Source organism: Bos indicus, chromosome 6, assembly GCF_029378745.1.
Source record: "Bos indicus isolate NIAB-ARS_2022 breed Sahiwal x Tharparkar chromosome 6, NIAB-ARS_B.indTharparkar_mat_pri_1.0, whole genome shotgun sequence".
Classification (NCBI taxonomy): Eukaryota; Metazoa; Chordata; class Mammalia; order Artiodactyla; family Bovidae; genus Bos; species Bos indicus.
Window position 1 is genome coordinate 118,169,929 of NC_091765.1, and position 107,389 is coordinate 118,277,317.

The 107,389-nt window shown below is 49.5% G+C and overlaps 3 protein-coding genes, 1 long non-coding RNA gene and 1 pseudogene across 9 annotated transcripts; 2 read left to right on the plus strand and 3 right to left on the minus strand.

Annotated features, from left to right (window-relative positions):
* The first annotated feature begins 7,284 nt into the window (after nucleotides 1–7,284).
* On the plus strand, nucleotides 7,285–12,182 carry LOC109560091 (beclin-1 pseudogene; annotated as a pseudogene).
* A 4,014-nt stretch (nucleotides 12,183–16,196) lies between these two features.
* Nucleotides 16,197–20,084, minus strand: LOC109560695 (uncharacterized). The gene is made up of 2 exons (XR_002180974.2): nucleotides 18,053–20,084; nucleotides 16,197–17,801 (listed from the first exon to the last, which is right to left on the minus strand). It is a non-coding gene; the product is annotated as an uncharacterized lncRNA (long non-coding RNA).
* An 832-nt stretch (nucleotides 20,085–20,916) lies between these two features.
* Nucleotides 20,917–23,267, plus strand: TMEM271 (transmembrane protein 271). Its single transcript, XM_070791994.1, has one exon. The coding sequence runs from the start codon at nucleotides 21,177–21,179 to the stop codon at nucleotides 22,311–22,313; it is 1,137 nt and encodes a 378-aa protein (XP_070648095.1). The 5' UTR covers nucleotides 20,917–21,176; the 3' UTR covers nucleotides 22,314–23,267.
* Nucleotides 23,268–32,043: 8,776 nt separating this feature from the next.
* Nucleotides 32,044–32,897, minus strand: LOC139183508 (E3 ubiquitin-protein ligase RNF12-B-like). Its single transcript, XM_070790757.1, has 4 exons — nucleotides 32,682–32,897; nucleotides 32,284–32,499; nucleotides 32,159–32,221; nucleotides 32,044–32,070 (listed from the first exon to the last, which is right to left on the minus strand). The coding sequence occupies exons 1-4, from the start codon at nucleotides 32,895–32,897 to the stop codon at nucleotides 32,044–32,046; spliced, it is 522 nt and encodes a 173-aa protein (XP_070646858.1).
* A 10,060-nt stretch (nucleotides 32,898–42,957) lies between these two features.
* On the minus strand, nucleotides 42,958–85,520 carry PIGG (phosphatidylinositol glycan anchor biosynthesis class G (EMM blood group)). Of its 6 annotated transcripts, none has more exons than XM_070791999.1 (13): nucleotides 85,230–85,520; nucleotides 84,142–84,347; nucleotides 77,387–77,596; nucleotides 75,997–76,185; nucleotides 74,684–74,825; nucleotides 67,327–67,539; nucleotides 59,252–59,469; nucleotides 58,819–59,100; nucleotides 57,489–57,607; nucleotides 54,887–55,078; nucleotides 51,081–51,390; nucleotides 48,637–48,800; nucleotides 42,958–45,628 (listed from the first exon to the last, which is right to left on the minus strand). In XM_070791999.1, the coding sequence occupies exons 1-13, from the start codon at nucleotides 85,375–85,377 to the stop codon at nucleotides 45,415–45,417; spliced, it is 2,607 nt and encodes an 868-aa protein (XP_070648100.1). In that variant the 5' UTR covers nucleotides 85,378–85,520; the 3' UTR covers nucleotides 42,958–45,414. The 6 variants fall into 6 exon arrangements, with proteins under 6 accessions (XP_070648100.1, XP_070648097.1, XP_070648099.1 ...); XM_070791996.1 differs by having other exon boundaries at nucleotides 57,150–57,607; XM_070791998.1 differs by having other exon boundaries at nucleotides 58,801–59,100.
* Between the last annotated feature and the right edge of the window lie 21,869 nt (nucleotides 85,521–107,389).

Sequence of the window (107,389 nt, forward strand, 5' to 3'; positions counted from 1 at the left end):
TGCGCCGCCCACCTTGGGGAGGGAAGTGGGGAGAGGGGAGGAGGGGTGGAGGCGGGGCCCCAGTAGGGGGCTATTCTCTGTCAAGAGCCTGCATCTCTAGTTAGGAGTGGTCTCCACGAGTGCCCACCACACTCCTCTCTTCTCGGCCCAGCCCCTACTTGTTGGGACCCTTACTCAGGCTGCCAGGCCCTCTGCTCACACAGAGCCCAGGGTGGCTCTGCCAGCAGTACCCAGTGTTACGGACAAGATCACATCTGAGCGAGCATCTGGGCCTCACACAGGGACCCGTGGGCCCAGACAGCAGCGGGGGCCTCCGGCTGAGCGCCTTGCCACCCTCCCTCCTCAAGGTCCGATCCCAACCTCCTTGTGAGCTGAGATGAGATGAAAAAGCTTGGGTTACAGCTGGAGGACTCACCCCAGGTCTGCCTGACTCTCCAGTTGCAGGAGTTCCTTTCACTTCCCTTCACACAAGAAACCATGTGCAGATATGTGTACATGCCTGTGAGTGCACATACTGGGTGTGCACGAGGATGCATGCATGTGAGTGTGCATGTGTGCTCGGGGACCACAGCGCAGTTAAGGGTAGGAGCTCTGCCCACCAGCGTGCGCATCACTCAGCAAGGTCGGGGGGCTGGTGTTCTGGGCTCGCCTTCTGCAGCAGCCAGAGGGGTGCTGAGCACCCTGGCCAGAGGCGGAAGCTGAGAGGTTTAGCTAGAGACCAAGTCATGGAGGGCCGGGAGGAGAAGGGCCTCGTCTCTTTGTCTTTCTTATGCTACCGTGTCTATGTCGTCATCATGCTCATAACTAGGAGGCAGGGCTGTGTGACTGAGCTGGTGGAAATGTGTGGACGTGACATGCATGTGTGGGCGTCCATCTGTGCGCATGCGTGTGGGAGTGTGGCGCTAGCACCTCCACGGTTGCACAAGCTTGCTCAGCACCAGTCTCCATTCGGGGGGCCTTCCGTGTGGGCCCTGGGCGGGTGCCCGGCAGCTGCATCAGCCACAAAGGCCCAGCTGGCCGAGCTTAGGGTGCTGGCCTGGAGCCGCTCTGTCCCGCCTCCGCTTCTTCACGCAGCAGAGGCCTTTCAGGGCTGCACTGAGGGCCCCACTCTCCCAGATTAGGGAGCGTGGCCACGGCCGGGGGCAGCGAGAGGTGGGGCGGGGGCACAGGTGCCGTGGGCCAGAGCTGCAGAGCTTGGACTGGGGCCCAGGCTGAGGGTCACCTCGCTCTAAATCCAGCCCTGGGAAGCTTCCAGGGCCCCCTCCCACCATGAGCCGGAGTCCAGCCCGCGCTGGATGTGAGGGCCGTGCCCGTGACGAGGTGGCCATCTGGCCAAACGGCCCAGAAGAGCCGGATTTCTGGGGGTGCGTTTCCCAGGCCCTGTGCTCACCCTGCCAGGGGCCACCTTCCCTGTTTCTGCTTTTCCTCTCTCTGCCTCTGCAGGGCTGAGGGAAGGAGGAGTGATTCTCCCCTGTGTGGGGGCAGAGGGCCTGGCCCTGGGCTCGGGGCAGAGCACCCATGCAAGACCCGTGGTGGCCGTGGGTGGGCGTGAAGGGGGCCCACAGTGACTTGCTGGTGGGTTTTGCTGCCCCCTGAAGTGCTCATAGGTATGGGAACTGAGGTGTTAGTGCCCTGAGGAGCCCTGGGCACATGGTGTAAACGCCTGGCCACCTCATCTGCAGGGGGGCTCCTCCCCGGTCACTTCTCAACGTGCCCACTGGTGGGTCCCAGGCTCTTGAGCAGCCCCAGGGGTGGGCTCGATGCAATTAGATGTTCCATTTAGGGGTGCCTTTAAGGTGTGCAGAGAGGGGTGTCCGAGAGGCTCCTGTGGGGTGCACCCGTGAGCTTCACCTTTGAGAGGCAGCTGTGCAGTGCACACGTTGCTGTTCAGTCGCTCAGTCGTGTCCGACTCTGCGACCCCACGGACTGCAGCATGCCAGGCCTCCCTGTCCTCCACCATCTCCTGGAGCTTGCTCAGACTCATGTCCATTGAGTCAACGATGCCATCCAACCACCTCATCCTCTGTTGTCCCCTTCTCCTCCCACTTTCAGTCTTTCCCATCATCAGGGTTTTTTCAAATGAGTCTGTTTTTCACATCAGGTGGCCAAAGTATTGGAGCTTCAGCTTCAGCATCAGTCCTTCCAATGGATACTCAGGACTGATTTCCTTTAGGATGGACTGGTTGGATCTCCTTGTTGTCTAAGGGACTCTTGAGAATCTTCTCCAACAGCACAGTTCAAAACCACCAGTTCTTTGGTGCTCAGCCTCCTTTACGGTCCACCTCTCACATCCGTACATGACCACTGGAAAAACCAGAGCTTTGACTAGATGGACCTCTGTCAGCAAAGTGATGTCTCTGCTTTTTAATATGCTGTCTGGGCTGGTCATGGCTTTTCTTCCAAGGAGCGAGCGTCTTTTAGTTTCATGGCTGCAGCCACCACCTGCGGTGACTTTGGAGCCAAGAAAAGAAGTCCCTCACTGTTTGCCTTTTCCATCTATTTTCCAAGAAGTGACGGGACTTGATGCCATGATCTTCAATTTTTTTGGTGTTCAAGCGTCCATCAGGCACAGCAGGTAACTTCTCCAGGTGAACTTGGAAAGTGTTTGAGGAAATGTGAGGTTCCTGCTAATTTTACCTCATCACAGTGTGGGATTTTATCAGCAAGTCCGCCCGGGGAGCTGTTGACAAGGCGTGTCTGGATAGCTATCGCATGGAGAGAGTTCTAGGTCCTTGTCCCAAACTGTGGAGAGGATGCAGTTTCATAAGGAGCAAGTGCCCTGAAATTAAAATGAACCAGGCAAGAGGCTGGAAAGGGTGAGGAAATCGGAGTTCGCGTTCCGAAATATCATTTACTCTGTGGTGCAGAAAACGGACACGTCCATTAGGACCTTGTCCTTCCACAAGATGTGTCACTGGAGGGATGAGGGGCAGGTGGTAATGTGGGGGGCAGAGGGGAGCTTCAGGGGCTCGGACCCAGGCTGGGGTGGACATGCACCCCTGCCCCCACCCACTGCCCGACACCAGGGCAGACTCTGGCCAGCAAGCCTCTTGGAAATGGAACCAGGAGGTGTGTGGCTCAGCTGTGGTGCACAGGGCAGGGGAGGTGGGGACATGGAGAGAACAGAGGTCACCCTCGGGGGCCTGGAGGGAGTGGATGCGGAGCTGGAAGAGTGGGCCGGGTGAGGGAGCCCCTCTGAGTCTGTGCTGGTCGGGGCAGTGGTGTCAGGAGCTGAAACCTCTTCCCTCTCTGCTGCCATAATCTTCAGAGTAGCATAGACTTGGGTCTCGATGCCTGGAGCCTGCAGCATGGAGTGAGGACCTATACCCTTCCAGGGGGGTGGCTGCAGGGCAGTAGCATGAGCTGCGGGGTGCGCAGAGGGCAGGCACAGCAGCAGGAGGCAGGATTGCTTCCTCCGAAGACGATCGGAACACCCCGGGCCCCGCCCTGCAGGGTCTGCAGAGGCCCCAGGGAGACTAAGGATGACTGCGGTCCTTTGTGAGCCCACCCGCAGCGGCAGGGGCACTGGTGGTGCCCATGGAGTGGCTGAGTCTCCCGGCTGGGCCAGGGGCTGGCCTTCCAGCCTCAGTCACCTGCCAGCTGACCATGGCTGCAATGTGACCATGGGCAAGACTGGCAGAAGTGCCCAGCTCAGCCCAGCCCAAATGACTGACCCACAGACTATGAGACACGAAGCTGTTTAGGGCCCCAAGATCTGGGGCACCTGGTCCTGTCCTGTGTGGCTGATCGCTGAGGAGAGCCCGGGGCAAACACCTCACAGCAGAGTCGCAGTCCTGGGTCAGCATGCTGGGCAGAGAGCACACCCTCGTTCACCAGGAGCCAGAGACGCAGCTAGTCAGGCAGCAGGTGCGACCACTTGGCCCCGGGCCCTGGCACAGCTGAGGAAGGAGGGAGGAGAGGAACGGAGATGCAGTTGTGGCCTCCCCTCCAACCTCCCCTCCCCACTGGCTACGGATTGCCCCACGGGGCATGGGCGCCCCAGCCTGCAGGCGTGTCCCAGCCTGCAGGGGCGGCCACTCAGAAACCTGGGTGGCCTCCCGCCCACCAGGGTGGCAGAAGTGGCAGGGGAAGCAGCCAAGGGGGACTGTGCCTGCCCCCAGCACCAGGCGGGTGGTTGGGGGGCTGAGGTGGACGGGAGACAGGGCCTGGGGAACAACCCTGGGGCCACAGCGGGGTCTGAGGCAATGATCCCATGGGTCAGCACCGAACAGGAGGCAGCTCTCCAACTGACACTGAGCATGTAAGAAGTGACATCGTTGGAGAGCCAGCAACGCCGAGAATCATGCCGCCACCTCCCTGGAGGGGCTGGTGGGTCTTGTGGAGATGCGGCTGCACTCGCTAGAGCCATGCTGTGCCAGGAGCTTTGCCCTTGCTGGCGATGTCGCTCCCTCCAGACTGCCTCCTCTCTGCACTCATGTCCAAGGCAGCGATTCTGTACCCAGACCCAGGGCATGGGTCATCTCTGGCTTTCCATCACTTTTTAGGGGCTGCACACAATTCCATTTTGTGGAGCTTCCCTGATTTACTTACTTAGTCTCCTGTTCATGGACACTTAGGATGTTTCTGTTTGGGTTTTGAGGGGAGGTAAATGCTGCAGACGGTGATTGCAGCCATGAACCTAAAAGATGCTTGCTCCTTGGAAGAAGAGCTATAACCAACCTAGACAGCATATTAAAAAGCAGAGACATTACTTTGCCAACAAAGGTCCGTCAAGTCAAAGCTATGGTTTTTCCAGTACTCATGTATGGATGTGAGAGTTGGACTATAAAGACAGCTGAGCACCGAAGAATTGATGCTTCTGAACTGTGGTATTGGAGAAGACTCTTGAGAGTCCCTTGGACTGCAAGGAGATCAAACCAGTTCATCCTAAAGGAAATCAATCCTGAATATTCATTGGAAGGACTGATGCTGAAGCTGAAACTCCAATACTTTGACCACCTGATGTGAAGAACTGGCTCATTTGAAAAGACCCTGATGCTGGGAAAGATTGAGGGCAGGAAGAGAAGGGACAACAGAGGATGAGATGGTTGGATGGCATCACCAACTCTATGGACATGAGTTTGAGTAAACTCTAGAAGCGACAGGGAGGCCTGGCGTGCTGCGGTCCATGGGGTCACAGAGTAGGACACGACTGAGTGAACTGAACTGATCGAAACACTGTCAGTTCTCCACCCCAGTCCTGGAACAGCAGAGAGCTCAGATAGAGGGAGCGTCACCTTTGCTGCCAGCCCTACAGAGAAGGCGTGACTTCGGGTGCTGGCAGGAGGCCTTGCTAACACTGCCTGCCTCCCTGGCCAGAGCTGGGAGCAGCCCACACTCACTCAGGCCGTTACCTACATGGATCCAGGGCAGAGGGCAGAAGAGATGGAATCCTTCAAGCTTGCAGAATTTTAATAGCTTCGCTTAACTCAATCAGAAAAGGACCTGTGGCTATGACTGCAACCAAGTGGCATTCCGCCTCCATGGGGTGGGTTGGGGGGTCATAGGAGAGCTTTGGGGGCAGGGAAGTAGGGGCAGGCATCCCCATGGCACCACGGGGCTTGATCTTTTTTAAAACTGTAAAGAAGGTCCTGGTGGATCAACTTCTGCCTTTTGTTTTTTTAGCCTGGAATCTGTGAAAGGGAATCTATTTGGAAATAGTCTTCACAGTGGTAATTGCTCAGTTGTGTCTGACTCTTTGTGACCCCATGAACTGTGGCCTGCCAGGCTCCTGTGTCCATAGAATTCTCCAGGCAAGAATACTGGAGTGGGTTGCCATTTCCTCCTCCAGGGGATCTTCCCAACCTAGGGACTGAACCTGGGTCTCTTGCATTGGCAGAAAATTCTTTACTGTCTGAGTCATCAGCGAAGCCCCCTACAGTCTTTGCAGATGTAACCCAGTTAAGATGAGCTCTACTGGATTCAGTTCAGTTCAGTTCAGTCGCTCAGTCATGTCTGACTCTTTGTGACCCCATGGACTGCAGCACGCCAGGCCTCCCTGTCCATCACCAACTCCTGGAGTTCACTCAAACTCATGTCCATTGAGTCAGTGATGCCATCTAACCATCTCATCATCTGTCATCTGCTTCTCCTCCCACCCTTGATCTTTCCCAGCATCAGGATCTTTTCAAATGAGTCAGCTCTTTGCATCAGGTGGCCAAAGTATTGGAGTTTCAGCTTCAACATCAGTCCTTCCAATGAATATTCAGGACTTATTTCCTTTAGGATGGATGGTTGGATCTCCTTGCCATCCAAGGGTCTCTCAAGAGTCTTCTCCAACACCACAGTTCAAAAGCATCCATTCTTTGGTGCTCAGCTTTCTTTATAGTCCACCTCTCATATCCATACCTGACTACTGGAGAAACCATAGCCTTGACTAGATGGACCTTTGTTGGCAAAATGATGTCTCTGCTTTTTAATATGCTGTCTAGGTTGGTCATCGGAGAAGGCAATGGCACCCCACTCCAGTACTCTTGCTTGGAAAACCCCATGGACGGAGGAGCCTATTAGGCTGCAATCCATGGGGTCGCTAAGAGTCGGACAGGACTGAGCGACTTCACTTTTCACTTTTCACTTTCATGCATTGGAGAAGGAAATGGCAGCCCACTCCAGTGTTCTTGCCTGGAGAATCCCAGGGACGGGGGAGCCTGGTGGGCTGCCGTCTATGGGGTCGCAGAGTCAGACACGACTGAAGTGACTTAGCATAGTATAGGTTGGTCATAGCTTTTCTTCCAAGGAGCAAGCAACTTTTAATTTCATGGCTGCAGTCACCATCTGCAGCAATTTTGGAGCCCCCCAAAAACATAAAGTCTGCCATTCTTTCCTCATCTATTTGCCATAAAGTGATGGGACCAGATGCCATGATCTTAGTTTCCTGAATGTTGAGCTTTAAGCCAACTTTTTCTCTCTCCTCTTTCACGTTCATCAAAAGGCTCTTTAATTCCTCTTCACTTTCTGCCATAAGGGTGGTGTCATCTACATATCTGAGGTTATTGATATTTCTCCTGGCAATCTTGATTCCAGCTTTTGCTTCGTCCGGCCCAGCATTTCTCATGATGTACTCTGCATAGAAGTTAAATAAGCAGGGTGACAATATACAGCCTTGCTGTACTCCTTTTCTACTGGATTAGGTGTTGTCTTTATAAGAAAAGGTACAGGGGAGAAGGACATTCATGGATGGAGCTGGTCTAAACCAGCCACAGCCTCATCCTAGGGCCAGAGGCTGGCAAGGATCAGCTTGGAGCCACTGACGGCTGCCGCTGGTGAGAGGGAGGCAGCCGGGCCATGCCGGTCAGTCGCGACTCCCTCCTCTAGGGCATGTACAGTGGCTGCCCGGACCTGGCTGTCCTGGGACAGGCAAGTGTGAGGGCAGGGTCAAGGCCGCAGGAGGAAAGAGCTGAGAATGTGAAGGGAAGCTGGAGCCCACCCTCCTCAACAGGTGTTGGCGCAGCCCTTTGACAGCTTTTCTGAGCCTATAGGGGATGTTCAACTGTTATTGTATGAACCAGGGCTCCCCAGAGAAACAGACCAGTGGGTTCTGGGGCCGGAGTGTGACTCTCAGAGTGGGGCCACCATGGGCAGTGTCCGCATGAACAGAGAACAATCTAAAAGGATGGGCCCTAACTTCAGAGGGGATATAAGACTGACTGAGACAGAAAACTCAGGCGATGACCACAGACACAAGGGCCAAGAGGATACTGAAAAGTCCTGTGACCAAATATTCTGGTTCAAAGGATTTGTCTGCCCAGAAGAAACTGTGACTGCAAGTTAGATAACAAGTACGAAGTTGGGATAAAACACCACTGCCAGCGGGGGTCATAAAGCAGTGGCTGACGGTCTGGTAAGAAGATTAAACTTCATCAGCTCCATCCCTGCAATTGACCTCAGGCAACTGACCTGTGGCTTTGGCTAATGGAATGTGGGAGTGATACCAGGGTGCTTGGCCTTCTCCTATCAACAGAGGCCAGACAAGAAATTCAGGCAAGGCTTTATTGGGGTCCTTGCTGCAGCAGAGGGCAGTGAAGACAAATAAGTTCCCAAGAAAAAGAAGTGCAAAAAAGAAAAATGGCTGTCTGAGGACACCTTACAAATAGCTGAGAAAAGAAGAAACGCTAAAGGCAAAGGAGAGAAGGAAAGATAAACCCATCCGAATGCAGAGCTCCAAAGAATAGTAAGGGGACATAAGAAAGCCTTCCTAAGTGATCAATGCAAAGAAATAGAGGAAGACAATAGAAAGGGAAAGACTAGAGATCTCTTCAGGAAAATTAGAGATGCCAAGGGAACATTTTATGCAAAGATGGGCACAATAAAGGACAGAAATGGTATGGACCTAACAGAAGCAGAAGATATGAAGAAGAGGTGGCAAGAATACACATAAGAACTGCACAAAAAAGATTTTAATGACCCAGATAACCATGATGGTATGATCACTCACCTAGAGCCAGACATTCTGGATTCTGAGGATAAGTGGGCCTTAGGAAGTATCACTATGAACAAAGCTAGTGGAGGTGATGGAATTCCAGTTGAGCTATTTCAAATCCTGAAAGATGATGCTGTTAAAGTGCTGCACTCAATATGCCAGCGAATTTGGAAAACTCAGCAGTGGCCACAGGACTGGAAAAGGTCCGTTTTCATTCCAATCCCAAAGAAAGGCAATGCCAGAGAATGCTCAAACTACCACATAATTGCACTCATCTCAAATGTTAGCAAAGTAATGATCAAAATTCTCCAAGTGAGGCTTCAACAGTACATGAACTGAGAACTTCCAGATGTTCAAGTTGGATTTAGAAAAGGCAGAGGAACCAGAGTTCAAATTGCCAACATCCGTTGGATCATTCAAAAAGTGAGAGAGTTTCAGAAAAACATTTACTTCTGTTTTATTGACTATGCCAAAGCTTTTGGCTGTGTGGATCACAACAAACTGGAAAATTCTTAAAGAGATGGGAATACCAGACCACCTTACCTACCTCTTGAAAAATCTGTATGCAGGTCAAGAGCAACAGTTAGAACCGGACATGGAACAATGGACTTGTTCCAAATTGGGAAAAGAGTACGACAAGGCTGTATATTGTTTCCTTTCTATGTAGAATACATCACGTGAAATGCCTGGCTGGATGAAGTAGAAGCTGGAATCAAGATTGCTGGGAGAAATATCAATAACCTCAGATATGCAGATGATACCACCCTTATGGCAGAAAGTGAAGAGGAATTAAAGAGCCTCTTGGTGAATGTGAAAGAGGAGAGCGAAAAATCTGGCTTAAAACTCAAAATTCAGAAAACTAAGATCATGGCATCTGGTCCCATCACTTCATGGCAAATAGATGGGGAAACAGTGGAAACAGTGGCTGACTTTATTTTTTTGAGCTCCAAAATCACTGCAGATGGTGACTGCAGCCATGAAAGTAAAAGATGCTGTTCCTTGGAAGAAAAGCTATGACCAACCTAGACAGCATATTAGAAAGCAGAGATATCACTTTGTTGACAAACATCCATCTAGTCAAAGCTGTGGTTTTTCCAGTGGTCATGTATGGATGTGAGAGTTGGACCACAAAAAAGGCTGAGCACCAAAGAATTGATGCTTTTGAACTGTGGTGTTGGAGAAGACTCTTGAGAGTCTCTTGGACAGCAAGGAGATCCAACCAGTCCATCCTAAAGGAAATCAGTCCTGAATATTCATTGGAAGGACTGATGCTGAAGCTGAAGCTCTACTACTTTGGCCACATGATGTGAATAACTGACTTATTGGGAAAGCCCCTGATGCTGGGAAAGATTGAGGGCAGAAGGAGAAGGGTATGACAGAGGATGAGATGGCTGGATGGCATCACCGACTCGATGGACATGAGTTTGGGTAAAATCCGGGAGTTGGTGATGGACAGGGAGGCCTGGCGTGCTGCAATTCATGGGGTCGCAGAGTCGGACGCCACTGGGCGACTGAACTGACTGACTGACTGCTCAGAATTTGGCCCAATTGAGCAGGTACGCGGTTATTTTTGGTCCTATGAGTTTGTTTGTATTTTGTTGCTGGAGGAGAGGTGTGCACGTGCGGAAGCGAAGGGGCCCAGGTCCCAGCCTGTCTCAGGAGGAAGCAAGAAAGGCCCTTCTAAACAGCCATGGGGCTCCACTGCCTTTTATCCCTCTTTGCTGAACACATCACATCCCCAAAGGGGCTGTTTGGGTCCTAGAATGAAGAAGACAGACCTGCGACGGGTGAAGTATGAATGAAGGATACTTTGACTGTTGTAAGCCACACTCATCTGAATCTGATTATTATCGCAGCACAGCACAGGAAGTTAACTTCTTTTTTAACCACAGATCAGAGTTGGATTAATCTTGTTCCCCAGTTCATGACACACTATCACCATTGGTCTAATCCCTCTTGTATTTTATCTTATCCACATGTCCTATTTATCCACCTATCTACCCACCCACCACCCATCTGCTCCCTCAGCTCCTGTCTTCCAGTTTGAGTACTATCTTCTAGTATCTTCCATCAGGTAGCACCTTAAAAAGTTATGGGGGCATATAAAGAAAAAATGAATTTTTTTAATGAATTCAAGTTCAAATTAGGGGAATCAATTCACTCATTGTCAATGTAAGGCACTTATCAATGTTTAAAGGGAAATTAATGCATTAAAAGATTGTATAAGGGCTCCCCCGTCCCTGGGAGTCTCCAGGCAAGAACACTGGAGTGGGTTGCCATTTCCTTCTCCAATGCATGAAAGTGAAAAGTGAAAGTGAAGTCGCTCAGTCATGTCCAAGTCTTCGCAACCCCATGGACTGCAGCCTCCTCCGTCCATGGGATTTTCCAGGCAAGAGTACTGGAGTGGGTTGCCATTGCTTTCTCTGATAAGAAAATAAGAAAGGTCTCAAATCAGAACTAGAAAAGAAAGAGCAAACTAAAGCCAAAGTAAGCAGAAAAAAGAGGGGAAAATAAAAGAGCAGAATCAATGAATATAAAACCAAAAATAAAGAAAATAAATTAGAATGTAGTTTCTGGAAATGACCAAAAACTGACAAACCTCTAGCCAAACTGATCAAGAAAAAAAAAAATGCAGTGAAGGCTGGGCGATGGCAGTCTTGGAAGGCCCGCTTGCAGAAAGACCTGAGCCCGCGGTATCCCCGCGGTAGACTGGATCGGGGTGGTGGGCTCCGGGTCCTGAGGGATGGAGCACCATGCAGGTGACCCTCATGTGTCAGTGCTGCAGTCAGCCTCTGAAACTGGACACGAGCTTCAAGATCCTGGACCATGTCACCATCCAGGAGCTCCTGCCACAGCCCAGCTGAAACCAGGAGAGACCCAGGAGGAAGAGGCTAACTCAGGAGAAGAGCCATTTATTGAAACTCGCCAGGATGGTGTCTCTTGCAGATTCATCCCCCCGGCTAGGATGATGTCCACAGAGAGTGCCAAAAGCTTCAGTCTGATTGGGGAGGCATCCGATGGCGGTACCATGGAGAACCTCAGCTGAAGACTAAAGGTCACTGGGGACCTTTTTGACATTATGTCAGGCCAGACGGATGTGGATCACCCCCTGTGTGAGGAACGCACAGACACTCTTAGACCAGCTGGACACTCAGCTCAACGTCACTGAAAATGAGTGTCAGAACTACAAACGCTGTTTGGAGATCTTAGAGCAAGTGAATGAAGATGACAGTGAACAGCTTGGGTTGGAGCTAAAGGAGTTGGCATTAGAGGAGGCGAGGCTGATCCAAGAGCTGGAAGATGTGGAAAAGAACCGGAAGATAGTGGCGGAAAATCTCAAGAAGGTCCAGGCTGAGGCTGAGAGATTGGATCAGAAGGAAGCTCAGTATCAAAGGGAATACAGTGAATTAAAAGACAACAGCTAGAACTGGATAATGAGCTGAAGAGTGTAGAAAACCAGATGTGTTATACCCAGATGCAGCTGGACAAGCTGAAGAGAACTAATGTCTTTAATGCAACCTTCCACATTTGGCATAGTGGACAGTTTGGTACAATCAATAACTTCAGACTGGGTCGGTGGCCCAGTGTTCCTGTGGAATGGAATGAGATTAATGCTGCTTGGGGCCAGACAGTGTTGCTGCTCCACGCCCTGGCCAATAAGGTGGGGCTGAAATCTCAGAGGTGTCGACTTGTTCCCTCTGGAAACCATTCATATCTGGAGTCTCTGACAGACAAATCTGAGGTCAGTATTCCCCAGTGCTGAATGAACCTGAAGTAGGACCAAAGTGAGCAGAATGGAAGGGATGGGAAGAATGGAAGCAAAACTAGTGTGCAGGTGGGAAAGCTGAACATGGAGCAAGACCCACGACACTGATGGGCAGGGTGGACCCAGCACTGCAAGCAAGACAGAGGGACCACCTGCTCCCTGGAGAAAACGCTGACTCTGATGGTGTGGGGGACTTTCTTGGTGCAGAACTCAAGCCTGCTCTCCAGTCTCAGGGAGGTTTTCCCTTATGTCCTTGGAAAGAAATAGGAATGCTTTCTTTGATCAAATTTTGTAGGAGCCCAGAGACAGATGGGCACCTTACTTAAGAGAGTAAGGCTGAGCTGCTTCCATCACCCCAAAACAAAGCGTTTCCTTTCTTCTGCCTGCCTCCCCTCCCCACGAGTGAGGCGTGCCTAGGAAAACAGTGCAGAGTGCTGCCGCCCTCACTTACCCTCTGCTCCAGGCTTCTCATCTGTTAGGGTGTGTCTCCTGTCCCTGTACTCCGCAATGACAATGAGGCTCTTGTGACAGCCTTCTTGATGCTGGGCTTTCAAGCACATCCAAAATACACTGCTGTCCCTTGCCAAGAGTTAATAGATAAAATGACGTGAATGGTCCCATGATCAAGTCCCTGCCCATTTGCCTGAACTGACTTAACTTAGATCTCAGTTACTAATGAGTTCTGGTGTGTTCACCTGCAGGACAGATGTGGAGAAAGGCAAAATTGAAGATATAGGAGGCAGTGGTGGCTCCTATTACATCAAAACTCAGTTTAACTCTGAGGAACAGTAAAGCTCTCGAGTTCATGCTGATGAATTTTAAGTAGGATCTTGCTTGGGTATTCTCACAGTTTTATAACAAATGACTTTCTTTTTTCCTTAGGAGTTCATTTGCCTTAAAGGCTTTCAATTTTATTTTGTTTGCAAAAAAAGAAACTTTTAAATTCAGGTACTATTAAACAGCATATGTTTACAATACCAAAAGAGAAAAAAAATCCACAAAAGCCACTTTATTTAAAAATATCATATAACAGGTAGTTTCCAGAACCACGACATGCCATGTGTAGCGTCTGGTCTTTGTCACAGTTTTTACTCTTAGCCCCATGCCTTCCTTTCCCTTTGTCTCCTCAAAACAAATAATTTAAGTTTGCCTTTTTTTTTTTTTAACTGAGTTGAATTGAGATTGATGTGTTTTCACTGGAGTTTGTCTCTCTCAACTTCCTGCACTTAGAACATGAACTAGAAACTTTTGTCTCCACTCAGAGGATAAACAGTGTGAGATACACAGTTGGATAGCATGAGAAAATGACCCAGGCTTTGGTCACCATGTGATGTGATCAGAAGCTTGAAATTGAACACTTCTTACTTGGTTCCAGTACTGAATGCCTGGTCTGCTCTGTGTTAAGAGATATGAAATGGTGTTGGATACTGTTTAAGACCTTGTGGGGAGATTTAATTATTTGTAATAAAAGATCGACTGCAGTCTGGTAACTGCCTAGAGAAAAAAAATGCAGAGTATCAATATTAGGAATGAAAGAGGGAATTTCACTACAGATCCTACAGACATAAAAAAAAAAAACTTAAAAAAATTTAAAACTTTTACTCTTTCAGCTTTATTGAGATATATTTTACATACAATAAAAATCACAACTTTTAAGGGAATATTGTGGACAACTTTATGCCAACAAATCTGAAAATTTTATTGTAATAGACAAAAGACACAAATTACTAATGCTTATTCAAGAAAATTATATAACCTGAATAGCCCTACAACCGCTTTTAAAAATTGAACTTACAGTTAAAATCATCCCAGAAAGAAAACCTTAACCCCACATGGCTTCACAAGTGAATTCTACCAAACACACTGGAGCTCCAGCACTGGTGCGGCTGCCACCTTGCACTGTCACGCCCTGTGTGAGTAAAGCTTGTTCCACCCGGTGCTTGACTGCTTCACGTTTTCCCTGCTGCTGCTGCTGCATCGCCTCAGTCGTGTCTGACTCTGTGCGACCCCATAGACGGCAGCCCACCAGGCCCCGCAGTCACTGGGGTTCTCTAGGCAAGAACACTGGAGTGGGTTGCCATTTCCTCCTCCAATGCATGAAAGTGAAAAGTGAAAGTGAAGTCGCTCAGTCGTGCCCGACTCTTAGCGACCCCATGGACTGCAGCCTACCAGGCTCCTCCATCCATGGGATTTTCCTGGCAAGAGAACTGGAGTGGGGTGCCATCATGTTTTCCCTGGTGATGCCTAAACCAAGATATAGTGAGCAAAAGTATTTGTATTCCTGATAATAGGTACCAGATGCTACTTGCGTGAGAAAAGCCAAGTGGAATTTAGCTCAGGAATACAATGAATGTAATTTACCATACTAACAGACTGAAAAGGAAAAACCATATAATAATCTCAGCAAATACAACAGCAGCAACAACAAAAAGTTGAGAAAACTCATCACTTGTTCATGATTAAAAAAAAACTCTCAGAAAGCTAGAAATAGATTTCAACCCAGTGAAAATTTTCTCCTCAGAAGCTAGAGCATACATCATACTTAAGGATGAAAGATAAAAATGATTTCCCACTGAAATCAGGAACAATAGGAACTTCCCTGGCTGTCTAGTGATTAGGACCCCAAGCTGCCCCTGGTCAGAGAACTAAGACCCCACATGCCATGGCGCAGCTAAAAAAATCAGGAATAAGGCAAGGATTTTTACTCCTGTAACTTCTATTTGCTACTATGCATAGGAAATAGGGTCTAGCCCATATAATAAAGTAAGAAATAGAAATAAAAGGCATGCAGGTGGGGAAGGAAACATTAAAATTGTTTCTACTTACCTGTGATATGATTGTTTATATAGAAAATGTTAAGAAATCTAAAATAGCTGGTAGTATAAGTCAATCTAGCAAGGTTGCAGGTTTAAAAGGCAACTTAAAAGTCAAATATATCTCCAAATCCTTGTAACAAACAATTGGACAACAAAAGGTTATTTAAAGTAATAATTAAAGAAGGATTAAGTATATAAAATACTTAAAGGTAGATTTAACAAAACGTGTGCAAGTCCTTTATACTGAAAACTATAAAATATTGAGAGAAATTAATGAAGATCTAAGTAAATGTAGAGATAAACTGTGTTCCTGGAGCAGAAGATTCAATATTGCTAACATATCAGTTATGCTCAAATTAATCTACAGGTTGAATATGATTCCAATCAAAATCATACGGTTAACATTACTAAGAAAACTGCTGGTAACACCAAGGTTTGGTGAAGGGATGGCGTGTGGGAAACTTTCATACACAGCGCAGGGGAATGCAGGACGGCACAGCCACTGTGGAAAACAACTGGTCAGTTTCTTATAAAATTAATATAAACTTAAGACAAAACCTAGAAATTCCACTCCAAGAAAAATTAAAACACACCTTCACAAAAGACTTATGCATGAAGGTTATTAATTAACGTGTTGATTAACTTGTGATTAACATGTTGATTAACATGTTGATTTGTTAATTAATGTTACTAACTTGTGCATGCACGTTATTAATTAACATGCATTAACATATTAATTCATAATAACTCCATATGGACAAAGTCCATCATTTTATGAATTATAAACAAATTTTGGTGGAATTCTTCTCAACAATAAAAACGAAGCATTGTCAAGTGAAAGAAACCAAACATGAAAGACAATATATTTTATGACTGCAAGTATCTGAAATTTTATACCAAAACTATAGCACGAGAAAGCAGATGAGCAGTTCTGTAGGGCCTTGAGTGGAGCAGAGCATTGCCAGAAAGGGGAACTTTGGGGGTGTTTGGACTATTCCTGTGTCGTGCTGTGGTGGAGACTCACACCAACGTGTACAGTTGTCTAAAGTCACTGAGTCAAACACTTAAAATCAGTGATTGTTATTGCACATAAATTGTATCTCAATAAAAATGGGCACAAAAAGCTGAGCATATACATTATATTACTCATGATCAAATAAAATCCACCCTCAAGTGCATCAGTGCACAAGCATAAGAAAGTTCACAACAGCTTTATTCATAATCTCCCAAACTAGAAACAATCAAATGCTCATCAACAGTAACGTGGATAAACTCTGGCACATTTACACAATGGCTTAGTACCAGCTTTGACAGAGATAAACTAGAGACACAACAGGAGGCATCAAGTTGGATGAAAGAAACAAGATGTGCAACAGTCAGGCTCTATCATTTCACTTGTATAATAAAAAAAAAACGGGCAAAGCCAAACTAAAATGTTCAGGGATGTATACTTAGGTGATTAAAGTACAAATAAACAGAAGGAAGCGGTTCGATGAGGTCAGCAGGACCTCTGGGGGAGGCTGAGGTGAGCTGCACCCTTGAGTCTGCAGTGTTCTGTTTCCTGATTTGGTGGCAAGGACACAGATGCTGGTTTATGTCAGTAAACTGTTACATGCATGTTTTATGGGTTTTTCTGTGGCTCTATTATAAGACAAAAACTTATAAAATAATAAGATAGATTCTGTGTCTCCAGAATTCACAGGCTCTGATTTGTGAGACTGAGGTCTTCAGATTAACCATCACCTGTGCGGAGGTGGCCGCACTTGTACAGGAAGATCTATACTGACCATTCCCTAAAAAAGGGGCTTAGAATTAATAATGAAAGAAAAATCTGAGCACTTAGCCAGTTAAAAAGATAAAGGAGGAAATACTGAAAAGTAAAATGAAAAACAAATTAGAAAAAATAATTAGAATCAGCCAAATTAATTGAAGTAAACACTGTAGGAAATTGGATTTTACATGCTAATAAATATGTAAATATTGAAATTTAACGTTAATAGGAAAAACATTCTTCACTTGATGCATGATTACTGCTATAATAAAAAAAAAACACACGTGACATTTTAAACCCGTTGTCCTCTCTGGTTCTCTGTTCTTAGACTGCGACAGTTATGTGTCCCGCACAGAGATGCCACGAGGGTCCCTGCGAGCTCGCTTGGTATGTGGTAGGCTTTGTGATTCTTAAAATCACTCCTTGCCACCCACCCCTCCCCACGTAGAGTCATTTCTCATGAGGGTGCTGCTTCTTTCTGGCATGAGCTCCCTGCCTCAGAGTTCACCACGGCCCTCAAGTCACCCCCTGGACCCCACTGTGCCAGGGGCTGTCGGGGGGACAAGCTTCACAGGTGAGCCTGTTGGGGCCTGGGGGAAAGGACTCTGCCAGAAAGCAGGGGAGGGCCTCCCTGGTGGCTCAGCGGTAAAGAATCCACCTGCCAATGCAGGGGACATGGGTTCGAGTCCTGGTCTGGGAAGATCCTACACACCTCGGGACAACACAGCCCATGAGCCACAACTACCAAGCCTGAGCCGCAACTGCTGAAGCCTGTGAGCGCTAGGGCCCGTGCTCTGCACCCTGAAAACCATGGCAGTGAGCCCCGAACACCACACCTAGAGAGTAGGCCCCACTTGCCACAACTGGAGAAAGCCCATGAGCAGCAACAAAGATCCAGCACAGCCATTAAAAAAAAAGCAGTGGAATTAACATCCAAACTATGCATGGGTTGTAGAGCTGAGAGTGGCGCGGTGACAGGGTCCCTGGGAGCTTTGTGTGGCAGGGCCTGCAGACTGCTGTCCCTTCCTCCTGCAGACACAGAGGGGAGACAGACACATTCATCAAGATAGCTGACCACTGTCCGCGTTCCAGAGGAGCAGCCAAAAGAGATGGCCAGTCGGCCATCTGCCAGGCTGTGGGGCAGGAGCCCGAGAGTATGTTCTATGAGCACCGTGATGGGGCACCCCGACCCCTACATGCTTCCAGCCCCCAGCCCAGTTTTCTCACAGCAGTGCGTCTAGAACACCCCACAGTACCGGGCCCTTCTAAGGTCTCCTCACCCTCAGGACAAAGTCCGAACTTGCACAGCTCAAGGCCCTTCATGACAGGACACCTGCTGGTCACTGCCTGCAGGGCTCCACACGCTCTGCTTCTGGCTCCTGGCCCGAGTGCCCTCCCTCACTGCAGCAGGGAGGTGGGTCCTCGCCGTCCTGCGGGCCTGGTCTGCGTTACTTGGCCCTGTTCTCCTCGTGAGCAAAACTGGACTGACATGAGATACGTCACAGGACAGCAACCCCAGGTTGGCAGCAGCTTACCCATTCATTCATCTGCTCACTTGTCCACTCCACATGGCCAGGACGGGGCCTGATGGGGAGTCCTGATGGAGAGGGGGTGGGGACAAGCTGGACATGGACCCTGCTTGCACTGAGCCCCCAATATGGTTGGGAAGACAGACATTTAGACCACTGGGAGATCCTGCCTGTGATGGGGAACTTTGGCCAGGAGCTGAGGGGCAGGGAGGCAGGGGTGCAGGGAGGAGGGGTGCAGGAAGGAGGGGGTGCAGGGAGGTGGGGACCAGGGAGGTGGGCAGAGTCTGGGTTTGGGATGGAACACCTCTGTGAGGAGAGCAGAGCCACCTGCCTCAGGGTTCGTTGCCAGGACTAAACTAGAAAGTCTTTGGGAGCACTCTTTTCACTGTTCAAAGGACAGTGGGCACCCAACATAAGAGAGGGCAATTAAGGGAGCTGAAGCTAAGGTCTAAGAAAGGGGACAGCAGAAGCTAGGTGAGGATGTGGCCCGGGGAACATAAAGCAGAAACGGGAACAGCATATGCCAAGGGCTTGCTTTGGTAAGAGGCACCACTCATTTAAGGAACAGTGGTCAGGGGTCGAGTGAAGGGCTGGCAGAAGCAGGCTCTGGAGGAGAGAGGAGGCCAGATCCTGGAGAAATCCTAAACCACGAGCCAGCCTGGGTCCTCGGACTTGAGAGGCTGCTGCACGGCAGCCCCCAGCGTGCGCAGGCCGACTCAGGTCTCCATCCAGGCCGGGCTCAGGACCAGGCAAGGCAGCTCACTTCCTCCAGCAAAGCCTCATCAATCTGGTTGCCGCAGCACAGCATAGGGAATGGAGAAGCTGCTCCATCCTCCACGGAGGTGGCTGCAAACCTCGTCTCCCTGGAAACAGAAATAATCATTGGAAGTCAGCTCATGGCAACTCCGCTCACACGCGTGGGTGCCACGATTATTATACAAGCTGATTTACACACTGTCCTTTAAAACCTATACCCCATAAATGTGAAAGAAAGCTCACTATCCCTACTTTTCTGGCAAGTCGTCCTGCATGAGGAGAGGACTGAACGAGAAGGTTCAGCTGACGCTCTAAAATCTGCACTCCCTGCTAAAAATACAGCGAAACCTGCTCCTTCTCCGCGCAGCCACTGCCGTTCACGTCCGTCCCACGCAAATGTCCAGAGAGACGCACGAAAGGCCTTCACATATATTCACTGGGCAGATGGTTTCCGTGAAACGTGGGCGAGGGTCCCCTTGCGCAGGCTGCCTGACGAATGCGGATGAGGCTTCCTCCAGACGGGAGGGCCCTCTGGGGGCTGGTGCCCCTGCCCACCGGCCACCGCCGGACATTGTGTAGGAAAGGGCCCGACGCTGTGAGCTCTGGGGGAGCCTCCACGGGCCAGAACTTGCCGAGCGGGCGGCAGGAACGGGGGTGTGTTCTCAAAGCACCCCTGCATCTCCCCCGGCCCCTCCTCCCGCATCGCGTTCCCTAGCTGCCGCGCCGCCCGCTTCCCCGGGATCCAGCGCGAAGTTATTTAACGCTGTAATTAGCCGGTAGGGTGAGTCATCGGTCCCCGGGCCTCGCTGCAGAAGCGGCAGAGCCGGTGTAGAAAGAACCGAGGGCGCTCGGCGCGGTGGGACCTCAGAGGGCTTGCAGGAGACGCGTTCCCAGGCCTCGTTTCAGCAGGCTGGGTGCCCGAGAGGCCCGGGCAAGGCCATCTCCACGCTGTGCTGGGCCCCACGCCTTCCTCTCCCACCGAGAGCGCCGCGTCGGTCGGAAGGAGGCGATTTACCCTCCCCCCCGCGGCACCCCCCCCCCCCCCCGCCCAGTCTCCCGCGTTGCTCTCAGGCCGTGAGCCGCCTTCCGATGAATTAACTCACTCGCACCCGCATCTGCGGGGAAGTCCCGCATGATCCCTGAGAATCCCTGAGGGCTCGGACGAGACTCCTCCAGGGCTCCCCGAGGCCTCACTCCCCCGCCCCCGCACTGGGCCCCGCGCTCCCCGGCGGCGCCCTAGGGTCCCGGCACCCGAGCGCCTCCTCCGAGCCCTCCCCTCCACCCCGCAGCCGAACTCCCGCCCTCCTCCCGCGAGTAGCCGGCTCACCCCTGCCCGGGCTCCTCTCTTCCCTTCCGTCCCGCCCGCCACCCCCGCACGCAAACCCCCGCTCCGGGGTCTTCTTTCTTCCCTTCGCCCCGGACTCGCCCCTCCCCGCCCACACTCAGGCGTTCCCCGTAGCCCTCAGCGCGAGGGTCCTCTGTTCCCGCACTCCAAGCCAACTTCCTCAGGCTTCCTGATCTCTGACAGGCGGGGGGCGAGGAGTGAGACCCCAGCCCTGTGGCCTGCGGAGCGCGCCCGCGGGGGCCCGAGAGGTGGGAGGTGCAGGGGGTGGGGCCTGGGGGCGTCAGGGGCGGGCGCCCAGGGGTGGGGAGCGGCGTGCCCAGAGAGGCCGGGGCGCTACTCGGGGGAAGAAGGCGGAGAGACGCGGCGCGGGGGGCTTCTCCTTGCGGGGGTGTCCGAGGGGTGTCCTACCGGCGACGCGGGTTGGGGGGGCGGGGGAGGGCGGTGCCTGGGCCGGGCGCGCCGGGCCGCGGGCGGTGGGGGGAGCTGAGCGTCCTGGGAGGGGCGCCGCGGGCTGGGGAGGGGGCGCGCGCGCCCTGCGGTCCTCCGCGCCGCATCGGTTCCCTGCGCGGGGCCGCGGCGGCGGCGGCGGGAGGCGGAGGATGCGGGCTCCGACTGCGGCGGCGGCGGCGGCGGCGGCGCGGGCCCGGGAGGACGCGGGAGGATGAGGAGGAGGCCGGCGGTCCGGCCGCGCGGCGCCGGGAGGAGGCGCAGGCGGCGGGGGCGGCGGCGGGCGGCGGCGGGCGCGCGGGGTGCGGGCCGGCTCGGGCGCGGAGGATGAAGTGGAGCGTCCGCGGGGCCTGCGCCGCGCTCTCCTCCTGCCTCCTGCTCGCCTGCGCGCTCAGCGCCGCCGCCGTCGGCCTCAAGTGCTTCTCGCTGGGCTCGGAGCTGCGCGGGGAGCCGTTCCGGCTAGGGGCGGCCGCCGGCGCCTTCTATTCGGGGCTGCTGCTGGCCGCCGGCCTCTCGCTGCTCGGCGCCGCCCTGCTCTGCTGCGGGCCCCGGGACGCGCCCCTCGCGGGGCCGGGCCCGGGCCCGGGCCCGGGGCTAGGGGTCGCCGCCGGCTCCGCGGGGAGTGCGGAGGCCGCGCCGGGCGACCCGGGGGGCGCCGCTGGGCCCTCGGGGCCGGTGAGCAGCCAGAACCTGCTCCTGCTCGGCGTCCTCGTCTTCATGCTCGGGGTCCTCAGCGCCTTCGCGGGCGCCGTGATCGACGGCGACACCGTGTCCCTGGTGGAGCGCAAGTATTCCCACTACTGCCTGCCGCCGCGCGCGCCGGCCGCGGCCCCCGGCCCGGCCCCGGGCCCTGCAGCCGCCGGCCCCGGCCCGGCACCCGGCGCGCCGCGCACCCGCGGCACCCTGGACAGCGCCACCTCCGCCAAGTGCCGCCAGCTGAAGGACTACCAGCGCGGCCTGGTGCTCTCCACCGTCTTCAACTCGCTCGAGTGCCTCCTGGGCCTGCTCAGCCTCCTGCTGGTCAAGAACTACAAGTCGTCGCAGGCCCGGCGAGGCCGGCGCGGCCGGCGGAAGGGAGGACGGGCCCTGGCGCGGCCCCGCGGCGGTCCGGGGCTCCGCGCGCAGCCGCCCGCCTCCCGGGCGCGGCGGGGCCGGCGGGGCCGGCGGGGGCGGAGGCTGCAGCCGCGGCCCAGCGAGGCTTCCATCCTGTCTCCGGAGGAGTCGGACTTCGCCGCCCCGGGGGACTGCGCGGGCTTCGCGACGCACCACGCGGTCTCCTACATCAACGTGGGCGTCTTCCACGCGTTTGACGAGGCGGGCGTGGAGGTGTGCTGCGGGGGGCACCCGTCTGTGGAGCTGCCGGGGTACGCGCCCTCGGACCCCGACCTCAACGCCTCCTACCCCTACTGCTGCCGCCCGCCCTGCGAGGCGGCGCGCCCCTGGGAGCCGGGCCGGGCCTGCTGAGCCCCTGGGCCTGTGCGGACGGCCGTGCCCGTCTCCCTGCCCTGCCGCGGCGGCGAGGGAGGTGGGGGGCTGGCGGGGCGCAAAGCCAAGCCTCTCCGTGGCGCCGCAGCTTCAGGGCGGTCTGGCCCAGCGCCTCTGGGGGCTCCCCGCCGCGAGACTGGCCCTCCAGTACTATTATTTCTGTGTTTGGGAGGTTTCTCTTCTTTTCTGTGTCTGCTCGTATCCGGACTCCATTTTAAAGTTTACAACAAATGTTTTGGGGTTGGCTCGCCCCCACCGCACTTCTCTTTGGCAAGTCCGTTCCCTGGGCGCCCCCGAGGCCCAGGCCCGGGTGAAAGCTCACCCAGCGAGCGGGAAGAACGCTGACTGAGAGGACAGAAAGACGGAGCGGCTGATACTGTCGGAATGGAAGACGTGAAGAAGCACCCACAGCAACACTTTGTACACGGATGTGCCTGCTTTTGTTGATAACTTTCTTACTGTAAAGCTCTCCATAAACAGTGAAAATGTTTGGTAAATTTATTGCAATTTAAAATTGGTGAGTTCCTTTATTAAATTAATTGCTATGTTATTGGAGATATTCATCAAATTGGGGTTAGAGAATGTCAACACACAAATCAATTTGGGGGGAAAATGATTGAATTTGGTTGACAGATATGAGTTTGAACAGTTGTATTATGCTAGATGGTTGGCTAAGTCCAACCTCTTTCTGAGGCTAAATTTCTGTCTGTATATCAGGTCCCATACATTTCTTTTTCTGGACCCTGGAGATTGGGTTTTTACGGCAAAACTGAGCTTATTTTGGTTAATACATATGAACAATCCAATCCTATTTTGGAAATCACAGTCATAGTTTTTCTGGCAAAGATTATTATCCTGTTGGTTAATTCAGTAATCTGGTAATTTTGGACATTATAGCATTTCATTTGAAATATACCCCTTAAATAGCCTTAATTGATGTGAAGGTCATACTTTTAAATCATTAGGATAAACTCGTGTGTGCCTATTTAAACACAACGTGAAACGTGTTCCGAACAGTGGTGAAATGTGTTTCTGCCCAGTCCTGTGGTTCTGACTGGGATCCAGGTAGGCTCTGGGTCTTGGGGAAAGGTGATCCAACTACCGTGTGCTGGAATTGTGGTGCCAGGCAGGTGTGCTGCTAATTCTGAACATGCTGTAAGCAGAGTCCCACTTTGGCCCAAATGGTGTGACCCTCCTGCAAAAAGAGTTGAGGATTCACCCTGTGCTCTGCTAGGGTGAGCACAGCACAGGACACTTGAAGTGAGAAAAGCTAAGGAAATAATGTGTAATCTCTCTAAAGTGTATAGGGGTCCACTTCTAATTGTGGAAAAACAGCCAGACTTGGTGTTGGAGATGTGGTTTCCAGGTGTGGGCTCTGGGATGAGACCAGCTGCCCTGCCCAAGGCCAGAGTTCCTCTGTACCCCAGGTGACCGAGTCCAGCATCTAACCATGACCGGCAGGGCTGCCCAGCTGCAGCAGAGGCTGCTAGAGAGGAGAGGCCCGCTATCCACGCAGAGAAGTGGAGACCTGCCACTGTTCAGTGGAGGTGGCAAAGCTGTTATGCTGATGCTTGGACAATTACTTAGAAACTTGGGGATTCTGATCAAAGGGGCCTTGGACAGTGACTTCTCCTTGTTATGTTGATGCCATCCGAGAAAAAAGAATCATTCCGGGCCAATCTCCCAGGTCCTCATACCCAGACCTCTTCACATAGTGTCCATACTAGGCCTTGAGATTCAGCCAGGCTGAGGGCTCAGCCCAACTAGTTCCCCTGAGGGTCCTTATCACCTGATCCCCCGCCCCGGCCCCCACACCACCAGCCCACTGGCCATCAACCTAAGCAGAAAAAGTGATAAGTGGCAGCAAAAGAGACTTTTGAAAAGCTTTTCCCCATCTACCTAGATCAAATCAATAAGGCAGGGCTGCTCGCCACTCATGGAGCACAGACCTCAGGGGCAGCTGCAAGGCTGACTTCCCAGAACCACATGAGGAGGCAGCCAAGCCAGGGTGTGCCCAGTGAGTGGGCACATGGTGAGCTCTTGCGGAAGGCTGCTGGGCAGGGACCACTGGAACAGAGCAAACTCTTGAACAGCGCGGACATCTGATGTCAGACCTTCCTGTATCCTTCCTGTTTCCTGAGGTTCTGTCTCACACGATTTGTCTTTCAAACATGCAGGCAAAATCAATGACCTCTCTCAAGTTTCAGACTTTCATTGGGATGGGACAGAAGGCAGAATGGGATGGGGCAACTGAGGGCATCTAGGGGTACAGACAGTGGCTTCCCCCTGTCAAATGTACGTGTGACCAAGAAGCTAGATGGGATTTTTAAAGATGTGTTTCTAACTCCAGAATATGGTTAAGTCCGCTTTATAGAGGCTGATATAATGATATGGGATCCCAGCGTTTTATTTTTTAAAGTTTGCTAAAGAAATAAAACCTTCAATATCCCTTCACTCAAATTGTTCTGAAGACTAGCACTCAGGGAGGCAGTGGAGAGTCACCACCTTGCTTCCTTCTAATTGCTTGTGATGGCTCCAGAGTCCTGGGAGGTTAGCCAGCTCATTCATGCTTTTTCTCCTTTTTGAAAATTTATATTAGTTGTTTAGAATTGATTCTTATGCTCCTTGGAAAATAATGCCAGCTCTTGGAGCGTTTTTGAAATATGGGTCTTATTCTACTTTTCAGAATAATAATAAACTCTTGGCCTGGTGGAAGCCAAACCAAGAGTTTATATCATGGTGAAATACCAAACTTAAATAAACACATTTTTGTGTTTTTACTTTGTTTAATGCTCTTTGTAAGTTATTTTAAACATAAAGTTTGTTTACATTTAAAAGAATGACTTAATTAACAGCACATGACACAGTCACCAGACAAACCTGTGTTTTCTTAGTGTTGATGAACAAGTGCTCCTAGGGTGCCCGGGCTCATGTGCCTTCCTCAGGCAGAGGAGGTGCTCCTGGCCACACAAATCTAGACTTCAAAACTGAATTTTTGACTGATATAATTAAGCAATCATTTCATTTAAAAAGTTAGTAAATGATGCTTGTGGTGAAGATCAAACTGCTGGTTATCAATGTTTTTACTCTTGGCTAGTGTCATGATGCCATACAGGTGGGAACCTCAAATATGTGCAAATGCACACACATGCACACACGTGTGCATGCATACATGTGCATGCAGTGTACACAAAACCACACGTGCACAGGTGTGCATATGCGTGGGTATGAGTATATGCACATACATATGATTGTACATGCAGGAATACATTTGTGACAGATGCATGCACATATGATCATGTGCACATATTACATGAGTGTGCCAGCACATAGGAATGCACACATGCATCTGTGCACACATATACCTGTGTTTACACTCCCAGACATAACATTTGCAAACACATGCACCAGTGCATGAACACACACACACACACACACACACACACACACACTGACTCCTGGTGTCTGAGGGCCAGGCCAGTGGCCTGCCTGGGACACCAGGAGCTCTAGGTGCCGTGTGTCGGTGGAGTGGCCTGGCTGTGGGCTGGTACCCCTGGCTGAGGCATCGTGGAGCATGCTCGTGGGGAGCACTCCTTGGAGGATTCTGTGGGTGCTGAGCTGCATGTCAGCCTGCACACTCTGTCATATCCAGGTGGGATACGCTGGTGGGATGGCTCCTCACCCAGATGCCAGCACAGCACAGCCAGCCACACCAGGGCAGCGTTGAGGTTGGGGCCAGTGTTGGTGGGAGTGTGCAGGTCAAGTTCCCAGGCTCCAGGGCAGCAGTGTTGCAGAGACCTCTGAGTGACCTCCAGGGAGCCCTGCTCTGGGCACAGGCCCCTTGCAAGCCCTCAATGTTATTGCCTCAAAGCACCATTTTCTCACCAAAATATGAATGAAAATAAATAAGAGACTCTAAGCAAAATGAATTCTGGCACATAAATAAGTAGAAATTCTTTATATACCTGTGAACTTCTTTTTATAGGAGAGGGAGCCAGCAGCCTAATGTTAGGTGGTTCATTTTCTGGATGATATGATATCTTTGTTTAATTTGCCACTTTTCAGCACAGTAATTACAGTAAAAACTCACCAAAATGGAAAATAAAAATCTAACTTTGAAAAGTAGTGCCCATACATCCTTACATCCCCAGTTTGAATTCTAAGGACTTCCTGGGGATGGTGGGAGAAAGCCTGGGGGTTCCTGTCACTGTTTTTAATGGTTTTCTCAAAATCTCCACATCTGGAGGGTCATCCTCACACAGGTGAGTTTCATCTAGAGAAATTCTGTCTCTGCCTTTTCATCTACCGTCGCTCCTCTGCAGAATGCCAACAGAAATCCTGTTCCTTTTGAATTGATGAAGTCTGTGTTAGAGCAAAACACTTTCCACACAACGGTCACTTCCTCTCTGTCTCTGGGTGACTCTGGTCCTGGTCCAGCAGACTGTGTGGTCAAGCCACCTGGGCTACATCAAGGGCAGGAGCGCCAAACAGGCCGGTCAGGGATGGAGGCCACTGTGGCCCTTCCCTGTGCCACCTGTGGCTGCAGGAGGGGGCCCTGCTCCCGACAGCCAGGCCCAGCTTTGACCTGTGCACCTGCTGTGTGCTCACACTATTCCTACAACACCAGCCTGGGTCCTTTATCAGCTCCACTCCTGATAAAACTTTCTTCTAAAACATGTGTCAGATTGTTGTCCTTCCCAGGAACTTTCAAGAACTACCTTTTCTGAAGAAAAAGTAAAACCTCATGGACCTGACCCAGTCTGACCTTTCAGCCTTCTCTGTGGGGCACAGGGGGCTCTTGTCTGGGGCCCAGAGAATAAGTAGGTGTGGAGACTGAAGCTGGTGTGCACTATGGACATGTCAGGAGGAGGGTGTACAGTGGGGAGGCAAACCCACTGGTGTCGCTGAGCAGGGAAGATGATATGGAGTACCAGGATGTAGGCCAGGAACATTTCAGAGGCCTGGACCATCGCAGAAGCCTGGACCACCTCAGGGGCCTGGATCGTCTCAGGGGCTGGGACCATCGCATGGACCTGGACCATCTCAGGGTCTGGATCAATTCAGGGGCCTGGACCATATCAGGGCATAGACCATCTCAGGTGCCTGGACCATCTCAATGACGGAACCATCTCAGGGACGTGGACCATCTCAGTAACTTGGACCATCTCAGGGCCTCGACCATCTCAGGGACCTGGGACATCTCAGGGAACTGGACCATCTCAGGGGATGGGACCATCTCAGAGGCCTGGACCATCTCTGGGGCGTGGACCATCTCAGAGTCCAGGACCATCTCAGGGGCCTGGATCATCTCAGGGCCTGGATGATCTCAGGGACATGGACCATCTCAGGGCATGTAACATCTCAGGGGCCTGGATCATCTCAGAGGCTGGGACCGTCTCAGGGCCTGGACCATCTCGGTGACCTGGACCATCTCAGGGACCTGGACCATCTCAGAGGCTGGGACCATCTCAGGGGCCTGGACCATCTTAGTGACCTGGACCATCCAGGGACCTGGACCATCTCAGGGGCCTGAACCATCTCAGGGACTGGACTATCTCAGGGACCTGGACCATCTCAGTGACCTGGACCATCTCAGGGGCATGGACCATCTCAGGGCAAGGGCCATCTCAGGGGCCTGGACCATCTCAGAGGTCGGGACAATCTCAGAGGCTGGGACCATCTCAGGGGCCTGGACCATCTTGGTGACCTGGACCATCTCAGAGGCTGTGACCATGTCAGGGGCCTGGACCATCTCAGGAACTGGACCATCTCAGGGACCTGGACCATCTCAGGGCAAGGACCATCTCATGGGCCAGGACCATCTCAGGGGCCTGGACCATCTCAGGGGCCTGGACATCTCAGGGGCCTGGGCCATCTCAGAGGCCAGGGCCATCTCAGGAGCCTGGACCATCTCAGCACCTGGACCATCTCAGGACCTGGATCATCTCAGGACCTGGACCATCTCAGGGGTCTGGACCATCTCGGTGACCTGGACCATCTCAGGGGCGTGGTCCATCTCAGAGGCTGGGAACATGTCAGAGGCCGGGACCATCTCAGGGGCCGGGATCATCTCAGGGGCTGGGACCATCTCAAGAGCCTGGACCATGTCAGAACCTGGAGCATCTCAGGGACCTGGAGCATCTCAGAGATCTGGACTATCTCAGGGCGTGGACCATCTCAGGCGGCTGGACCATCTCAGAGGGCTGGAACATCTCAGGGGCCTGGACCATACAGGGGCCTAGACCATCTTGGTGACCTGGACGATCTCATGGGCCTGGACCATCAGGGACCTGGACCATCTCAGGGGCCAGGACCATCTCAGTGACCTGGACCATCTCAGGGGCATGGATCATTGCAAGGCATGGACCATCTCAGGGGCCAGGACCATCTCAGAGATTTGGACCATATCAGAGACCTGGACCATATCAGGGACCTGGACCATCTAGGGACCTGGATCATCTTGGTGACCTGGACCATCTCAGGGACCTCGACCATTTCAGGGGTCTGGACGATCTCAGGGACCTGGACGATCTCAGGGGCATGGAAAATCTCAGAGGCTGGGACCATCACAGGGGCCTGAACCATCTCAGGGCATGGACCATCTCAGGGGCCTGGACCATCTCAGGAACTTGGACCATTGCAGGGGCCTGGACCATCTCAGAGGCCTGTATTATAGCAGGAGCCTGGACCATCTCAGGGACCTGGACCATCTCAGAGGCCTGTATTATCTCAGGGGCCTGGACCATCTCAGGGGCCTGGACCATCTCAGAGGCCTGGACATATCAGGGACCTGGACCATCTCAGGGGCCTGGACCATCTCAGGACCTGGACCATCTCAGTGGCATGGACCATCTCAGGGGCATGTACCATCTCAGAGGCTGGGACCTCTAAGGGGCCTGGACCATCTCTGGGCGTGGACCATTTCAGGGACCTGGACCAGCGCAGGCACCTGGATCATCTAGGTGACCTGGACTATATCAGGGACCTGGACCATCTCAGGGGCCTGAACCATCTCAGGGCCTGGACCATCTCAGGGATATGGACAATCTCAGGGCAAGGAGCATCTCACGGGCCAGGACCATCTCAGGGGCCTGGACCATCTCAGAAGCCTGGACATCTCAGGGACCTGGACCATCTCAGAGGCCTGGACCATCTAAGGGGCCTGGATTGTCTCAGGGGCCTAGACCATCTCAGAGGCCTGGACATCTCAGGGACCTGGACCATCTCAGAGGCCAGGACCATCTCAGGAGCCTGGACCATCTCAGGACCTGGACCACCTCAGGGGCTTGGACCATCTCGGTGACCTGGACCATCTCAGGGTCCTCGACCATCTCAGAAGCCAGAGGCATGTCAGAGGCCGGAACCATCGCAGGGTCGGGACCATCTCATGGACCTGGACCATCTCATGGACCTGGACCATCTCAGGGACCTGGACCATCTCAGGGTCTGGACCATCTCTGGCGCCTGGACCATCTCAGGGACCTGGCCATCTCAGGGTCTGGACCATCTCAGGGGCCTGGACCATCTCAAGCGGCCGGGACCATCTCAGAGGCTGGGCCCATCTCAGGAGTGTGGACCATCTCAGTGACCTGGACCATCTCAGTCTGGAACAATCTCAGAGGCTGGGACCATCTCAGGAGCATGGACCATCTCAGAGGCCTGGACCATTTCAGGGGCCTGGACCATCTCAGGGGCCTGGACCATCTCAGGGACCTGGACCATCTCAGGGGCCTGGACCATCTCAGGGCGTGGACCATCTCAGGGGGCTGGACCATCTCAGAGGCTGTGACCATCTCAGGGGCCTGGACCATCTTGGTGACCTGGACCATCTCAGGGACCTGGACCATCTCAGGGCCTGGACCATCTCAGGGGCATGAACCATCATCAGGGCATGGACCAATCAGGGGCATGGGACATCTCAGAGGCTGGGACCATCTCAGGGGTCTGGACCATCTCAGGGCGTGGACCATCTCAGGGGCCTGGACCATCTCAGCAACCTAGATCATCGCAAGGGCCTGGAACATCTCAGGGACCTGGACCATCTCAGGGTCTGGACCATCTCAGAGGCCTGGACCATCTCAGGAACCTGGACCATCTCAGGACCTGGACCATCTCAGGGACCTGGACCATCTCAGGGCGTGGACCATCTCAGAGGCCTGGACCATCTCAGGGACCTGGACCATCTCAGGGCCTGAACCATCTCAGGAGCATGGACCATCTCAGGGACCTGGACCATCTCAGGGACCTGGACCATCTCAGGGCGTGGACCTTTTTAGAGGCGTGGACCATCTCAGAGGCCTGGCCCATCTCAGAGGCTGGGATCATCTCTGAGGCTTGGACCATCTCAGAGGCCAGGATCATCTCAGAGGCCTGGAAAATCTCAGCGACCTGGACCAACTCAGGGACCTGGACCATCTCAGGGACCTGGACCATCTCAGGGCGTGGACCTTTTTAGAGGCGTGGACCATCTCAGAGGCCTGGCCCATCTCAGAGGCCAGGATCATCTCAGAGGCCTGGAAAATCTCAGCGACCTGGACCAACTCAGGGACCTGGACCATCTCAGTGACCTGGACCATCTCAGGGCATGGACAATCTCAGGGACATGGACCATCTCATGGCATGGACCATCTCAGGGGCTGGGACCATCTCAGAGGCCTGGACCATCTCAGAGGCCTGGATCATCTCAGGGGCCTGGACCATCTCAGAGGCCTGGATCATCTCAGGGTGTGGACCATCTCAGAGGCTGTGACCATCTCAGTGGCCTGGACCATCTTTGTGACCTGGACCATCTCAGGGACCTGGACCATCTCAGGGACCTAGACCATCTCAGTGACCTGGACCATCGCAGGGGCATTGACCATCTCAGGGCATGGAGCATCTCAGGGGCCAGGACCATCTCAGAAGCTGGGACCATATCAGGGACCTGGACCATCTTGGTGACCTGGACCATCTCAGGGGCCTGACCATCTCAGGGTCTGGACCATCTCAGGGACCTGGACCATCTCAGGGCGTGGACCTTTTTAGAGGCGTGGACCATCTCAGAGGCAGGGATCATCTCAGAGGCCTGGATCATCTCAGGGACCTGGACCATCTCAGGGCGTGGACCATCTCAGAGGCCTGGACCATCTCAGAGGCCGGGATAATCTCAGAGGCCTGGACCATCAGGTACCTGGACCATCTCAGTGACCTGGACCATCTCAGGGCCTAGACCATCTCAGAGGCATGGACCATCTCATGGCATGGACCATCTCATGGGCTGGGACCATCTCAGAGGCTTGGACCATCTCAGGGGCCTGGACCATCTCAGGGGCCTGGAGCATCTCAGGGCGTGGACCATCTCAGGGGCCTGGACCATCTCAGCGACCTAGACCATCGCAAGGGCCTGGAACATCTCAGGGACCTGGACCATCTCAGGGTCTGGACCATCTCAGAGGCCTGGACCATCTCAGGGGCCTGGACCATCTTGGTGACCTGGACCATCCAGGGACCTGGACCATCTCAGGGGCCTGAACCATCTCAGGGACTGGACTATTTCAGGGAACTGGACCATCTCAGTGACCTGGACCATCTCAGGGCCTGGACCATCTCAGGGATATGGACAATCTCAGGGCAAGGAGCATCTCACGGGCCAGGACCATCTCAGGGGCCTGGACCATCTCAGAGGCCTGGACATCTCAGGGACCTGGACCATCTCAGAGGCCTGGACCATCTAAGGGGCCTGGATCGTCTCAGGGGCCTAGACCATCTCAGAGGCCTGGACATCTCAGGGACCTGGACCATCTTAGAGGCCAGGACCATCTCAGGAGCCTGGACCATCTCAGGACCTGGACTACCTCAGGGGCTTGGACCATCTCAGTGACCTGGACCATCTCAGGGTCCTCGACCATCTCAGAAGCCAGAGGCATGTCAGAGGCCGGAACCATCGCTGGGTCGGGACCATCTCATGGACCTGGACCATCTCAGGGGCCTGGACCATCTCAGCGGCCGGGACCATCTCAGAGGCTGGGCCCATCTCAGGAGTGTGGACCATCTCAGTGACCTGGACCATCTCAGAGTCTGGAACAATCTCAGAGGCTGGGACCATCTCAGGAGCATGGACCATCTCAGAGGCCTGGACCATTTCAGGGGCCTGGACAATCTCAGGGGCCTGGACCATCTCAGGGACCTGGACCATCTCAGGGCGTGGACCATCTCAGGGGCCTGGACCATCTTGGTGACCTGGACCATCTCAGGGGCATGAACCATCATCAGGGCATGGACCAATCAGGGGCATGGGCCATCTCAGAGGCTGGGACCATCTCAGGGGTCTGGACCAATCAGGGGCATGGGCCATCTCGGGGCCTGGACCATCTCAGGGACCTGAACCATGGCAGGGTCTGGACCATCAGGCGACTGGACCATCTCAGAGGCCTGGATCATCTCAGGGGCCTGGACCATCTCAGAGGCCTGGACCATCTCAGGGGCCGGGACCTTCTCAGAGGCCTGGACCATCTCAAGGGCTGGGACCTTCTCAGAGGCCGGGATAATCTCAGAGGCCAGGACCATCTCAGGAACCTGGACCATCTCAGGACCTGGACCATCTCAGGGACCTGGACCATCTCAGAGGCCTGGACCATCTAAGGGACCTGGACCATCTCAGGGCCTGAACCATCTCAGGGGCCAGGACCATCTCAGAAGCTGGGACCATATCAGGGACCTGGACCATCTCAGGGCCTGGATCATCTCAGGGGCATGGTCCATCTTATGGCATGGACCATGTCAGGGGCTGGGACCATCTCCGAGGCCTGGACCATCTCAGGGGCCTGGATGATCTCAGGGCGTGGACCATCTCAGTGCGTGGACCATCTCAGAGGCCGGGATCATCTCAGAGGCCGGGATCATCTCTGAGGCCTGGACCATCTCAGGAACCTGGACCATCTCAGGGCCTGGACCATCTCAGGAGCATGGACCATCTCATGGCATGGACCATCTCAGGGGCCGGGACCATCTCAGAGGCCTGGACCATCTCAGAGGCCTGGACCATCTCAGGGGCCTGGACCATCCCAGGGCATGGACCATCTCAGAGGCCTGGAACATCTCAGAGGCCGGGATCATCTCAGAGGCCTGGATAATCTCAGCGACCTGGATCATCTCAGCGACCTGGACCAACTCAGGGACCTGGATCATCTCAGTGACCTGGACCATCTCAGGGCGTGGACAATCTCAGGGACATGGACCATCTCATGGCATGGACCATCTCAGGGGCTGGGACCATCTCAGAGGCCTGGACCATCTCAGAGGCCTGGATCATCTCAGGGGCCTGGACCATCTCAGGGGCCTGGACCATCTCAGGGCGTGGACCATCTGAGAGGCTGTGACCGTCTCAGTGGCCTGGACCATCTCAGGGACCTGGACCATCTCAGGGACCTAGACCATCTCAGTGACCTGGACCATCGCAGGGGCATTGACCATCTCAGGGCATGGAGCATCTCAGGGGCCAGGACCATCTCAGAAGCTGGGACCATATCAGGGACCTGGACCATCTTGGTGACCTGGACCGTCTCAGGGGCCTGACCATCTCAGGGTCTGGACCATCTCAGGGACCTGGACCATCTCAGGGCGTGGACCTTTTCAGAGGCGTGGACCATCTCAGAGGCAGGGATCATCTCAGAGGCCTGGATCATCTCAGGGACCTGGACCATCTCAGGGCGTGGACCTTTTCAGAGGCGTGGACCATCTCAGAGGCAGGGATCATCTCAGAGGCCTGGATCATCTCAGGGACCTGGACCGTCTCAGGGCGTGGACCATCTCAGAGGCCTGGACCATCTCAGAGGCCGGGATAATCTCAGAGGCCTGGACCATCAGGTACCTGGACCATCTCAGTGACCTGGACCATCTCAGGGCCTAGACCATCTCAGAGGCATGGACCATCTCATGGCATGGACCATCTCATGGGCTGGGACCATCTCAGAGGCTTGGACCATCTCAGGGGCCTGGACCATCTCAGGGGCCTGGAGCATCTCAGGGCGTGGACCATCTCAGGGGCCTGGACCATCTCAGCGACCTAGACCATCGCAAGGGCCTGGAACATCTCAGGGACCTGGACCATCTCAGGGTCTGGACCATCTCAGAGGCCTGGACCATCTCAGGGGCCTGGACCATCTTGGTGACCTGGACCATCCAGGGACCTGGACCATCTCAGGGGCCTGAACCATCTCAGGGACTGGACTATTTCAGGGAACTGGACCATCTCAGTGACCTGGACCATCTCAGGGCCTGGACCATCTCAGGGATATGGACAATCTCAGGGCAAGGAGCATCTCACGGGCCAGGACCATCTCAGGGGCCTGGACCATCTCAGGGGCCTGGAGCATCTCAGGGCGTGGACCATCTCAGGGACCTGGACCATCTCAGGGACCTAGACCATCTCAGTGACCTGGACCATCTCAGGGGCATTGACTATCTCAGGGCATGGAGCATCTCAGGGGCCGACCATCAGGTACCTGGACCATCTCAGTGACCTGGACCATCTCAGGGCCTAGACCATCTCAGAGGCATGGACCATCTCATGGGCTGGGACCATCTCAGAGGCCTAGACCATCTCAGGGGCCTGGACCATCTCAGGGTCTGGACCATCTCAGGCGCCTGGACCATCTCAGGGGCCTGGACCATCTTGGTGACCTGGCCATATCAGGGGCCTGGACCACCTCAGAGGCTGGGACCATCTCAGGAGCCTGGACCATCTCAGGACCTGGACCATCTCAGGGACCTGGACCATCTCCTAGGTCTGCACCATCTCAGGGTCTTGGACCATCTCAGGGGCCTGGATCATGTCATAGGCCTGGACATATCAGGGTCCTGGAACATTTCAGGGTCTGGACCATACAGGGGCCTGGACCATCTTAGGGCGTGGACCATCTCAGGGGCCTGGACCATCTAAGAGGCCGGGACCATCTCAGTGGCTGGGAACATCTCAGGGGCTGGACCATCTCAGGGCCTGGGACCATCTAATTGACCTGGACATTGTAGGAGCTTGTCTTAGTTCCCTGGACTGCTGTCACACTTCATGGATTAAAACAACAAATATATATTATCTCATAGTCTGGAGGCCAGAAGTCTAAGGTCAGGTAGTTGGCAGGGTTGGCTCCTTCTTGAAGCCCTAAAGAACTCATTCTCTTCCTCCCTCTAGGCTCTGGGAGCCAGCAGTCCCAGGCATACCTGGGCCCATGCACATACATATCACGTTATACCTGACCCCACTTTTGGTGTCCTCTGGCTCTCTCTGTGTGCCCTCTCTGCTTCTTATAAGGACTTTGTTGGCTTTAGGTCCCTCTCTAGTCCAGAGTGATCTGCAAAGACCCTATTTGCAGATAAGGTCATGTTCTAGGTGAATAAGAATTTGGGGGACTGAATTGAACACTTTTGAACCTGGTACAGAACTCTGGTGCTTGGTCTGTGCCCTCCTTCCTGCCTGGGGCCAGCTGCTGAGAATACCCAGGGAGGGCACCCCTTCTCTGAGCCAGGGTACAGGGGTGAAGCTGGTGGTGCCCTTGCCATCTGTCAGATGAACATTAAAAAAAAGCTGAAACAGTGAGATTAATCACCCAAGGGGGGAAAATTTCTGAACATTTGGCATATTTGCAAACGTTTGCATGTAAGAGCACCAGTGACTGTGTTATTTCATAAATCCCGCCTGGCACGTTACTTCCTCTTCTCAGCAGCTTGGGGAGGTGGGGGTAGGCGTGGTCTCTGTGTCAGAGGCTGGAGTCCTGCTGGAGACTCCACTCTCATCCAGTGAAAGGCCAAAGACTATGTTCTCTGAAGGGGTCTCTCTGCCTGGGGCAGCATAGACTCAGCAGTGGCCTCAACTTTGCTCATTTTAAGGACTTTTTATCCACCTGCTCCTTCTCCTCCCAGCCTTGGCTCACACAGTCCCCTCAACACCTGTGTCCATCCCTGGACCCTCACCCCCCATCTCGTGTCCTGGCCCTGCTGGGACATTGTCTTTGCTGGGAGCCTCTTCCAAGTGCACCTGCAGGGCCGTCTGAACCATCGACCCTGGAGGCAGTGCCCCCTGCTCCTGTGCAGCAGGCTGGCCCCAGGAGCCCCTTCTGCCTTTGAGCATAGCTCAGGTTATTTTTCCTTAAATGCAAGACTTCAGTTCTCCTTCGTCTACCACCGTGGAGCCGCCCAGAGCTGTAAGCTCTGCCACCTCCTGCCTCCTTCACCTCTTGCCATCGCCAACCCTTCCTGGAGGCAGGGAAAAGCTCCAGGAGTTTCCTGAAACCCCACCCTCACCTGAGCAACCAATTAGCCTTGCCCGAGCCCACACCAGCCTGAATCCTATGCCCACCACCATCTCTGTCAGTGTGGTGTCATCTGACCAATGGCTAGTTTGTGTTGCGAGCTCTTTATGGGCCAGGCCCTGTGTGAAAAGCACTTTAAGATTGCTGCCTCCCTTAATCTTGGAAACAGCATTTCAAAGGTAGGAAAACCTAAGCTTAGGGAACGGGCTGTGTGCCTGGGATGGAGCTGGTGTGAGAACAGGGGTCTGAACTCTGTTCTTCACTGTGCTTCGACCCCTTGCCTTGTTCTAGCCACAAGTGGGACCAAGGCTCTTTTTTCAAGTGGCATTTGTGGGAGTTTTGTGAGCCCAGGTTTGGCAGCGTAGCAACCTCCAGCTCTCTGCAGACCTCTGTGCTTTCAGCGAACGGCCTGCTCACTGCCCTCCTCAGGGTCCCTTAGGACCCTAAACTCAGACTTTTGCCAAAACTCAGCCTCTTCTTGTTCTCCATTGAGGGGCCCCGCCCCTATGCCGGTCACCAGGGCTGTCAATTCAGCCTCTGCTAATTCATCTCTGTGTTCATTCAGTGGCCACCCCGGGGACTGGATGTCAGGAATTTCAGAGGGTGCCCCATGCTCCATCCTATCACTTGCCCTGATGCAAATGCAAGTGCCACTCTTGGGAGACTGGAGGGTAAAGAGATTTTTGTGTATCTTTTCCATACTAAGTGCAGAAATCTGGTTGTATATTATACATAAGGCACATCTCAAAGTAGATCGGCCGCCATTCAAAGACTTGATAGCTGCGGTGGTGAGTTGCTGCAGACTGGTCTAACTTAGTGTCATGGCAGTCCAAGCTCAGGTTGGAAAAGAGTTTACAGACACAGAGCATTTAATACAGGAGTGAGTTTATTGAGAGCAGACAGCAGAGACAATGAGGGCCCTGAGAGCACAGCAGCCCACCTCCTGACAGGCCAAGGGAGAGCTGATGCTTTTCATGGGTTGTGAAGTGAAAGGTGCTCAGTTGTGTCTGACTCTTTGCGACCCCATGCACTCTATAGTCCATGGAATTCTCCAGGCCAGAATACTGGAGTGGGTAGCCTTTCCCTTCTCTAGGGGGTCTTCCCAACCCAGGGATGGAAGCCAGGTCTCCCGCCTCACAGGCGAATTCTTTACTAGCTGAGCCACAAGGAAAGCCCAAGAATACTGGAGTGGGTAGCCTAGCCCTTCTCCAGTGGATCTTCCTGACCCAGGAATCGAACTGGGGTCTCCTCCACTGCAGTCAGATTCTTTACCAATGGAGTTATGAGGGAAGCCCTTTTCATGGGTTAGTAGCCAATTTTTATTACCTCAAGACAAAAAAAATTCCTGCTGGAAGGGTGGCATTAAGTGGTGGGTTAGGGCGTTATATGGTGACTACTGGATTGGGCCTCTTTGCCTATTTTGGAGTTAGGAAGCCTGTTAAGTGATGATCGAGGGTACTTTTGGCAATGGTTACAAAGAGTTTCAGTAAGTTCTGGAAATGGCCTTGGTTCTGGGCCCCGCTTCTGTGGCCTTGGTGCAAGGTGACACCCCCTCACCATCTGGGTTACCCTCACCTCTTGCTCGTCGTGGGTCACACCTGCAGTGCTTTTGTGCTTCCACAACAAAAGTGTGTGTCTGTGCACATTATATAGTGTTGCCTGCATGTTTTGTAAAAATTGAAATATCGTTGACTTACAACATTGTGTTAATTTCTGCTGTACAGCAAAGTGATTCCATTATACATATTCTTTTTTTATATGCTTTTCCACTACGGTTTATCATAGGATATCGAATACACTTCCCTGTGTTCTACAGTAGGACCTTGTTGTTTCTTCATCCTATATATGGGAGTTTGAATCTGCTAATCTCAAACACCCAGGCCATCCCTCCTCCGCCCGCCTGCCCCCACTTGGCAACCACACGTCCGTTCTCTATGCCTGTGGGTCGGTTTCTGTTTTGTGAGTACGTTCATTTGTGTCATAGTTTAGATTCCACATGTAAGTGACGTCGTGTGCTGTTTGTCTTTGTCTGACTTACCTCAGCACGATAATCTCTAGTTTCATCCATGTTGCTGCAAATGACATCATTTCATTCTTTTTAAAACAATGTCTGTTGTTTTAAATATTTAAAATGTTGTGTTGGTTTCTGCTGTATAACAACTTGAATCAGCCATAATTATATATATATGTGTGTATGTATGTATATATATGTATATATATATATATATATATATATCAGTTTAATTCAGTTGCTCAGTTGTGTCTGACTTAGTTGGTTGAAACCCCATGGACTGCAGCACGCCAGGCCTCCCTGTCCATCACCAACTCCCAGAGTTTACTCAAACTCATGTCCATTGAGTCGGTGATGCCATCCAACCATCTCATCCTCTGTCATCCCCTTCTCCTCCTGCCTTCAATCTTTCCCAGCATCAGGGTCTTTTCCAATGAGTCAGCTCTTCACATCAGGTGGCCAAAGTATTGGAGCTTCAGCTTCAGCATCAGTCCTTCCAATGAATATTCAGGACTGATTTCTTTTATGATGGACTGGTTGGATCTCCTTGCAGTCCAAGGGACTCTCAAGAGTCTTCTCCAACACCACAGTTTAAAAGCATCAATTCTTTGGCACTCAGCTTTCTTTATAGTCCAACTCTCACATCCATATGTGACTACTGGAAAAACCATAGCCTTGACTAGATGGACCTTTGTTGTAATGTCTCTGCTTTTTAATATGCTGTCTAGGTTGGTCATAACTTTACTTCCAAGGAGTACCGTCTTTTAATGTCATTGCTGCAATCACCATCTGCAGTGATTTTGGAGTCCCCCAAAATACAGTCAGCCACTGTTTCCACTGTTTCCCCATATATTTGCCATGAAGTGATGGGACTGGATGCCATAATCTTAGTTTTCTGAATGTTGAGCTTTAAGCCAACTTTTCACTCTCCACTTTCACTTTCATCAAGAGGCTCTTTAGTTCTTCTTCACTTATGACATTTTGTCATAAGGTGTCACGCTTATGACACCGCCATAAGGGTGGTGTCATCTGCATATCTGAAGTTGCTGCTATTTCTTCTGGCAATCGTGATTCCCGCTTGTGCTTCATCCAGCCCAGTGTTTCTCATGATGTACTCTAAGTTAAATAAGCAGGGTGACAATATACAGTCTTGATGTATTCCTTTTCCTATTTGGATCGTCTGTTGTTCCATGTCCAGTTCTAACTGTTGCTTCCTGACCTGCAAACAGATTTCTCTAGAGGCAGGTCAGGTGGTCTGGCATTCCCATCTCTTTCAGAATTTTCCAAAGTTTATTGTGATCCACACAGTCAAAGGCTTTGGCATAGTCAATAAAGCAGACGTTTTTCTGGAACTCTTGCTTTTTCAATGATCCAGCAGATGTTGGCAATTTGATCTCTGGTTCCTCTGCCTTTTCTAAAATCAGCTTGAACATCTGGAAGTTCATGGTTCACATATTGCTGAAGACTGGCTTGGAGAATTACTTTACTAATGTGTGAGATGAGTGCAATTGTGCACTAGTTTGAGCATTCTTTGGCATTGCCTTTCTTTGGGGCTGGAATGAAAGCTGACCTTTTCCAGTCCTGTGGCCACTGCTGAGTGTTCCAAATTTGCTGGCATATTGAGTGCGGTGCTTTCACAGCATCATCTTTCAGGATTTGAAATAGCTCAATTGGAATTCCATCACCTCCACTATCTTTGTTAGTAGTGATGCTTCCTAAGGCCCACTTGACTTCACATTCCAGGATGTCTGGCTCTAGGTGAGTGATCACACCATCCTGATTATCTGGGTCATGAAGATCTGTTTCGTACAGCTCTTCTGTGTATTCTTGCCACCTCTTCTTAATATCTTCTGCTTCTGTTAGGTACATGCCATTTCTGTCCTTTATTGAGCTCATCTTTGCATGAAATGTTCCCTTGGTATCTCAAATTTTCTTGAAGAGATCTCTAGTCTTTCCCATTCTACTGTTTTCCTCTATTTCTTTGCACTGATCAATGAGGAAGGCTTTCTTATCTCTTCTTGCTATTCTTTGGAACTCTGCATTCAGATGCTTATATCTTTCCTTTTCTCCTTTGCTTTTCATTTCTCTTCTTTTCACAGCTATTTGTAAGGCCTCCCCAGACAGCCATTTTGCTTTTTCGCATTTCTTTTCCATGGGGATGGTCTTGATCCCTGTCTCCTGTACAATGTCATGAACCTCATTCCATAGTTCATCAGGCACTCTATCTATCAGATCTAGGCCCTTAAATCTATTTCTCACTTCCACTGTATAATCCTAAGGGATTTGATTTAGGTCATACCTGAATGGTCTAGTGGTTTTCCCTACTTTCTTCAATTTAAGTCTGAATTTGGCAATAAGGAGTTCATGGTCTGAGCCACAGTCAGCTCCCAGTCTTGTTTTTGCTGACTATATAGAGCTTCTCCATCTTTGGCTGCAAAGAATATAATCAATCTGATTTCGGTGTTGGCCATCTGGTGATGTCCATGTATAGAGTCTTCTCTTGTGTTGTTGGAAGAGGGTGTTTGTTATGACCAGTGCATTTTCTTGGCAAAACTCTATTAGTCTTTGCCCTGCTTCATTCCCTATTCCAAGGCCAAATTTGCCTGTTACTCCAGGTGTTTCTTAACTTCCTACTTTTGCATTCCAGTCCCCTATAATGAAAAGGACATCTTTCTTGGATGTTAGTTCTAAAAGGTCTTGTAGGTCTTCATAGAATCGTTCAGCTTCTTCGGCATTACTGGTTGGGACATAGCTTTGGATTATCATGATACTGAATGGTTTGCCATGGAAATGAAGAGATCATTCTGTCGTTTTTGAAACTGCATCTAAGTACTGCATTTTGGACTCTTATTAACTATGATGGCTACTCCATTTCTTCTAACGGATTCTTGCTCACAGTAGTAGATATAATGGTCATCTGAGTTAAATTCACCCATTCCAGTCCATTTTAGTTTGCTGACTCCTAAAATGTCGACGTTCAATCTTGCCATCTCCTGTTTGATCACTTCCAATTTGCCTTGATTCATGGACTTAACATTCCAGGTTCCTATGCAATATTGCTCTTTATAGCATCAGACCTTGCTTCCATCACCAGTCACATCCACAGCTGTGTGTTGTTTTTGCTTTGGCTCCATCTATTCATTCTTTCTGGAGTTACTTCTCCACTGATCTCCAGTAGCATATTGGGCACCTACTGACCTGAGGAGTTCATCTTTCAGTGTCCTATCTTTTTGCCTTTTCATACTGTTCTCAAGGCAAGAATGCTGAAGTTGTTTGCCATTCCCTTCTCCAGTGATATATATATATCTCACCTCCCTGTTGAGTCTCCCTCCCCTCCCCCATCCCACCCCTCTAGGTCATCAGAGTGCAGACCGGGCTCCCCGTGTTACACAGCAGCTTCTCAGCAATGCTCGTGGTGTATATGCTCATGTGTGTATGTTGGTGCCACTTCCTCCATCCGTCCCACCCTCTCCTCCCCCACCGCATCCATAAGTCCCTCTACATTTGCGTTTCCATCCTTCCCTGCAAATAGGTTCACCAGTACCATTTCTCTAGATTCTGTATACATGCATTAATATACAATATTTGTTTTATTTTTCTGACTTACTTCACTCTGTATTTTAGGTTCTTTCCACCTCACTAGAATGGAGTCAAATTCATTTCTTTTTATGGCTGAGTAATATTCCATTGTGTATATGTGCCACATCCTCTTGATTCATTCATCTCTTGGTGGACATTCAGATTGCTTCCGTGTCTTGGCTATTGTGAACAGTGCTGCTACTAACATAGGGGTACATTTTTAACCTTACTCCATGGTCTCATACTGAGAAGAGTTGCTGGACCCAGTTCCAATGACTGCATGTGGAGGCTTCTCCTGACCAAGCAGCTCTCTGTGGCAGTATGGAATCCATGAATCCCACTCAGTCCTGATGCTATCAACCCAGAGATAGAATCAGATCCCACCCTCCACTTTCGACAACACCAAACCCAGGGCCAGGTTGCTGCCTGTGCCTCTGACTGACTGACTGTCAATTAGAGGCATCTAAGAGCCTCTCCTCTGGTCATTCCCTTAATTGGATAGAATGGCTAGCAGAGTTCAGGGAAACTTTATGTTTACTCACTAGTTTAGTGATTTACTATTAAAAAAAATTAACGGATATGAATTAAGAAGCAGATGAACAGACATGCAGGGCAAAGTCCTGAACAAAGGCCTTCTTTTTTTTTGTGGAGCTGGGGGCCCAGCACGCTGGCACATAGAACCTTCCTGGTTCCCTGACTTGGGAATTCTCAAAAAGGGTAAGAAAGCACTTTTTTTTTTTTTTGCAAGTAACACTTTGCTTTATTTTTTAATTTTTTTTGATAGTAAACTATGTCTGGATTTTATTATTTTTTTAAAATTTTATTTTATTTTTAAACTTTACATAATTGTATTAGTTTTGCCAAATATCAAAATGAATCTGCCACAGGTATACATGTGTTCCCCATCCTGAACCCTCCTCCCTCCTCCCTCCCCATACCATCCCTCTGGGTTGTCCCAGTGCACTAGCCGCAAGCATCCAGTATCGTGCATTGAACTTGGACTGGCATCTCGTTTCATACATGATATTTTACGTGTTTCAATGCCATTCTCCCAAATCTTCCCACCCTCTCCCTCTCCCATAGAGTCCATAAGACTGTTCTATACATCAGTGTCTCTTCTGCTGTCTTGTACACAGGGTTATTGTTACCATCTTTCTAAATTCCATATATATGCGTTATTATACTGTATTGGTGTTTTTCCTTCTGGCTTACTTCACTCTGTATAATAGGCTCCAGTTTCATCTACCACATACATCACAGCAGGATCCTCTATGACCCACCTCCCAGAATATTGGAAATAAAAGCAAAAATAAACAAATGGGACCTAATTAAACTTAAAAGCTTCTGCACATCAAAGGAAACTATAAGCAAGGTGAAAAGGCAGCCTTCAGAATGGGAGAAAATAAAGCAAATGAAGCAACTGACAAACAACTAATCTCAAAAATATACAAGCAACTCCTACAGCTCAACTCCAGAAAAATAAATGACCCAATCAAAAAATGGGCCAAAGAACTAAATAGACATTTCTCCAAAGAAGACATACAGATGGCTAACAAACACATGAAACATCACTCATTATCAGAGAAATGCAAATCAAAACCACTATGAGGTACCATTTCACGCCAGTCAGAATGGCTGCGATCCAAAAGTCTACAAGCAATAAATGCTGGAGAGGGTGTGGAGAAAAGGGAACCCTCTTACACTGTTGGTGGGAATGCAAACTAGTACAGCCACTATGGAGAACAGTGTGGAGATTCCTTAAAAAACTGGAAATAGAACTGCCTTATGATCCAGCAATCCCACTGCTGGGCATACACACTGAGGAAACCAGAAGGGAAAGAGACACGTGTACCCCAATGTTCATCGCAGCACTGTTTATAATAGCCAGGACATGGAAGCAACCTAGATGTCCATCAGCAGATGAATGGATAAGAAAGCTATGGTACATATACTCAATGGAGTATTACTCAGCCATTAAAAAGAAAACATTTGAATCAGCACTTTTTTTTTTAATGGGAGGATTCATTATATAGTCATGATTGACTAAGTCACTGGCCAATAGTGATTGACTCACCAGGAATCAGGGGGCAGGCCTGAAAGTTCCAGCTCTCTAATAACCGGGCTGGTTCTCCTTGTAACAAGCCTCCATCCTGGTTGTTGTTCAGTTGCTCAGTCATGTCTGACTCTTGTGACCTCATGGATTGCAGCCCGCCAGGCTTCCCTGTCCTTTACTATCTCCTGGAGTTTGCTCAAACTCAAGTCCATTGAGTTGGTGATGCCAACCAAGCCTCTCATCTTCTGTTGCCCCCTTCTCCTCCTGTCTTCAACGTTTCCCAGCATCAGGGTCTTTTCCAATGAGTCAGCAATTCAAGTCAGGTGGCCAAAGTATTGGAGCTTCAGCTTCAGCATCAGTCCTTCCAATGGATATTCAGCACTGGTTCCTTTATTTTTCTTTAAAATGGTATATTAACATGCAATAGGGGCTTCCCTGGTGGTTCAGATGGTAAACAATCTGCCTGCAATGTGAGAGACCCAGGTTCGATCCCTGGGTCGGGAAGATCCCCTGGAGAAGGGAATGGCAACCCACTCCAGTATTCTTGCCTGGAGAATCCCATGGACAGAGGAGCCTGGTGGGCTATAGTACTTGGTGTTGCAAATGATTTATATCTTTATTTTTAATTGAATATATTTATTTTAAATGTCTTAGTTTTAATTTTAAATGCCATAAATGCTGACAGATATAGCCCACATAAACCCAAGCTTCTGGGACCCCTGGTGGTTCCTGGATCATAAAGGCCCTGAGCTTTGCAAGGGGACCCTGGCAGCATGTGAGCCTCGTCCCACCGAGTCCCTGGACACTAACAAATCTGGAAACTGTATTCTTCAATTTAAACACATATATTTGGGTAACTTATCCAGAGGAAATTAAAAGCTCAGAAGTTCCCAGAGTGATTGTCAACAGGGAAATATGATGCATATCCAAACCAAGTATTTTAAAATGAGCTTTTTAAACTACTTACTACTCAATCTAAATTCAAGTATAGTAATCAAAGAAATTGAAGCTATTCATCAACCTTACAGAATTAACATCTTTTTTTTAAAGAATAATCTTGCATTTAAACAGATATCCTTCATGACACAAACCCATGAAGTAAACAAAAGAGTTTAAAAATATATATTTTTTCCAGTGTCTTAATAGCTCCATCTAAGACTTTGTGTTGGTTTGGTCCATGGCTGTGAAGAATATACAGACAGCAGCTGTGATGAGTAGATGCATTCCCTCATAGAGAAGTTTTGGAGAAAACACACTCCATATAAATAAATGATAACGCAGGGACGTCACCAAAATGATATAGACAGAAACTGGAATAGAACAAATGAGCGCGTAGCAGAAGCAAGCATGACTCAGTGCCGAGCCGCTGTCAACAAAAAGGGAAACATGCATTAGAGCATGCCACTCTGGATCGTGTAAGTCATGAACACACATGTAACCACCAGAGCACAAGCCCTGGAGTGAGTCCTCAAGCCCAGCCTTGTGTTCCACTTGGGATCCAGTCCCTCAGGCAGGGGTTCTGGGAGAGCTGGGCCTGAGGCATCGCCTTCTCCCCTCCTGGGGCCTCGGCCCCAACACCCAGCACAGGAAACCCCTGGAGATGGGCCTGGTGGACAGGCCTCGGCTCTGCTGCCCTCCTGGGGTGCCAGGGCATCTGTGCTCAGAGGGAGCCTGCCGACCCCATGGCCCTCTCGACCCGACAGGGAGGTAGGAAAACTCAGGACACTGCCTTGCTTGGGTTTCAACATCATGGATAGGGAACGTGACCCATTTGGAAGACTCTGACTGGGTTCCTTCCATAGTGACAGCCCCAGTGAGGAGGCAGTTCCTGTAACCTCAGCATAAGATAATTTGCAATTGAGGGGATGAACGGAGGCCCTGCAGCTAGGCTGTCTGTCCCCACTGCTAAGCTCCAGAACAGATGCCAGCTCCTTAGTAGAGGGGCATGGTCTACCCATGGCCTAGTTTTTGAGCCATTAGAAATACATTTTCAGAGCTTCCTTGGTGGCCCAGTGGTTGAGAATGTAGACTTCCAATGTAGGGGACATGGCTTAGATCCCTGGTTGGGGAACTAAAATCCTACATGCTGCAGGGCAGGAAGACCCCGTGCCTCAACTGGAGAGCCTGCCTGCAGAAAACTACAGAGCCCATGTGCCACAGTCAGAGAGAAGCCCGCATGCTGCAGTAAAGAGCTCATGTACCTCAACTAAGACCAGACACAGCCAAAAATACAAAAAAATAAAAAATTTAGAAAAATCACCTCCCTCTTAAAAAAAAAAAAAGGGGGTTAGCTGCTCAGTTGTGTCCAACTCTTTGCGACCCTATGGACAGCAGCCCCCCAGGATCCTCTGTCCATGCGATTCTCCAGGCAAGAATACTGGAGTGGGCTGCCATTCCTTCTCCAGGGGATCTTCCTGACCCAGGAATCAAAAAAGAAAAGACATTTTCTTTTTCTACCCCTTTAGTCTGATTATAGTTTTCTGATTTTACTGGAAAAATAAAGACAGAAACAATGCATGAAACTTGACTGAAAATGAAAGAGAAAAACCTTTTCTAAAATAAAAGAGAAACATTCCTTAATTAGGGAAAACATATACAACACTCCCCAACTGACTAAAATGCTTTCAACTCACTTAAAAAACATGCTAACATCTTTTTTTTCTCCCCAATACAAGTGTAACAGATGTCAAGTGCCAGGAAAATCAAGCCGTGATTTTAGCTCCAGGGAAGCTGCTCTTCACAGAAAACTGGGCTCTCATGGCCTGGCCTTCACCTGCCCTGTCCACCTGCTTGGCTGGCCTGCAGTCACAGACGTGGTGCGTGCCGAGCCGGTACCACAGCAGGCAGCCCTCCAGGGCAGGGAGTGCACACCTCACCTGCTCACGGTCCAGATGTGTGAAGGGACCTGCCAGCTTCCTTTCCCAACCAAACCCACAGCTCAGGGGTGATCTCATAGCCAGGGAGGGTTCACGTGCAGTATGAATAATGGAAGGGCATCCCAGGCCACACACCCACTCCATGTCCTTCCACGGCCGCCAGCATGCACCCGGCTCTCAGGCGTGGACGACCAGACCAGCAGTGGCTGCGAATTGGGGGAAGTCTGTCCACAGACGTCCCAAAGGCCACCTGAAGGGACTTCCCGTCCTCGGGAAGCCTGCGACCTCAGAGCAGGAGCTCTCTCCTCAGCAGGAGCTCTCTCCTCAGCAGGAGCCTCCCCAAAGTCTGACTCGAGTCCCGCCAGCCTCACACTGATGCTCACCTCCACCTTTAATGTCCACAGGGACATGAGTGTGGGGGTGGAGGGCAAGGCTCCCTGAGGCCTGTGTCTCAGGACCTGGTCTGGGGGTGAACCTATGGGACTGAGAAGAACACGTGACGGAGGCCAAAGAAGTGGGGTTCAGACGTCGGGTCAGCAGTCACCCCAGTAAGGCGCTACTCTCTGGGGTAGAGAAGTGGAGGCTCCGAGGCAGGAGGAGACAGGAAGCTCACCCTCCCCGGGGCTGGAAGGGTCCTCCTGGGGCTTTCCTGACCAGCACAACTGCCCAGTGTGTGAAGGGGAGCATGTGAGGGGTTCAGAGGCGCTGAGGGAACCCTGACATACAGACACTGCACTCCTCCCACTCCAGCACCTCACAGGGGTCCACAGCCCCGGGCAGCAACACCAGCACCCTGTCTGACTGATGAGGGCGGCCCAGCGGCAGGCTGCCACACACCACTCAGGCCGCACACTGCCAAGTGGCCTGGGCACCCAGGTGAGCATGTGGACGGAAGCTGGAGGCCCTTCCTCACGAAGACCCTTTCCGAGGGGAGTGGTGTAGAAACAAGGAAGGAAGCATGGAATGTGAGGCGGTGGGAACTCTGTGGAGTAAACGGGGAGGGGAAGGATGGACAGCATGGTGGGCTGGCCAGTCTGATAGGAAGGAGCCTTTGGGGCTGGTGACCGCCGGCTTCCATGGGGGCAGGACAGGCTGACAGAGTCACAGCCCCATGGGGAGCCCCTTGGGACCGTCCAGGCTCCCCTCTCCAGCAGGGATCCTGGAGGTGAGAACTAGCTCCTGTGAGAACGAGAGAACTCCTACTTTCTTATCCCCAGTGGACACCCCCTCCCTGGGCCCCAACCAGGTCCCCAACAGCTAGATGAGATGAGAAGGGGTTTTCCATCCTGTCCATCTGGAAACCCAACTTGGTATGATCTAGAAGAAGCCAGCAGGGAGGTCTGAGCTGTCCCTTCACAGACCTGCCCCACACCCCACGCTGGCCACGCACTGTGGACTGTTCATTCTTATTTAAGGAAAAGAAAACTGATGAAAAAGACCTCTGAGTTACTGGGAGCAGGAGTCAACCTGCTATCAGATTAAAGATGAGGAGCCTCACCTGCTGGCTTCTGAGGTCAGGAAGTTCACCAGGTGGCTGGCCCACAGCACAGGCCCCGAGTATGTCGCAAATGCCGTCAGGAACATGGCTGGGATCTCCATGTAGGCATCCAGGCCCACGAAGCCTGCTGAGATGTCCACAGTGGCAATGCTGTTGGAGTTTCCCTGGACGAGGGCAGAAGCAGTGCTGACGCGGCTGGTCCTGTACCATGGCCATGAGGGCCCACGAGAGCCGGCTGTGGGGACACGGCCCCAGGAGCCCGCTGCCCGTTCACTCCCGGCTCCGGGGCTGACCCTGGATGATGGCCCTCTACCTGCCTGCCTCACTCCCAGGCTTGGGGAGCAAGTGGAATGTTTTTTACCTTTGAGAAACTATACAATGTAAGTCTGCTGATGGAGTGTGAAAAGCCCCAAACTTCTATCTGTCAACTTCAGGCAGACATACCAACCTCCCTCCTCCCTCCTTGGGGACCCTGTCTGAGGGGCTAAGGGTGGTGTTGCCACATGGCTTACAGGAGCAGCAGGACACTGCTGTCAGGGAGTCTCAGGCCCAAGATCCTGGCCACTAACAGGACAGCTCGTCCCACCAGGGAGGGAGGGGACTTGAATCCAAGCGAGGCTCTCCCGAAGTTTGGTCCCCCACCTTTCAGTCTTCACTGACGCTGGTGGCCTTTTCTAAGACACTCGTGCTGTTTACAGGCCTGACAGCACAAATGTCTGTCCTAGCACAGTGAAGGCCCTTCCCAGGAACTTTTTACCCGATGGCCCAAGGACATGGGTCCAAGCTAGGTGAAGCCCACCGCCTCCTCCCCTGGCTGTATGCCATCCTGGGCCATCACTGGGTGGTGGCGCCGACCCCCAAACATCTCAGGCCATGCCTACTCCCCGTGCATTCACTGTCCACCGCTGGCCCATCCCTTGACAACAACCTCCTTTCTGCAGTTTCCCCATGACCCCCTCTGCTCACGTCCGTCTGGGCTCTCCCTGACTGTATGATTCCCTCCCTAGAGACTGAGGAGACCTCGGAGCTGCTGAGAGGAGGAGAAGGAAGAACAAAAATCTCAAACACCATGGCGAAGGGAGGCAGGCTGACGACAGAAAAGTGGCTCTGACCCCAGGCGGTCGCTGGAGGTGCTGCCAAAGCCGACTCCGCGGTCAGGGAGGGCTGGCCTAAGGTGTGGCCCGCATGCTCTGGGGCTTCCCTTGCGTTAGGTCACTAGGTCCTCAACAGTCTGATGCTGTGTGTGTGGGTTGGGGGAGAAGGGGTGGTCTAGAGGCAGAGAGAGACTGAGGGGCCCATGGAGGGCTGTGGATACTAACTGGGCACCATGCTCCTGACCTTGTACCATGAGGAGTCAGTGAGCTGAGGGCTGGGGAAAGGGTCAGTGAGCCTGTGAGCCTCCTGCCAGGAAACCCAACAGTGAGAAAAGGACATCCCAAGGGAAGGGCTGTGGGAGGGGAGATGAGAGAGGCCCCGGGGGCCCACTGTGCTCCTAAGGCCACACAGCTGCCCACTCGTCTGACATGTCGTAGGGCCTGCCGTGTGAGGGCTGACCTGCGTTGGTTTTGCTCCTTGGGGACCTGAAGCTTGTCTGACGGTGCCTGCTGCAGGTGCACCCGTGGCTGTCAGACACATGTGCTTTGGCTGCCTCTGGGCAGTGCCTGAGATGTGCCAATATCATAAACTGTCATGGAAGCTTTGTGTCCTGCTGTGGGATGAGGCCACATGCGGCAGAGAAGCAAACAGAACGTCAGAGACTGTCTCCTTGCTTGGGGGCGTGACTGCAGTCAGTCTTCCTGACACTGAGGCCTCAGCGTTGGGCAGAACTGTTCAGTTCACAGGGAGCCTATGGGCACCTTCCTGATCAGGCGGCAGGGTCTGCTGTGCCACCGGGGGCAAGTGGGAGACTCTGGTGAGCTGAAGGCTGAGGTGGAACTTGGTCCCTCCAGGGCCAGGAGCTGGATGCTCTGTCCACCTGTCCACTGCAGTCCCGAGTAGACGGTTGCACCCTGAGGTCTACCCTGGAGGTGGCTGGGTCTGCCTCTATGGGCTCCTCAACACTGAAGAGGAGATGCGACAAGCACGGGTCCCAGGAGAGTAACAGCCAAGTGGGAGCCCCAGCAGTGCCCACTGCTGAGAGCCAGGGAGCAGGGAGAGCAGCCACCAGCCAAGCTGACAGAGCCAAGCACTTCACTCCCCTGACCGCCCGTAGGAAGCAGACCCGCAGAGCAGCTGCATGCTGGCACCAAGCGTGCCTGTCTTAAATAACTAACTGTACTTTATCTTATAAATATATGCATGATTTAAGCATAAGTCACCTTGCCATGCCAATAGTTCTTTTACTAAACTTCCTGGCTTATGGTAAAATTTTCTTAAAGAAAAACTAAAAGATAAACAACATAAAAATTAATAGTCTTCTACCCATGCTAATGATGAAAACCTACCTGAAAATAGAAGAATGCTTGACCAAACCAGTAATGCATCACAGTGACCTCAGCTACGTCATGCCTCAGGGGCCTCCAGATGAACTGAGCCATGATGGTCTGGATTGCGAGGCTCAGCACCAAGACGGGGAGATTGTGGGGTCTGAGGAGCAGTGTTGCCAGGAGAACTAAGCCGCTGTGTATCTCCCAGAGGCCCACAGTCCTGGCCGTGAAGTCTGCAGCAATGATTTGAGATTTAAGCAAGTCTTTGGTGCCCGTGAACAGAATGCCAAGGACAAAGACATAAACAAAACGAGCCTCGGTAATGCCCCTAAAGAAAGCAAAACAAGTCAGATTCATTAGCACCAGCTACAAAAAAATCAAATATGTATTTTCCCAAGTATGCGTCTACTGAGCTGAGCTGACAACACAAGCTTCAGGACCCACTCACTGTGGGGGGCTCTGTGGAAGTAGGGGTGTCTGCCTGTGCACATCAGACCCCCAGGACCCCCAGAGGCCGGCAGGCCTGTCCTTTACGTGTGCACTTCTCTGACGGAGCTGGCTGACAGGAAATTGTGCTCACGTGGCCAAGGATCACCTGGGTGAAAGATCAGAACCGTCACTTGTGGCCAAAAGATCTGTCCACCTGCTTTGCATAGTTAATTGGAAAAACTGCTGGAGTAAGATAAGGTCAAAGAGGGAGAAATCCGCAAAGGCCCAAGTAAGCAGAGACATTTCAAGAAGAAAGGGGCTGGGACCTGTAGCAAGGAGGACACTGGGCAGGCTGACAGTGAACAGGAAGGGGAGCACCACTGATGTCTTGAAGGGGCCCCTCTTGCCCTGACCACCCAGCTGTGCCTGGACATCCAGAACCACTGAAACCAGGCCTTCCACCCCAGCCAGGTCTGGGCTTCAGAGTGGAGAAGAAAGTCAGGAGTTAAATGTAGAGGGTTCCAGAACACCGATGGACAGCAGCACCTGCGGGCACTGAAAGGAGAGAAACAGCTTTTAGGGAGATCTAGAATCGGGGCAGCTTTAGAATCAGGGCAGATGTAGAGCCAGGAGGGAGTCTAGAATCAGGATGGACCTGGAACCAGGATGCATCGAGAAGAAGGATAAATGGGGTGGGGAGTGGAAGCATTTCACAGAAACAATGGGAGCCAGGCAGTGCAGGCTGACGAAAGGGTGCGCTGGTCTATGTTTTGGACACCAACAAAGTACATACTGTCGTCACCATGAAAGGTAAGGAAAAGATCCGTATCTTGACGTGAGTGATGCTGAAATAAGGTGCATCCAAGAGGAAGAGGAATTTACTCATGTATCACCCTTTGATTTTAAGTAAGTTCATTTGTATCATTTTTTAGATCCTACATATAAGCAACATACACTTTGAGATTTAAACAAACAGCTCTGAATTGCATGCCCTCACATGTGACATTCAGTCTTGACATCTTTGAGGTAAACGGCCTTTAAGGTGTCTCCCCACCACGCCCACCCCACCTGACCTTCCTTCCACAGGTTAAGATCTGCCACTGGGCTGTCACCTCAGCCAGGCCCTCAGCACCATCTCAATCCCCCACACCAGGTGACAGGCCCTGTTCCCAGGAGTGCCCCCTGTGCCTCTCGGCCACCCAGACAATCTGGCCACAGCTCTCAGAACTTGCCCTGACACGCTTTCAGAGAGGGCAACACTTGTTTTTCTTTCTTTGACTAGCAAAGCAACATCAAACATTTAGAGAAAACCTACCCTTCTCAAACTATTCCAAAAAAACTGCAGAGGAAGGAATGCTTCCCAAGTCACATTATGAGGCCAGCATAACCCTGATATCAAAACCAGACAAAGATATTGCACACAAAAAATTATAAGCCAACATCAATGATGAACGCAGATAATAAATCGTTAACAAAATAGTAGCAAAACAAATTCAACAAAACATTAAAAGGATCATACACTGTGATGAAGTGGGATTTATCCCAGGGATGCAAAGATGGTTCAACATCCAAAAATCAATCAAAGTTATATACCAAGTTAACAAACTGAAGAATAAAAACCACATGATCCTCCTCAACAGACGGTGGAAAAAGCTTCTGATAAAATTCAACATCCATTTATGATTTAAAAAATTCTCCAGAAAGTGGGTATAGAGGGAGCACACCTCAACAGAATAAAGGCCATGTGTGATAAGCCCACAGCCAACATCACACTCAGTGGTGGAAGGATCTAGACTAAGAACAAGACAAGGATGTCCACTCACCACTTTTATTCAGCATAAAATTGGAAGTCCTAGCCATAGCAGTCAGATAAGAAAAAGAAATAAAAGGACTCCAAACTGGAAAGGAAGAAATACAACTGTCACTGTTTGCAGATGCCGTGATATAATACACAGAAAATCCAAACTGCCACGCGGGCCATCAGTGAGTTCAGTACAGCTGAAAAATACAAAATTAATATACAGAAATATCCTACATTTCTATAACTAACAACAAATTATCACAAATAAAAAGTAGGAAAACAATCCCACTGACAACCACATCAAAGTAATAAAACACTTAGAAATAAATCTAAGAAGGAGATAAAAGAACTATACTCAGAAAACTTAAGATACTCATGAAAGAAACTGAAGACAGCACAAACTGATGTAAAGACATGTTTAGACATACCATGTTCCTGGATTGGAAAAATTAATATTGTTAAAACAATCATCTACTCAAGGCAATCTACATATTCATGTAATCCTTATCAAAATACAAATGGCATTTTTCACAGAACTAAAACAGGTAATTCTAAAATTTTAAAACTTGTAAGGAAACACAAAAGATTTCAACTAGCCAAAACAATCTTGAGAAAGAACAAAGCTGGAGGTATCACAAGCCTTAACTTTAAACCATACTCCATAGCTGCACTAATCTAAACCGTATGGAACAGGCACAAACACACACATCACACACACACAGACTGAGGGAATGGACTGGAGAACCAAGACGAACCCACACTTACGTGGGGAATGAACTGACGACATAGGAAGCAACAATATACAATGGAGGAGAGACAGTCTGTTCAGTAAGTGGTGCTGGGAAAACTAGAAAGCTACACGCAAATGAATCAAACCGGACAACTCTCTCATGCCACACACAAACATAAATTCAAAACGGATTAAAGACCTGAAACCAGAGACCTCAGAGACTCATCCAAAACTGCTGGCCAAGCACCTCATTTTTTACTATGTGCAACTGTAAGTAATGCTTCAGAGAACACACCCATATCCCAGTCTCTTGCTTCATGTCTGGTTGTATTTTGAGATGAATTCTGTAAGAGTACACCCAAGTCAGAGGGTTGGACAAAATCAAGATTCTTAACACATTTTATGAACAGCCTTCCAAAATAGGGTCTGCTCACCCCAACCCTGTGACTGTTAAAAACAGAGAAAGCCCTGTGATGTGCAGAAAGTGGTATTGACAATTTGCAGGAGCCAGCTGCAGGAGCTCATGTAAATTATGGGAAAGTTGGGCTTTCTGACATGCTTCACCCCCAACTGCTAGGAGTATCCACTCCTTATTATCCTCATTACTAGTTACTTCTTAGTGAGGATCCCTTATTAAAAAAAAACAAAACACCCCAGTGACCTTACTTCCAAGTTATTTGTCTCTCTCCTACCAAAAAAAGAGGCTAACAGAACTGGCTCACTGAAATGTTCTCAGTAACTATTGACAAAATCACAATTCACAAAAGCCCAACTCTAATGATCTCAAGACTGCATGGCATTTTTAGTACATAAAACATTACAACAGGTCTAAAAACAAGTGCTTGTGTCTGCTAGTACACTTACTTTGAAATGTCTTTGTTGTCTTGTTGCCATGGGAACAGCACATTTCCAATGGCCGCCCGGTAGCAATAGATGCCCAGCAGGCCAAACGCCATGGCCACTTTTGATGTGAGGGAGCACCTCTTCTGAACCAACACAAAAATCATGGTGAGGGAAAGTGCGGCCAGAACAGAGAGTTCAGCCTTATGATCAGAGCTGGAATGAAATGTAAGATGCCAGAAATTACCACCAAGGACAGCTAGTGATGCTATGGGCCTACACACGTGGCTAAGAACGCAACACATAAAGGGCCGTTAGCCCAGACTCTCACTGCTCACTCCCAACTGGTCCCCATCATCAGCTCTGCACGGGTCAGGGCAACACTGCCTGCTGGCTCTCCTTTCTGGGGCTGCCTCGCTTTCCCCAACCACAGGTGAGGAGGTTCCGGGCAAAGGAGACATGTCCTGGCACCATCCTCTTCCATTCACTTGTCAGTGCAGAGGGAATCACTTGGGAGTGTCTGCCCCCTCGCAGGTGCCCCAGCAGAGAGGCTGGGCACACGGCTGTCACAGCTGTCTCTCTGCCTGGCCTTTGCCCATGCCCCCTGCTACCTTGGTGAGCTGTCCTGGGCGGCAGGGCTTTCCCGTTTTGTTCACTGCAGGTCATGGTCATGAAGCCCAAACACTCAATACCTCTGAAGTGAGTGAGTCACACACCCCACATGGAGAAACTACTAGGAAAGATGCAGGGGAGAGGAGGCCAGTGCCAGGTGGGTCCTGGGGGCGGTGACAGGGTTACATTGGGGCCGCCACTGCTGCTCTGCAAGCTGTGCTTTATGCAGACCCTGGATCATTGTCACAGATGGAAAGCAGAGCATAGAGGCAATTTCGGGTGTCTCTGGGTGCTTCTTGAAGGCTCTGTCCTGGAGCAGGAATCACCAAAACTGCAGCCTCCTCACAAATGGACTGGGAGAGTCATGCCCCGATGGAAAGGCACAGGGGGCCAGTGTGCTGAGGGAGGGTCCAGACTGAGGCGTGGGCACAGCCTGGAGAGGGGGCAGGGGCAGTGGGGGTGCCCTTGCATGCACGCCTGCTAGTGCATCTGGGGGTGGAAACCACCAAGCCCTCCTGCAGTGCTGTCATGTCCCAGGAGAATTGGAAGGTCATTGTGCTACTCCGGCGCTCTCGCCCTCACATGCTCTGGCTCTGCCTGCCACCCCTCAGCTCCCCTCTGCTTTTGCACCCCAAACGGGGACAGGCCAGGACACTCTTTTCAAAGCTGCTGTGAAAATGGAATGAGTGGGCACACAGCAGGCACCTGAAAATTGCTACCTGGGGTTACTGTGGTTGCCAAAGATTTGCTAGTACTGTTATCACTGGGGAGAAATTTACCATAGGAATTATTTGGCCAGAGGAATAAATAATCTTACAGCCTTTGGCGTACAGTTCCAGAAGGACTTATCCAAAAGGACTGTGCCACTATGTGGTCCCAGGATGCACTGACGCTCACCAAGCCCTCACCAGGTGTAAAACTGCACTTTGTGATTTGACGCTCCCGAATCACCAGTGGGAGCGCGCCTTTCTCTGCTCTTTCCTCTGGGACTCCCTCCCTTAGGAGTGTGTCTACCACAGTTGTGAGTCTTGCGTTCTGCCAACAGTTCTCAAGAGGCTCTCCCCAGTGACACGACGGTGACCTTTGTTGGTCTCTCTTGGAAATATTTTTTCATCTTGCTGTGCTCTTACTTTAGTTGTTTTTTAAGACCTCGTTGACAGTAAAATTGATGATACAGCCAAATCTTGGTCTTTTCTACCCTAGTTTCTTCTCTTCACTTCAGTCCTCTGTATTTGCCATACTTTCCACTGGGTCACCTGGCCACCCGTGAGAGGCCGCAGAAGCAGCTGAAGACACACCTCCAGGCTCCAGCCAAGGCAGCTGCCCCTCTGGGGGTGGGGTGTGGGGGAGGCAGGGGGACAGAGAGGGGTGGGGGCACAGGGCTCCTGGTCAGCCTGTCACCCCAGCCCCACACCATGGGGCACAGGGCAGCGAGTGAAGAACTATATCCTGCTGCAGTGATCATTATAAAACTCACTGGTTTTCAAACAGGAACACTTAAAGTGATTCAGCAATGAAAAACCAAACTACCAGGCTAGCCTCAAATAAATTCACCTTTCAACTCAATTCATGGGTCAGTCTTCTATTTCTTCAGATTTCAAATACCACTTCTATCCTGAGTAGGAAAAACAGGTCTTTGGAGCGTCTGGCCCAAGGCCACAACTCATGCCCTCACCTGGTGAGCCAGTGCCCCAGGTCGGGCCGGTGGGCCCACTGCACACCGGTCTGGTTCAGGGACCGCAGCAGCCGGCAGCAGGCCAGAACCAGCCAGGGGCTCGCCAGCACCATCCACCGCTCAGAGCCTCTGAGGGCTTCCAGGGAGGAGGGGTCTGCGGGCGCTCGGCTGAGCTCCCACCCCTCAGGGCCAGCACGCTTGCCCTGCAGAGCCACCGCGACCCCGTCAAACTCCTCTCCCGTGTGTGGGCAATGCTGAGGGGCACAGTCGTCGCCCAGAAGGCACTTTCTGTAGATCTGGTGGCACAGAGCTAAACACAGTGTGTTGACGAGGAAGTACCAGGTCTGGTGCTCCTCTTCGATGAAGCTGCTTGCGCCCAGACTCAACACATGGCCCACGGTTCCCAAGAAGCTGAGAAGATCTAACTCTGACCACCTTGAGGTGGACTGAGGTGGATTCTGTGAAAAGGAAAATGCATTTTGTAAGGAAGAATCTGAACAGTTCACCTTCTTGCTGCACGAGCGTACAGTGCTCACTCACAGAAGATAACCTGCTGCTCCTCACGCCCCGCACCCACTTCACCCCATCCCCCTGGGTGAACCAGAGGACCTGGGGACAGCAAGGCGACCCTGCCCCAGACGGCAAGCCTGCAGCTGAGGGACAAGGAGACTGAAGAGGTCTGGACCCCCCTTCTTGACAGTGCCAGAGCTCTCAGCCCATCCTTCACACCCCATCCTTGCCTCTCACAGCCACGGCCCACCACTCGACCACTCGAGACCAAAGAACCCCAAGGGCATACTCCACCAAACCAGACGTCTAGCTTTTCCATGAACTTGCTGGAAATCCAGAGAGTTTCCATTACAATGGTAGGGTATCATAGTACTAGCCCTTAAATACACTAATATAAAGCATTTTAAGTTAAGATGAGGACTCAATGGCTCTCACTCAATACTGCTGGCATTCATTCCGTTACCTGCGTGCACCTAGCACATGATGGCGACGCGGTGAACCTGGTCAAGCCCTGGAGAATTAACTCCTCTGGGAAACCCCACGCTTGAGCAGGTATGGAAATGTGTGGGAAATGACAACATACGCGTTCCCTCAGCCACCAGCACATGAGGAGGGGTGGGTGTCTATGGCCCCATGACCAGGAGCTGCCCTCTGGGGCCTAGAGTCATTGCCCTGGGTCCCTCAGGCCCTGGGCACTGTGAACCAACCAGGACTGCCCGTGTCTCTCTCACCAGCCCGCCACCACAACCAGCTGATGAAAGAAGGCGTCAGAGGCCAAAAGCTGCAAGAAGTCTAGAACAGGAAACTGCATTTTCTGAGGCAGAATGAGGATGAGGTCTGAGTTTCTTCTTGATCTCTGTCAGTCAGCTGCTTGCTCCTCTGTGCAGCCACTCTAGAGAGGCCCCCGGTCACAGTCCCAGGGACCCTGTCCTTCCAGCTCAGAAAGAAGGCATGAGGCCTGACAACACAGGTGAGTGCGTGAAGTTGGGATGGTCAGGGCCTGGGAGGCTCGCCACTGAGAGTGTGTCGCGTCAGCTCCCATGAAGCGTGGGCCCTTTCCTCAGCTCCCACCAGCACCGTGCCTGCTACACGCTAGGGGTCTAACCCACATCTCATCAGTGCAGCAACAAGAGCAGCCCACCTGGAAAGCCAGTCCTACCTGACTCAGACACTTCCCACCGGCAAAAACCCTGGTGAGAGCAGACATGCCCGCGCAGAGCAGTGCGGCGATCAGCGTCATCACTCCGCCCGCAGCCAGCCACGGGAGGCCGCACAGGTAGCACGAGCTGTCAGCGGCGGTGCACACGACGACGTGGAGCGCTGCGAGCGCCAGGAGCAGCAGGTAGAAGAGCAGAGAGCACACGGGCGACAGCAGGGGGACGTCCAGTTCAGCCCTGCTGCTCAGCGCCTGCGGGACACTGAGCAGGAGCAGGACGAGGGCCTGGAACAGGAAAAGCGGGTGTCCACGACTGCGCAAATAGGGCGCGTGCCTGTCCCCTTCCAGAAACACCGAATCTCCACGTCCTTTGACTACCAAACGTTGGCGGAGCTGTCCGCCCAGCGACGCAGTGACCCTGCCCGGGGACCCGTACCTCCAGGACCAGGACGGTCCCCACCGCCATGGAGTAGACGTCATACTGGGCCACTCGTCTGCTCAGCGACAGCTTCAGCGTCCTCAGTGCGTCCAGGTACTGCCTGCGAACCTTGGCTCCCAGGTTGAAAACGACTTCTGAGTTATTTTCCTCCAAGTACAATCTGATCCAGTTTCTGTGCGATCTTTCCGACACTTTAAACTGCTCAAATCCAGGCTCTAAGAAGAAAGGGCCACACACACAAATCACCGACACGCACACACACGTGTAATCTGTGAGTCCTGCTACTGATGGCACGTGGCAGAGCCTGACACTCATCAAGACGAACTCCCAGGAGGGTTGGCCGCCCCTCAGGAAAACCCTGACTGCGGTGACGCCGGCCTGTGCCCACCCCGTCCTTCCTCCCACTGCCCCACTCGCACGGACAGAAGCCCCTCCTTCTCAGCCTCCTGCTTGCCGCCTTCTCCCTCTCCTCTCTCTCCACTCTTCTTCCTCATGGTGCAAGAGTGTGACAGCCATAAAAGTAGAGTACTAAGAGGCCCTCAGTTCTACAGAATTCCCCCCAACCCTCAGGCTCTGTGTGATGACGGGACAGGAAGTGCCTGATGCCTGCACCACTGCGGCCCTTTCCCCAAGGCTGGTGGGCACCCCTGCTTTTCACTGTCAGCGCCCCTTTTACTTGCTCCCCTTCTTCACAGACCCTCTCTGGGAAGGGATGCAGTCTCCCAGCCCCTCCTGCCACAAGGCTGACGTGCCCCACCTGCTAGATGATCCATGGCTGATGCAAAGCCAGGGCGGCGAAACAGCCCATCAGTGGGCCCCAGCCCTGGCTGCAGTGGGTTCCCACTGGGACGGTGGTGGCAGGCTGCCCAAAGCCGGGAGCTGCCCGCTTCCTTTCAGGGCTGAACCAGACTCAGTCGTGACTCGATTGGCCGGCAGAGCAAGAACTTCTTTTCTAAGGCTCCCTGGTACTTAACGTGCTTTTCCAACTTAAAGAACTGTTTCAAGGTGGTCTGCACCATGCCTTTCAGGGGCCTTGGCCCAAACCACCAGCAGTGTGCCCACTCCAGCCTTCCCCAATCACAGGCTGGCATCCTTGCTGCACAACCGAGTGTGGGCTCAGATGTCTGCAGCCCCACCACTGCCACTGGAGCCAGGGGACCTGCACCAAGTGCTGGGGGCAGGCGTGACCCCAAGCCCACTCGGTCCTCTCCCCAGGACCAGTGGGACTGGGATGACTACATGCCCATTTCAGAGAGGAGGCGACTCAGACACCAGCTCATGGGCTGGCAGTGAGAGCTGGGCTAAGTCTGGATCCAAGCTGTCTCCCTTACTTGCTACCCTCTACCACCCCGAAGTCACAGACATGGGTGCATCCGTGTTGAGACCCTACTGCCTGGAGTCACAGAGAAATGGGGGACCTATGCATGCACCCAAACAAAACCTGAGTGCTGACTACATGCTAGGTGCATCAGGTTCAGGTCCTGCCAGTGGGGCCTGTGGTCCAGCTGGGTTGTCACACACGTGCAAAACCACACACAGTGAGAAATGCTGTGGAGGGAAAGTAGAGGGAATAGCGAGAGACTCTGGTAACACAAAGGGAACTGACATAAGACTGAGGTTAAGTGTGGGGGACAAGGGCGGTCTGACAGTGAACTGAAAACATGACGGACACCCAGGAACCACCAGGTGAGCAGGGAGAGCAGCATCCACAGGAACAGCACATGCAAAGGCCCTGAGGCGAGCAGAGCCCCCACTATGACCGAATGACAGTCAGGTGAGTGCGCTGCTTCAGACTTGGCTGGACGTCACAGCAGGCCTCGAGACCTGTCTCACCGTCAGACACGTGCCCAGCTCTGTTTCAGGAAACGCTGTCACCGACAGTGCAGATGACGGGCACCCTGGAGGTGCGAGGCCCTGTGCGGCCTTCTCACCCCGGGGACTGGCCTCAGTTTGTCTTGCAGGCTCATTATGGCCACATCCACTGCAGCGCTCAGTTCACTATCCCGTTTTTGGTTTCCTCTTTATTAGTTCTTGTTATATGAGAAGGGACGCATGGTGCCAGCAACTGATTTGCAAGTTATTTGCTTCTGGTCCAGACTGAAACATGCACGCAGCCGGGCCACATCTCTGACAGAGCTACCCACAGGGGGGTCTCATGATCTAAGAGCTGACGCTCCCCAAGTCCTCTTGCCATTCAGGATGTCTGGTTCCCAACCACTCTCTGCTGGAAGGATGTGTCTTCCACACCCAACCCAAGGTCAGATTATATCTCAGCACAAACTCAAGGCATTCACTCTACTTGGCAGTACCCCACTATATCAAGTAGGATAACACGCCCACATCCCATTGAATGTTGCCTCAAACCGGGAAGTGACCTTCTTGGCATCCAAACAAGCCCAGCCCCAGCGTTAAACACCAGCCTTGACATACCTGGATGGGCCAAAATGAAATCTCTAAAGCCATGACCCTTCTGTTCTGTGTCATCCCTCAGTTCAGGTCAGTAGCTCAGTCGTGTCCGACTCTTCGCGACCCCATGGACTGCAGCACCAGGCCTCCCTGTCCATCACCAACTCCCGGAGCTTGTGCAAACTCATGTCCATTCAGTCGGTGTCATCCCTACCAAGCTATAAATATCGTGTTCTTCCTCCCAGCTCAAAAACAAGAATACCCCGCTCTTGGCGCCCATTCAGCTCAGACGACAGCCTGTATCTGCACCCACGCCAGCCAGGCATGTGACCTCCTCTGTCAACAAAGCTGCTGAGATTTCACCTGCCACTTGAGAACTGACCACTTCTCAATTCCTCATTTTACTTTTGCCCACGCCCTGCGGCTTGCAAGATCTTAGTTCCCCGATAAGGGATTCAACCTGTGCTCCTGCAGTGGAAGTGAGGGGTCCTAGCCACTGGAATGCCGGGGAATTCTCCTCAGTTCCTCACTTTATTTTACCTTGCACCCTATTCAACACATCCACTCACTCCCTCCTTCTTGAAGTTCTTTCTTTACTTGGCTTTGTCAACACCAGTCCCACCCTGGCCCTCCGGCACATACACAAGCGCCCTGCCTTACAAACTCGCTCTTTACACAGCCTTGGCCACCTCAGTGATGGTCACTGCTTCCTTACAGTGTTCAGCTGAAAACCAAAGTTGCTTTTTATGCCACTGGCTAGTCTTCTTTGCACTGCCTTCAAAGCAGACCCAGAAGCACCCCTCTGTCCTGGATTCTGCTGCCTGGGCCCTCGCCCTCCACCTGCACTGAGCACCTGGCCCTCCTACAGAGGAGGGTCTCACACCATCCACCTCACCCTCCTACAGTGCAGCAGAGAGCCCTCCTCACGGGCACCTGAGACGGCCTCTGAAAACGCAAGGGGAAGATTCTAGGCTCTGCACGACACCCTGCAGGAGCTCTCCACTTACTCAGAATGGAAGCAAGAGCCACTGGAATGCCTACAAGGCCCTCGGCCCTCATCTCCTTCTGGCTCCCCTCGGTTCACTGCTCCAGCCACGCTGGCCCCTGGTCACTCCCTGACTGTGTGGGCACGTCCTCACCACAGGACCCTGCCTGGCACAAGGCTCCCCTACAGGCCACGTGCCCCACGGCCCTCACTCACCCGCATGCCCACCCTTCCCTGGTTCAGCCTTTTCCTAAGGTGCCCATCACCATCTGGCACCCTTTCCTGGCCATCCTTCTCTTTTTCCCTCTCTGGATGAGAAGCTCTATGAGGACAGAGCTCTCCTGCTGTGCCTCTAGTGCTCTCAACAGCCCCTGGCTGAAGAGGAACATAGTGAGAAAATTCAGCATTTGCTAAATAAATAAATTTATGACTTTTTCATACTGTTCATGGGGTTCTCAAGGCAAGAATACTGAAGTGGTTTGACATTCCGTTCTCCACTGGACTGTTTTGTCAGAACTCTCCACTACAACCCATCTGTTTTGGCTGGCCTACATGGCGTGGCTCATAGTTTTATTGAGTTAGACAAGGCTATGGTCCACGTGATCAGTTTGGTTCAGTTCAGTCATTCAGTCGTGTCCGACTCTTTGCGACCCCATGGACTGCAGCATGCCAGGCCTCCCTGTCCATCACCAACTCTTGGAGCTTGCTCAAACTCATGTCCATCAAGTCAGTGATTCCATCCATCCATCTCATCCTCTGTCGTCCCCTTCTCCTCCTGCCTTCAATCTTTCCCAGCATCACGGTCTTTTCCAATGAGTCAGGTCTTTGCATTACGTGGCCAAAATACTGGAGCTTCAGCTTCAGCATCAGTCCTTTCAATGAATATTCAGGACTGATTTCCATTACAATGGACTGGTTGGGTCTCCTTGTAGTCCAAGGGACTCTCAAGAGTCTTCTCCAATACCACAGTTCAAAAGCATCAATTCTTTGGCGCTCAGCTTTCTTTATAGTCCAACTCTCACATCCATACATGACTACTGGAAAAACCATAGCTTTGACTAGATGGACCTTTGTCATGGCAAAGTAATGTTTGGTTAGTTTTCTGTGCTTGTGGTTCTCATTCGTCTGCCCTCTGATAGATAATAATAAGAGGCTTATGGAAGCTTCCTGACAGGAGACACTGACTTTGGGGAAAACTGGGTCTTGTTCTGATGGGTGGGGCCATGCTCAGTAAATCTTTAATCCAATTTTCTGTTGATGGGCGGGGCTGTGTTCCCTCCCTATTGTTTGGCCTGAGGCCAGACTACTGTAGGAGTAATGAAGATTGGCAGACTTTATTATTTTGGGATGGGAATGAAAACTGACCTTTTCTAGTCCTCTGGCCACTGCTGAGTTTTCCAAATTTGCTGGCATATTGAGTGCAGCACTTTCACAGCATCGTCTTTCAGGATTTGAAATAGCTCAACTGGAATTCCATCACCTCCACTAGCTTTGTTCGTAGTGATGCTTTCTAAGGCCCACTTGACTTCACATTCCAGGATGTCTGGCTCTAGGTCAGTGATCACACCATCGTGATTATCTGGGTCGTGAAGATCTTTTTTGTATAGTTCTTCTGTGTATTCTTGCCATCTCTTCTTAATATCTTCTGCTTCTGTTAGATCCATACCAATTCTGTCCTTTATTGAGCTCATCTTTGCATGAAATGTTCCTTTGGTATCTCTGATTTTCCTGAAGAGATCTCTAGTCTTTCCCATTCTGTTGTTTTCCTCTATTTCTCTGCATTGATCGCTGAAGAAGGCTTTCTTATCTCTTTTTGCTATTCTTTGGAACTCTGCATTCAGATGTTTATATCTTTCCTTTTCACTTCTCTTCTTTTCACAGCTATTTGTAAGGCCTCCCCAGACAGTCCTTTTGCTTTTTTGCATTTCTCTTCTATGGGAGTGGTCTTGATCCCTGTCTCCTGTACAATGTCACGAACCTCATTCCATAGTTCATCAGGCACTCTATCTATTACATGTAGGCCCTTAAATCTATTTCTCACTTCCACTGTATAATCATAAGGGATCTGATTTAGGTCATACCTGAATGGTCTAGTGGTTTTCCCTACTTTCTTCAATTTAAGTCTGAATTTGGCAATAAGGAGTTCATGGTCTGAGCCACAGTCAGCTCCCGGTCTTGTTTTTGCTGACTATATAGAGCTTCTCCATCTTTGGCTGCAAAGAATATAATCAATCTGATTTCGGTGTTGACCATCTGGTGATGTCCATGTATAAAGTCTTCTCTTGTGTTGTTGGAAGAGGGTGTTTGTTATGACCAATGCATTTTCTTGGCAAAACTCTATTAGTCTTTGCCCTGCTTCATTCCGTATTCCAAGGCCAAATTTGCCTGTTACTCCAGGTGGTTTTAGAAAAGGCAGAGGAACTGGAGATCAAATTGCCAACATATGCTGGATCATGGAAAAAGCAAGAGAGTTCCAGAAAAGCATCTATTTCTGCTTCATTGACTATGCCAAAGCCTTTGACTGTGTGGATCACAACAAACTGTGGAAAATTCTGAAAGAGATGGGAATACCAGACCACCTGATCTGCCTCTTGAGAAATCTGTATGCAGGTCAGGAAGCAACAGTTAGAACTGGACATGGAACAGCAGACTGGTTCCAAATAGGAAAAGGAGTTCGTCAAGGCTGTATATTGTCACCCTGTTTATTTAACTTCTATGCAGAGTACATCATGAGAAATGCTGGACTGGAAGAAACACGAACTCGAATCAAGATTGCCGGGAGAAATATCAATAAACTCAGATATGCAGATGACACCACCCTTATGGCAGAAAGTGAAGAGGAACTCAAAAGCCTCTTGATGAAAGTGAAAGTGGAGAGTGAAAAAGTTGGCTTAAAGCTCAACATTCAGAAAACGAAGATCATGGCATCTGGTCCCACCACTTCTTGGGAAATAGATGGGGAAACAGTGGAAACAGTGTCAGACTTTATTTTTCTGGGCTCCAAAATCACTACAGATGGTGACTGCAGCCATGAAATTAAAAGATGCTTACTCCTTGGAAGGAAAGTTATGACCAACCTAGACAGCATATTCAAAAGCAGAGACATTACTTTGCCAACAAAGTTTCGTCTAGTCAAGGCTATGGTTTTTCCGGTGGTCATGTATGGATGTGAGAGTTGGACTGTGAAGAAGGCTGAGCACCGAAGAATTGATGCTTTTGAACCGTGGTGTTGGAGAAGACTCTTGAGAGTCCCTTGGACTGCAAGGAGATCCAACCAGTCCATCCTGAAGGAGATCGGCCCTGGGATTTCTTTGGAAGGACTGATGCTCAAGCTGAAACTCCAGTACTTTGGCCACCTCATGCAAAGAGTTGACTCATTGGAAAAGACTCTGATGCTGGGAAAGATTGAAGGCAAAAGGAGAAGGGGACGATAGAGGATGAGATGGCTGGATGGCATCACCGACTCGATGGACATGAGTTTGAGTAAACTCTGGGAGTTGGTGATGGACAGAGAGGCCTGGCATGCTGCAGTCCATGGGGTCACAAAGAGTCGAACACAACTGAGCGACTGAACTGAACTGAACTGACTGAATGAAGATAATGAAGACCTCCTTCAAAAGGATTTGTGTACCACTGTTGTATTCAGTGCCCTGACCCTGCAGCAGACCAGGCCTCTGCCGGAGACTCCTGCACACTCACAGATAGGGCTGGCTCAGTCTCTTGTGGGGCCATTGTTCCTTCGTCCTTGCTCCTGGTACACACAAGGTTTTGTTTGTGCCAAGAGTCTGTTTCCTCAGTCCTGTGCAAGTTCTGTAATCAAATTGTACTGGCCTCCAAAGTCAAATTCCCTGGACGTTCTCAGTCCCTTTGCTAGATCCCCAGGTTGGGAAACCTGTCGTAGGTCCTAGAACTTTCTTAACAGTGCGAGCATTTCTTTGGTATAATTGTTCTGCAGCTGTGGGTCGTCTGCTAGGCAGCTCTATAGTGGGGCCAATGGCGACCTCCTCCAACAGGGCTTATGCCACATGCTCCATGACCCACATCTGCTGTGGTCAGAGCCCCTGCCCCTGCGGCAGGCCACTGCTGATCCATGCCTCCACAGGAGACGCACTCAAAAGAAGGTCTGGCTCAGTCTCTGTGGGGTCTCTCGGTCCTGGTGCACCCAAGGTTTTGTCTGAGCCCTCCAAGCGCCTCTGGCAGATATGGGGTTTGATTCTAAATGCGCTTTTTGCCCCTTGCTCCTTGGAAGAAAATCTATGACCAACCTAGACAGCATATTAAAAAGCAGAAACATAACTTTGCCATCAAAGGTCTGTCTAGTCAAAGCTACTGTTTTGCCAGTGGTCATGTATGGATGACAGAGTTGGACCATAAAGAAAGCTGAGCACCGAAGAACTGATGCTTGTGAACTGTGGTGTTGGAGAAGACTCTTGAGAGTCCCTTGGACTGCAAGGAGACCCAACCAGTCAATCCTAAAGGAAATCAGTCCTGAATATTCACTGGAAGGAATGATGCTGAAGCTGAAGCTCCAATACTTTGGCCACCTGATGCGAAGAACTGACTAATAAGAAGTAACGCACAAGGACCACTGCAGTGCCCATCACGGGAGCAGCAGGACAACACCCAGCACCATGAAAGCATACAGCAGGACGCACATACTGGCAGCTGCTAACTGGCTTACCTTTGTTGTATGATGGAACATTCTCCTGCAACAACTTGCTAAGCTGTAGTGTATTTAAATGTAAGAACCTCAGCTGTTCCCGCATTGGTCTTCCTTCTACAACTGGGAACATAAGACCGCCAGTGTTGCTCTTCGGAATCGGCAGACCCAGGCCTATTGAGAGTGTTGCAGCCAAATCAGTCTGTTGAACGCGTGTTGGATGTCTGACATCACCTAGAAAAAAGAAAACGGTTTAGGTGACAGGCTCTAGGACATGTGTGATGGTAGTCATTCTTAAATCTGACCTTCTACAAGTAATGTTAATCAAATCACCCTGTGTGCTTCCTACTAACCACAACCTGGCCTAAAACAATCAAAACCACAGGATCTGAATCTACTCATGCCTCCAGGTCAGGTGGGATTTACCAGGTGAACAGAGGACATGTTAACAGACAATGCAGAAAGAGACTCCACAGGACAACTAACCAAATTCTTCAACAAATAATCACGATAAAACAGGATGGGGATGGAGACTTGTAAGTCAGAGGAGACCTAGAGACATGTCAACAACAACTGAAATTATTTTAAGAAGAATGTGAGCAATTCAAGCCTAAGGGTGCTCTTGAAAACTATGGAGGTTTTGGAGGTAAGTAACTAAGAGGAAGCTGGCAGCTTCCTGAGAGCAACAAGCTGAACCACAGGCCAGCTGCAAGTGTATCAGCCAAGAAGGGCTCCCCTGGTATCAGAACAACCTTAAAGACTGGCCTTGAGAAAGACTCTTGCAAAGTTGCCCAAATGTGATGAGATCGGACCGCGGAGAACACTGATTATCAACTGTCAAAAACGAGGGTGCAGTCAGCCTGCAGTAAGTGGAGCCAACAGCTGGGTGGGTCTGACAGCAAGAGAGGCAACATTTCAGGGTCACCATGGAAAGTGACCATCATAGAGCTCTGCTGGCTCCGCCAATTCCCAGGCTGCAGTGCCCTCACAGGGATGATGGCAGAGATTGCATGTGTGGGGGTCAAGGTTTCACTGGAGCGGTCTAGTCAAAGTACTCAATAAATCAACCAAGCTAGGCTTCAACAGTACATGAACCAAGAACTTCCAGATATTCAAGCTGGATTTAGAAAAGGTAGAGGAACCAGAGATCAAATTGCCAACATCTGCTGGATCATAGAAAAAGCAAGAGAATTCCAGAAAAAAACAGCTGCTTCATTGATTATGCCAAAGTCCTTGACTGCGTGGATCACAACAAACTGTGGAAAATTCTTAGAGATGAGAATACCAGACCACCTTACCTGCCTCCTGAGAAACCTGTATGCAAGTCAAGAAACAACAGTTAGGACCAGACATGGAACAGCAGACTGGTTCCAAATTGGGAAAGGAGTACATCAAGGCTATATATTGTCACCTTGCTTATTTAACTTATATGCTGGGCTGATTAAGTACAAGCTGGAATCGAGATTGTCGGGAGAAATGTCAATAATCTCAGATATGCAGATGACACTACCCTTATGGCAGAAAGCAAAAGTGAAAGTGAAGTCGCTCAGTCGTGTCCGACTCTTTGCGACCCTGTGGACTGTAGCCTACCAGCATTCTCCATCCATGGGATTCTCCAGGTGAGAATGCTGGAGTGGGTTGCCATTTCCTTCCCCAAGGGATCTTCCTGACCCAGGGATCGAACCTGTGTCAATTGAACCTGCCTTGCAGGCAGATACTTTAACCCCTGAGCCACCAGGCAAGCCCTAACAACCTCTTGATGAGTGTGAAAGAGAAGCGTGAAAAAGCTGGTTTAAAACTCAACATTCACAAAACTAAGATCATGGCATCTGGTCCCATCACTTCGTGGCAAATAGATGGGGAAACAATGGAAACAGTGAGAGACTTTATTTTTTTGGGCTTCAAAATCACTGCAGATGGTAATTGCAGCCACGAAATTAAAAGATGCTTGCTCCTTGGAAGAAAAGCTATGACAAACCTAGACAGCATATTAAAAAACAGAGACATTACTATGCTGACAAAGGTCCGCCTAGTCAAAGCTATGGTTTTTCCAGTAGTCATGTATGGATATGAGAGTTGGACTACAAAGAAAGCTGAGTGCAGAAGAATTGATGCTTTTGAACTGTGGTGTTGGAGAAGACTCTTGAGAGCCTCTTGGACTATAAGGAGATCAAACCAGTCAATCCTAAAGGAAATCAGCCCTGTATGTTCATTGGACAGGCTGATACTACAGCTAAAGCTCCAATACTTTGGCCACCTAATGCAAAGAGCCGACTCATTAGAAAAGACCCTGAAGTTGAGAGTTTGAAGGCAGGAGGTGAAGGGGACGACAGAGGATGAGATGGTGGGATGGCATCATTGACTCAATGGACATGAGTTTGAGCAAGCTCCAGAAGATGGTGAAGGACAGGGAAGCCTGGCGTGCTGCAGTCCATGGGGTCACAAAGACTCAGACACGACTGAGCAACTGAACAACAAAAATAAAACAATGACAACAGGCCCTGTGAGGAGGGCTAGAGTTACTGCAATATAGCATTTAATGTTTGGTTTTCATCAAAAACTACATGCAATTATGCAAAGAAACAGGAAAGTATAGCTGAAAGAGAGAGAAAAAAAAAGCAGGCTGTACAAGCATCTTGGGAAGGGTCCATATGTCAGAGTTAACAGACAAAGTCTTCCAAGCAGTCACTGCAAATGTGGTCAAAGAACTACAGGGAACAGGCAGATCTCCTTGCCTAGGGAGGTAGTAAAGGCAGGTATGATGGCAGGGTCCCATCCTTCAGAGGTTATCAATAAACGGTTAGGAATTAGATGGAAACTTTGAAGGTGAGAAGTATAACTGAAATGAAAAATTTACTATGAAGGCTCAATAGCAGATTTTCAACTGGCAGAAGAATCAGCAAAGACAGACTGATAAAAATTAAATAATTATACAATAAACAATTATACAATCTGAGAAACAGAAAATCTCCCAAATTTGACAAGAAACATTAATTTACACATCCAAGAAGCTCAATGAACTCCAAGTTGGACAAATACAAACTACAAGGAGTGAAGTGAAACTAATTAGATTAATGGTTGATTTCTCATCAGAACCACAGAGGCCAGAAGGCAGGAGGACAGCATGTGCAAAGAGCTGAAAGAACCAGAATGCTATACCCAGCAAAACTGCCTTTCAGAAAGCAAGGGGAAATGAAGACATCCTGAGATGAAAAAAGCAAAACAGACAACTCATTAATAACAAACTCAGGACTCAAAAAACTAAGATCATGGCCTATGGTCCCATCAGTTCATGGTAAACAGATGAGGAAAAAGTGGATTTTATTTTCTTGGGCTCTAAAATCACTGTGGATGGTGACTGCAGCCACGAAATTAAAAAGGTGCTTACTCCTTGGAAGGAAAGCTATGACAAACCTAGACAGTGTATTAAAAAGCAAAGACATCACTTTGCCTACAAAGACCCACATAGTCAAAGCTACAGTTTTTCCAGTAGTCATATACGTATGTGAGAGGTGGACCATAAAGGCTGAGTGCCAAAGAATTGATGCTTTTGAACTGTGGTGCTGGAGATGACTCTTGAGAGTTCCTTGGACCGTAAGGAGATCAAATCAGTCAATCCTAAAAGAAATCAACCTTGAACATTCATTGGAAGGACTGATGCTGAAGCTCCAACACTTTGGCTACCTGATGCAAAGAGCCAACTCATTAGAAAAGACCCTAATGTTTGGAAAGATTGAAGGCAAAAGGAGAAGAGGGTAGCAGAGGATTAGAAAGTTGCATGGCATCACCAAATCAATGGACATGAGTTTCAGCAAACTTGGGGAGATACTGAACAACAGGGAAGCCTGGTGTACTGCAGTCTGCCGCTGCTGTAAAGTCGCTTCAGTCGTGTCCGACTCTGTGCGACCCTGTAGACGGCAGCCCACCAGGCTCCTCTGTCCCTGGGATTCTCAAGGCAAGAATACTGGAGTGGGTTGCCATTTCCTTCTCCGTACTGCAGTCTATGGGGTCACAAAGAGTGGGACACGACTTAGCCACTGAACAACAATAAACCTGCCTTACAAGAAATACTAAAGGAAGTTCTTCACACTGAAAGCTATTGACTCCAGATGGTAACCTGGATCCACTTAAAAAAAAAAGGTAAAGAGTATCAGTAAAGGTAACTATGTAGTTATGCTGCTGCTAAGTCGCTTCAGTCGTGTCCGACTCTGTGCGACCCCGTACATGGCAGCCCACCAGGCTCCCCCGTCCCTGGGATTCTCCAGGCAAGAACACTGGAGTGGGTTGCCATTTTCTTCTCCAATGCATGAAAGTGAAAAGTGAAAGTAAAGTCGCTCAGTCATGTCTGACTCTTAGCGACCCCATGGACTGCATAAAAGATAGCATAAAATGTATTTTTCTCTTAAATTCCAAAACAATTATATAAAACTGTATGTATGTATGTATCAAACCATATATATACATTGTCAGCCTACAACATATAGAAATGGCATGCCATGTTTCCAAAAAGTGGAAACAACCCAAACATCTATCAGTTGATGGGTGGATAAACAAATGTAGAACATATATACAATGGAATACTATTCAGCAAAAGAAAGGAATGAAGTCCTGACACCTGCTACAGGATGAATGAACCCGGAAAACATTACCCCAGTAAAAGAAGTTGGTCACACAAGACCATTTATTGTTGTTGTTTTGTTCAGTTGCCAAGTAGTGTCCGATTCTTTGTGACCCCATGGACTGCAGCACACTAGGCTTACCTGTCCCTCACCATTTCCCGGAGTTTGCCCAAGTTCATGTCCATTGAATTGGTGATGCCATCAAACCATCTCATCCTCTGTTGCACCTTTCTCCTGCCCTCAATCCTTCCCAGCATCGGGGTCTTTTCCAGTGAGCTGGCTCTTCCCATCAGGTGACCAAAGTATTGGAGCTTCAGCATCAGTCCTTCCAATGAATATTCAGGGTTGATTTCCTTTAAGATTGACTGGTTTGATCTTCTTGCAGTCCAAGGGACTCTCAAGAGTCTTCTGCAGCACCACAGTCACATAAGACCATTTATTACAGGGCTCTATTTGTATGGAACGTCCAGAAAAGGCAAATCTGTAGAGACAGGAAGATTAGTGTTTGGTGGTGGCTGAGGATGGGGATGATAGTGGGTTGGAGGAAGTGGAGATGACCAGTAAAGAGGTGACGCTATATCCCAAAATTGACACTAACGATGGCTAACCAACTCTGAATGAACTAAACGGCAGGTGTGGAGTCCTGGCTCAAAAAATAAGCTTGATAAGAACACAGACTATAACTACTCTCAAAGCAAACAAACAAGTCAACAAAACAAGGAAGAGCTTACTGTGGGCACTGAGGTCAGCCATGTGAGCAGCCCACGCAGGCAGTCCCTGGGCACAGCCACCCTGGCCCTTCCTAAAGACGTGTCAGACCTCCCAGGGAGGATATCCTTAAATGCCCATCTGAGCCATGAAACATCAGCAGTTAAGTTAAAAATAACCCTAAGATTCCTATAATATTAATGACAACAGGCCAGCCTCCCTGTCCCTGCTCTTCCTCAGACTATAAGCTCCCTGTCTACAGTGCCAGCACAGCGCCCAGCTGACTGCGGGTGCTCAGTGTCGTCTGCAGGATGGGTGGACAGACGGATGCAGAGGGTGCATCTGGCCCGGGGCTCTCACTGAGGTAGACAAGCCCCACGGGACCCTGCTCTGGGTGTGCATGTGTCGGAGGCCAGTGCTCCCGTGGGTGCTGTGCACACTCACTGGAAGGCAGGCTCCAGCTGGGCACCCAGTAGAGGCTCAGGGGAGCCAATACCTGATGCCTTTGGAGTCAGACGTCTAACAGGAGGTAGTGCTGTAAACAGACAAAAGGAAACGGGTGGCGCTTCTTCCCCAGCCGGTCCCGGCTCAAGTGGAAGATTCATTCATTCAATATTTTCAGTACCCATTAAACACCAGGCAATGCTGAGGCCCAAGGCATACAGTGATGCATAAAACAGACCTGGCCCTGCCCCACTCTAGCTCACAGCGAGAAGGCGGATGTTCACGAGTCACACAGTTCATTCTGTGATTATAAACCATGATAAGGATGATGGTGGAGTGGACGAGTGCTGTGAGAGACGACCTCAGGGCAGGTGACCAAGGACGAGCGTATGAGCAGGCTGAGGGGCTGAGGAGGACGGGTCAGGGCATGTGAGGAAGAGCTTAACACCTGGAGGACGTGTGGGAGAGGCCAGGATACGATGAGGAATGGGGATGTGCCTCCAGACAAGGCTGTGAGGGAGGCAAGAAGCCTCACGTGGGGTTTTTACTTTATCCGAGGTTCAGCTTCTAAAAGGTGGTATGTCTGGGAGCCTGGGACAGACTGGCACAGGTGAGGAGCAGGGAGAGGGCAGACCAAGGCAGACATCCAGGTTTCCAACCTGAAGAACGGTGTGAATGGCACCATCCGCTGATGGGGACACAGGGAGGGCCGAGTGCAGGTGCGGGGGTCTCATCTGCTCTCCCTGTGGGAGATCCAAGAGGGCGTCAGTAGGAAGTAGGGCTGACAGTTTGGAGGGCGAGAAAGAGGCACAGCTGGAGGATAAATCCAACAGGTGTGAGCCCATTCATGGCTCTTAAAACCATGGAAGAGCATGCGATCATCTCAGGGGTAAACGCGGAATCAAACAGAGGCAGTCCAGAAAAAAGGCTAGGGCAAGGTTGCTGAGCCAGCCAAGAGGACTGGACAGCAGAGTGAGAGGTGGAGGGGACCCAAACAGGTGGGAAGTTCCAGGACCAGGGGTCAGCAGGGCCAATGGTGCTGAAAAGTACCAGTGTCCAGCGTGGAAACAGCCGTGAGCTGATGGCCTGCATGTCCTAAAGGGAGGCGGCAGGGGTCTTGTGCAGGCCTGTGCTGAGTGAGGGGCCGGTGTGCCTGGGTTGGAGAGCTGAGGTGTGTTGCAATGCTGACAATGGGCTCTCAGACAGTTCTACTCTGACTGGCCCTACGACTCTAGCTGACATTGCTATCTATTCAAGATAGTCTCAAATAATAGATTCTTTTTCTTAAGTTTAATTTTTTATGTTTCTCTCAATTCATACATGCAGTTCAGATGTCCCTAAGCCTCTGGCACTTTTTATTATTTAGATTTCCAGGCAGTGACATTCATACCACACAATTCACAAAAGGAACATCTGTATTTTAGGAATCAGGGCAGGAAACATAAACTCCAAATCCTGACTGGTCCTGCCCCATTAATTTTCATTCTCATTATGCAGGGTTTTTCAAACTTACACAGGTTCTAAAAATGATTTTTAAAATTAAAATCGAAGTATAGAAAACAAAGAAATAAAGAACAGGTTTAAACTGTTAAACACCCAAATCTCACCAGGCTTCCTTTCGAATGCAGAGCTAACCAAGACCAGAGCAGTGTTTACTTCCTCCATGGAAGAGGCTCCATGGCCTCCAGCTTCAGACATGCCATGATCACCACAGAGAACCAGCAGACTGGGCAACAGAGGATCTCTCTCCTGTGAGGCAAAGGGAAGGCATTTCAACTGTACCCAGACTGGGGAGAACACACGATCTTGTTAAGAAAACTACTTCAGATTTCAGCTTTGCTTTGTAAATAGTAGCTCTTTCTAAATGAGTTACTGTTATTATTTTTTCTAACCTATGAACTTACAGATTAAAGGGTCAAGGTCAAGTAATGTCATAAACAGGGACTCCACTGGCAGTCCAGGGGCTTCCCTGGGGGCTCAGCTGGTAAAGAATCTGCCTGCAATGTGGAGACCTGGGTTCGATCCCTGGGTTGGGAAGATCCCCTGGAGAAGGGAAAGGCTGCCCACTCCAGTATTCTGGCCTGGAGAATTCTGTGGACTGAATAGTCCATGGGGTCACAAAGAGTCGGACACGACTAGGCGACCTTCACTTTCACTTTCTGGCAGTCCAGTGGTTAGGACTCTGCCCTTCCACTGCAGGGGGCTTGGGTATGATCCGTGGTCAGGTAACTAAGATGCCACACACGGCCAAAAAAACCCCCAAAACTAACAACAGTACTGTCTTAAGTAAGACAAACGGGATTAAATGGAGGTCACAGAGCACAGGGCAGTCTTCTTATCTGTCACACACAGCTGCCCTCTGCCCCTAGGGCTCTGGCCGGTGGCTCCTGCTGCCCCTGGGATGGACCTGACAGGCTCCAAATTGCCCGTGCTGCTTCTCTGCCTGGAACATACCTTCATACATGGCTTACTGGCACTCCCACCTGCTTCAAGCCTCTGCTCACCACTCACATGTCCTCAAAGACTGCTCTGATCATGCAGTTTAAACTTTTGGCCTTTCTCTCACATGTACACTCCTCCCGCCCTATGTTCTGCTACAGTATCAACTTCTGTCTGGGACACCTCTGACTCACTGATTACGCTCCCTGTGTTCCCTCCTGGCTAGAGGCTAAGCTCCTCAAGTGTCTGTACAGGCACAGTGACACAAGGCATTCAGGAGAAATTATCTGGATGAACAGGTGGAGATACTAAGAGCCACTCTTCGGCAGGGCTGCTGGGTACAGCGCCCAGCACATGGCAGGTGCTACTGTAGGTGAAGGTTGCCTGAGTGCTGGTGGGCATGAAGCTCATGCAAGGTCGCCTGAGTTCACTTCGGAAGCTCCACTTCCCCCAGGAAACACTGGCACCTTGACAGGCTCACCTCTGCCAGCAGTGCGGTGTGGATCTTCATCAGGATGCTGTCCATCTCACTGAGCTTGTGCCCAACCAGGGGGCTGCTGGGCCCAGAAATGTGGCCGATGTGGTCCAGCCCGAGGTAGTGCAGGATTAACATATCCCAATCCTGCCTTTTTAGTACTTTATCCAAATGCCTTGTAACATTATTATCCACCTTTAAAGGGAAAAAAGCACATATCAATAGCTTCCCTAATTTCCTTTGTGTTTACTCTTCAATGAAAAGTGACATGGCTATTTTCAAATCTAGTGGTTTTTTTTAGGTACTCAGAATCGTGGGAGTTTGCAAAGACCACAAAACAAAACAAACCTCCAAAATAAAAACTGTCTTAAAAAATGTTTGCATTAGATCAAGCTTTCATTAATATTTCTATGTCTCTAAGTTATGAACACAACATATTATAATTTAAATGCACAAGGGTTGTTCTGACAGAACAATTCTGTAAGATCACTACTGGAGCATAAACTAAAGCTGACCAGATGACCAAGTTCAACAGGTACCAGGTCATTACGAGGCAACTAAAGGCTAAGGGCAGTTGGGTAAGACAGAACAATGCCCAGGGTTCAAGAAACCAGCGGAGTGAAGCTGAGGGCATGTGTGTCCTGTAAGAACGCTATTCAGGGAGGAAAGAGACACACACTCAGTGGTTCCCACTCAAACAGCCCCCGACAGACCCATTAGCCTGGAGAGCCCTGACTCCTCAGATGGCCTTTCTCCCTTCCACTGAAGAATCTACCATGAAGAGAAGTACTTTTGAGAGGTCATACGCAGGAAGGGCAGTAACTGCTGTGTCTATACAGGTCACCTTCAGTGAAGCAGACACTCCATAAGGCCAAGCAAATGGACCCATCCAACGCCAGCTCAGACTTGTGGTGCCTCTGCCCCAAGGGCCAGCTTTCTCACCGTGGGTCTAATCATGCCCTTTTCCTCTTTGGAGGCTGCACACCCAGCCCAGGGTCGATGCCTCTTGGGACCAGGCTCACCCAGCACACTCATGCTGCCAACCCCATAAAACAGCTGTGAGGCATGATCCCTGGCAGACCATGGAGACCTCGGGCTCTGCCATGCACAGATGCTGTCAAACTCAGGCTGAGGGACTCCTCCTGGGAAGCCCTTCCTGACTGTTGGTACCCATTGACAGGTATCCATCTGGGCTTTAGGGTCAGAGAACTAAGCTCACACCTCTGTCAGGGTTTATATTTCTGGCTTGGAGCTGATAATGGGAAGGAACAAGTTTTTCAATCTCTCCATACTATTCTTATTGTATTAATAAAAGCCACATACAACACAATGTTGCCCCTTGCTAAGAACAGGGTACCAGGCTGTCTCATTGGATATATTTTTCTTAAAAACTGACCTCTGTATAATCTGATACAAAAAAAGAGGTTGTTCCATCATATTCCACAAAATGCTTTGGAAATAATTTCACCCATGTTTCATCTCCATAAAAGATGATTCTTTTCCCAGCAGCTTTGGCTCGTGTGATCACATTGTCTTCCATCAACGTAGGAGAATTGAGGTTCCTGACGACATCGATGAAGCCAGGGAGGCTCCCTGTCAGCAACGCCTGTAGGAGGGAGCACTCAGGAGTCAGTCCATGGAATCTGCCCATGGTGTCCAAGTGTGGTGTGGTGATCAGGGACAGAAATGACTTGATGACTAAAGGAGGCAAGCATAAAGCTAAAGTGACCCCAGTACTGAAGGCTGGGTCAGTGTTAAGACAAAGCAGGGCACAGATTCTGAGCAAAACCAGCAAACTAAGTAGTGAAGAACTGACCATATTTCAGTTAATGAGAGGATAAAGGAGGCGGCTGTGAGGTAGCCAGATGATAGCTGTGGTCAAAAAGGCAGCGATGGATTTTAAGAACTGAAGCAGATGGCAAAGGGCGGGAAGAACTCTGTATATCCAAACCCACTGACTGGTCCTCACCTAAGCTTCAGATCTGCTTCATGCAACAAGCAAACTCCTGACCCTAAAATCCAGCAATTCTATTGTTCACCCCTGAGAAAGAATAGCTTCCCACTCACCCAGGGAGGAAAGCAGCCTCTAAACAAGAATTATCTCACAGTAAACTGGCCCAGGGATGCTGGTAGGACACATTCCCCCCGCCCACCAACCCACCGCCAACACACCATAATTATTGAAAAAGTGGGTGGGTGTAACATGTCCTCACAACTTTCTGATACAGAATTAAGTCAATCACTCCCCCACCCCACCCCTGCAGTTGAGCAGAGTCTAAATGGGTCACGGGTCTTTGGGATCTGGAGTGAGCTTGCAACCCACAACACTGGCATCCAGGGACCTGTGTGATAAAAAATAAATAGGAATCTGGACAATGTGAACAGTGTAACAATTCTGCCAAGACCTCTCTATCAGCAAATTAACAAAAATGAATTAATCTTGGACTTGGAGAGTGAGGAACTTGGCAAATCCTCTCCCCCAAGAGCAACGATAAATCTGGATATAACTGTCAAAAACAACCACTACAGGACTTTAAAAACTCAGTAAGGATATACACACTGAAACGTTCTTGTTCAAAACAAACTTTCAAATTCCAGTAGAAGCTGTGAGTACTTGTGGTGTTTTATCATGGGCTGAGGTGACAGAATTCCAGCTGAGCTATTTAAAATCCTAAAAGATGATGTTGTTAAAGTGCTGCACTCAATATGCCTGCAAATTTGGAAAACTCAGCAGTGGCCATAGGACTAGAAAGGGTCAGTTTTCATCCCAATCCCAAAGAAGGGCAATGCCAAAGAATGTTCAAACTACTGCACAATTGTGTTCATTTCACATGCTAGCAAGGTTATACTCACAATCCTTCAAGCTAGCCTTCAGCAGTACATGAACTGAGAACTTCCAGATGTACAGGCTGGGTTTAAAGAAGGCAGAGGAACCAGAGATCAAATTGCCAACAATCACTGGATCATGGAGAAAAGCAAGAGAGTTCTGAAAACAAACAAACAAACCAAAAAACAAAAACAAACACAAAAAAACCCCATCTCCTCCTTTACTGAGTACACGAAAGACTTTGACTGTGTGGATCACAAAAAACTGTTGAAAATTCTTAAAGAGATGAGAGTACCACCTTACCAGCCTTCAAGGAGTACGCCAAGGCTATATATTGTCACCTGCTTATTTAACTTCTATGTAGAGTACCTCATGTGAAATGCCCGACTGGATGAATCACAAGCTGGAATCAAGACTGCCAGGAAAAATATCAGTAACCTCAAATATGCAGATGATATCACTCTAATGGCAGAAAGTGAAGAGGAACTAAAGAGCCTCTTGATGAAGGAGAAAGAGAGTGAAAAAGCTGGCTTGAAATTCAACATTAAAAAAACTAAGATCATGGCATCTGGTCCCATCACTTTATGGCAAATAGAAGGGGAAAAACTGTACATAGTGGTAGATTTTATTTTCTTGGGCTCCAAAATCACTGCAGACAGTGACTTTGCCAACAAAGGCCCATATAGTCAGAGCTATGGTTTTTCCAGTAGTCCTGTATGGATATGAGAGTTGGACCATAAAGAAGACTGAGAGCCGAAGAATGCTTTCGAACTGTGGTGCTGGAGAAGACTTCTGAGAGTCCCTTGGACTGCAAGGAGATCAGACCAGTCTAAAGGAAATCAACCTGAATATTTGCTGGAAGGACTGATGCTGAAGCTCCAACACTTTGGCCACCTGATGCAAAGAGCCAACTCATTAGAAAAGACTGATGCTGGGAAAGATTGAAGGCAAAAGGAGAAGGGGGCAGCAGAGGATGAGATGGTTAGATAGCATCACTGACTCAACAGACATGCATCTGAGCAAACCCTGGGAAATAGTCATGGACAGATGAGCCTGGTGTGTTCCAGTCCACGGGGTTGAAAAGAGTCAGGCATGACTTAGTGACTGAAAAACAAGTTCCCCTCTCGCACACTTAGCCATGAGTACCAGGAGGGGCCCACCCAATTCGGCGCTCCATCGAAAAGTCCCATGCCAGGGACAAACTGAAAACGGGGAAGGCCGTCATGGCTCTCTGAGGTGTCAATGCTGGTTGTAGAAACACAGAACAGAAAACGCAGAAATGGAGTCTGGGGTATGGGATAATTGCTGCAGACCTCTGTGAGCTCCCACACAATCCTGGAATCTGGAAGGCTGCGTGCATACATGGGGTGAGGGTACACCCAGGAGAGAACAGAGAGCACTGTTCGGATAACTGAGAGAGCTATCTGTTCCTTCCAGCTGTTTGAGACTTGCTCAGACAGATAGTAAGTTAGGGAGATGCATAAACTGACTTTAGATGAGTGTGTGGCCCAAACCACACACCGGTCCCTTTGCCGAGGGCAGAGGCCACATCACATGTGTGTTTAAGCACAACCTCTGACCAGTCATTGGGTCATCACTCAGCCATGCTCACCTGGCTGCCCCTCAGGAAGACTAGCTTTAAAAAAACAAACAAGAGCAGACATCTGTGAGTGTACATCTCAGGATCTCATGAGAAACAGACTCTAGAACCAGCTTCAGCAAGCCACCAAAACAACAGTGACAACCGCCACCACTCCTGGGACGGGGATCAGAACCCAGAGCTGAGGTGGGAGTCACACAGATGTATACAGCTGTTAAAGCTCATCAAATTATGTTATACTGTACTGTATGAAAACTCTGTCTCAATGAGGTTATTTTTTAAAACTTGACCTTTTCATCTGAAAAATCTGCTCTCTAAAGGCAACCAGTTACTTTGGATGAATATCTTTTCATCCTTTTGTTCTGTATGTATATAATCACAAATATATAAAGTATACATTTTATCAAAATGGTAACTATATAAATAATTCTGCAACTTGCTTTTTTCACTTAAATCTTTCTGCAGAAAGCATACAGGTATTTCACCTTTTTTTTTTTTTTTTAAACAGCTACAGTACTCCAGAGTTTGGAGGTACAGTATATTTATCCAAGACTGATTTAATGACCACTGCTTTTAAAAAGCTTCCAGTTTGGAAGTGCCATTGGAGCTGTGGTGTGAAGGCATAGTGTCGTCTAGGTGAGGCAAAGTGGGGCTTTCCAGAGTGAAACGCAGCAAACTGTGAAAACCCCACCGTGAAAGGGGGTGGCACCCGTGGGGAACCTGTGATCTGCTGGATAAAAGACACAGGATAGGGAAACGGGCTTAGATGAGGCTGAAGAGAGAACAAAGGCAGGACCACGCACCCTGAGGCCTGAGTTAGGAGGCACAGTGTGAGCCGCTGGGGGTTGCTGGGAGTGGAGCAGAGCGACCTATCTGTTCAGACAGGTTCTGGGTGAGAAGAGGTGCTGGCAAGGGTTTTACAGGCTGAGATCATAGCAGACTGGACGAGGGTGGGAGTAGTCCAGGCTGAGTCTAATTCAGTCACATGAACAGTGTAAAGAGATCTGTTCGCCTCATTTCTTGTGAAGAGTGTTATCATCAGCCTTTCGGTGTCTACAGTGTGCTAGACAGACTGTTTAGGCGCCTTTGAGCTGATTACTAGCAGAGGTAAGACTCTCTCCCTTTCAGTCGCTTCCTGTGGATTCTTTACATCCTTTGTCCAGCTGCCACCACACTGTTGCCTCTGACCAGATCTTCCTGACATACTATGGGATTTACATCTTGTTTGCTGTGTTAACTGTAAATGATTTCCCTCCTTTATCGTCAGTTGACTTTTGTTTATGATGTCTTCTACCACTTAGGGTCGAATCTGTCCATCCCTCCCTCTGGGCTTTCATAAGACACTTCCCTCCTCCTCCCCCCACTAGTCTGAGCTCACACTGACATTTTCAAGAAGGGCGGGACTAGCTGGTATCCCCTTCAACCCAGGACACACGCAGGCAGCAACCGAGTTACAGCTGAGAGCCTTGGAACTTTGAGTGAGCGCCCTTCTGTCAGCTCCTTGGAGGCCTTCCCGGGGCTGCTGTGGTCTTGGGAGCAGTAGTTTCTTGTCTTCTGAGAATTAAGGAGGGCTCTGCAGGGACGACTGAAAGAGAATCTGGCCTGGCCACCTCATTCTGCAGTGTCACTGAGAACACGTGTGACCAGCAGAGGTTCTGGAAGCAGACAAGCACAGGCTCATGCTCGGTTTCTAATGTCAGCTGTGAGATTTTCACCACTTAAATCCTGCTTCCTCATCCAGGAAACGAAGAGAGTGGCGCCGAAGTCACGGAGCCTTGCCCATGGGCTGTGGTCAGAGGGCAGAAAACAGTGCCTGCACCACGGGCATGCTGCAGCCAGTGGTAACTGCTCATTATGACAACTACAAATTCCCCCAAAAGGAAAGGCATTCATGAGTTAGTTACATTGTTATAGAAGTAAGTTACCGTATAATCTTGGCTTCCCTGATAGCTCAGTTCCTAAAGAATCCACCTGCAATGCAGGAGATCCTGGTTTGATTCCTGGGTTGGGAAGATCCCCTGAAGAAGGGAAAGGCTGAGAAGTCCATGGACTGTATGGTCCATGGAGTCACAAAGAGTCAGACACGACTGAGCTACTTTTACTTTCACTTACTGTATAATCTTAACACAGAATAGAGTTTGAACATGCTACTAGGAACTTCCCTGGTGGCTCAGACAGTAAAGCGTCTGCCTGCAAGGCAGAAGACCTGGGTTCAATCTCTGGGTCAGGAAGATCCCCTGGAGAAGGAAATGGCACCCCACTCCAGTACTCTTGCCTGGAAAATCCCATGGACAGAGGAGCCTGGTAGGCTACAGTCCATGGGGTCACAAAGAGTCGGACACGACTGAGCAACTTCATTTTCACTTTTCACTAGAGACATCAGTCTTGAAATTTTAAAACTGTGTTTCATGACAATTGTATCAGCACCTCCAGATGAACTAAGTCCCTTCCCTTAGTGGAAGCAGGGCAGGGGACACACTCTTTATGTGTGCCTTACCTGATCCTATCAATTCCAGAGCTGTAAACCCCTAACTCCAGGATGGAGTTCCTGTATACTATTTCCTCACTGGTGAAGAATGAGGAACAAGAACCTACAAGGACCCAACACAAAACACTGGTTTGGTGAAATGAAGCAACCTGGAGAAAGGAGGACCACACTGGTCGATATGCAGGACTGAACAGAACCTAGAGCAGGCATGCTCAGATACTTTTCCTTACAAAACCGCCCAGATTCCTAATGACACTTTTCCTATCAAAATGACAGAGGAATGAGTTCCTTCCACACTTCTGCTGACAGGACAGACAGAGAATCAGTGATCCTGATGGTCATGAGCCTGGATGCCTTTCTTTCAGCTTCCACGGGACTCTTCAGCAGAATGACTGCTCACTGAGAAGCTGTTCCTGAGCAACCTAACTAGAGGGGGCCTCTGCCACTGCCCATCACTCTCTTCATGTTCTCTTCCTCAATTTCTTCTGTAGCACTTACCACTTACTGAAACTGTTCTGACTATTTATTTGTATACTTACATATTTTCTGTCCCCTCAATTAGAAAGTAAGCTTCATGAGTTTAGGATAGTTGCTGTCTTGTTCTTCACTGAATCCCATGAAGGGATTCAGAAAAAAGTTTGTGAGCCAATAAATAAAGCTTTATCCTTTCCTTTCTCTATAGTTCTTGAGTAAAGCACTGCATGTCAAGTCTCACCCACTAGGCTGAACACCTGAAGGTGGTTTATACAGTAAAAGCAGAGATATCTGCTGAGGCCAGGGCATGCTGATTTGGTCACTGTATATACTAAGATACTGGATGAGTCATTTAATTTATTTGAGTTTGCTTCCTCATCCATAAAATCAAGAGGTTGAAGTAGATAACCCTAGAGGCTCCTCTCAGAAATCTGACTGACTCACTGATGATTAAAAACAGCAGGCTAGCAAAGAAGATGGTATCTCTTGGATTAGACTGGCCGAGAAGATCTGGCTCTAAATCTGTTATGCTTCCCATGAAGCATGAGCTCTGGCTACCTGACAGAGGGCATAAATCATGAGTCTTAGTTCCAGTCTCTGGAAGGCTTCATCAGCATTCTATTGCCCCAGCCAGGAGGACAGCACCAAAGTAGTTTCCACTTAGCTAAAACTGGGACTCCAAGTAAAAGACAATAGAACATTCTTCTAAAGCTCTCAAAGAGCCAAACCATGATCTATAATATATTAAGTCAAACTGCTTACCTTGATTCGAGGCATAGTAACTGTAGGTGGCTTTGCTTCAGCCACAAAACTGAGAGATGATCCTTTTTCCACAAGATAAGTTGTGTAGGGCATAAATTTCACACCCTTTGATCCAAACACAAAATCATCTCTCAAGGCATCTATCAGCAGAATAACAACTTTACTGAAGAGCGGTGGTGGAAGCTCGGTCCAGTTGGAACTGGCTCCTAAAGTGTTTGAAAATGAAAAAGGAAATTGAATTTTAAACTCTTTTTTAGTATCCAGGAACTTTATAATCTGGTTTCTCCCTACTTCTCCAGCACATACTCTGTCACATCTACACATCCTGACCCAAAGGAAAGGGCCTGTTCTTGGGAAACAACGCTGGGGTCAGAGGGTGGGTGACAAGTAAGCTCAGGAGCCCCCGTAGAGAGGAGAGAATTGTCCTTAGCATTGTGGGGTGTACTGACACCGAGGAGTTCCTTCTTGCGAGTCCTACAACGGGATATCAGGGAGCTTGATACAAACAGTGCTGCAGGGAACGGACGGGCGAGCATTTACAAACTGTCTTTCCATAGTTATTAGCTAGTATTGTGTGGACTTGGGCCAAAACGCGAGTTCTTTTACCTAATATTTATTGCTGGGTATTTGAGGGCTCTACGCAGGGAGGTCTTTACTGGAAAAAACGGGCCCTTGGAGGAATGCCACAGAAGAAAACACGAGAGGTCGCAGGAATCTTACCTGCTGTGTCTTACTGAGCAAAAAGGATGCCTGGAACAGGGAGTGACCCAAACATCTGCTCAGGGAAGGGGGTTGCGGTTCACTGGATGAGTACAGCTGGGGAGAGTCTTACTTTTTACGGGTACAGAGAGCTTACTTTGCGGTGACCAGGGACGAAGATCTTAGTGCGGCTGGTACTGGTGCTGGCCACAAAGTTGTAGGATACAGAAAAGGAGGCTGGAGCGGCAAGAAGGGGATCCTAGGAGGTCGGGATCAGAATGGAAGAGACCCCCCGGGAGCCCCGGGCAGAAGATGAAGAGGCGAGGCTCGTAAGGGCAAAGTAGGGCCCGGGGAGCAGAGACGCTGTGGGGAGGGGGGCGCAGTCGTACCAGCAGAGGGTTCGGGCGCCGGGGACTCTGCTTGCCGCTCCGCTCCGGAAAAGACGGGAGCCGGGAAGAAGCCCCGGAGGAACAGCGCGACGCCGAGGACCTCGATCACGACGCAGCCGGCAGCGAAGGTCCCGGAGCCCAGCCGCATCGTGCCCACCCTCCGCTCCGAGATCCGGATTCCCGGGCACCGGGTCACTTCTCGCCCAGGAGTAGAGGCTCTCGACTCCACCGCCGCCGAGCAGGCGGGATCCGCAGCGCCTGACAGAGTCCCTGCGTCCTTTCCGCGTCCGCCGTCGCGCCGGAAATACGCACCAGGAGCCAGCCGCTTCAGGAGAGGCGGCCCAGGGCTCAGACTGCACTTCCGGTGCGCTCCAGGTTCGTGTTGTGAAAGAGCTGCACTCAGCGTGCCAGCAAATGTGGAGAACTCAGCAGTGCCCACAGCGTTGGAAAAGGTCAGTTTTCATTCAAGAAGGGCTATGCCAAAGAATGTTCAAACTATCGCACAATTGCCCTCATTTCACTTGCTGGCAAAGTAATGCTCAAAAATCCTTCAAGCTAGGCTTCAACAGTATGTGAACCGACAACTTCCAGATGTACAAGCTGGATTTGGAGAAGGCAGAGGAACCAGAGATAACATTGCCAACATCCGTTGGATCATAGAAAAAGCAAGGGAAAACATCTGCTTCACTGACCACACTAAAGCCTTTGACTGTGTGGAGCAAACGAACTGCGGAAAATTCTTAAAGAGATGGGACTCTCAGACCACCTTACCTGCCTCCTGAGAAATCTGTATGCAAGTAAAGAAGGAACAGTTAGAACCGGACATGGAACAATGAACTGGTTCCAAATTGGGAAAGTGCAGTTCAGTTCAATCACTCAGTCGTGTCTGAGTCTTTGTGACCCCATGGACTGCAGCACCCCAGGCTTCCCTGTCCATCACCAATTCCCAGAGCTTGCTTGAACTCATGTCCATTGAGTCGGTGATGCCATCCAACCATCTCATCCTTTGTCATCCCTTTCTCCTCCTGCCTTTAGTCTTTCTCAGCATCAGGATCTTTCCCAATGAGTCAGTTCTTTGCATCAGGTGGCCAAAGTATTGGAGCTTCAGCATCAGTCCTTCCAATGAATACTCAGAGTTGATTTCCTTTAAGATTGACTGGTTTGATCTCCTTATAGTCCAAGGGACTCTCAAGAGTCTTCTCCAACACCACAGTTCAAAAGCATCAATTCTTCAGTGCTCAGCTTTCTTTATAGTCCAACTCTCACATTCGTACATGACTACTGGAAATACCATAGCTTTGACTAGATGGACCTTTGTTGGCAAAGTAATGTCTCTGCTTTTAATATGACGTCTAGATTTGTCATAGCTTTTCTTCCAAGGAGAAAATGTCTTTTGCCCCTCCTATTGTTTTGTTGGGGCTTCTCCATTGCCCTTGGATGTGGGGTATCTTTTTTTTTGGTGGGATCCAACATTCTTCTTTCGATGGTGGTTCAGCAGTGAGTTGCAGTTTTGGAGTTCTCCCAGGAGAAGATGAGCGCTTGTCTTTCTACTCCATCATCTTTATATCATGCCAAATCAGGAAAGGAGTACGTCAAGGCTGTATATTGTCACCTGTTTATTTAACTTATATGCAGAGTACGTCATGCGAAGTGCTGGGCTGGATGAAGCACAAGCTGGAATAAAGGTTTCTGGGAGAAATATCAATAACCTTGGATATGCAGATGATAGCACCCTAATGGCAGAAAGCAAAGGGGAATTAAAGAGCCTCTTGATGAAGGTCAAAGAGGAGTGTGAAAAAGCTGACTTAAAACTCAGCATTAAAAAAACTAAGATCATGGCATCCTGTCGCATCACTTCATGGCAAACAGATGGGGAAACAATGGAAACAGTGAGAAACTTAATTTTTTTAGGCTCCAAAATAACTGCAGATGGTGATTGCAGCCATGAAATTAAAAGATTCTTGTTCCTTGGAAGAGAAGCTGTGACGAATCTAGACAGCATATTAAAAAGCAGAGACATTACTTTGCTGACAAAGATCCATACAGTCAATGCTATTGTTTTCCCACTGGTCATGTATGGATGTGAAAACTGGACAATAAAAAAGGCTGAGTGCTGAAGAATGATGCCTTCAAACTGTGGTGTTGGAGAAGGCTCTTGGGAATCCCATAGACAGCAAGGAGACCAAGCCAGTCCCTTGGACAGCAAGGAGATCAAATCCTAAAAGAAATCAACCCTGAACATGGACTGGAAGGATTGATGCTGAAGCTAAAGTTACACCACATTGGCCATCAATGCAAAGAACTGACTCATTGTAAAAGACCTTGATGCTGGGAAAGATTGAAGGCAGGAGGAGAAGGGGACAACAGAGGATGAGATGGTTGGATGGCATCACTGCCTTGATGGACATGAATTTGAGCAAGCTCCTGGAGATAGTGAAGGATAGGGAAGCCTAGTGTGCTGCAGTCCATGGGATCACAAAGAGCTACAGAGATGGGCCAAGGGACATGCTGGCTTTTCCCAGCCAAGGGTCATGTCTGTGGCAGGAGGTCCTGGGCAGTCACCCTCCATCCCAGATCAGGCAAAACTGGTAGGAGGCATGTCCAGCTCCGCAGGTCCTCAATTTCCTAGCAGGCTGATGAGTCTATCCCCAGACACAACTAAGGCCTTTCTCCCTGAAGGCAACTCAGGGACCAGTCTTTAAAGGAACTCATGTCTGGTCACCTTCCTAGGAGCATACAGAGGCCACCACACATCCACTCCTGAGTGACCCACACATTACAGACGAGGCTGCCTGCCTCCGATGTCCCCGTCCTGCAGGCTCCTGCCTGGCCCTCTTGAGATCCATCATTCCCAGAGGGCTGTGGTTACTGTCCCTTGGTCTCTCCCACCTCTGCCTGTCCATCTGTCTTCCCCGAATCAGGACACTGCTCCACCCCCCTGCCCCACCCCACAGTGCTCCTGGATTCCTGCCTTGGAGCTTGCCCCTGTGAACTGTGTTGACCATCAGCATTTGTCACCCCAAGAGGCCCCCAGGAAGATGAATGAACCTCGTGTACAGGTGGGTCACTGCTGAGCTGTCTGGGTTGAGATGAGGTCACTTGATGAGCCATGTTCAGAGTGTGTGTGTATGTGGGTGGGTGGCGGGCGTCCTCACAAGGGGAAGTCTGGACACAGACACATGGGGGACAAAGTGATGTGACAGCAGCAGTGGAGATGGGGTGATGGAACCCCAGGAGCTGGGAGGGTCATGGAACTGACCATTCTGAGAACCTGCGGGAGGAGTGGGCCCCCTACACTTTGACCTCAGGCTCCAGGATTAAGAGTAAGCATGTCATGTTCCAGCCCGTCATCTAGTACGATGTGGGGTCCTGGGGTGGGGGAGTGGGGCCTGTGCTTGTTGAAATCCAGGATCATCTCTGGCCGCCTCCTCTCTGAGCACAAACCCCACTCTTCTTTGGGGAGACAAACCCAGGACCCAGGATTTCTGCACCTTGAACATCCCTGTCATTGCCAGCTGCCCCCATCAGCCCCATCCCCAGGGCATTCCAGGCCCCATCCAGGAGCCACAGTGTGAGTGGCTGTAGGCCAACCCTTATCCTACCCGCTGGACTTGAGTGCAGTCACCTGAGAATTGATTCACCAGTCCCCGCACACATCCCATATCGCAGGACAGGTCATTGTTCCTGGTTTGGGGGTGTTGAGTGTGGTCCTTGAATCTGGACAAAGAAAATCCTCCCCAAGAGACAAGGGCACAGCTGGACCAGGAAGTCAACACTGCTCCCTCCCATCCTCCATGGAGTGAGGTCAGAGCCCCAGTGATACCCAGGAAAGGATGTAACAGCCAGAGGAGTAGAGCATCCTTGGATTGGGGCCCAGTCACCAACTCACTCCCCCAGAGAAAGCAGTGTTTTCACCAGAGCTTCAAAATGTGACCGTTCCCCCAGCAACATCCAGGCTCGGGGAACCAGCCAGATGGAAACCTCATTTCAGTGTATCTGGTATTTATAGGCCCAGTCTTGGGGTGGGGGATAGTCCAGCTTGAAGGAAGATGGATGTGCTCCAGTTCTGGATGCTTGCTGTCCAAGCCCATGCATCGCTGTCCCTGCCCCATGCCCAGCCCCCATCCATTTATGACCCTGTCCATCCATGTCCCCATCCATCCCTGATCCTGTCCATCCATGTCCTCCTCCATCCTTGTCTGTCCCATCTCTCTATGGCCTTGTTCCCCTCAGGAAACCCTTTAGATTCCAAGTGTCCACTTTCCCACCTCAACCGCATCCCTCTGTCCAATTAAATTTGCAGGATTCTTGCCTCAGTGAAGACAGGGCGGATACCCCACATGGGTGTTTTTAGCAGTGACTTGGCTTCCCTTCTCTTCTGGCCTGGGGTCTGGCTGGATCTGATTTGGTTTCCAGCTGCCCTAGGGGTGGAATCAGGCACCTCCTCACCACCATCGCCCCTAACTCCACACTTCTCATCCAGCCTCAGGGCTGACACAGACCTCTCTGGACTCCCCCACTTCCCCCACTTGCTCACCCTCTATCCGGTCCTCAGTCCACCTGTGCTGACAGGTGAGAGCTCCTTCCAGATGCTCCCAAGTGCTTCACCCCAACATCCTCCTGGGGTTGGCCCCCTGTTGTGCAGGGATGGCCACTCACACCGATCCCCACCTTCAGGGCTTGAGTGGGCATCAGACATGCTGCATGCAATGGGTAAACCTGCCTCAGGACATGGGAAGGAGCAGCCACGCCCCGGGACGTGGGGAGGTGTGACCGACCACAGGGTGGACGTCACCACCTGTCTCACCAGGCGAGGGCAGCTGCATTCTCCCTTCCCAGAGACTTTCTCACCCAGCCTGATGATGACCTGGCCTTGTTCCCACACCCCGTTTTTCCTCCACTGGCCATGCTCTTGTCATGAACAGAGCAAGACAATGTGGTCAGTGGCTGCGGGCTGAGGCACACGGACACTGGCTGACCCTCCTGTGCTCATGCTGACTGGCCTCTGCTCCTGGCTCCGGGAGGTCACCTGAGTCTGATGGGAGTGTCCGTGCTCCCTGGGCCTCGGTCCATGTTGGTCTGTGCTGATGGCTTGATGCACAGTGGGGCTTTTGGAGACCTGAGCAGAGGCTGACGTCAAAGGTCAGCCATGACTCAGGCTACCCTGAGTGGTCCCATCCAGTGGACGCCCAGCCCTACTTCTGACCTGTGCCCTCAGCTGATTTTATCTGTGTCATTTCACCTGAGTATACAGCTCAGTAAGCCTTGGGATCCTCCAAAAACCCCCAGGGTGGTGTTGGGCCCCAACCTCACAGTCAGGTTCAGAAGTAGGGATCTCCAGGCCCTGAAATCTGCAGGGCCCGCTGCCAGAGGAGGGGTAGGAGACCCCAGTTGTAGTTAAGCTGGGTCCAGGGCCCTCCTGTATATAGGCATGCTAGCCATGTATCAGGAAGGGGCCAGCTCCTCCCCTCTGGCCTGGTCTCTGGCTTCTGTGAAATGATATGGGAGTGCAAGTGCTGGAGGTGCCCCAATGCTGCGGGCTCCTCAGGTTCCAGGGACACACAGGGCACACAGGGTGGCCACAGTGCTCCCACGGTGTTAAAGCTCTTTCCTAGGATTAGCCTGTAGGTGAGAAACTCCATCCCAAGGAGGGGCAGCGGAGCTGGAAGATCACCCAAGGATGGGCTCTCCCTGCTGTGACCTCCAGGTGAGCCCAAACTGCAGGCAGAGGTGGACCCCTCCAGTTGGAGCTCTCGTGGCTCAGACACTCATGTCCTGGGCTTTGGGGGGACAAATACCTTGGCAACCGTGGTACTTGCCTATATCTGCTGTGGTTAGAGCCTGCCCTGTCTCCTCTTCGTGACAAGGTTCTCACCCCTCCCAGCAGGCCTCTCGGGGGTTAATGGGATGGAAGTGTCCACAGCAGGATTGGAGAGTCTATAGTGGAGGCCACTGGAGGCTACACAGTAGGCAGGACAGTTCCCATCAGTCTCGCCCTTCCAAGCATCATGGTTGTAGGCCCGCACACAGTGCATATTTCAATGTGGTAGTAGGTGCAGTGATCCAGGGATTGGTCCAGCCCACCAGGGATGCCCAGTCCATGTAGGCGTCAGCGTGGAGTGCATGCGGAGCCCTGGCCATGCTCCCACACTCCCAGGAGGACCCCTTGGTGTGATCCCTGGAAAGATCAGAAAGTCAGCCAGCAGTGTCCCCTCCCACTCCTCCCAGCCAAGTTGCAATGAGAAACATAAGGTACCTTGGCAGGGGTGGGGGTGGGTAGGGGGGGTGGGTGCAGGAGGAAGCTGGTGCAGGGGTGGCCTGGTGCCTCCTTATGGTGTGCCATGACCCAGCTCAGCTGTGAGCACACAAGGCTGTGCTGAGCCATGTGAGCCTCCCAGCAAGTCCCCGAAGATGAGAGCGGCCCAGCAGACCTCACCCCTTCCCTCCACGTCTAGTAGATGGAAGAGCCTCTTCCCCTTGCCATTCTGGAAGCTGTTATAGGTTTTTGTGGGTTGGGCCCCTGCCTGTGCTCCCTACACAGAACTGTTTGCTCTGTGGCCTGATGTCCCCTCCTTGATGTTCTCAGGAAAGAATCAGGGGTTTCCAGAGCAGCGTCTATAGGCAACTCTGCATTTGCACCCATGTTTACATCTTCCGTGTAAACACACAGCCTTCCTTGACCTTATGCCTCCTCATCCATAAGGGGATGGTGGTTTCTGCTCATAGGGTGGGTGGAGGGCACACTTATGGCCACAGCACTGGCTCCGTAGACAGCATGGCCCCTTGTGGGCCTGGACCCCCACACGACTGACACCACCTGGCACACAATCATGACTCAGTGACACTGGCTGCCAGGTGTTCAGTCAGGAGGGACCCAGAAGCAGCACCTAGAGATAGACCAGATATGCTTTTTCACAGGCAGTGGATGTACTGGTTATTAGTTCAGTTCAGTGTCCGACTCTTTGCAACCTCATGGGCTGCAGCATGCCAGGCTTCCCTGTCCACCACCAACTCCTGGAGCTTGCGCAAACTCACGTCCATCGAGTCGGTGATGCCATCCAACCATCTCATCCTCTGTTGTCCCCTTCTCCTGCCTTCAATCTTTCCCTGCATCAGGGTCTTTTCAAGTGAATCAGCTCTTAGCATCAGGTGGCCAAAGTATTGGAGCTTCAGCTTCAGCATCAGTCCTTCCAATGAATATTCAGGACTGATTTCCTTTAGGATGGACTGGTTGTATCTGCTTGCAGTCCAAGGGACTCTCAAGAGTCTTCTCCAACACCACAGTTCAGAAGCATCAATTCTTTGGCACTCAGCTTTCTTTATAGTCCAGCTTTCACATTCATACGTGACTACTGGAAAAACCATAGCTTTGACTAGACGGACCTTTGTTGGCAAAGTTATGTATCTGTCTTTTAATATACTGTATATGTTGGTCATAACTTTTCTTCCAAGGAGCAAGCGTCTTTTGATTTCATGGTTGCAGTCACCATCTGCAGTGACTTTGGGGCCCGAGAAAATAAAGTCTCTTACTGTTTCCATTGTTTCCCCATCTATTTTCCATGAAGCAATGGAACGGGATGCCATGATCTTAGTTTTTAGAATGTTGAAGTTTAAGCCAGCTTTTTCACTCTCTTCTTTCACTTTCATCAAGAGGCTTTTCAGTTCCTCTTCGGTTTCTGCCATAAGGGTGGTGTCATCTGCATATTTGAGGTTAATGATATTTCTCCCAGCAATCTTGATTCTAGCATATGCTTCACCAAGCCTTGCCTTTCACATGATGTACTCTGCATAGAAGTTAAATAAACAGGGTGGCAATATACAGCCTTGACGTACTCCTTTTCCTATTTGGAACCAGTCTGTTGTTCCATGTCCAGTTCTAACTGTTGCTCCCTGACCTGCATACAAATTTCTCAAGAGGCAGGTCAGGTGGTCTGGTATTCCCATCTCTTTCAGAATTTTCCACAGTTTATTGTGATCCACACAGTCAAAGGCTTTGGCATAGTCAATAAGGCAGAAATAGATGTTTTTCTGGAACTCTCTTGCTTTTTCGATGATCCAGCAGATGTTGGCAATTTGATCTCTGGTTCCTCTGCCTTTTCTAAAACCAGCTTGAACATCAGGAAGTTCACGGTTCACATATTGCTGAAGCCTGGCTTGGAGAATTTTTAGCATTACTTTACTAGCGTGTGAGATGGGTGCAATTGTGTGGTAGTTTGAGCATTCTTTGGCATTGCCTTTCTTTGGGATTGGAATGAAAACTGACCTTTTCCAGTCCTGTGGCCACTGCTGAGTTTTCCAAATTTGCTGGCATATTGAGTGCAGCACTTTCACAGCATCATCTTTCAGGATTTGAAATAGCTCAACTGGAATTCCATCACCTCCACTAGCTTTGTTCATAGTGATGTTTCCTAAGGCCCACTTGACTTCACATTCCAGGATGTCTGGCTCTAGGTCAGTGATCACACCATCGTGATTATCTGGGTCGTGAAGATCTTTTTTGTATAGTTCTTCTGTGTATTCTTGCCATCTCTTCTTAATATCTTCTGCTTCTGTTAGGTCCATACCATTTCTGTCCTTTATCAAGCCCATCTTTGCATGAAATGTTCCCTTGGTATCTCTAATTTTCTTGAAGAGATCTCTAGTCTTTCCCATTCTGTTGTTTTCCTCTATTTATTTGCACTGATCACTGAGGAAGGCTTTCTTATCTCTTTTTGCTATTCTTTGGAACTCTGCATTCAGATGCTTATATCTTTCCTTTTCTCCTTTGCTTTTCACTTCTCTTCTTTTCACAGCTATTTGTAAGGCCTCCCCAGACAGCCATTTTGCTTTTTTGCATTTCTTTTCCATGGGGATGGTCTTGATCCCTGTCTCCTGTACAATGTCATGAACCTCGTTCCATAGTTCATCAGGGACTCTATCTATCAGATCTAGGCCCTTAAATCTATTTCTCACTTCTACTGTATAATCATAAGGGATCTGATTTAGGTCATACCTGAATGGTCTAGTGGTTTTCCCTCCTTTCTTCTATTTAAGTCTGAATTTGGCAATAAGGAGTTCATGGTCTGAGCCACAGTCAGCTCCCGGTCTTGTTTTTGCTGACTGTATAGAGCTTCTCCATCTTTGGCTGCAAAGAATATAATCAATCTGATTTCAGTGTTGGCCATCTGGTGATGTCCATGTATAGAGTCTTCTCTTGTGTTGTTGGAAGAGGGTGTTTGTTATGACCAGTGCATTTTCTTGGCAAAACTCTATTAGTCTTTGCCCTGCTTCATTCCTTATTCCAAGGCCAAATTTGCCTGTTACTCCAGGTGTTTCTTAACTTCCTACTTTTGCATTCCAGTCCCCTATAATGAGAAGGACATCTTTTTTGGGTGTTAGTTCTAAAAGGTCTTGTAGGTCTTCATAGAACCGTTCAACTTCAGCTTCTTCAGCATTACTGGTTGGGGCATAGACTTGGATTACTGTGATATTGAATGGTTTGCCTTGGAAACGAACAGAGATCATTCTGTCATTTTTGAGATTGCATCCAAGTACTGCATTTTGGACTCTTTTGTTGAATATGATGGCTACTCCATTTCTTCTGAGGGATTCCTGCCTGCAGTAGTAGATATAATGGTCATCTGAGTTAAATTCACCCATTCCAGTCCATTTTAGTTCGCTGATTCCTAAAATGTCAACATTCACTCTTGCCATCTCTTGTTTGACCACTTGCAATTTGCCTTGATTCATGGACCTGACATTCCAGGTTCCTATGCAATATTGCTCTTTACAGCATCGGACCTTGCTTCTATCACCAGTCACATCCACAGCTGGGTATTGTTTTTGCTTTGGCTCCATGTCTTCATTCTCTCTGGAGTTATTTCTCCACTGATCTCCAGTAGCATATCGGGCACCTACTGACCTGGGGAGTTCCTCTTTCAGTATCCTATCATTTTGCCTTTTCGTACTGTTCATGGGGTTCTCAAGGCAAGAATACTGAAGTGGTTTGCCATTCCCTTCTCCAGTGGACCACATTCTGTCAGATCTCTCCACCATGACCCGCCAATCTTGGGTTGCCCCATGGGCATGGCTTAGTTTCATTGAGTTAGACAAGGCTGTGGTCCTAGTGTGATTAGATTGACTAGTTTTCTGTGAGTACGGTTTCAGTGTGTCTGCAGACAATGGAATATTACTCAGCCATAAAATGAAATGAATTTCAGTCAGTTGTAGTGAGGTAGATGAACCTAGAGCCTGTTGTAGAGTGAAGTAAGCCATGAAAATTTCTTAAATGCAGGGATCATGTAGAGCCCAGCAGTGCTTGTGAATGTGAAGTGCCCAAGAACAACAGTTGTAATGTTTTGGGAAATGGCCACAAGACCATTTCTTCATGTCCTGCTCTTATTACTATGGTAACTGGAGCCTTAGGGTTAGTCTTAGTTCCTGGTTGTAAAGTAGAGTGGAATGTATGAGAGGAAGCCAGAAAAGGTTGTGTCTCATTACTTCTTTTTCTTTTTAAGTTAATGTGTATTTTTATTGGAGTAAATTTGACTTGCAATATTGTGTTTGGGGCAGGTGCATCAGGTGGCCAAAGTATTGGAGTTTCAGCCTCAGCATCAGTCCTTCCAATGAACACTCAGGGCCGATCTCCTTTAGGATGGACTGGTTTGATCTCCTTATAGTCCAGGGGACTCTCAAGAGTCTTCTCCAACACCACAGTTTAAAAGCATCAGTTCTTTGGCGCTCTGCTTTCTTTATTGTCTAGCTCTCACATCAATACATGACTACTGGAAAAACCATAGCTTTGACTAGATGGACCTTTGTTGGCAAAGTGATGTCTCTGCTTTTTAATATACTGTCTAGGTTGGTCATAACTTTCCTAGTTTGAGCATTCTTTGGCATTGCCTTTCTTTGGGATTGGAATGAAAACTGACCTTTTCCAGTCCTGTGGCCACTGCTGAGTGTTCCAAATTTGCTGGCATATTGAGTGCAGTGCTTTCACAGCATCATCTTTTAAGATTTGAAATAGTTCAGCTGGAATTCCATCACCTCCACTAGCTTTGTTCATAGTGATGCTTCCTAAGGCCCACTTCCCCTCAGAATCCAGAATGTCTGGCTCCAGGTGAGTGATCATACCATCATGGTTATCTGGGTCATTAAAATCTTTTTTGTATAGTTCTTCTGTGTATTCTTGCCACCTCTTCTTAATATCTTCTGCTTCTGTTAGGTCCATAGCGTTTCTCTCCTTTATTGAGCCCATCTTTGCATGATATGTTGCCTTGGTATCTCTAATTTTCTTGAAGAGATCTCTGGTCTTTCCCATTCTATTGTTTTCCTCTATTTCTTTGCATTGACCACTGAGGAAGGCTTTTTTTTTTTTTTTTTTTTTAATCTCTCCTTGCTATTCTTTGGAACTCTGCATTCAAATGGGTATATCTTTCCATTTCTCCTTTGCTTTTCGCTTCTCTTCTTTTCACAGCTATTTGTAAGGCCTCCTCAGACAGCCATTTTGCTTTTTTGCATTTCTTTTTCTTGGGGATGGTCTTGCTTCCTGTCTCCTGTACAGTGTCATGAACCTCCATCCATAGTTCATCAGGCATTCTGTCTACCAGATCTAATCCCTTGAATCTATGTGTCACTTCCACTGTATAATCGTAAGGGATTTCATTTAGGTCATACCTGAATGGTCTAGTGGTTTCCCCTACTTTCTTCAATTTAAGTCTGAATTTGGCAATCAAGAGTTCATGATCTGAGCCACAGTCAGCTCCTGGTCTTGTTTTTGCTGACTGTATAGAGCATCTCCATCTTTGGCTGCAAAGAATATAATCAATCTGATTTCAGTGTTGGCCATCTGGTGATGTCCATGTGTAGAGTCTTCTCTTGTGTTGATTAGGTATGCTATTTTATTTGATTATTTTTATTATTTTTAATTGGAGGATAATTGCTTTACAATGTAGTGTTGTTTTCTGCCAGTCAACATCGTGAGTCAGCCGCAAGTATACATAACATCTCCTACCTCTTGAACCTCCTTTCCACCCTGTATTTTATATATATTTGTTAGTGTAATTTAATCTTAACCTCCTTATTTATTTCTTTGTCCCACTATTTTCTTTTGGTCACCACAAGTTTATTTCCTAAGACTATGTGTTTATTTAAAATATAAATGAGCTCATCTGGATTGATTTCTCCTTCCTACTGATAAGTGATACTGTATGATATATCTATTGATATTATCTTGTGATATTTTGCCCTGTTTTACATTTTTTGGTTAGTTACACCTGGAATGTTTTTGGAGAGCAGGTATCATTTAGAGCCCAGCAATTTTTGTGAATATTAAGTGTGTGCTGAATCGCTTTAGTCATGTCTGACTCTTCATGACCCTATAGTCTGTAGCCCACCAGGATCCTCTGTCCCTGGGATTCTCCAGGCAAGAATACTGGAGTGGGTTGCTATGCCCTCCTCCAGGGGACCTTCCCAACCAAGGTATTGAAACTGCATCTCTTATGTCTCCTGCATTGGCAGGCGAGTTCTTTACCACTAGCACCACCTGGGAAGCTGGAATATTAAGAACTCATAAGCAATAAATTTCAGGTTGCTGTTGCAGGGAATAGCCACAGGTAGCAAGATGCTCTCATAGATAACTGTTGGTGCTCCTGCAACAGAAGCCTTATTGAAGGTCTATCAGGGGCTCAGTTGCTGGCACAGCCTTGGTCCCCGGGATAGCGCTGCTCAGGTTCCTGAGATGTGGCCCCCGCCCAGGCGACCGATGCCTGAGGGGAACATAGTAAGTGTTTCATTTTATTTGTCAGTTTAGTAGTTATTTCATACTGGAGTATAGTTCATTTGCAATGTTGTGTTTGTTGCTGGTATACAGCAACAAGAGTAAGGTTTACAAAGACCCACATCCAGTCTATTGTGGAGTCTTTGCCCCTATATGTTATTTCAGAGTGTTGATTAGGGTTCCCGTTGTTTACAGTAGGCCCTTGTGGATAATCTATTCTTCTATACGTAAGTGTGTATATATTAATCTCAACCTGCTTTATTCCTCACCCTAGATATTTCACCTACAAAAAGATATAAGTATCTCTATACATAAAGTTTTATTGACTATGCCAAAGCCTTTGACTGTGTGGATCACAATAAACTGTGAAAAATTCTGAAAGAGATGGGAATACCAGACCACCTGACCTGCCTCTTGAGAAGCCTATATGCAGGTCAGGAAACAACAGTTAGAACTGGACATGGAACAACAGACTGGTTCCAAATAGGAAAAGGAGTATGTCAAAGCTGTATATTGTCACCCTGCTTGTTTAACTTGTATGCAGAGTACATCATGAGGAACGCTGGGCTGGAAGAAGCACAAGCTGGAATCAAGATTGCTGGGAGAAATATCAATAACCTCATATATGCAGATGACACCACCCTTATGGCAGAAACTGAAGAACTAAAGAGCCTCTTGATGAAAGTGGAAATGGAGAGTGAAAAAATTGGCTTAAAGCTCAACATTCAGAAAACTAAGATCATGGCATCTGGTCCCATCACTTCATGGGAAATAGATGGGGAAACAGTGGAAACAGTGTCAGACTTTATTTTTGGGGACTCCGAAATCACTGCAGATGGTGATTGCAGCCATGAATTTAAAAGATGCTTACTCCTTGGAAGGAAAGTTATGACCAACCTAGATAGCATATTCAAAAGCAGAGACATTACTTTGCCAACAAAGGTCCATCTAGTCAAGGCTATGGTTTTCCCACTGGTAATGTATGGATGTGAGAGTTGGACTGTGAACATAGCTGAGCACCAAAGAATTGATGCTTCTGAACTGTGGTGTTGGAGAAGACTCTTGAGAGTTCCTTGGACTGCAAGGAGATCCAACCAGCCCACCCTAAAGGAGATCAGTCCTGGGTGTTCATTGGAAGGACTGATGCTGAAGCTGAAACTCCAATACTTTGGCCATCTCATGTGAAGAGTTGACTCATTGGAAAAGACTCTGGTGCTGGGAGGGATTGGGGACAGGAGGGGAAGGGGACGACAGAGGATGAGATGGCTGGATGGCATCACTGATTTGATGGACATGAGTTTGGGTAAACTCTGGGAGTTGGTGATGGATAGGGAGGCCTCGCATGCTGCGATTCATGGGGTTGCAAAGAGTCAGACACAACTGAAGGACTGAACTGAACTGATAAATAAAGATATAAATATCTCTATGTTGTTGTTTTGTTGCTAAGTCATGTCTGAATCTTTTGTGACCCCATGGCCTGTAGCCCACCAGGCTCCTCTGTCCATGGGATTTCCCAGGCAAGAATACTAGAGTAAGTTGCCATTTCCTCCTCCAAGGGATCTTCCCAACCCAGGGATTGAAATTGCATCTCCTGCATTGCAGGTGAATTGTTTACTGCTGAGCCACCCAGAAAAGCTCTAAATATCTCTAAACATTTAACTATAAATATCTATATACATATAGATACAAATGTATCACCTGCCTCAAGACTTTTAATCATCATTCATTTTGCTGGACGTCTGGTTACATATTGCAAAATTCAAGTGACAGTCTTATAAAATAGATAACATAAGTCTTACAGCTAGTAACATTAATCAAACCATGCTTCAAGAGAGAGAGATAGAAAGCATTAAAAATTTTAAAACAAGGAGAACAAATCAAAACAATGATTAGTATAATTACTTGAAATCTGGTCACAATAAACCATCAAACCTGTAGGGGAGCCAATTGGAGAAGCCAAGTTCTGGAAGCATCAGATATAGAGAAAAAGATAAATGCTTCATCTTTGTGTACACTTTACCAACTTGTTGCTATCTACTTAAGTATGTATCAGCCTGTACATACTCATGTAGCTTCTTTCAGGAGGAGAAGAGGATGACAGAGGTTGAGATGGTTGGATGGCATCACTGACTCGATGGACATGAGTTTGAGCAACCTCTGGGAGTTGGTGATGGACAGGGAATCCTGGTGTGCTGCAACCCATGGGGTCACAAAGAGTTGAACACAACTGAGAAACTGAACTGAACTGAAAAGGTGCTAGAAGTTCTCAGTTCAATTTTTTTAAGAGGGTCTAGAAATCATTTAAAATCACAACCATTCTTCTTGCTTCATCGTGTTCTAATCTTGGAGATGAGAAAAGTTTTGGCAGGAATGTTTAATATAATTGTAACTTACCAGATATTTATTATTTTGCATAAATGCAGATCTGAGAGATAGAATTTGGGGGGTACAAAAAGAAAAATCTTGAATGTAGGGACATTACTAGAAATTGGGAGAGGATGTGACCAGCGCTGTTGTTGGGCTCTGTGTTCTGTTCCTTGGGCCCCTGTGTCCATTTTTGCGCCGATTCCACATTTTCTTGGTGAACTAGCTGCATCATGTCACGTGAAGTCTGCGAGGGAGATGCCTCCAGTCTGCTCTCTTTTCTCGATGCCTTTGGCTATTCAGCGTCCTTTGTGTTTCCACACAAGTGTTCAGAATGTTTGTTCTATTTCTGTGGAAAATGCCATTGGAGCTTTGACCAAGCTTGCTTTGCATCTGAATATTTCTTTGGGTCCCTGACCTGTCTGCTGAGAAACCTGTGTGCAGGTAAAGAAGCAACACTTAGAACTGGACATGGAACAACAGACTGGTTCCAAATCGGGAAAGGAGTACGTCAGGGCTGTATATTGTCACCCTGCTTATTTAACTTATATGCAGAGTACATTGTGAGAAATGCTGGGCTGGATGAAGCACAAGCTGAAATCAAGATTGCTGGGAGAAACATCAATAACCTCAGATATGCAGATGACACCACCCTTATGTCAGAAAGTGAAGAGGAATTGAAGAGCCTCTTGATGAAAGTGAAAGAGGAAAGTGAAAAAGTTGACTTAAAACTCAACATTCTGAAAGCTAAGATCATGGCATCTGGTCCCATCATTTCATGGCAAATAGATGGGAAAACAATGGAAACAGTGAGCGACTTTATTTTCTTGGGCTCCAAAATCACTGCAGATGGTGACTGCAGCCATGAAATTAAAAGATGCTTGCTCCTTGGAAGAAAAATTATGACCAATTTAGATAGCATATTAAAAAGCAGATACATAACTTTGCCAACAAAGGTCTGTCTAGTCAAAGCTATCATTTTCCCAGTAGTCATGTATGGATGTGAGAGTTGGACTCTAAAAAAAGCTGAGAGCTGAAGAATTGATGCTTTTGAACTGTGGTGTTGGAGAAGACTCTTGAGAGTCCCTTGGACTGCACGGAGATCCAACCAGTCATCCTAAAGGAGATCAGTCCTGAGTATTCATTGGAAGGACTGATGCTGAAGCTGAAACTCCGATACTTTGGCCACCTGATGTGGAAAACAGACTCATTTGAAAAGACCCTGATGATGGGAAAGACTGAAAGTGGGAGGAGAAGGGGACAACAGAGGATGAGATGGTTGGATGGCATCACCGACTCGATGGATGTGAGTTTGAGTAGGCTCTGGGAATTGGTGATGGCCAGGGAAGCCTGGCGTGCTGCAGCCCATGGAGTCACAAAGAGTCGGATACAACTGAGTGACTGAACTTGGGTTCCTGACAATATTTTAACAATATTCTTTGAGTCCCTAAGCACAGGATAGTTTTTCATTTATTTGTCTGTTAAGTTTCTTTCATCCCTGTCTTAGAGCTTTCAGTGTGCTTTCACAGCCTCAGTTAAAGTTATTTATTTATTTTTAAAAAGTCTTCTTCCCAGCCTGGAGGCCCTGTGGGCTTTGAGTTGTTTTGTTTGTTTGTTTGTTTATATATATTTTTATTTATTGACTTGGCTGCACTGGCTCTTAGTTGCAGCATGTGGGACCTAGTTTCCTGACCAGGGATGGAAGCCAGGCGCCTGCATTGGAAGCATGGCGTGCCAACCACTAGGCCACCAGGGAAGTCCTCTGCATTAAGTGTATTCCAAGGTATTTTCCGATACGGTTGTAAATAGGATTGTTTTCCTAGTTTCTCTTTCTTTTAAAACATTTTGTTTGTGCGTTGGCCGTGCTGGGTTTCGTGTGCATGCGTCCTGCAGCTGTGTGGGGCGCGCACTCCAGGTGAGAAGCTCCAGAGTGCAGGTGCTAGTGCTCGTGGCACAGGCGCTTCGCTGCCCTGTGACGTGTGGAATCTCCCATGCGTTGGCAGGCGGATTCTCAACCACTGACCGGCGAAGTGCTTAATTTCTCTTTCTAATGGCACCTTATTAGTGTATAGAAGACAACAGATTTTTGTGTATTGATTTTTGTACCTGGCAGTGTTACTGAATTCATGTATTCTAACAGTTTTTTGGTGGCTCGATGTGGAAAACTAGATTCCAGATATCCCAGTTTCCACTATGACCATGTCTTCCACAGCACCCAAGACATAGTGACCCCCATGATAATCTTGTGGATTAAAAGCACACAGGATGATTATGACCCGGTTGGCCTTTTCTGTGACTTACTTGACTTAATGTCTTCAGTGTTCATCCATGTTGTAACCTGTATTATTGCTTCTTTCATTTTTCATTCCAATTAAACATAGGTAACATTGAGCATGGAATCCATTTCACAGTGTACAGTTCTATGGCATTAACTACAATCACATTGTTGTACACATATTCTCACCATCCACCTCAACTTCTCATGTGCTTGTTGACTATTTGCACGTCTTATTTGGAGAAGGGTCTACCCAAGTCCTTTTTTCATTTAAAACCTTGAATTGTTTGTAGGGACTTGCAGCGCTCTCTGGCCCAAGCCGGGTCCGCCAGGCAGTCCTCTTGGCGGCATTGGTCTTGGTGAGTCCAGCCTGGCTTGGTCTCCTTGCACCGGGAGTTGGGGAACGGCGGCATCGCTAGTGGCGTTGCAGGGGCGCCACTTTCTCCCTGGCGCTTGCAGGAGAGGGGCCTCTGGGCTCCAGGCGCCCTGGCCCGCGAGTGTGAGGAATCTGCAGCTCCACGTGGACGCGGCCCAGGCGGGGCAATATTTGCTCGGCACTGGCTGTGGCTCACCTGGGTGCAGCAGCGAGGCCTGGGGCCTCTTCCGGAGGTGGGCGTCAGGGCGGAGCGCACCTGGCGCGCTCCTGCGCTCCTCCTCCCAGCTCTTAGCTTGGGTCCCAGGCGTGCTGGCAGGGGTCTTGGGAGCCTGCGCCAAGCGGCTGGGAGCGCTATTTTCTTGCACGGAGCGGGGGTGGGGGGTGGGGTGTTGTGGACCACAGATAAGGGGACCGTAGGTAAGCGGAGGGTGGAGCAGGGAAACACGTATTACACCCTCCCTTGGCACAGTCCCGAAGCTTCCTAACCCTAACCTTAACTAACCTGGCGGTCGCGGGAAGGGCTCGCCTTTGGGATAAAGGCTTTGAGGACATTCCCGAACCTACCCCATCGCAAAAAGCTCAGTCTCTCACGGTTTTCCCAAGCAACCTACTGCACCCAGCGAGGTCTCTGCAAGCAGAACCTGAGAGCAGTTGGTCTGAGTCACCTTTGGCCTGTGGGAAGTCCAAGAGAATTATCCTGCATGGTGCTGTCACCTGCTGGGACCCCCCCAACCCCCATTCTGGCCAGCCGGCCCAGCCCTGCCTCCTGCACCTTTGCTGTCCTGCCGGCCCTTGGCCACCTGATGGAATGGGAAAGGGAAGGATTGCACCTCAGCGTGGCATGGATTAAAAAATCTGGTTACCCAGGCATAAGAGAGGGGAGGAGGGCACTTTGCTGCTCTTTCATTGTGGAATCAGTGGCTGTCCTGCTGACAGGGTCCTTTCCATGGGGAGACTCTGTGCAATGAGTTTGGTGTCTTGGAACTGAATAATTAGAACGTTTAAAAGTTCTAAATTATGTGGTCCTTTAATTTAAAAACAAAACCCCTAGAACTTCTCAGTTTTTTGTAAATTGAGGTCTAAAAATTGAAGGCCTATTTTCCTACCACTGTGGCATTCTAAGAAGAAGTGTGCATTTTTCGAGAAAAGAGTCAGAAAAGGGAAGGAAGCTGAAAACTCCAGAGGTGCCCCTGCAGTCTGGCAAAGGCCCCGGGAGGTCACTTGTAAATGCTGAGCTGTTGGGAGCCTGCAGCCAGTCTCTTCCTGTGTCTGATGGGCACAGACCTCTGCGGGGTTGTCCTTCGCATGGGATACTCTTTTTTGTGGAAATCCAGTTCAGAGCCGTGTCTTGATGTGTAAGAATTTCCCAGACTAGGTCCCCAGACGAGTCCTGCAAGGCTAGGGGTTGCTTCCTTCATTATACCTGTCTGTTTGACTGAAAACCAGCAATGACATGTTTTTGTTTTAATCTGGTCTGTACTCTAGGCCTTAGAGTAGGCCTGGGGGATATTTCCCCTCCCCATCAAGAGGCTTGGGTTCCAGGAATGAATTATCAGGATCTTTCCTGATCCTGACTGAGTCCCTTCTCTTAACTGGGTTTCCCTAATCTTGGCTCAGAGGTTAAAGCATCTGCCTGGAATTCAGGAGACCCGGGTTAGATCCCTGGGTTGGGAAGACCCCCTGGAGAAGGAAATGGCAACCCACTCCAGTACTCTTGCCTGGAGAATCCCATGGAGGGAGGAGCCTGGTAGGCTACAGTCCATGGGGTCGCAAAGAGTCGGACACGACTTCACTTTCACTTCCAATCTCCATTTAAGCCCCTTTGCCCTAGGTGGCGCTAGTGGTGAAAACCTACCTGCTAATGCAGAAGAGGTAGGAGTTTGATCCTTGGGTTGGGACGATCCCTTGGAGGAGGGCGTGGCAACCCACTCTAGTATTCTTGTTTGGATAATGCCCTGTGCAGAGGAGCCTGGTGAGCTACAGTCCATAGGGTCACAAAGTGTCAGACACAACTGAAGCTACTTAGCACACACAGAGGACCTTTGCACTGTAGACTCATGTGATTGTTGTTGCTCTTTGGAGTCCCTTTTAATTCCTTTAATTGTATCTTAGGGTCAGCTTGTGTATTTCTTCCTAAAGACCTTTTAAAATTCATAGTGAATCTCTATATTGAATCTTCATTTCAGATTGAAGCTGCGTTACACATTATTGTCATCTTAAGTGTTTCAATCACTGGAATATCTTTACATTTATTATTTTTTTTTCAGCAATGGTGTATAATTTCCAGTGTGCCAGTCTTGGCATCCTATTAAATCTATTCGAAATTGTTTTATTAATGTCGATATTATTGAAAGGGAATTGTTTTTTAAATTCCTTTTCTGATTATTACTTGCTGGTGTATACAGATAAAACTATGTAATCACTTATTTTTATCAGTTTGGAAAACTTGACAGTTCATTTAAACTTTTGGTGACAATCCAGCACTACATTAGGTTACTTAGTTTCTTGTTTTGGCTTTTGAGAGCTACTTCCATTGCCTCTTGTTTTCATTTAACATTTCTCTTTGTGGGTTTCTTCGCTTTGTGTTTTCTTTACTTTCTCATACTTTAAGATTATTCTGGCTCATAGAGTTACTGTCTTCGTCCTAGTCTCAGTCATTTCTTCAAAGAGCTTCTGTTATTTTTTTTTAATTAATTTTTTGGCTATGCTGAGTCTTTGTGGCTGCATTCAGGGGTTTCTCTAGTTGCAGTGAGCACAGGCTCTCTGTTTGCTGTGCCTGGGCTTCTCACTGCAATGGCTCCTCTTGTTCCGGAGCCTGGGCTCTAGAGCCTGCAGGCTTCAGCAGTTGTGGCACCTAGGCCTTGTTGCCCCTGGGCATGTGGAATCTTCTAGGACCAGGGGATTGAACCCGTGTTCCCTGCATTGGTAGGCAGATTCTTTACCACTGGACCACGAGGGAAGTTTCCTGTTCCCCTTTTATTAGAGAATGATATTAAAAACAGACATGTAGGACCTAATGTACTCAGCTGACATTTAAACCTAATGGAAATATATACATGCATTCCAGCTTATCATTAAAAGTATTCAGCTAGAGGTAATTTATGATGATGTCTCCAACCTGATCCACTGTGACATGGATATTGTAATCTTTTTGTTTATCTGTAACTTCCCATTCCAGTGGTAAGAAGCCTGGCTTCCACCACTTGTCATGGATTGTATTCAGTGCTTGTTCCATGTGATTATTGGTACAGTAGTTTCAATACTGTTAGCTCCTGTTACCCTTGGGAAAGAATTCAGAGTGCACTGTTTATCTCTGGTATAGATTGCCTTTGACCAGCAGATTATGTTCATTTCCAAAGTTTACTTTTGTCAACCTATGCCGTCCTTGCCACCAACAAAGAGTGAGTTTTTTCCATGCATTTCTGAGTCATTTAGACTCTGCTGCATTCTGTGTTCCATTCTGTGACACTCTCATATCCTAAATAACTAAATTTGAATAGATTATGATTTACTAACTGAGGTCTAAAGATCTATGGGTTTACACAAATGCACAGTGGTAGATATTCATCTGTAACGTCAGTTCAGTTCAGTCGCTCAGTCGTGTCTGACTGTTTGCGACCCCATGGACTGCAGCCTGCCAAGCTTCCCTGTCCATCACCAACTCCCGAAGCTTACTCAAACTCACGTCCATGGAGTCGGTGATGCCATCCAATCATCTCATCTGTAATGTATCAGATGGAATATTGAACCTCCTATCTCATAATCTTTTTCTAAGTCTGTTTTGCCTTTTTCAGAATGTCGTATGAATGGGGTCATTAGTGTGTAGACTGGATTCTTTCACTTAGCAATATACATGTAAGATTCAGCCATGGATTTTTCTTGGTTTGACGGTTCATTCCGTTATATTTCCGAATACTATTCATGTGTACTGGAGGAAAAATAATGTTCCCTTTATATTTCTCTTTTCCTCATTGAGACCTTCCCCCACAATGAAAGGCAGATGAACTGGAGGAAAACAGAAGCTTATTACCATGCGTACCCCCTATATGCTTGTAAGGTACCTAGGAAAACCTGAAATGGCCCAAGCCTGTAACTTATGTGCTATCTTTAGCTAAGAACAAAAGAAAGATATTGGGTGGGGGGTGGGAGATGGAACGATTTGGGAGGTTTGGAGGCAAAGCACAGTAAACAAGGGTCTGGATATTATGCAGATTTACATCCAGGCCATCTCCATGGACTAGCTTCTCTTAAGACTTAGTTATCCTTCCATTTCTGGTACACAGGTGGAGACAGCCTTACAAGTGGAGATTTCCCTAATAAATGTAAATTTAATTCCTAAAAGGGCATTTTCAAACATTCTCCTGGATCTGTTGTTTTTTAAATGTCAG

Bases quoted from the DNA above. Each gene is read 5' to 3' on its own strand.
- TMEM271 (XM_070791994.1), top strand. From the start codon at position 21,177: ATGAAGTGGAGCGTCCGCGGGGCCTGCGCCGCGCTCTCCTCCTGCCTC.
- LOC139183508 (XM_070790757.1), bottom strand. From the start codon at position 32,897: ATGGTCCAGGTTCCTGAGATGGTCCTGGCCTCTGAGATTATCCCGGCC. The intron at 32,222-32,283 runs GTCCATGAGATG...CTGGCTTCTGAG, and splicing joins AGGCCCCTGAGATGGTCCAG to ATGGTCGAGGACCCTGAGAT. The intron at 32,071-32,158 runs GTCCTGAGATGG...GAGATGGTCTAG, and splicing joins AAGCCCCTGAGGTAGTCCAG to GCCCCTGAGACGATCCAGGC.
- PIGG (XM_070791995.1), bottom strand. From the start codon at position 85,377: ATGCGGCTGGGCTCCGGGACCTTCGCTGCCGGCTGCGTCGTGATCGAG. The intron at 84,348-85,229 runs GTACGACTGCGC...CAAACACTTTAG, and splicing joins GGCGCCCGAACCCTCTGCTG to GAGCCAGTTCCAACTGGACC. The intron at 45,629-48,636 runs GTGAGGCTCCTC...TTTTGTTGACAG, and splicing joins CTGACCTCAGAAGCCAGCAG to CGGCTCGGCACTGAGTCATG.